This window comes from Homarus americanus, unplaced genomic scaffold (assembly GCF_018991925.1).
Source record: "Homarus americanus isolate GMGI-L3 unplaced genomic scaffold, GMGI_Hamer_2.0 scaffold29787, whole genome shotgun sequence".
Lineage (NCBI taxonomy): Eukaryota > Metazoa > Arthropoda > Malacostraca > Decapoda > Nephropidae > Homarus > Homarus americanus.
This window is the reverse complement of record NW_024712055.1, coordinates 53,243-185,000: the sequence shown is the minus strand read 5'-3', so window position 1 is coordinate 185,000 and position 131,758 is coordinate 53,243. Positions and strand designations below refer to the sequence as shown.

At 40.7% G+C, this 131,758-nt stretch overlaps 1 protein-coding gene and 1 long non-coding RNA gene across 2 annotated transcripts; both read right to left on the bottom strand.

Annotated features, from left to right (window-relative positions):
• Positions 1-17,273: 17,273 nt before the first annotated feature.
• Positions 17,274-41,448, bottom strand: LOC121859225. The gene is made up of 7 exons (XM_042355966.1): positions 41,380-41,448; positions 36,684-36,781; positions 35,741-35,849; positions 27,381-27,533; positions 25,444-25,573; positions 21,111-21,244; positions 17,274-20,540 (listed from the first exon to the last, which is right to left on the bottom strand). Coding segments are annotated over exons 2-7 (567 nt in total). The 5' UTR covers positions 36,686-36,781; positions 41,380-41,448; the 3' UTR covers positions 17,274-20,501.
• Positions 41,449-41,466: 18 nt separating this feature from the next.
• Positions 41,467-76,162, bottom strand: LOC121859222. Its single transcript, XR_006087620.1, has 4 exons — positions 76,098-76,162; positions 75,370-75,517; positions 43,469-44,104; positions 41,467-41,540 (listed from the first exon to the last, which is right to left on the bottom strand). It is a non-coding gene; the product is annotated as an uncharacterized LOC121859222 (long non-coding RNA).
• Positions 76,163-131,758: the final 55,596 nt, after the last annotated feature.

Below are 131,758 nucleotides of genomic sequence, written 5' to 3'. Positions count from 1 at the left end.
GACTCCCTCTCCCTACACGGCTCCCTCTCCCTACACTGGCTCCCTCTCCCTACACTGACTCCCTACACCGGCTCCCTCTCCTACGGTGACTCCACTGCCTACACTGACTCCCTCTCCCTACATCTCTCCCTATACTGACTCCCTCTCCCACTACACTGACTCTCTCCCTACACTGACTCCCTCTCCCTACATTGACTCCCTCTTCCTACACTGACTCCCTCTCCCACTACACTTTGTTGACTCTCTCTATGCCCCCACTCTCTCCCTACACTGACTCTCCCATCTACACTACAGGACCTACCGCTACCTTACAGACTCTACAGGGTGTTATTTACAGGCTACAGCACAGGATTTATAGTGTACTACATGCGTTGCGGTACAGTAATTCATACTCTTGTAGGCTAAAAGGGTTACGTACCTACTGTAATATAATTATGGTGTACTGGTTGTAGACGCTGTATAAACATTATACTATTGGTTAGGTTAGGTTAGGGGTGTGTGTGTGTGAGTAAACATCGAAGCGTCACGTTAAGGTCCTTTACAAACTCCTTGGCCTTAGTTATGGTGTGACAGATCTCTATACCAACGTCCCATCCTTAATATTGTGGAGAAAGACTGTGTTACAAAATAGACCCACCTTAATCCCTCTATTGAACCTTAGCCACGTTAGAATGATCTCTTAGACGGACCTAACCTAACCTAACCTAACCTAACCTAACCCAACCCAACCTAACCCAACCTAACCTAACCTAACCTAACCCAACCTATATAGTTAGACAAATGTGTATTGAAAATCTCTTGGAGTTAAGAAATGTATATAGTTATGAGACGAACTTAGGGTTGATATATATTATGATTGGGTTAAATATAGAAATCTTATTAGCTGAGAAAGATATAGATAATATAGCTTGGAGAAATAGATCAAATTTATATTGGTAGTATAGATAGAAGATAAATATGAATGTGTGTAACTGGAAGTGGTATCGGGAAGCCACTGCAGATATCGGTAAGAGGGTTCCGATGGTGGGAAGAAGAGTATAACAACCGATAACACACACACACACACACACACACACACACACACACACACACACACACACACACACACACACACAAACACAACTAATAATAATAAAATTGCAATTCTTGATTCATATTTTCATCTGACGAATTTGTAAGGGACAACAAACCAGCCAATCCAGAGCTGCAGTGTGAGTTGTATTGCTTCTGGCGACGTGTGTATAAATGTATGTATGTTGTGTATGAGTTTTATTGACGGTGAATGTATGTGGAAATTATTTTATATTGGGGAAGACGAATACATTTTTTGGTGATATAAATGTGTATGATTTTGATTGGTCCTGAATGTATGTATATAACAGTGTGTATGATTTATTTTGGAAGGAGGTGAATATATATATATATATATATGTAGGATTTTTATTGTTAATGAATCTGTGTATATTTTATTTTTTTATTTTTTTTTTTTTTTTTTTTTAGGGGCAGGGAGGACAAGTCTAATACAGTTCTATATATTTCATGGAGTTATTTTTCACTGGTTTTATTTCATGCCGTGAAAATGATAATATGTGTAGAAAAACGTTTCCTTGTCACACGAGTAAAATAAATGGTCTTGAAAACCTTTTGATTTAATACCTGACACACACCTGGTGTTACCTCACGTCCAAACCCGAGAGAGTTTCAATGATTTTCTGAAATTTATGATTTTCCTTCATCTCGCTGTCCCTGAGATTCCCACACTCACAAAAAAAATTAAATAATATAAATAAAAAGATTAAAATGTCTGAAACTTAATGAAGCTTCAGGAAATAAATTTGTGATAAGGGTATAATAAATTTGATGATTAATTATTCATAGCTGCAATAATGCTCTTAGGCGTACGTCAGGCAGGGAATACAATAAACAATAGCCCGCATTGAAGAGGAAAAAAAAAACACACCCTCACGTAGGAAATAATGCATCAGTCAGTCAGTGGGGGAGGCAGTGACTCGACTAAACGCAGGCCCAAACCCCAGAAATCTCATTCAATTTTACGAGCGGACGATATAGACGGAGGTAACAGCCGACTTCCTGTTTAATCTGCATTTTTATATGGTTAAGGGGACGGTAAATGGCCTTCGATAAATCATCAGTGAGTTTTTATTAAGGAAGGAAGGAAGAAAGAAGGAAAGGGGGTAAGGAGCGAAGGAAGGAAGGAAGGAGGGAAGGAAGGAAATAAAGGATAAAGAAACGAACCATGAAATTAGAATATGGAGATGAGTAGAAAATGTGTTTTGTGTCGTGAGAGGAAATACGACAATGGTGTTGGGGTCAGCTGCGAGTGAGTGTGTGTGTGACAGGTGTATAAGTCCTCTCTCTCTCTCTCTCTCTCTCTCTCTCTCTCTCTCTCTCTCTCTCTCTCTCTCTCTCTCTCCACCTGTCTCTATCTGTCTCTTATCTCTTCTCTCTCTTTCTCTCCTCTCTATTTTTGGTCTCTTTTCTTTCTCTCCTCTCTGACTTTTTATTTTTTCTGTCTCTTTTTTTTTATCTCTCTCCATTTATCTGCAGCTGTCTGTCTGCCTGTCTGCCTGTCTGTCTGTCTGTCTGTCTGTTCATATATCTCCTTTCTTAGCCCCACGTGGTACAATTATCGTTTAAAAAAAGAAAAGAAAAAGAAAGTCTACTAAAGCATTTACATAGTTTTCCAAAATCCAATTGTCTCTCTTTGTGTCTCACGTCCACAGGATAATTTATCTCATAATGCAGTTAACTCGTTTCGTCTCTCTCTCTCTCTCTCTCTCTCTCTCTCTCTCTCCTCTCTCTCTCTCTCTCTCTCTCTCTCTCTCTCTCTCTCTCTCTCTCTCTCTCTCTCTCTCTCTCTCATCTAATAATCCTGCTGGTGTATTTTTTCTCTCTCTTTCTATCTTTCTGTCTAGCTGCCTGTCTCTGTCTCCCTCCCCCCTTTGTCTGTCTCTACAGCATGATTCGGAAGGTGAGATGCAGACATGATAATGAGTCTCTCCCCCTCTGTCTTTTCCCCCATAAATTTGGATGATATGTATGTATGTATGCATGTATGTATGTATGTATGTATGTATGTGTATGTCTGTCTGTCTGTGTGTGTGTGTGTGTGACGGTAATCCATACAAAAAGCCCAGGAATCTCCCGTCCCACACCTGTCTCCTGTCTCTTCTGTATCGGTCAGGTGATCATCAGTCCATCTCCTGGCTTCCTTGGTGGTGGGACTTTGCTGGTTGGTAACCCCTTGAGGAGGATTGGAGGGGGAGGACAACGCGAGGATCTAGGAACCTGTCGACAGTTCTGGTAAAAATACGTCCTCAGCATGGGTGGTCAGAGGTAGTGTATGTTTGTTTGTAATAATAATAATAATAGTAATAGTAATAGTAATAATAATAATAATAATAATAATAATAATAATAATATTAATAATAATAATAATAAGAAGAGTATTAAAAAGTACAACAGCTAAAGTATAACACGTACCAAATATTACATACAGTTTGTTAAGTTTGGTGAAATTGGGGAGTAGTTTTTTACCCAAACCTTTTAGCACTAAAGCTCATGTGTGAATCAATGATGATTTAGTTTCGTGGCTGTTGTACCTACCTCTTTACTGTAATTGTGCTGAGGAGGATATGTATGTATGTATGTATGTGTGTATGTATGTATGTATGTACAATGATCTATATGTATATGCATTCTACTGTACTTTTACTTTTTACTCTTTATGCAATTTTTTTTTTCAGTTATCTGATTTGCGAGTGTCTCTCTCTCTCTCTCTCTCTCTCTCTCTCTCTCTCTCTCTCTCTCTCTCTCTCTCTCTCTCTCGTGTATTTTAATCTTGCTGCTGCTGTAAAAGAAAAGACAAAATCATCAGGGAGAAGGAGACGAAAAAGAGAAAATAAAATTTTCAGATAGACAAATAGTCGAGAGAGAGAGAGAGAGAGAGAGAGAGAGAGAGAGGAAGGGAAAATTTTTATCAAGTGTTATATCAGCGTTTGGTACAGTGGGATGGTTCTAAACAGTCAACATTGCCTGACGATGTTCATCTCCACTACTCAATAACACACTGGCGGGAGTTATACCGGAAGAAAATTCGTCCATTTAGCTACACGATCGAAGGTGCCTTTAAATATTCACTTTACTGTAGTGAGAATCTCGCGTGGGTTAACACAAAACAGAATGAAAAGATAAAAAAGAAAGACGAAGCATTTGTGGACCTGATGACTCGCTGCTTCATTACTGATTCAGTTGTGAGTGAAGCCGAGAGACAGTCCCCGGGCCAAAAAGTTTTTCTTGATCTCGCATGGTGAAAATTATTTTATCTCGTGGATTTGTTCTTATTTGTAGGAAATTTGGTAAATACTAAACTAAATCTTTTTTTGTATGTTCCAATTTGTGCTGCTATTACGGTAGTTTATTTTAGTAAGATAAAAAAGAAAATAAAAGTATCGTGTTGTTTACATGATACAATACGTAATGTTAATAATACATCATGTTGTAGCTAGATGTTAAGAGGAAATAGACACATGATAGCATAAAATAGTCTCCTACAATAAATCCTCCTATTGGACTGAATTGGTTGTAGGAGAGAATCATTGGCACAGGTAAGCTGCTGGTCGCTGTTATAGGTCTCAGGAGATGATGGAGAGGACCAGGGCGAATCACAAAGACCACGAGGGTAATACAAGGGATCGTAATAAATCTTGACCACAATGATATATCTAAGCGGAAAATTGCCGAAGAAGTTTTGGAGTTTACGAGAAGACGATAACATATTGGGTCAAGCGATGTATAGAGGAGTGGACAAGGGTAACGCGTTCTCTCTCACTCATTCAGGACGCCACCCACCCACCCACCCACCCACCCACACACACACACACACACACACACACACACACACACACACACACACACACACACAAAATATGGAGACGACACAGTACCAGATACAGTGAATATATTTACCTATGGTTATTTCGATGGCTGTCAAAGATCAATCATGACGAGGTAAGCTGGTATCCCCGCCTCCAGTATGTCGATATGAGGGAAATCATCTACCAACGGGTCATTTTCAGTAACGAGATGATATTTTTCTCTGACTCTGGGAAGTTTTCTCATGTCTGGGTGAGTTAACACACAAGACGAGGGTAGTATTATTTTTTTTACTTACGTCCATTACTGGGATATTTACTGTTGTTGTAATGGATATATACCAAGAGCTTAACATGTGTGTATTAGTTTATGATCAATAACTTGGATTAAAATACGTTATTTATTGGAAGATCCGGCGAGGTAGACGTGGGCCCTCATGACCCGGGGGTGTGTGGCGTCCCTAACAAGGCGGAGACCGGAGGACGTCTCTTGAGTACCAAATTTGTAAATATTTTGGATGTTGATGCCAGAGCAGAAACATCTTACCTTCTGGGGAACAAAAGTGGTGTGTGTACCTCCAGGCTGGTGAGGGACTGAGGACCACCTGGAGGTAACCTCCTTGACTGGTCACTTTGGCCTCCTGACCTGAATTCAAGAGAGACCCTCTGGCCGTCATGACTCAGGACGGAGATTCTTGGAATATTGAAACTGAAAACAACTTAATTTATCATGCAGAGGCTGTGTGGGCGACCTTTAGTCGGCGTCCTGACCTTTAGCAGCGTCTGGTGGACTCCCTGCCAAGAAGGTTGAGTGTGACAATAGAGGCTGGTGGCGTCTACAACAAGCGGTAACGTAAAATAGGTGATGTGTTATAACAAATATATCACTCCTCTGATCACTGTCGTGCTCCCGATATAACATACAACCTGATATAATTGGGTGTTTAAAAAACAATATATATATATATATATATATATATATATATATATATATATATATATATATATATATATATATATATATATATATATATATATATATATATATATATATATATATATATTTTATAAATAACTTTATTGTTATTTGCCTCAGTAGCCTGGTGATGTAATAATGCACATGATAATATTCTGAGTTTGGGTCCGTGAAATACTTGATAAAGGAACACGTCACACGCTCGGCAAATAATGAGAAACTTTCACTCCGGTGTTGTGCTCTTTACAAAAAAGCAACATGACGTCACCACCACCGGGTGACCTTGTAATGAAGAGTTGTCTACTACCACAGGCACCAACCTTCACTACCGACGTTTACGACTGGAAGGTTTCGTGCCAATTAATTTAGACTTTTCCTTTTATTTGGTGCTTAAAGTTGTTATGTATACTTTCATATACTTTTGTTTGTCTGTACATATGTGATCAAAATTCATTGGACACTCGGCAATGTTTGACGTATACTTGTAGGTATATACTGTATTAAGTAACTAGTGTAGCCTATGTTAGTATAGCAACACGAAGACACAAAACTCTAAGTGTTCACATGTCACACTCCTAATCCCTGTGACCTATATGACCCTTAACTACGAGGGCAGATATTACCAGGAATGATCAGGGAATTTTGTGCCTAAAGCCAACTACACACGCTCAAACTTTTTTTCCGACTTGTCTGCAAAAACAAAGTTTGCTCAACCTAAACTGACGTGTGTGTGGCTCGTGCAGGCCGTGTGTTATTATAGGTTATATTGGACACTGGCAACCATGGCAGGCAGCAGCTAGTTCCGGCCAATTATCGCTATCAGCTGTAGCGTCAACAAGGTGTGACAATTAATCATTTACGCAACTTCCAAAGAATTTATGTGAGAATTAATCGTAATTTACCATAATGAACCGTCACTCTGGAAAATTAAAAGTTAGGATTGCTGTGACAGGATGAAAAAATCGGAGCTGCATATGACAAACTCGTCCAGGAACAGACAACCGGTACGAGATTCTTACCGGGAAACATTACAAAAAGAAGACAAATAATATGACTCGTGGAGATAGAAGTGAACTGAAAGGACTAACGACCTCCAAATGGTCCGGATGTGATACAGAATACAAGTAGATAACAGGTCTTCCTCTGAGATAAACAGGTTCTTATGAGACCTGACAGGGAACTGATGTGTTTACGCAGCCATGACCGTACAGTGTGGAGGGAAAGTTGAGCGTGTGTGTAGGAAACTATATATTCTTGTCTTCCCACAGCCATTCCTCAAGTCTTAATGATAACTGAAAGAGATAGATAGATGGATAGATATATGGATAGATGGATAGATAGATAAATCCTCGAGGCTCTGTTATTACGTCTCTTTCACGGGTGAGCATAACAGTACAGCCTCAAGCCGTCACACTATTACGATGTAGCTCCTGTATTATCTCTCTCTCTCTCTCTCTCTGTTCCCTCTCACCCTTGTTCCCACCTTAATGTATTGTTCCACCTCTCACTCTCACGATGTTGGCAGTCAGTCTCTTATCTCCCCCCCAGCATCTCCCCTCTACCGTGCACCCTCTGCTCTCAACACGTCCGTACCATCTCAGCAAACTCTTCTTCATCCTCTCTAGCACTCCACAATTTACACACACACCCTTTCTGCCTTCTCTGCTATTACAAGCGCCTCATATACTTCATTCTTTCTTACCCCTATCCATTCTGGTACACCCACACCCACACCCCACCCACACCCTACCCCCCAAGAGGCTGGCTGCTTTAAGGTAACTCATCTCTGTGGGTTAAATTTTTAGAATATTCTGCTGCGCTAAAAGTAAAAAAAGTTTAGTTAGGAAGGAGTGTTGTGCTATGTCTGAGTTCTTTATATTTTTACCTGGTAAGTTTATTTGCGGACCTTGGCTTAATGAGATGCCTCAACTCTTTACTCAACACCCCGGATCACAAGACGATTAGGTATCCCAGATTTGTTTTTTCACCTGAAGATTAACCACTTAAGTGTTATTTTTAGTTAAGTTAGGTTAAGTTAAGTTAGGTTCGGATAGGATAGGTGTGGCTTACAATAATGTTAAATTAGGTAAGGTTAATATTTGGTAAGATTACTGTTAAGGTAATTAATCAACAGGTGAAATAAACTGGGGTGCCTAATATTCAGGTAATCCCCCCCCCCTCCCCCTAGTCCGAGTTCCCCTGCAACAAATTTCATGGCCCGGGTGGGGGATCATGTCCATGGGGAAGGATCATAGCCCGTGTTGTCTTAATGGCCAAGGGGTGACCCTCGTCTCAACTTCCTGTGATTTAATCTTATTAGGAGATCGATATAGTGCTGAGAGAGAGAGAGAGAGAGAGAGAGAGAGAGAGAGAGAGAGAGAGAGAGAGAGCATTTTACAATACTGTATATAATAAAACGTGAACTAATTATAACAATGTTGCATGATAATGTATTATAACATGACATATAATAATTATAATCATATACAAATAAGAGAAGTGAAGGCAAGACAAATGAATATAATATAAAGATACATTACATCAGTGGTATAATGTAACAGAACGAGCATTGTACCACCTCCACTAGTCATACTGTATATAACGTATAGGACTCAACACACACTCAAGTCAACGTAATATTATACCAAAAGATTCTGTAGCGCGGTGGCAGGGTGGATAGAGCATTCACCTCGCTATGTAAAGGTATACATTGGTTCTATCCCATGCTACTGGCTGTCCACTCACCAGTAAATGGGTCTGAAGGTTTAGTGGGGTGAACGGTGTAGTGTTGTCTGGTCATGGTGTCTCTTTGTGTGTTGAAGGTTGAGTATCAGTGTGTTGTGTTTATCCTGTCCCTAATGGTGTGTGTGTGTGTGTGTGTGTGTGTGTGTGTGTGTGTGTGTGTGTGTGTGTGTGTGTGTGTGTGTGTGTGTGTGTGTCAACAGTAGTGTGTCGTTGACTCGGTGGCAACAGAGGTATAACGACACACGCACGCACGCACACACACACACACACACACACACACACACACACACTCGTCATGAGAAACTTTCCGTATTTTTCATGAATCTTATTTACATTCATGGCCCGGGAAGGTTGTGTCATGGGAAGCAAATGTTGGTTTAGTTGCTGAGTCTTTATTACTCTCTCTCTCATTTTCTTTATCTTGCTCTTCTTTTATATTTAATCCTCTTTTCCTTTTCAGTTTGTGTTCTTTGTAATATGAATTCCTTTGTTTTAATGGTCTCTCTCTCTCTCTCTCTCTCTCTCTCTCTCTCTCTCTCTCTCTCTCTCTCTCTCTCTCTCTCTCTCTCTCTCTCTCTCTCTCTCTCTCTCTCTCTCTCTCTCTCTCTCTGTTTCTGACACATTCAAGACAGTTGCCAAAGTTTCTGTAGGTGGCAAGGCAGAGGAAATGGGTGGCAGTAGATGTGGGTGGCAGCAGAGGAAGTGGGCGGCATGCTAGAGAAAATAGATGGTATAACAGAGGAAGTGGGTGGCATGATAGAAGAAGTGGGCGGCGTGACAGAGGAGGTGGGTGGTAGTAGAGGAAGTGGGTTAGGTTAGGTTAGGCACAAAAATCCAAACAAATTATCAAAATAAATAGTCTGACATAATATACCTTTTAATCATCTACCCCATTAAGCAAAATACATCTAACACAAAGTATCCATTAAGCAACCTAAAAAATACATCAACATACATACAACATATATACCTCTATCATTAGTGTTATACAAGAGCAGGACAAATACTCTATAGTGCCTAATGAAAAACAAAATAATTCAACGAGAGGGAAATACACACACACACACACACACACACACACACACACACACACACACACACACACACACAGTATTTTATCTTTTACAATGAGCTGCAACATTTTGATCATTCATTTTACATTATACTTCTCCACCAGTATATTACAATGAAAGGAAATAATATGACTACAGCTACCATTTTTATGTTTGAGAATACTTATGAATTATTTAGAAATTATTCACTACAGATATACATGAAAAGACATTTTTTTTTATTGAGATTATGCAAAATAAGGAACCAGAATTGATACAAACTTACCTGTAATCAGTATAAGTTTAGTGTTTTAGTGTGAATTATTAAACATATCACTAACAATAACCTGTAACTAACTGGAGGGCAATTACTGTACACGATGTTTATTAAGTATTTTCTAAGTGATTTTCTAGAGGTTAATAACAACTTAGTAATTAATTGAGATACAGGTAAGTTTGTCTTTCAGTTATTGCAATCAGTAAATAAGTCTCGACTCTTCACACAACTGAACCGAAGAATAGGTATTAGGTTAACGCAGTCTCAGTCTGTGTAACAATGCTCTCAAATTGACTTTCCATCTTAGGTTAGGTTAGGTTAGGTTAGATTAGGTTAGGTTAGGTTAGGTTAGATGAGGTTAGGTTAGGTTAGGTTATGTTAGATGAGGTTAGGTTAGGTTAGGTTAGATTATGTTTGGTTAGGTTAGGTTAGGTTAGGTTAGATGAGGCTAGGTTAGGTTAGGTTAGATGAGGTTAGGTTAGATTAGATTAGATTAGGTTATGTTAGATGAGGTTAGGTTAGGTTAGGTTAGATGAGGTTAGGTTAGGTTAGATTAGGTTAGATTAGGCAGACAACAGACGATGACCTCAACCCCTGACTGCGATTCTTACACCACACTGCTTCACAAGGTTGATAGACTGGATCATTACGTGTAGAAGCTCGGTTATCATATTTTCCCACAGGAGAAGAAATTTGGCGACGAAATGCCAATGTTAAGTGGGTGGCATGAAGGAGGAGGTGGGTGGCATGAAGGAGGAGGTGGGTGGCATGAAGTAGGAGGTGGGTGGCATGAAGTAGGAGGTGGGTGGCAGGACCGATGAGGTGGGTGGCATGAAAGAGGAGGTGGGTGGCATCAAAGAAGAGGTGGGTGGCATCAAAGAAGAGGTGGGTGGCATCAAAGAGGACGTAGGTTACGGAATAAAGCAACTATCACTATATATTTCTATCACACAACTCTCACGTGTTTTGAAAATGGGTGTTGCTACTGACACTAGTTCCGGCTCTCTGTTCATTTCCTTAAAAGCGCTGTCAGATATACTTCATAGTCCGCATATTATTGTTTTTTATCCGTTTTGCACCTAACCGAAACCTAAACCTAAACCTAACCTAATCTAACCACACTACGTCATACATACAAAGCATCATACGCATACAAAGGGGGCGTATGTACCCACACTGATGATATACTCAACCTACTGCCACTTTATACACCACTGTTGAACCAGAACCCTGTAACAAGCGTCCATACAACACACACACACGCACACACACACACACATACACACACACACACACACACACACACACACACACACACAGCATTCAACAACCAGATAAAAATGACCTATTGTATACCTATAGTGGTTTCGGTATTAAATTTATAGGCCCTTTGGGGTTTTTGCTGTTGAATTGGTGTTGAAAAATCCAGTAAATATCATAAATAAGAAACCTGAATGCGGGATGATCTTATGGCGAAATTAACCAGTTATTTTTTGATGGTTAAATATCACACTATAAAAAATGGGGTTAGAAGTGAAGGATAAGAAGAGAAATTGCCTACGTATATTATTTTTCCAGGTCACAGATGTTGGGCAAGAGTAAATAAACAAAAACGAGATGAAATATTGCAGCAATCCTTTGTTATATGTGATGTAAAGTGAGATTTTTATTTTTGTAGGATGAACTTGTATGTTAGGTTACGTCTGTGTGAGTTCAGGTGTGGTTTAGGTCAAATGGTGTGGTCACTATGTTGACTTTTAAGTAACACAAGATAAACGTAGAGCTCAAGTAATAGAAATAATCTGTCAAAACACACACACACACACACACACACACACACACACACACACACACACACACACACACACACACACACACACACTATCCCCTTGTATGACTAAGGAGCTTGTTAGGTTTATTAGGTTATATTTCTTGTTCAATTGAGTTAAAAGTTGCAGCAGAATCAAACAATGTAACTAAACTGTATAGAACACATCTGCTCTGTAACTTGCCATGCTGAATAAAAAAAACTATATGTAAAATGTGTTCCAGTTTCTTTTAATAGTGTTTCCCGTTTTTCATTGTCTAAATTTTGTGTTCTCCATTTCGAACTTTTCTTCTTCCTCCCTGAATGTGTTGATAAAATTCATTGACGTTTATATGGAGGTCATTCTTATTTTTTTTTTACAATGATACAAAAATGATAATGGTAAAGATGTGTTCTGGCAATAGTCAACAGAGGGCGCGCCACCACCATTTAAAGCCGCTGGTTACATGAAACTTAAAATTTGATCCTTGAGGCGGAAATGCCACCTTTCCTTATATCACGGTCTAGAAAACCTTATTGACGACAGTACCTGGATGGCGAGACTCGAAGCCATCAACCTAAAGTACCCTAAAGCGCCAGTAGACACGATAAGTATAGTAGAACTCGTCCTTTTGTCTTCCTTACCGGGACGACCAACGCGATTAACGCATCAGTTCCCCAGCTTTGAAATATGTTTATCATAGATCACTGATAAACCAAGCGGCTGTGTGTGTTTATCTTGACTTAAGCATTGTTGATGGGTGGTGTCTGTGATGCACTTAAACTGCATCCTCTCAAACACCCGGAATACATCACAACACAACACCACACAACACAACACAACACAACACCACACCACACAACACCACACTATCTCGCTTTTAATACGTGTTGTCGTGTGTATATCCGTCCTGGACCAAGAGTACATTATTAAAGACTATAGTTGTTGGAGCAGAGTAACACATTGTAACATAAATACTACTGTTAAGCGATGACCTGGGAGAGACATATCTCACTCTTAACTTCTAATAGATGCTGTCTGGCCTAGGAGTAAACTTGGTGTGCGTGTCTGGTTGCCTTAGTTTGTTGAGATATATAAACACAGTCAACAGTGTATGAAACTTAACTTAATTTATAAGTTTAGACAGCGTGTTGGTTGAGGTTTATACACACATACGCATAAAGAACCACGTAAGCTTGGAAAAAAAATAATAATAACTATCCGTATGTTTGTAGATTCCCAGAAATACTTATAACAGTTATGGAAGCTGTATAATATAGGAAAAAAAATCAGGATTTCTAACTTTTATTTTCTTGTGTACAAAAAAAAAAAGTTAGTAAAAATCCTTTAAAAGATCTTGGCCGCTGAAGTGCTTAAAACAACAACACAACAACGAAAGCCTTTAACTGTGGAGGAGAGCTTAACTTTTGTGGTTAATATCTGCTGACAGTTTTTATGTTTTTTTATGATTGTTCACCATAAAAGTTTGTTAACCATAAAAATATTAAACCAAAACTATATTTACGCAACACATTCATTACTGCTATAATAATTCAATGCATATATATATATATGGTTTTTTTTTATTATGCTGTTTGTAAAATTGTTTGTTGCCGCTCATGAATAAATGTGTTCACTAAAATTTTATTAATTGGGTGACTTGTGAGATAGATAGATAGATAGATAGATAGATAGATAGATAGATAGATAGATACTGTAGATAGATGGATGGAAGGAGGGAGAAAGGGTGAGATGAAGGTAGGAAGTGAGAGAGAGAGAGAGAGAGGTATTGACCGTACTGTACGTCTGTCAGGCTGTTGTCAGTGAATCAGTCATAAATGGTGATCTGGCTTAATGACCTTTAAAGAACACTTAAGTTATTAATGTTATAATGTTATTCCTTCAACAAACTTAGGTCTTTAAGGACGTGACGAGACTAGTAATTACATTCCTTCATCAACGATAAAAAATAAACCTCAATTTCACGCTGGTTTTGAGTCACGACACAACACAACACAGCATAGTACAGCACAACACGACACAGCGTAGCATAGTACAGCACGACACGACACAACACAGAATAGTACAGCACGACAGACACAACACAGCATAGTACACGCAACATGACACGACACAACACAGCATAGTACAGCACAACACGACACAACACAGCATAGCATAGCACGACACGACACAGCATAGTACAGCACAACACGACACAGCATAGCATAGCACGACACGACACAGCATAGTACAGCACAACACGACACAGCATAGCATAGCACGACACGACACAACACAGCTTAGTACAGCACGACACGACACAACACGCAGCACTACACGACACAACACAGCATAATACAACGCAACCACGACACAACACAGGCATAGTACAACGCAACACGACACAACACAGCATAGTACAACGCAACACGACACGACACAACACAGCATAGTACAACGCAACACGACACAACACAGAATAGTACAGCACGACACGACACAACACAGCATAGTACAACGCAACACGACACAACACAGCATAGTACAACGCAACACGACACGACGCAACTCAGCATAGTACAGCACAACACGACACAGCATAGCATAGCACGACACGACACAACACAACACAGCATAGTACAACGCAACATGACACGACACAACACAGCATAGTACAGCACAACACGACGCAACACAGCATAGCACGACACGACACGACAAAACACCCTCGACTAAGAATGTTTTCACCTTGTGTCTTAGGGAGTGTCAACTTAGCTTTTATATTACGCAACTTAATTCTTCAAGAGTTAGCATAAGGCTCTACGTATACCGTGTGGGAAGAGAAACGAATGTACGGTGTCTCAAGCCGCAGCAGGAGAGGTTATTGCAAGGTCGGTGAGATTTAGTGGTCAGGTCTTGTTGTGGGCAGAACATACCAGCCAGGAGATCTTGGGTTGGCTTGTGGTTGGGTTAGGTTAGGTTTGATTCCATGATAAGGAGATGAGTGTGTGTGTGTGTGTGTGTGAGTCAGTAAAGTTCCAGTAGGGTCATGTCGAAGGAATCATCACATTTATTGTCCTCTAAAACTTACCGACGTCATAAACTTGAGGAGGAAAATCCCTGTGATAAAATAAGTGATAAAAGGCTACAGTACGACCCAGCTACACCTTGTAACGACCTACTCCATGTTCCTCTGAGTTACTCTTGTAATTATAAGATTATTTCCACCTCCCCTCCCTCTTAATAACGTCATAGTAGCGGTGGTGATGGTTGGTTCTTGTGGTGATGTCACAGTGTTTTTGGTGAGGTCACACTTGCTCTAGGTGACCTCTTGATATTTTTTAGTAGTAACATCACACGATTATTGGTGAAGCCACAGACTTCATCATCTTTTTTTACTCCACACCATTAATACTTTAAACAGCTGTAATATCATATAAGTGTTTAAAATACAACACAGGTAAAAATAGAATTGTAAACTCACGGGGGAGGGGGGGGGGTCAGCTGCCGTCCGCTACAGTAAAACCCTTCGTTAATAAGATATCAAATGTTATCTGATCCCGCCTGACTAACACATTATGTTAGTGCTCTTCAACAGGTCCCCGTGTACTGTATGAATAAGTTATCTGCCACTAATGAAGTTTTTCTGGACTGTGTTGCGTGAGGTTTGACTAAAGTGAATCACGTCTAGACTACACACCTAATCCTGTTAAGACGTGAGAGTATTCCTTGTTACGATACCTAAATGATTAAAGTGACATTATCTCTCCCTCTTGATGGTTTTTATGGGTAGGTAGACTATTCATCTGGTAACATGGCCTCTGTAAATGTACTTCCAGGAAGGAGAGAGTGACGTGCCGTGTTGTCACTATTCTTACAATATGTATCGCTCGCATAAAACTGAGGCACCGGGTGATTATTTAGCCGAGCCAGTGTTGAGTACGACCTTATTTCATCTCTCAAGGAAGAGCTAAAAATGAAGTAGTCAGTCTTAAGGGGTAAAGTTAAATATAGATCACCGGGCCGGACTCAAATGTCTTCCTCTGAAGTTTCATTATTCAATTTTATTCATCGTCATTAACCTACTTTAGATCTGTTGTCACTTTGAAATATAATCAAGAGAAACTCAGCATAAATGAGTATTTTTGTTTACTCCTTCCTATTTTATATAACAAGATAGAGAAATCCTTTACCTGGAGGTGTTAATTTACAGGTGTAGCCCCGTGCAGGTGTTGGGAGGGATACAGGTGCAGTATTTCTTGACTGGCGCTAGAGTGTGATAATCAGTGTCTGGGCGTCTCTGTGTCGGTGATAAACCAAAGCCATAATCCAGGCAGGGACACGGAGGCGGCCCCCCTGGACCTTCATATATAACAGTGTCTCGAGCCTCGGTATTGGCCCAAGCTTCGGCTCCACACAACGTACGAGGCAATATTTGCTATACCCCGATAGCACTGTGATCACTTTTTTATTTTAAACAGAGAGAGGTAGACAGAGTTTATTTTTTTACGAATTTAGTTCATGGAAAGGTGATGTATATATTTTTTTTAGTATACCCATTAGTGTTTCTCTCCTCCTCCTCTTCATCCTCTTCCTCCTCCTCCGCTGCCTCCTCCTCCTCCTCCTCCTCCTCTTACCTGCTGGTATCCAGGCGCCAGGCATGAGAAGATCTCCTTCAACAAATACCTTTACGTTGCATCTCTTGACGTTGCCTCCATCACAAACTCAAATTCCCATTCTGGATTTTCAAAGAAATTTTAAGTTAAATTATTATCTTCCATACTAGTGGAGTGAGAACACATCTGTCTTACTGAAGCGGCGACACAGAACATTTACGAGTAACAATTAATTCAGTCAGTCAGCCCACAACCCTTGGTGGCTGTGAAAATGAATTAAACTCGACCATATCTAGATTCACTCACTCTTGTCCCTGCCAGCGATATCTTATGTGACAAACTTTTACCAATACTGTATAGAACACGTATTGTACCACTGATAATGTTCTTGTTAAGTATATCTCTTAACTCTATTGAAACACGTCAATGTGTAGATATGTTGTTGTTGTTGTTATTATTATTATTATTATTATTATTATTATTATTATTATTATTATTATTATTATTATTATTATTATTATTATCATCATCATCATCATCATCATCATTAAGAGTAGCATCATTTGGACTAATGGTTGTAAGGTAGAGAAGGAAACAGAGGCTCAGAGACAACGTCACTCCTCACATTTCGTCTTGAAGGATTCTCTCTAAGGAAACAATTCCTTCGTGACCAAACGTCAGGAGTAACATTGTTCTCTGAGCCTGTTTCCTTCCCTGCCTTACAACCATTATCATTAAAACTAATATTTTGTATTTTTTTATATATTGTTTGCCTGTTTGTATGTACGTAAACATGTGTGTGTGTGTGTGTGTGTGTGTGTGTGTGTGTGTGTGTGTGTGTGTGTGTGTGAACAGCTGGAGAGGACACAAGACAAAGTTGAGGATAAAGTAAACACCGTTATAAGACACAGCCCGAGTCTTACCTGGGCTGTGTTTACATTTATTTGACAAAGATGATCCACCTATCACAGCGAGGCACTACATGTGCTGGCTCTACCATACATATCTTACAAAAGATAGTCATTATATTTTCCTATACCGTATGGGAGTCCAAATTAACAGTCAGTGCCGTATATACAAAGGAACAATTTTTTTAATAACATGTTCATATTCGTTAAACGTATAAATTCGACTAATTAAACCTATAGTGAGTTGAACAGTGATCTTAAGCTCCTTAAGATAAGAATGATAAAGTTTTTAATCGAGCGGATGTCTGTGTGTGGACTGACTGACCGCGGAACAGGAGTCATCTACTTACAAAAATACAACTTAACACATCTTGTTGATAGTACAGTACACACACACACTGGCGATTGAGCAACAGTTGACAATAAGTTACGTCACACTCACACGAGCAGTATCCCAGTCACATGTACTGATGACCAGGTGATACTTTCATGACCAGGTGGTGACCAGTTGACCCTTGTGATAACTAGGTGGTGATCAGGTGACCCTTGTATTGACCTGGTGACACCTTCATGATCAGCTGATGACCATGTGGCATTTTCATGACCAGGTGATGACCCCCTGTGATGACTAGGTGGTGACCAGATGGCACGTATGGCCAAGAGGGATCTTGGCTCACCAGGTGACACTAAGTACCAGGTAATGATCTAGTGTCGCTTGAGATCAGGTGAAACTGCGACTCGTTGATGGCCTGGAGATCCTAGTGGCCAAGTGATGACCAGGTGACACTAGTGACCAGTTGACACGTGTAAGCCCGGACCTTATATTACCTCGCCACCTGGTCAGTGCTCCAGCTCTCAGCGTTAATTAAATATTCACAGGTAGTCGCCTCCACCTGGGCAGTAAGCCGTACTGTGTGACCACCTGCCAGATGCACCGTCAGGTGACTCACTCCCATGGTGAGTCATTATTAGTGAGTTCAGCACACCTGTGTTTGAGCAGCCTCTTCAGTACACGTATATACTGTGAATATGTTAATATGTTACCTTTAATAGGGATCATTGCCGATTAAGCTTTAGAAAACAACAAACATTTTTGCGAAATACAGACATTTTTTTGTTTTTATTGTTACAACTTAATTGAAATGAATTCGTATATGATAAAAAGTTAATCTGTTTCAATTAATCCGTCGTGTCACATCATACTACAACAAATTATAATTATATAAACTAGGTTAGGTTAGGTTTTGTATGAAGTTATACTATTATATGTATTGTGATTATTTACATGCTCGTTGGGCCAGTTAGGAGTAAAAAGAAATTACATAGATGTTATCGCTAATTGGCAATTTTCTCTATAGGTACATTTACATGAACTTTGTGTTTGTTTAGTTCCTGGTATAGATTCATTGTGGTGTGTGTGTGTGTGTGTGTGTGTGTGTGTGTGTGTGTGTGTGTGTGTGTGTGTGTGTGTGTGTGTGTGTGTGTGTGTGTGTGTGTGTGTGTTTACCCCTTATCGTAATCACTGTGTGTATACCAGTAATACAAGAATGTGTATACCACCATGTGTGTCTCACTGACTCACCCACCCGCTGTAGACACGAGAGGAGTTGTGTCACAAGACGTGGGGCTCATATAGTGCTGGTTAAAACGCCGTGTATCCTGCAGAAGGGACCTCGGGGAACAGCGCCATCGTGCTACTGAAGGAGACAGTTTCATAGATGATTGGAGTTTCAGTCCCATGTGTAAAGAAAGTTTCATTTGCACAGATAAAGTTTCAATAACATAGGTAATATTTTTTTCAGGGGTAAAGCAGCATTTTTTTTTGTAGGTAAAGGAAGTTTCATTTTCGTATGTATAATTTTTTTTTTTCATTCACACAGGTAAATAAATTTTTAGTTTAATAAGCAATAAATCTCAGTTTCATAGATAAAAAAAATAGTTTTATAGATCAACGAAGCATTATATCGCCTGCAAGACCCACATCGATATATTTCTCTAACTATAAACAAGATAATCTGTCACATGAACCAGAATAGTGAATAAACTAGACAGAATAAACTATAGAAATATCTGATAAAAATAGAAGTTGAAGCATTCTCAGGTGGGAAGAAAGAGAGTGTTCAGATAGCGAGCGAGTCTTATACGCAGAGGAAAGATTTACAACAACGTGAATATCTTCTGTGAAATTCAAACCCAGACAGATAAACAGAGACTTAGGGCCAGTTCTCTCAGGAGCAGTTTGAGTGTATCGACGTATGTTTGAGATGAATTTATTTCACGGTAGCTTCTAACATTTTTCTCCATTGATGTCTTTAGTTATATGGCCAATTTATGTATTTTATTTATTATTTTTTTGGGCAACAACAGTTATAGGACGCCCGTCGGGTATCAAGTCTGCTTTATTCTGATATAAGTTTCAGTTTTTTATTATAAGGTTTGAATTTCAAAGATTATAATTTTATTTTTGCTCGAGGTGAATACAGTGTACATACATACATACATACATACATACATACATACATACATACATACATACATACAGTCACTGGCCTTAAACACTATCTATAAATATATCTCAATTATCTAGATATAATCCTTGAGTGTAAAAAATTAATGTCACTATAAAAGATCACAACCAGTCACTGTTCACTGTTGTGTGTGTGTGTGTGTGTGTGGCTGGTGGGAGGGTGTTGGCTGGCTGTCCCCACCCTAGCTTAGTAGAGCTTCATACCCAGCCAGCCAGTCAGTCAGCCAGCCAGCGAGTTAGTCAGCCAGCGAATCAGTCAGCCAACAACAAACTTTCCCACCAGACGTTTGATATATTGCCAAAAGAGTGGCGAGCGAGAGTTAGTATCAGCGGGCCACACACACATGAGGAGGCCAGGACCTCAAAGTCCTATCACACCTGCTGCAGGAGTAAAGTTCGGGCCACACTCATGGCGGAGACCAGGGCCACAAGGTTCTACCACACCAGCTGCAGGAGTAAAGTTCGGGCCACACTCATGGCGGAGACCAGGGTCACAAGGTTCTACCACACCTGCTGCAGGAGTGAAGTCCGGGCCACACACGAGGAGTAGGCTAGTGCCACAAGGTCCTACCACACCTAGTGCAGGATTATAATCCAGGCCCCGCACAAGAGGCCACGATGTCCTCCCACACCTGCGGCAGGAGTAACACACAGGCCACACAGCATCCCACGTCGGCCTCTCCACCTTCTATATCTAAGTGACGGCCAGGCCTTGGTCACGTCCTATTACACCCTGGAATAAACAAAAAATATCTCTGATTGGAAACTAAGATCGGCGAAATTGTCAAGCAAGTAAATTGACTACAGTGCGTCTCCCTCCCCTCCACCTCAAAAGATCCCAGAAGACGGTGGCTGCCCGAGTGAGTGGTCCTTAAGACTGCTGGCAAAGGGAGATTGGTCCAGGATTCTCAAAGTTTCATAGGGTGAATTTCTCTCGTAACTCAGAATACAATGATACACCAAAATCTCTATCTTAAGTTAAAGTAGAAAATTATCTTACAAAAAAATGACATTAAAATAACAGTGAGATTCTTGTTAACTAGATACACTCACTTGGTGTCGGTTTGGAAGAAAATTACACATACAGTATCTCCGTGATTCTGGACCCACATAAAAAACACATAGTAAACCCATCCCTTCGTCCTTCTTACCCTAATTAGATAATTTTCTCGTGAACTTTGACCTCTTAGATAATTAACAGAATAAACATAGGTTGTTTATGTCTGTATCAGTAAAATTAGACACACACCCAGCGATTCCAGCATGCTTCTCGTCTACCATACACACACACACTGAGACTCACCGTGGTGTAGGAGGCAGGGCGGAGGTGGTGGGAGGTGAGCCAGAGGACTGTGGTCACCAGCACCATGAGTGACGACACAGGACAACAACAACATCGTGCACCACCTGAGTGTATGGCAGCTGGAGTCTCACCACCTGCGGAAGAGATGGTTATGGGAGCGTTCAGGAGCATATAGGAACACACGGGAGCATATAGGAGCACACAGGGGCATATGGGAACACACAGGAACATATAGAAACACACAGGAGCATATAGGAACACGCAGAGGCATATAGGAACACACGGGAGCATATGGGATCACACAGGAACTTATAGAAACACACAGGAGCATATAGGAACACGCAGAGGCATATAAGAACACACAGGAGCACATAGGAGCACACGGGAGCATATAGGAACACACGGGAGCCTATACGAACACTATCAGGTACTTCATAAAAAAATCAGGACGTCAACAGGTCTTTCAAAACCTTTACACCTCTGTTAGGGGCATACTTTATCTCCCTCTTGTTGTGTGGTGGTTAATTAAGAGCTCTACCACTAACACCTCCCCTCACACCACTAACACCTCCCCTCACACCACTAACACCCTCCCCTCACACCACTAACACCCTCCCACTCACCTCCCTCACCACCTAACACCCTCTAACACACTCCCTCACACCACCTAACACCCTCCCCTCACACCACTAACACCCTTCCCCTCACACCACTCACCACACCACTCCCCTCACACCACTAACACCCTCCCCTCAGGCCACAGGTTACCACTAACACCCACCCCTCAGGGCTCAGGGACGGAGCTACAAGAGGAAGGCTTCGGGGCAGCTTAGTTCCAGAAGCTATACACAACCTCATCCCCCCTCCTCCCTCCTCCCTCAAGCACCACAGTTTAAGAGCTCTTGGTGCAATACGCCCTAGAGCCTCTTGAAGTGTGTGTGTGTGTGTGTGTGTGTGTGTGTGTGTGTGTGTGTGTGTGTGTGTGTGAGTGTGAGTGTGAGAGAGAGAGAGAGAGAGAGAGAGAGAGAGAGATTAATATTACAACTAAAACGATGATAGTAATGATAATTGTAATAATGATAATAATGATGTTGACCAGAACAGTAATAATAATAATAATCCTTTGCTTCACACACAGGCAACTTTCGTCATACATACAAAAAATTAACCAGAAAAGTATTTATTTATTTTAAACAAAATCAAGACTATTAACAACGTCATGCTTTTACTCGTATTAAAATGACCCATGAACTGATAGTGTCTTTGTATGTGAGGGTGTTTTACGATCGAGAACTTTATAACACAACTGATGAATCATTCCTGTGTTAATCATTTGCTTGAGGTCTTGTCTTTAAAGGGGGGAACTTTTTAATTAGTATGTAAGCAAGAAACGTTTATTTTTAATTCATAATACTTCAATGAACTGTATCTTTCCTGTTTTACATCTTAAGACTTTGATCAGTTTAGTAATTATTCCTTATGAGTTAACAAGTCTTTGAAAGGGAAAAGAAAATTGAAGTGCGTAAAACTTTGACTGTTAAACGTTTCTCACCAAGTTCACTCGGCCTTAACCTGTAAACGTTTCTCATCAAGTTCACTCGGGCTTAACCAGTAAACGTTTCTCATCAAGTTCACTCAGCATTAACCTGTAAACGCTTCTCATCAAGTTCACTCAGTATTAACCTGTAAACGTTTCTCATCAAGTTCACTCAGCATTAACCAGTAAACGTTTCTCACCAAGTTCACTCGGCCTTAACCAGTAAACGTTTCTCATCAAGTTCACTCCGCATTAACCTGTAAACGTTTCTTTGGCAACTAAGAAGTTTTTAACTGGTGAGGGATTTTTCCCTCGAGTTAACAAGTCTTAAACCAACAAACGTTTTTTAAGGTCAAAAGTTTTTATTTCCCAAATTAGGTCCTTAACATAAGTCTCGTGTGTGTTGCGTGTGTGTGTGTGTGTGTGTGTGCTGTGTGTGTGTGTGTGTGTGTGTGTGTGTGTGTGTGTGTGTGTGTGTATATACCTGATCGAACGCTGTGTGTAGATAAAAGGAAACAAATACCCCCAAACCCCGTCATTGATCCACGAGGATTTACACAAATGTTGACATTAAACATTTTCTGTGAGGAGGCGAGGTAAAGGTTGGACCAGGGCGGGTACACACACGGTGGACTACTGTACTGAGAGAGAGAGAGAGAGAGAGAGAGAGAGAGAGAGAGAGAGAGAGAGAGAGAGAGAGAGAGAGAGAGAGAGATGAATATTAGAAAGGCTGACTGACTGACTGACTGACTGACTGACTGACTGACTGACTGACTGACTGACTGACTGAGATCCTTCCTATTATCTGCTACATATTTTCCCAATCACTTAAAAACCCTATACGCGTCGTCCCCAACAAACAATCACATAATAATAACAGTGTTGAGGTGAGATATACGACGATAATGGCTGTGTGCTCCCTTTACGTAGGTCTATATAACACTGATTTATTAGATGGAAGAAAAATGAGAATTGTTGGGCATTTATTGTGGCACAGGTGATGTGTTAATATGACTGAGGTGAAAAGTTAAAGATTTATTGTCTCTTGTTGATGGATGAAAAATGAGAAATATTAAACATTTCTTCTATAGTAAAAATGTTTTCATGGCGTCACAATGTTGAAGCAAACACACGAGAGAATTATCAAGTATATCCTAAAAAAATATATATATAATAACTTAATTACCAGGTTTAAAAATCGAGAATTATTAATATTTTTACCAGGAATTTGTTTAATATCATAAAAAAATGTTAAAATAATCCCGGACGAAAAACCCCAACATATCGTATAAAAAATTTATTAACAAAATATATATTTCCACCTCACTTCCGATAATATATATTTACCGGGGCAAAAAATTAAAATTATTGAATATTTTTCCCCCAGTGAGGTAACAAATAGTTGCCGCCATTCACACGCCTCACTGGGCCCCTTTGAATAGGGTTTCCACTGAGGTAAGTAAAGAGTAAATCATTTGGTAATCTGTAAATAATTGACCCAGATGCTTTAGCCGCTCGCTCATAATGTGTAAAGCCGGTAAATCCGATTTCCATTTGCATTTTAGTTTTCAGGACCAAATACAATGTATATGTTGTTTTATCATGATAGATGTAATGCTAATAATAATAATGTTAATAATAATGCTAATAGTAATAATAGTAATAATAATAATAACTGATAAAACAAAAAATAATAGCATTAACAATAACAACAAGAACAAATAAAAACAATAATCACAAACATTAACAAAAAACAATAAAATAACATCCTCATTACCACACACGCACACACACACACACACACACACACACACACACACACACACCATCCTTTACAAGTCCCCCTGAAACTTTATCTTCAGTCTATAAAAGTTCTAAACTAAGTTCTTCAATGTCTTATTTTCACCATTTTCAGGAGTGGCGAAATATGGCTGCCAGGGCGTGTGTGATTTACGATCAATATAATTCACATAAAATGGCTTAGAGGTGAAGGTGGTGCGATAAATTGTTCAGGTAGGGACGGTGTTCTTGTCAGGTGTTCTGCAGAGCCAGTTAAACCACCTCTTAAAGTTAATGAATGGAATGACACACGGCACGATTAATAAACTTTGATATTTGGGAGAATTTGTTTATACTTTATTTTAGAGGAGGGGGGGTTAGGTCAGGTCAGGTCAGGTCAGGGTAGGTCAGGTCAACATAAGGGTGTTTAATTATCAGGTAAAATAAGCGAGAGGTCATAATCTTCAAGAGTTCCTCCATCATTATTTCATGCAATTTTTATAAACACAATCACTACCTAGAACCTTTGTAAATTTAAGGGCGGCATTCGGGGACATAGCGTGTGTTCGATGAAAGGTGGACAAAGGCCTAGACGCACACACACACACACACACACACACACAACACCCACACACACACACACACACACACACACACACACACACACACACGCACGACGAACCACTTTATATATGGAGAGCAGAATTGGTGGATCCAACTTGAAATTGCATGGAAACACGTGTAGGCACCTGTGTTTACCCTATAACATATGTAACTACTTGTTACTCTCCCAAATGTACGTGTGCACACTTGTTATCTACATTAACACGTGTAGCCCCTTGTTAACACTCTCCAATACTCGTATATACCGATTGAGACGTATAAACACCTGTTATTCGGTAGTTATTCAGACCGTGTAGGCACTTGTCACTCACTCTCTGGCACGTATAAGTACCTGTCGCTCACACCCCCATAGCTCACCCCCTCTTAACATATGCAGAGTCTTGTTATACTCACCCTTTAACACGTGTATAGAGATGTGGGCTGGTCGGGTGTTGGACGGGGAGCAGGTGTAATTACCGGAGTCTGCTGGTCGTACATTGTTCAGGAACAGCACACTCACACCTCCGTTGTTCTCCACCCTCACCTGGGGACACATCGATACATCTCGGTAATAGTCGCAAGAATAGAAGTCGTGGTCGTAGTAGTAGTCACAATCACGTCCATAGCGGCATTTAGTCTTATTTTATCAAGAGACAAATAGTGTGAGACGCTCTGGACTGTCCAAACCCAGAAAAAGTTGGAATTCCCTATTAAAGGTTTCAAACCCTCGCCTCCCCAGCAACAAGTCAATTTCAGTGTCGGAAGAACGCGTCTGTCCGTGTTTTTTTTTTATCCTTGTTAGATACGTCAACACTCACCTCACCTAAACGTTGGCACAAAATAAACGATTAATGATATAATAATAGAGACATAAGAACATAAGAAAATAAGGAGTCTGCAATAGGCCGGTTGGCCTGTGCATGGCAGCTCCTGTCGAGTTACCACTCTCTATCATCCATGAATCTATCCAGCCTCCTTTTGAAACTTTCCAGAGTTCCCGCACTTACTACAAAGTTAATGCTTGTTCCACTCGTCCACCACCCTATTTGTGAACCAGTTTCTTCCTATCTCCTCCTAAACCTAAACTTATCCAACTTGAATCCGTTGCTCCGAGTCCTGTCCTGCTCGGATATTATAAGAACTTTATGTATATCCCCTTTATTGATTCCTTTCACCCACTTAAATACTTATCATATCCCCGCACTCTTCGTCTTTCTAGAATGCAAGTTAAGTTTCTTAACCTATCCTGATATGGAAGGTTTCTGTCCCGAATCATTTTTGTCATTCTTCGCTGCACGACTCTAGTGAATTTATATCCATTCTATAATAAGGGCACAAGAACTGAGCTGCATATCCAGTGCGGCGCCCTGACTAGCGCAAGATATAGCAATAAGACCTCTGCACCTTGTTACTTACACTTCTAGATATAAACCCAACACTCTGTTTGCCTTATTTTGAACATTAACGCACTGTTTTCTCGGCCGTAGGTCCGGCCTACAAGTAATACCCTAGGTCTCTTTCACAAGTCGACTTCTCTAGGTTGATGTTGTTAAGGCTGTATACATTATAAGTATTTGTTCTTCCAATATTAAGTACGCTGCACTTGCTGGTGTTGAATTTCATTTGCCATTTTTCAGACCACCCGCAGTTTATTTAGATCCTCCTGTAAAGCATTTGCATCCTGCCCTGAATTAATTTGCCGCCCTTTTTTGGTGTCATCCGCAAACTTGCTTATGTCACTGCTGATCCCAGTATCTAGATCGTGTAGATTATGAACAAGAGTGGGCCTAGTACTGACCCCTGGGGAACCCCACTGTTACACGGCCCCACTCAGATTTAACACCATCTACGCTGACCCTCTGCGTTCTATCGGTGAGCCATGATTTTATCAATTTAAAACTTTCCCTCGATACCATGAGCCTTAAATTTTTTCAGAAGCCTCTGATGCGGTACTCTGTCAAATGCTTTGCTAAAGTCTAAGTAAATAACATCGTAATTTTTTCATTATCTACTACCTCGAAGACTTTCCTACGTTAGCAGATTTGTTAGACAAGATTTTCCCTTTGTAAACCCATGTTGAGAGTCGTAGATTAATTTGCTTTTCTAGATGTTATCTGCTTTAATTGATTCAAGAAATTTCCCCACTACTGACGTCAAACTGATCGGCCGGTAATTTGACGCTGATGCTCTGTCTCCCTTTTTGAATATGGGTACTACATTTGCCTGTTTCCACAAGTCTGGCACTATCACCACAGTCCTTTGATATCATGGTAATTATTTGACAGTATAGTTTCCCACATGATAATACAGCATGTTATCCCCTTACAACATGATATACCCACTTCACTTACCTCCCTGGTGGCGTGATAGTTGATCATGAGCTCGTCGTGGTACCAGAAGACGTAGCTAGGAGGCTGGGTGTTGTCTCTCAGCACACACACGAGCCTCAAGGAACTCCCCACTGTCATGTACTTCTCAGGGCCTCCCAGGATCTGAAGTCGCCTCTGTCCCAGGGTGAGACAGAGAGAGAGAGAGAGAGACATACACGAGTTATTCTCATTGTTGTATTGTGGTGTTAGTGCCTCTCAGTTATTCTCACCGAGTTTTATTGTTGTGTTGTGACTAACTTATTAAAACAGTGTAGGAAACATTATCATGCGGTGTGTGCTTTGTGGTCTACATACTGGACATATTTTATTATACAACTGAGTCATATTCACAGTGAGGTCGTAGTGGTTTATGGCTTTCTGAGGTCAAGGGTTAATAACAGCCATTTGTAAGGGTCGAGACATATTTTATAAACAAAGTTACAGAGTAGAAAGTCGGTATTATGTTAAATCCTAATGTCATACTCAGAAAGTCACATAATCTAAATGTTAAGCTTGGAAATTATATACTTTTGTGTTTAATATGGTCCTCAACCCCTCCAGGAAGAGACGCCATTTTTAACATTTTACTTTTTTATTTGGGTAACACCAGAAGGTTAATAAACTGTCTCCACTAACGCCTGTCATCCATAGGCTCTAACTCACCCCACTCCGCTGACCTTCCTTCCCCTAGCGGACATTCTCGACCGCATTGGGGGAATGGTATAGGCTAGCCAGGCCGTATACACTCTCCAACCTTGCACCCTCCACCACTGTCAACCTCCAACACTGTCAACCTCCAACACTAGCTTCTCCTCCAACCACCCTCCATTCCTCCAACCACCCTCCATCCCTCCAACACTCGTTTCTCCTCCAACAATCCTCCACCACCGATTTTAACTATCGAAAGCCAATACCACAGAAAGAGAATAAGTAAATATTAGTTAATGAAAGTGGAAATAAGAATAATCTTCAAAATGAATCGCAAAAATAAATAAATAAATAAAATTGTTACAGAATATTGGCCTAGCAAGAACTCTTTACGTGTCGAGCTTAAAGAAAAAAAAGTTAAAAAGACTTAAGTTTAATAAGTTACTAGAAATATATTAAAGGATAGAGTGAATAAGAAGTGGATAAACTTAGGAACACACAATTATTACTATAGTGAATAAGATGAATGATGAAGTGAGTTCAATAAATAATTCTTTATGACATTACAAATACACACACACATGAAAACACTTCATAAACATACACACTAAAGAACACACATAGGCGTATTCATACACATCACAAAAACATATCATACGCACATCACATGCGTAAAAGAATATATTTATACATACACATTACATAAATGCACATTACGAACGCATACTGTAGTACATATCACAAACACATCACAGACACACATTTCATAAACACACACATTACACACACACACACACACACACACAAAAACACCACACACACACACACACACACACAAAGCACATCATAAACACACACATACAAAAAAGAAGTGAAAGCATAAACGCCTCACAGGAGGATGCCAGATCTCGTGATTCTCTGAACACGCAGAGTTAAAGAGGAAGGGTAGTACACAGCCGGCAGCTGCTGAGGCCCTCACGCTGTGTACCGACCAGTGAGAGGGAGAAGTGGGGAGGCAGAGAGGGGGGGTGGAGGCAAAGAGAGAGGGGGGGGAGGCAGAGAGAGGGGGGAGGCAGAGAGAGAGATAGAGCAGGCAGAAATGGAAAGAAAGAAAAAAGAATGGGAGTCAGAGTGAAGCGGAGATTGAGAGAGAAGAAAAACGTAGAGAAAGAGAACAAAAAAGAGGGAGACAGGCAGAGAGGCAGATTGTCTGACAAATAAACATTGCAGGGAGAAATGAGACAAGTGTCGTTGTCGAATTTATTCATCGCTGTGTTCTTTTGGCCAGGATGTTCTAAAATGATGAATATTATATGAGACAGGAAACATATTCTTTGGCAGGAAGTTTTACAGTGTTGCTAGTCCTAGTTATAAATGAGTTGAGGCAGAGAGAGGTTTGAGATGGTATATTGACACATACAGTATTAGCCCTCCCAGATTCCCTCGTAATCCGATCTAGAGTTTGTGATGATGGCAGTATTATGGGAGCACGTTAGTACACTCGCTATGGACATACACAGTGTACTTCAGTATAGACAATAGGGAGAACAATAAGACTCCCTGCTAATGTGCAACGCTGGAAATTTTCTGGTAAGGGTTAATGTTTGTTCATTGATTTGATGGCGTTTCTCTGCACCGATTGGAGGAGGCTGAGTGGCCATAACACCACACCCAGCCCACCAATGAGAGTATTTCATCTGGGAGCACCAATGATTTACCAACTGTTCCTTGGTAAAGTAGGGTCTTGGTTCTGAACATGCTGGTGAACTCTCAGTGGGGGATAAGATGGATGATGGTGATGTAAAAATTTGTGCTGAGTGATGGAATGTCATGTTTGTTGTTAATTAAAATGTATTTAGCTATAAGACCATTGTAGGAGCAGTGAGAATGAAGGATCCGTAGAGGGTTGAAGCTTCTGTGTAAAAGTTAATGGAATTTTATGTCACTTCAAGACGAACATCGATGGTACGAGTGAGGGACCTCGAGGAATCCCAGCATTAAAAGTGATAGAGAAAATAGCATCCAGAAATACTCGCACGCTGCAATAGGATAAAAAAAATTCCAGTGATTAAGGACAAGAAGCAATTTTGCAAGTATGGATCAACGTCATGTGATTGGTTACGTCACATACTATTACATGGTTTTCAATATTGCAGTGTGCTGATTGGTGGACTGAATGAGTGAAGCAGACCGATCATTACGGATACCTAACTGACGATCACTGATTAGATTATTTTCAAGATGTTTGGAAACTTGGTTAATGATCACTATTTCAAAAGTTTTGTTGAAGTGAAGAAAATATGACGATAATTTCAATGATTGGATTTATCATATTACTGAGGGGTTAAATGAAAATTGACATCTATCCATGATGACGGGAAGATATGAGCGGGAAGCTACAGCAGGAGGGAGCTAAATAGAGCACTTTTCTTGAGACCAGTAGAATCTCACCCAGTCTTAAAATCCTGTCAGTTTTAAAGTCATACGTAAAAGCTAAAGTTTCCGGCACCTTCAGATCCAGACGAAGAATCATCTACTCATAACTCCTACAGGGTTGAGTTAAAAGGAAAGTATTTATTACAGTAAATTAACCTTGTGGGAATCTGAGAGAGTTGAGAGGAAGTGTGGACTAATGGTTGTTGAAGCTGGCACTGAATTCATTAAACTCTGACCACAATAGTTTGTTATTGTTCGGGGGTGTATTTAGCAGTGTGGTTGATCTTTTTTTTATGAAGAAAGTTTGATCTGTTGAGTTTAGTTATTGTTCTGAAATATATAAATGTGTTTGTGGTTACTGAGTGTCTGTATGGTGGTGGGATGGATTTGAATAGTTTTTAAGACATTTCTATTAGCATAAGTTATAGCAATGGTGCAGGGCAAGTGACACACACACACACACACACACGAGATTACTGGTGCAATATAAACTCTCTCGCCTTCTTCGTCTCGACCTTTGAACTTATTTCGCAAAGGCGGTTAAGAGATAATCGACTATTACAAAGCGGATGGTTGGTGACCCCTTGGCAGTCTTTACTGGGTGAGGGAAAATGATTAAAGCTGCTGGTTGGTTATCCTTCCAGGAACGTCTCCGCTGATCGATTCATTGACACATTCACTCACCACCTTACAGTTTACTATACCCTTCATTCATCTCTCTCTCTCTCTCTCTCTCTCACGCATGGGATAATAGCGTTTACATTTCTTCCTGGGTAAATTCACCGTCATTGAGACCCATCTATCTGTGAAGATAACCCGGCAAGAGCTTTTGTGTATTCATAAATATATCAATAGAGTGAGAGGCAGATCCTGGCTGATGCATTATGCCAGATAACAGTGGTGTTCAGACGCCTGTAACACGGTGTAGGGAGGAAACACTCTCTGAATCCCTCACGTCTGTTTAAAATATATTCAATTTTGTTTATGCTTTTAGTGGATATTAAGGACAGGTACAGCTATAGGTAATTAGGAACTCATACAGGTAAAAACGCCTGGACAGTTATAAATGCAATACATACATAGATAAAAAAATAGAGAAAAGTAAAGGTAAATATATAATCCGAGACACCTGTAATTACATATAAAGGTACAGGTATAGAGATTTTTCAAGGCTAATAACAGTACAGCATCACTATGGTCAGGATCAATGTATTGTTAAAAACTTCATTAGGTCACACCATCATGTACACCAAGAAAGGAAAGGTACTTTATATTTTTCATTCACCCTTGAAATTCCACACCAGCTGACCACCACATTTCTCAGGCGTTATTGATAAAGTAAATATAACATTGAATTTGACGACTCAATGCAGTATGTAGAGAGAATCGGTATGAAGTTTAGTGAATCAATATTTATTATAAGATTTACTTTGTGTGTGTGTTGAGGATATGACTCGCTGTGTGCAGAGTGTATTTTGCATGAATGGTTGTCGTGTGTGTGTGTGTGCAGGATATGAATGTTGATGTAAATATTTCACCTTGTTGAAATAGCACTTCCCCTGCCTATACTTATTCTGTACAATATTTCCCCCTACACATTATCACTATTATCTGATCATTACCTATTAACACGCTATTAAAAACCTCCAGTAATTGAGTGAGATAAAATATAATCACCCGAGTATCTTTCTTAATTATATACCTCTAGCTTATTTGCATACTCACCTTAACACCATCATTAAGGTGGAATATCTTGAGATTTGGTATAAGATTAATCACCCTCTAGTAAGTGACGTTCTAGGGTCTTACTTCCATTTGTAACAAAGTCGTGACAGAAGGCAAGTTTTACCTCCTCAGAGTGTGACTGGCAATTTGTCTGCTTGCTTGCTTGCTGCTGCTGCCTCGTTTGCAAGCATGTGTGTGTTTAATTTATTGCCTGTCCTTTACCTTGCATTTTATTCTTTGTTTACGTTGCTCATTTGTTTTATTATTTGTTTTGTTTTTCTTTTATTATCGTTGTTTGTGTCTCATTCATTCATTTATCCCTGTGTACGTATATCAATGTTCATATAATAGTTTTTTCTTACACTATTCTTCACCACTATATTCTTACATTCGTCTTTGTGCCGAACATAACAAACAATCTCTTTAACAACAATAGTGAATTCACATGAAGTATTCTGAATCAGTGTTACAATTCACTCTATATGACTCAACAGCTTTACGTAATATATTAAATGAAACGTTGTGAGTCACTATGGATGAATCAAAGAGTCAATCTTGTGTGTGTGTGTGTGTGTGTGTGTGTGTGTGTGTGTGTGTGTGTGTGTGTGTGTGTGGTGTGTGGTGTTATTGAGGTCTTTGTATGCTAGGATAGATAGATGGATAGATAGATAAATAGATAGATAGATAGATAGATAGATAGATAGATAGATAGATAGATAAACCTCCTCCTCCCAGACTAGTACAGCTATATCTATTTCACAACATTTCAGACAGTGTGAAAAGATTGAGGATTAACTAGGCTTTGTCTCTTCCTCCGTCCTGAATGAAGCTCGTATCCATTTTAACCCCTTCCTCTACCCCTACTCCCTCTACCCCTTACCTCTACCCCTCTTACCCTTACCCTCTACCGTTTGTGTTTATTCATCCCGACAATGGTGTTTTCTTTGTCGAGCTATTGAATAAACTCTCTCTCTCTCTCCCTCTCTCTCTCTCTCTCTCTCTCTCTCTCAGGAAATGCACCAGGAAATTTTTGAAAGAATTTTGTCCCTCGTCATAAAACGCGGCTGAGATACAACGAACATACATACTATGTATTGACTGAAGGTGACAGGGGCGTAGATAGATAGATAGATAGATTTTTTAGATTGATAGATAGATGGATAGATAAATAGATAGATATTCGTACAGATGTTTATCTACGCCTGTATCATTGTAGTTTATGTCTACAGTGAATACCATCGGTGCGAGGACTGAGCTTCCGGTACCCACATCGCAAACCAAATCCTTCCTACCAATCCCCTAACCTAACGTTGTCCTAAAAATTTATATTATTTAGTATTTTTCCTCCATCACCATCTGTCTTTACCTCTCTTACTTGCGTGTAAGACTGTAAAATACTTAGGTAAAGGTGAGGTAATTAGTATGAATTATTTAACCTTGTGTCCACAGGTTTGAAAAAAAAAAAGTTTGAAAATAATGACCGTAGATTAGTCAGACAGAAGCGCCCTCTAGCAAAGCCACGTTGAGAGTCATTAATCAATTTGTGCTTTTCCAGGTGATTACGAATTAAATTAGTAATTACGGCAGCCAGTAATTTTCCCGTAATTGATGTTAAACTGATTGGACGCTAGTTTGAAATTAGTGATATGTCCAATATTTTTTTTTTTATTGATAACCAGTATTTCATTAACTGTTCTCCAGGTTTATGCAACAATACCTGATTATAATGACATTTTGAACAGTTTTGCCAGTGGGGTGATGGGGGGGGGGTTAAGTTATTATTTTGTTAACTCTAAGACTCAAATACACAACTTGGTAAGTATTTATTAGTCAAAAACAAAACATCTTTATATACAGTAGTTACTTCGTGAAGCTTATTTAAATATTTTCAAATCAAAACGGATAAAAAAAAGCTGTTGATTTAAAGCGCTGCACATTTCCTCCTCATAAGCAGTAAGCTGACCTAAATCTGAGAGCATTATGGCTCAGTCTTTCCAGGAGATTTTTTTTTTTGATACATTGGAGGAAAAACCCTTTTAGGATTTATCTTAACTTCCTCACACTGCCACGCCACCACGCCGCCCCTCACACCACCACGCCGCCCACACCGCCGCGCCTCACACCACCACGCGCCCTCACACCACCACGCCGCGCTCACACCACCACGCCGCCCCTAACACCACCACGCCGCGCCTCACCACCACGCCGCGCTCCACACCACCGCGCCTCACACAGCTACTGCACCAAACCCCGCAATCCATTTTTCCTCTTCTTATATCTGTCTTGACACTTCTGCTTATTTCAGGAAAACGATTTGAATATATGAGCCTTAACCTGTTTTATTTCTTTCCTTTAACGTTGTTGCTGTTGTTGCTGTTGTTGCTGTTGTTGCTGTTGTTGCTGTTGTTGTTGTTGTTGTTGTTGTTGTTGTCGTTATTGTTGCTGTCGTTGTGTTTATGTTGTCGTTGTGTTGTTATTGTTTTTTCTCCGTAATATTCCATAGACACATTCATCCAAGCCCCATCTCTCTTAAGTGTCTATATAATCTAACTCTTAAGCAACATATACAAAAAAAAATAACACTACTGATAATACTATAATATTCCTCTACTGTGTAACTCGATAACAGGTTAAACTTACCTTACCGTCAAGTTGCTCAAATCTAAGTCAGGTTTTTCCTTGGGTGACTTTAAAACCCTTGGCTGCTCAGAGCTTCCTTCCACCGAGGTCAGATTACTCTCTCTCTGTTTAATCCCCGCCAACGCATCTCCAGTTAAGTGTCTTCTTAACTTAATCTCAGCCAAAATCTAAGACTTTAATGGGGATTTCTCCTTCACTGTTTCTCAATGTGGAGTTAAAATCTTTATTCGCATCACTTGAAGAATCACTACTCTAGGTTAGGTTAGGTTAGGTGTAAATTCATTAGATTAGCATTAGGGTGGTTAATCTTACGGTGAAATGATTAGGTGGAGATTCTTCAGGTGATATATTTATCCTTCATCATCACTATTACTTAACTCGATCATTAATTCGAACTTACAAATTATATTTTGTTTTTCTATTTCACAAAACTAGATTGAGTGAAATATTTCCCCTGGATTCTAAATTTCCACGTAAATTTGTGTTGTCTTGTTTTACTAATGTTAAGGTCAACTGCAATACAAGCATTACTCTGTTTAGATGCTCCAGTAATTTACGAAAATCCTCTCCAGTCTGTCGAGAGAGAGAGAGAGAGGAGAGAGAGAGAGAGAGAGAGAGAGAGAGAGAGAGAGAGAGAGAGATGAGGAAAACAGACAGGGAGAAGAGAGATACAGAAAGAAAGAGAAATACGAAGAGATAGAGAGAAAAGAGAGATGCTTAAGAGATAGAGAGATAAGGAAAAACAGTCAGACAGAGAGAGAGAGAGAGAGAGATGGGAAAAAACAGAGAGATACGGAGAGAGAGAGAGATATATACGAAGATAAATAGAGAGAGGAGGGGGATAAAACAAAGATATACAACGAGAGATAGACATAGACACACTCGGTACTCACCCAGGACATGTAAGGTAGAGAAGAGGCTGACGGGGGGGTGGGAGGAGACTTGGCACTCATATTCTCCATCATCCCGGACCTGTACGTAGCGGATGTGGAGCTGCCAGTCCTGAGGGAGATAACACCACCGTCACACACCACCACTACCACCGTCACGCACCATCGTCACTATTACCATAACACACCACTGTCACAATCGTAACAATACCACCATAGCACCGTCACACTCGTTCACTGCCATCATAACACCACCGTCACAGTTATGCACTACCACCATAACACACACACACACAAACCTAATAATTTACACTCATGACTAAACAGATACACAGAAGTCACGTAAAACTCACTCCAGAAAGAACGACTTCTGTAGTGTAAACATTGGAGTCGTGTTGGCGAGGCGGTTATCGTGTTGACTTGACAGTCCATTTAGCTCTTGGGTTCGAATCCTTTATACGAACCAGTGCCAGTCGTATAACCACATCACAATCGGCTTGTCATAAAAAAAAAATATTCCAACTGGTTCACAAACACACAAACATGCACACTATAGGGGGGGGGGTATACCTGTGATATAATCAGGTTGTGTGTCACGCCAGGCCCATGTGATAGACGTCCTTGGTTGATTCATAATGTCAGGGTGTCTTAGAGGAGCCACTGATAGACCGTAAAGCCGCATAATCAGTCACATAACTTGTACTCAAATAATCTTCTTGTGTTCCTCTTAAAACAGGTGTTATTTTCACTAATTAAAATATATAGGTGTTTTCATTAATTAATACATGTAGGTGTTACTATAATTAATCTCTTCATTCAGGTGTTACTATAATTAATCTCTTCATACAGGTGTTACTATAATTAATCTCTTCATACAGGTGTTACTATAATTAATCTCTTCATACAGGTGTTACTATGATAACATAATGAGACAGGTGTTACTCACATTCTCGTTCTTGATGTAGCGGACCTGAAACCTGTCGTCGCTGCTGTAGGCTTAGAACCCACCGTCAGGAGGTGGTAGTCCTTTCTGATCCACGACACCTGCCGGCCAATTAGGTCAGGTCAGGTCAGGTGAAGTAAGTGGAGTAATATTAGGTTAGGTTAGGTAAATGAAGCAAGCCGTGAGATGCAGTAGGGAGTGTAGCCTAGTGGGGTAACGTTAGGTTGGGTGAAGTTAGGTGAAGCAACGTCATATAAGGTGAAGTAAATGATGCAAGATGAGGGAACATGAGGTAAGAGTGAGGTTACATGGAATAATATGAGAGAGAAATAAGTGAATTAACCCGTGGTAAATAACACAAGGACAAGATAAGGTAACGTGAACTAAGTGAAGCAATATGATGTAAAGTGAAGCAACATGAGGCAAAATGAAGTAAGGGTAAACTAGCCAATGGTTCCTACACAGATCACTACACATGTTGACATATATCACCGGAGCTATATTATACAGCATATACTCGTATAACAAACCCTAAGTATAATTACTCCACTTTAATGACTATATCAAACTTATATAATCACGTGAATCACCTATAATGGTAAAGATTCTATTAACATTTATTTCATTATAAGTTATATATTTTTTTTTACATATAATGCAATTGTATGTATGATAAATTATTATACATTCAACATGTTACTGTATACCTTTGTAAGATTCGTCAAAGGTTTAGTTACGCTCAGACGAACACACCATCAAGCGACTGGACATCCCATCATCAAGTCGACACGCTAAAGATTTCCTTACACTTCGATCAATCATCTCTAATCTAATTGCCTTAGTGGACGTTTCTTTGCCTGGAGCTCATGTCAGATTTCTTTGTCATGTTTAAAAAATCAAAATACCGAAGATTAAAAGTGGGCGTCATGATTTAAGTGTAATTTAAGTGTAATTTAAGTGTGTTCAGTGAGCCCAGACAACGAGAGATTCATCAGGGATACGTTTGAAAAAAGTCCATATTCTCTTCAAGTTCTTCTGTTTTTGGTTTCCTTAACATGATAGAATGGATCTTGGAAAAACCTCGAATCTGGTTTTGTAGTTGTGATGTAAATATGATAAATAGCCACAAGGACATGATAGTTGTGTGGTGTTGAGTGACGGTCATATGTATACAGTGTGAATTGTGTCTATCTCCTCCGATACAACACACACACACACACAACACACACACACACACACACACACACACACACACACACACACACACACACACAGTATACGCCAAGTTATGTTTGAGATAAAACACATTATCACCGAACCATGAAGTGGAAAGTGAAAACGAAATGAGAAATTAAATTCAAGGGATAGATTCTATATAAGATTTGGTGTTTATGTTTTTTTCTAATTTATTTGATGAGTAGATGAGGAAAGGTATTTCTGATAGTAAAGAACATATAATTATAAACAATTCAAGAAAAAGTCTCCTCATGTAGGAAAAACATAAGTCGGTTAGTCAGTCGGAAGGGGGTGATTAGCCAGACTGACTTAACATAGCCCAGTTAGGTACAGGTTTAGTTAGCACAGCACTAGCCAACTGTGTGTGTGTGTGTGTGTGTGTGTGTGTGTGTGTGTGTGTGTGTGTGTGGAGAGTAAAAACTACATTAGCCTGGTATATATTCATTTAATTTCCACACGTAACTGAATTTAACACAAAGGAAAAACCTAGCACCAAATGTTTTAGGAAAGTTAAAGTAAATGACATGAATTAATAGTGTAGAGTAATGGTTTAAACTGATGTTGTGTGTAAGTTTGCTGATAAAAAAGAAAAAAAAGTGTATAAACTGATGGTATGATTAAGTTTAAGAATAATTAATAACGTCAACTGATATTATGATAAATTTGTAAATGTTAAAATGGCTTTAGCTTGATGCCCCAAAGGAGGAGGAGGTGGAGGTTTTAAATGAGGGAATTAACCTGTTTAGTTAATTCAGTTGAAAGTGGAAAACCCCAGGGATAGGAGAGGCGGATAATTGTATATGTAAAGGAACACTGGAAGAGAAGACAAAGAGAGAGGGGTAGAATAGGAATAGAGTGGAATGAGAGAGAAAGATAGAGAGAAATAGAGAGATAAAAGAGAAATAGAAAGAAAAAATAGGTAGAGAGATAAAAAAAAAAGCATATTTCATAATTATCTTTTCATATCAACTTACAGCAACAGACATTTTCATTAATTTTAACATTTTGTGTCTGATGTGACTGACTTTAATTTCCGGAGTTGACATTTGTATTATTGTGAAACCTTCTAAAATAATATGACCAACACAAAGGTATAAACTGAGCTAAGAGCAAAGAAAATCGTATTAAGCTCTGTTTGGTTTCTCTGTAGCCAGGGTTCAGAGTCAAAGAGATTCTGTATGTAAATTTTGTCCTCCAACTGGATGTTCCTGAAAACATATCTAACTCAGGTACAACATCACAATTTGATTCCATGTTTGGGTGTTATCATATAGTGTTATAGCTTAAGTGACTTACTCGTTTCACTTTCATCTTGACTTAGTTGGAAATTGTAACGTTCAAACCTTTGAGGATAAGAGTATAAGACTTTTGCCTTCTATCTCCCCTTCCTCCTTTCTCTTCTGTCTCCTCTTCTTTCTCCCCCTTCTTCCTATTCTTCCTCTTCTCCTTCTTCCCTGACCTCATTTTCTCAATCCCTCTCCCTCTTCTACTTCCTCTTCCTCCTCCTATTCTTCTTCCTACCTTATCTCAGCTCTCTTCCCTCTCTCTCCTCTCCTATTCCTATTCTCCTCTCTATTCTCCATCCACCCACCCAACCTCATTCTCCCTCCTCATCCACTCCTCCCCACCACTCCCTCCCCCCACCCTCTCCCTCACCACTCCCCTCACCACTCCTCCCCACCACCTCCCTCCCCCACCACTCCCCCCACCCCACTCTCCCATCACATCTCCTCTTCCTCCTCCCCACTTTCCTCTCTCCAACCACTCCTGTCCCTCTCCTCCTCTCCTCCCATCCCCTACCATCCCCTCACCCACCACCCCCCATTTCTCCCTCCCCACCACTCTCCCCACCATGAGAGGGACCTGTAGGCTGTATACTGCAGACGGTGGGCTGAGTCTCACAGGTCACCTTAAACGATTATTCTTTGATTACAAGCGCTTTCTTATTATGGGAGGTATGATTGTTCCTCTCTCTCTCGGGGTATTTATAGAAACAAGAAGAGCTAAAGACAAAACTGTGTAAATATGTATGAGGTCTTGATAGTTAATTAAATATATCTGAACTTTATACCTTGACTGCCAAACTTTACCTGAATTAAGTTAGGTTAGGTTAAGTTAGTTGAGGGTATTTTACACATTTCTAGGTTGTATTGTTTGTATATTCAGGAGTAGTTTTATACAGGTCAGTTTATAATGTTGAGAAACAGTAAGAATCTTAAGGAAATTATTGCTATGTTAAAAATTATATCTTATACAACATGTATATAAAGGGTAAGGAGAAGGAGGAAGGGGGGGAGAGAGGAAGGGTGGGGAAGGAGAAGGGAGAGGGGTGGGTGGGAAGGAGGAAGGAGAGAGAGGGTGGGTGGGAAGGAGGAAGGAGAGAGAGGGTGGGAAGGATGAAGGAGAGAGGGTGGGAAGGAGAAGGAGAGAGGGGGGGAAGGAGGAAAGGAGAGGAGGGTGGGTGGGAAGGAGGAAGGAGAGAGAGGGTGGGGGGAAGGAGGAAGGAGAGAGGGGGAAGGATGAAGGAGAGAGAGGGTGGTGGGAAGGAGGAAGGGAGAGAGGGGGGAAGGATGAAGGGAGAGAGAGGTGGTGGAAGGAGGAAGGAGAGAGAGGTGGGAAGGATGAAGGAGAGAGAGGGTGGAAGGATGAAGGGAGAGAGAGGGTGGGAAGGATGAAGGAGAGAGAGGGTGGGTGGGAAGGAGAAGGAGAGAGGTGGAAGGATGAAGGGAGAGAGAGGGTGGGTGGGAAGGAGGAAGGGAGAGAGAGGGTGGGGAAGGAGGAAGGGAGAGAGAGGGTGGGTGGGAAGGAGGAAGGGAGAGAGAGGGTGGGAAGGAGGAAGGGAGAGAGAGGTGGTGGAAGGAGGAAGGGAGAGAGAAGCGTGGTAGGGGTTCACCGTCACCTTCTCTAGAACCTCCCAGTTATTTACGTCTGAGTCCCGCCACCCTCACCTGTCCTTGGCTTATTTATGATGCTACACCTGTGGCTGCTTATCTATCTCCCTCTCACACACAAAAAAAACAAAAACGCCTCCCACATTCACACACACACACACACGCACACACACACATACATACATACATACACACACATTCATACATACATACATACATACAGAGGCAAACACATACATACATACATACATACATACATACAGAGGCAAAACACATACATACATACTAGAGGGAGGGAAAACAAGTAACAACCACGTATAGACCCCAGAGAGTTCACAGGACGTCCTTAGAGAGTTGACCTTTGTGTTCCGTCACCAGAAGTTAAATAATAGCCAATCAACCCCAGAGAATCCCTGATGTCTGCCCCCCTCCCCCCCTTAGAGACATCCACCACACCTCTCTACTCCTCCTTCTTCCCCCTTCCCATCTACCCCTCTTTTTCCCTCTTCACCCTTCTCTCCCACCTCCATCAACTCCCCCTCCCTTCTCTACCTCTTCCTCCCCCGACGTACCGTATTCTCTCCTACGTTCTGGGCGATGCAGTGGAGGACGGCCGTAGTGCCTACTTGGGACCTGAGCTCGGCTGTGGGTGGAACACTGGGGCTGGGTACACAGTCAGGTCCTCAGCCGGGCCCACCAGTGTAGTGGTGGTGGCGCAGTAGACTCGGGAACACTGTAGGGGGAAAGATCGACCACACCGCCAGCAGGGAGGTGTGGTGAGTGATTATATTATGAGTTACTTAAATTAATGTGTAGTATGAAGAAGCTGTTTTTATGTCTTTGTTAATTTTTTTTAATAATAAATAATAATAATAATTAACGGTTTGTTAATAGAGTTGCAACCGGTGCCTGAAAATATACAGACTTACATTTGATTTAGACAATGATATAATGTGCGTTGAATACATTTACAGGGCTGTACAGTACATAAGTCAGGAGTTGTTTATTATTTTAACAATAGATGGAATGGTGCTGTTCTTATATCTATTGGTGCGGGCTCTTATGGGCTGAATTTTGTTGTAGTAGCAGACTGTGCGAGGGGTGGGATCGCCGGTGGCAGGAGGTGGCGATGACGAGGGTGATGCATTAGTTGGCTGCCAAACCTTTCCAGTGCTTGGTGTGTGTGTGTGTGTGTGTGTGTGTGTGTGTGTGTGTGTGTGTGTGTGTGTGTGTACAAGCAACATTCACACCCCCACAGCCTGGTCTGAGTGGTGGTTCTCCCGTCAACTCTCCATCACCACCACCCGTCGCTAGTGGAGCAAAACTCGATCCTTTGATCTTGGGCAATCGTGTGTAATTTTCCCTGCCATCTTGTTAGCTCGGGCGACCACAAAGACCACCCCCGCCACCCGCACTCTTCCCTCGCCACCCGCACTCCTTCCTCACACTCGCTCCTCCTCACACCCACACTCCTTCCTGCCACCCGCACTCTTCCTCCCACCCGCACTCTTCCTCGCCACCTGCACTCCTCCTCACACCCCCCTTGCCACACCCGCTCTCCTCCTCGCCACCTGCACTCCTTCCTCGCCACCTGCCTCCTCCTCGCCACCTGCACTCCTTCCCCACCCCCTCACACCTGCACTCCTTCCTGCCACTCGCTCCTCCTCGCCACCTGCACTCCTTCCTCGCCACCCGCACTCCTCCTCGCCATCGCACTCCTTCTTCCTCGCCACCCGCACTCCTTCCTCGCCACCTGCACTCCTCCTCGCCACCCGCACTCCTCCTCGCCACCCGCGCTCCTCACCCGACACATATTTGCTAATATTAAATTAATATCTCACATGTCCACAGGAGCGATGGTGCGTACAGGTGGTTTATATCGTCCATCAGGACAAAATATTTAATTGTGTTTTTCTAGACGAATGACTCAACGAAACATAGAGGAATTACGGTGACACAAGGGCATGATAATAATGACGACACTAAGGCATGATAATGACGACACTAAGGCATGATAAGAATAAATAAGACTAAAACAATGATAATGACAATCAGGGGCTAATGTACACCCCCTCATCCTTTCCCATTACGTCACACTGAATATAAACGTACACACACACACACACACACACACACACACACAATGAAAGCACATCGCTCTCACCCTTAGTTACTGGTTGGAGGGGGGAGGGAGGGGGCTTCCGAAATAGTAGGGTAGCATCGTAGTTCACGTAACCACCGCCAACCTCCTGATAATGTTCATTTTACGACCTGATAATTCCAATATCTGGCTCAGCTCTGCATAATAACACGGCAGTAACTCTAACTGGTCAAGGTGCCTATGTAATATACACAGTCAAGTCGGGTTTGCTTTTGAATTCCCAGCTCTATCGGGGGAGGTAATTGATTTTGTCCATTATTATTATTTATTGTTGTTATTATTGTTGTTGTTGGTGGTGGTGGTATTATTATTGTTATTATTGTTATTATATGACAGTAGTGAAATGGTAGTATAGTAAATAGTAAGGTATTATAGTATTAGTAGTATGTTAGTAGTAGTAGTAGTGGTGGTGGTGGTGGTAGTATTAGTAGTAGTAGTAATAGTAGTTGTAGTAGTAGTAGTGGTAGTAGTAATTGTTGTTGTTGTTGTTGAGGACTGACCTGGTAGGGCAGTGCCTGAGCCTCTCGCCAGGCTAACAGGAGGCGGAGTAACACTAGGTGGAGGAGTCTGGTCATCTGGCCTCAGCTGGTCACCGGGAGGTCACCAGGATGTTCCCAGGAGGTCACCAGGATGTTTCCAGAGGTCACCAGAATGTTCCCAGGAGGTCACCAGGATGTTCCCAGGAGGTCACCAGGATGTTCCCAGGAGGTCACCTGGATGTTCCCAGAAGTCACCAGGATGTTCCCAGGAGGTCACCAGGATGTTCGTAGGAGGTCACCAGGATGTTCCCAGAGGTCACCAGGATGTTCCCAGGAGGTCACCAGGATATTCCCAGAAGGTCACCAGGATGTTCCCAGAGTTCACCAAGATGTTCCCAGGATGTTCCCAGGAGGTCACCAGGAAGTTTCCAGGAGGTCACCAGGAAGTTTCCAGGAGGTGACCAGGATGTTCCCAGGAGGTCACCAGGATGTTCCCAGGAGGTCACCAGGATGTTCCCAGGAGGTCACCAGGATGTTCCCAGGAGGTCACTAGGCTGTTCCCAAAGGTCATCAAGATATTCCCAGGTCACCAAGGAAGTACCGTCATGGTCACCAAGCCTGCCGCTGGTCCTTCACCATCTTGACAGTGACATCATCCTGTCAGGTGAGAGAGTGATGTGTTAATAGTTTGTTACGTTAGCATAATTAAACAGGTACAGGTAATTAATGTATCACACCACACACACACACACACACACACACACACACACACACACACACACACACACACACACACACACACACACGTATAATATATATATCGTCAGGTTGTGGTCAAAGTATATATCGTCAGGTTGTGGTAAAAGTATATATCGTCAGGTTGTGGTTGAAGATATATCGTCAGGTGGTTGAGTATATATCGTCAGGTTTGCGTACATATATCGTCAGGTTGTGGTCAAGTATATATCGTCAGGTTGTGGTAAAGTATATATCGTCAGGTTGTGGCAGAAGTATATATCGTCAGGTTGTGGTCAAGGTATATATCGTCAGTTTTTAAAGATATATCGTCAGGTTGTGGTCAAGGTATATATCGTCAGGTTGTTGTAAGTATATCGTCAGGTTGTGGTCGGTATATATCGTCAGGTTTTGTAAGTATATATCGTCAGGTTGTGGTCAAGGTATATATCGTCAGGTTGTTGTAAAAGTATATCGTCAGGTTGTGGTAAACTGGAGATTTTAAAGGTCCGGAGGGAGTCTTGGCTGGCCCCCGTGGCTTCGCTGGCTAATTCCCTAAGTGGGCTAATCTTGCCGGAGTCTCACGTAAACTTTTCATGGTGTGGCTCTTACACCACCACAAGTATACTCATTATTTTTGATGTAACGTTCAATCATGTTCAAGCAGCCAGTTCACCTTGGCCTCCTGGTCTGTAATACCTGTGATGGGTGGCTTCGGCCTTGTATGTTGCTGTAGTGTAAAAGGTATCCCTCCTTTTTTTCTCTCTCTCTTCCTGTTTACCTGTAAGTAGGTGTAGTAGATCACTTGCCTTCGTCCATAGTGAAATTTTGACTTGGTTTCCATTTTACTGTTGGTCTTTATCTCACCTTTCATCAAGACCAAAGGCCACAGATCCTGGAGTAGACACTGGATAATATAGACTATATACCTGTACTTGTCTTTATAATACAGGTACACGACTTTAGTCTTGGTGTCGCGCCTCTCAAGACCTGCCAGAGTTTAATTCAGATTTGGTGTTGATTTATTATATTTTAAACTTTTTGTGCTAGAAATGTCATGCAGATAAAAAAAGAAGTCATTTTTCAGAAGGTAATAAGGTGAGGAATAAATGGTCATTGAAGGAAAGGAGAAGTAGAGAAAGATAGGGTGAGAGGACAAGAACCGATAACTGTGAAGACGTGACCCCTCCCCCTCCCTCCCTCCCCACCACCCCAAACCCCCCACATACAGGCTGCCCCTCCCCCACCCTCCACAACAATGGGTCAACAAGGCACTGCTGATGGAGTGTCACGTGATATAAAGATTTCTCTTGGTCTGACTATAGTGTTTAATGGCGTCTGTACCTTATTTTTGTTTTCAAGTTTTCATGCCGATAGATTGAGTGTGTGTAAATCTGGTTCAATAACATCAAATAAGAATGTTTTAACCGGAGAATGTTGTAAGTAAAATATAAACGCCATTTTTACCATCATCTTTGTGCCCTGAAGTAAGCAATTAAGGCTGCCTTCCCGCCCGCACGATTAGGATAAAAATGAACATGTGAGTCTTCGAGAATCGGGTCCTGGCTTTAAGTAGATCCTCCAAGGTTGAAGAGGGAGTAAGACGTCACTACCTCGTCTTGGTCCCCAGGAGAGATCAACCAATCTCATTTGTGTGTACGTGTGAGTGTTTTCCAAACCAATCATCTTTCTCCACTTCTCTCCTCAATCCTTCCCCTCTCCCCAGGCCCACCTCCTCTCCTCCTCCATCCCAGTCTCTTCTACTTCCTCCTCCTCCTCCTCCTCTCTGTACTCCTCTTTTCTTTTCAGATTTCTCTTATTCCTTCTCCTATCCTCTCCCATCCCCCTCCCCACCCTCTTGTCAACATCCTTCCTCTCTTCCTATTTCCACCCAGTTCTTCTCCCCAGCGCCTCTCTCCCCTCCTCTCTATCCCTCCTACATCTCTCACCCTTCCCTCTACTCCTACATCTCTCACCCTTCCCTCTGTTCCTCCTCCTGTTCCTCTAACTCACACCCTAGTCCCCTCTTGTTCACCTTTCCCGTTTTTTATACTTTTTTTTTAGATTTCTCATTTACCTCCAATTCTGTTTCTCTTAGTTACTCCTCTACCCTCCTTCTCCTTGATCTTCCCATCCCCTCTTCTTCCTACTACTCCACTACTTCTTTCTTACGCCCTCGCCCGCCTCCCCTCCTCCTCCTACCTCCTTCTTTACTACTCACTCTACCCCCCCCTCTGTGCCACTAATCTTATGTGAGAGTACACACTGAAGGCTCTCTAAGCTTCCCCGGAAAATCCCTTTACGAGATGAATTCGCCTGCTTGTAACACAAACATGCGCCCTAATATATTCTTACTCATTTTTAGAGCACACACACACACACACACACACACACACACACACACACACACACACACACACACACACACACGAGCGGAGGAAAAAAACAGAGTCGACCACATGAAAACTTTTGCATTTAACATTTTTTATACACGTGTTAAAATATAAAAAACCCACACATTTACTTCCGCACGCAAACACAGATATACACACGGTACAGAGATGCATAAATATACAATGTATATTCATGAGCGCATTCATACACAGTCACACATACTGTACAAATACTGTATATATACGTTTATCCACACTAACACGCATACATGCTCAGTAAACATATATGTACACAAACTCATGTACACATATACATACTCAGAAGTATACCTAAATGCATTGACACAGATACATGCACACGATCACAAGTGTATGTTAATGTAGGTATACAGTTATACATGTATACATCACAATCCTGAACATATACAGTAACTGTGTGAGTATACATTTATACACGGATAACATACATACATCTGAGATACACTTTCATACTGACGCCATAAACACACTTACAACACAAGCACCACACTTACATCACACAAACACCACACTTACATCACACAAACACACGTTAACACCATTAATACAGCTCTGGGTTTACACGAGGGAGAGATAGTCTACTTAGAACACAAATTTGACTTAATAAGCTTATGTGACCCCGAGCGACTGAGATCACACGAGTTACTGAAGCGAAGATGAAATTATTCTAGCTTGTTCGTCTATCATATTTACTCGATTTTTTCTATGTTTCTTTATTCTTTTTCTCTTTATTTTATTCTTCATTTTCTTGTTCTTGGTTCTTGTTGTTCTTGTTTCTTGTTCTTGTTCTTCTTGTCTCTTCCTTTTGCCGTTCTTGTTGCTTCTGCTTATTACTGATGACAAATCCTCCCACCCACCCACCACACCCACCCACTCACCACACCCACCCACCACACCCACCCACCACACCCCTATATTCCACAACGTTAATGATGATGCTAGAACGAATAAATGAACAAAGAAGAACAGAAAACACAATGGGTGATGATGAACAGAAAACACAGTAGGTGATGATGATGGTGGTGGAAATGGTAGGGTTGACAGAAGGGGTTGAATAGTCTAATTATCTGATCTCTGTCTCTCCTTGTCTCTCTGTGTCCCTGTCTTTCTGTCTCCCTGTCTCCTTCTCTCCCTGTCTCCTTCTCTCTCTGTCTCTCTCTGTCTCTTTCATGGTATTGGATCAAGGGTGTAGACTGTAGAGAGATCGTAAAGAGAATACAATATGTAGAAACTGGTGTAGAATTAAGTGTTAGAAAGTGACAAAGGGAAAGTGTTAGGAATAAGTGGGGAAATATCTAGCTAATGTCGTATTGTGTTCAGCTTCCTTCTACGTACACACACACACACACACTCGGGGTAAATGAATGTTGCTAAATAAAAGACTTCATTTCATTTCACTCTGTAAATTGAGTCGTATCATCGAATTACACACACACACACACACACACACATAAACACACACACACACACAAACACGCACACACACACACATAAACACACACACACACACACACATTATACAGAGTGAACCTTATCATCAACCATTCTTAACAAGGCTTCATTTCAATTTACTGCGTCTAAATGATACATTTAGAACAATGACCTAACCAAACCACCACAAGGATACAACCAGCAGAGTGAGGGGGGGATGGGGCGAGGAAGGGAGGGATGGGACGGGCTCTTTGTATATAATGAAGGCGACCTCAGTCTTCATTGTCTTTAAAAGGGGAAGAAAAAAAATTGCGTGTTATAACCGCTACCCACTAACGCGATCTTGGGGGGGGGAATAATAGTGTCTTATGCACCGCTGTGTCCCTGGTTCAGCCTCGTGAGAGAGTCGAGGAACTTTTCTTTGAGTTTTGGCACGGACGCTGGTCGGGAGGCAGGAAGGGCGGTGGAATGGGGGAAGGATGGGGTGTAAGGGGAGATGGGAGGAATGGGAGGAGGGGTGGGGGTGTAAGGAGGGTGGGGGGTGTAAGGAGGGGTGGGGGTGTAAGGAGAGGGTGGGGGTGTAAGGAGGAGGTGGGGGTGTGGGGGAGGGTGGGAGGGTAAGGAGGAGAATTGGGAGGGTAAGGAGGTGGGGGGTGTAATGGGGAAGGGGTAAGGATTTGCAATAGACGATTCGATTAAAATTAGCGATTCTAGGGTACTTACATTATTATCCCTCATGGTATTTCGCTTAAGCATCGTATATAAACAAGCCTTATATTCCTAATTTTTTTTTTTGTGAGGCGTATGTATATTTTTGGGGCGTATATGTACATTTTTGGGGCGTATATGTATTTTTTGGAGACGTATATGTACATTTTTGGGGCGTATATACATTTTTAGGAGCGTATATATATATGTTTTAGGGCGTATATATACATTTTGGGGCGTATATGTACATTTTTGTGGCGTATATGTACATTTTTTGGGGGCGTATATGTATATTTTTGGGGCGTATATGTACATTTTTGGGGCGTATATATACATTTTTGGGGCGTATATATACATTTTTGGGGCGTATATATCCATTTTTGGGGCGTATATGTACATTTTTGGGGCGTTTATGTAAAAAAAATTGGGTTGTATATGTAAAGACTATACAATATTATTATGCATCTCAAGTCTGCCTCTGATCACCGTGACAAATAAGAACACGTCCATTGTTATCGACGAGATCACCCCCCCCGCTGATAAGGCGATAACTCCTGATGGTGAAGGGAATTTCTTGAAACTTGGCTGGAATATCGGTTCAACTCAAAGGCTCGGATGATGGAGAGAGATAGGTATGATCTGGTCAGTGTACCGGGGGAGGAGAGGTGTTTGGAGGGAGGGGGAGAGGGTGTTTGGGGAGAAAGGTGTTTGGAGGAGAGCTGTTTGGGGTAATATCGATGTTTAAGGTTAGGTTAGGTTAGGTTGAGTTGATTAGGTTAAAATAAGTAAGGTTACAGTAGGTTAAGTTTAGTATAAGTTAGGTTAAGTTAAGATGGGTTAGATTAGGTTAAGATGGACTGGCTTAAGTTAGGTTAGGTTAAAATAAGTAAGGTTACAGTAGGTTAAGTTTAGTATAAGTTAGGTTAAGTTAAGATGGGTTAGATTAGGATAAGATGGGCTGACTTAAGTTAGGTTAGGTTAAAATAAGTAAGGTTACAGTAGGTTAAGTTTAGTTTAAGTTAGGTTGGGTTAGGTTAAGATAGGTTACAGCAGGTTGTTTTAGCTTACTACTGGTCCCGATATTTGCTGCATTAGACCAGAGACTTAAGAGTAAGAGGGACATAGAATTTACTACCAAGTACACAATAACTTGAGACTTGAGATATCACCTCTGTCTTCCCTACTCCTCCCAGTCGTAAGTCTCTCTCTCTCTCTCTCTCTCTCTCTCTCTCTCTCTCTCTCTCTCTCTCTCTCTCTCTCTCTCTCTCTCTCTCTCTCTCTCTCTCTCTCTTTCTCTCTCTCTCTCTCCTCTCTCTCTCTCTCTATCTCTCACACAGATTCCATATATCTGTTTACACCTGTATACAACTGTTTACCTGTCTACACCCTGACCACTTAATCACCTGTATACAACTGTTTACCTGTCTACACCTGACCACTTAATCACCTGTTCACACACCTGTTTATCTGTCTACACCTGACCACTTAATCACCTGTTCACACACCTGTTTATCTGTCTACACCTGACCACTTAATCACCTGTTCACACACCTGATCACCTGTCTACACCTACCTACACCCCATGAGTCCTGATGCTCTTTCGTCTTTCGTCCATTACACCTTCACCTCTTATCTTCCCTCTTCCATCACCCTCGTTATTTACCTTGGACATAAACGTGTCGGACAAAACGAGAAATTCCACTTGAAAGCTTCCTTATCGCCCTAGTTTTGTCCAGATGATGGGTGGTTGGAGAGGGAGGGAGGGAGAGAAGGAGGAAGGGGTGGAGAGTCGAAAAGAGAGCGTATAGGAGAGAAAGAAAGAATGGAGAGAGGAAGGGCAGGAGGTAGAGAGGGAGAGAAGGGGGGAGAAGTGAGCGCATAGGAGAGAATGAACGGATGGAGAATGGGAAGAAGGAAGGAGGGAGAGAAAGAAGAAAGATAAGAGGTAGAGTGGGGAGAAGGGAGCGTATAGAAAAAGACGGAATGAAAAAAAGAAAAGAGGAGGAGGAGAGTAAACACGTTCCTCTTATTTTTGTGGTCTGCAGCACACAGGTTAGCTACTCAACCTGGGCAGGCTGAGGAGAGTCGTGTGTTGCCTTGAGGATGTGACTATGACCTATGACCTCTTGAACTGTGACCTCTTGAACTGTGACCTCTTGAACTGTGACTCTGGACTATGACCTCACCCAGACTGTGGCCCTCTTGAACTGCAGCCTCTTGAACTTTGTAGCATCTTGGACTGCTTGACTGCCAGACATGACCCCTTGGACTGTGACCTCTTGGACTGTGACCTCTTGGACTGTGACCTCTTGGACTGACCCCTTGGACTGTGACCTCTTTGGACTGCCTCTTGGACTGCTGACCTCTTGAACTGTGACCCCTTGGACTGCTGACTCTTTGGACCCTTGACCTCTTGGACTGCTTGGGCCTCTTGGACTGCGACCTCTTGGTTCCTTGACCTCTTGAACTGTGACCTCTTGGACATGACCTCCCAGACTGTGACCTCTTGAACTGTTACCTGTTGGACTGGCTGACTTGCAGACATGACCTCTTGAACTGTGACCTCTTGGACTGTGACTAGCGAACTGTGACCTCTTGAACTGTGACCCCTTGGACTTAAAAACAACAATAGCAGCTCTTGGTATTGGGGCGTGTATGTGTGTGTGTCCGTCCGTCCGTCATCCGTCCGTCCGTCCAGTATGCGTCCTATAACTTTTACAGTTCTCCAGTTAAGTTGCCGACACACACAAACACACACATACACGAGAGAGAGAGAGACTCAGTAAGCTACAGAAGGCTCGGGACGGCTTACTCATGCGATGCCTCAAAGAGCTATTGTCTAGGCTGTGTTAACCTTCTGTGTGTGACCTTTCCTAGTGTCAGAATAATCAATCTCTAATCACTTCGACCCGCAGTTTGTATCACTATGTTATTAGCGTTTGATATACATGAGCTTATATACATTCATACATAGACATACATTCATATATTCATACATTAACAAACGAGCCAATCATATAAGCTTCTCTTTCAAACAATCGTCAACTAGAATTTCACATGAGTGTCGTCACTAAAACGCTTCAGGGTTAATGCTGAAGGCAGACTCGGGAGGTAAGTCGCACTTACTAACATATATAAGTCAGTTGTGTGAGTGATGGTAATGTGTGTGTGTGTGTGTGTGTGCTTCTGGGAACACTGCCAGAGAGAGAGTGTGCGTGGGAACCAATGGGACTTTTGGTTTTACACACACACACACACACACACACACACACACACACAGTCAGAACAAGTATCAGTCCACCTCTGGCAGAAATCATATCCATCACTGTACCTACTCCACACCTACTGACTTGACCATTAGACCACTACACTTGACGTTGTCCCTCCAGTGTGAGTGTCATAGTCTCTCTCGAGGAGGAGGAGGCAGGGGTGGGGGATAACCTTTGAACCTCACCTTCAGAAACCTCACATTTGACTTTGCTTCGTCCCTCCTGAGCACCTTACTCTCCCACTTCCTTATTTGGGATCATATGCATTTCCTTCCTCTTTTCATCCTTGCCTCTCCCTCTCTATCCCTCGGTCTATCCGTGTTCTTTTCTTTCTATCCACTATCCCAGCGTTTCCATCCCTCGCCTCTCCCTCTCCTTCGTTCTCTCTATCCCTCTCCCTCCCCTCTCCCCTGCCTCACCAACCCACACCTCTCCATTCCTCGCTGCTCTATCCGTCACCACTCCCTGCCCCCCCTCCCCGCCTCCGCCTCTTCACCACCACCAAAGACAGGACAGGACAGGACCACATATTCAGCGCAGCTTCATATGTTGGAAGACAAATGACTTTTCCTCCGTGTCTCCCCCCCCCGAGCGGCCATGTATGTCTCTCGACCACATGTGACCAGTACAGGTCTTATTACACTATCACATTCTCTCATTATTGTGGGGTTTGAGGTAGATTTTGCTATTCATCCATAAATGTGTTTGAAAGTATTGGAACATCGGTTTTTAGTGGATAGCCTTTTTATTTACAAGTGTTAATGAGGATTCGAGATAAATAAAATCGTAAGTTTTTTTTTATCTTGTCTGGGTTATTAAGATGAATATTTAGAGCTCTTGGCGTGTCTTCCTTCCCCTGAAACTTTTTTTTTTTTGATGGTCGGAGCTTCATTAACTTTCAGGATCTGCTTTTGATCATCGTCTTATGAAAGGGAAGCAAAATTGTGATCTAATCCCTTGCATATCTCACGTCGGCAGCATCACCTAAGTTTTTTTTCGGTGTGTGTGTGTGTTTTTAATGCTTCTCTGCTCGATAACCTTCCTCCTCAACAAGGTGCTTTCATTTGGTTTCTTTCTCCTATACAAAGCTGGAAAGAGCAAGGGACAGGAGGAACCATCGCTTAAAGTCACTTGTGTTTTGTTAAGGCAAATCTATACTCTTCGTAGCCATCTGTGTGTAGTGTAATCTTTATTTTTTATATGTTTTAAAATTTATATAAGTTTTTTCGTGTATGCCATAATTCTTTCTCACATTTTACACTATTTTCCTGAAACTTGTCAAATAATTGCAATGATACTAACCGACTGGACAAAGTTAGATTATTTTTTTACCGGTATATTAGAGATTGTCAGTAGTACAGTAAGGGAGGTTTATCGGTATACACAGTTTACCTTGCTACCTGTCTCAGAGGTAGGTATAACACAGCTTATTCTCTGGCTTCTAAATATTTCCTCCTCGTCTCAAACGCATTTCCTCACTTCAGAATTTTCTATATCTACCTGAGCTAAAGCTTCTCCTTCATGTTTAAATGATTATCCAGTTAGGTTGGACTGACCAGGTGTTGTATTATTCTTCACACCTGAGCTGCACCAATTACTTTATTTGCGGTCACTTCAGGTATGAGAGGTGAGGTCTCTGTTTTACCTAACCTAACCTAACCTAACCTAACCTAACCTAACCTAACCTAACCTAACCTAACCTAACCTAAAAGACCTTGTAAGACTCTCTTAAATTTCCTCCCCCCCCCCCTCCCCCCAACTCTTGTCGTTCGCTATCGCCACTGTAGTTCCTCTTTACGGGAGGGGGAAGGCGGGAGGGGAGGGGGGGGGGGAGTTCTGCACCTCTTAAATCTCTTTCCCAACTTTGTAATTCTCTTTCTGTTTCTTCGTCGGGCTGAATAATTTTTTCTTTTTCTTTTTAGTTTACCTCATTTTTTTCACTAGTTTAAAATTCTCTTTCGTCTCAGTGTTTATTTTATTTATTTTGATCGTGCTTTTTCTCATTTCAATATTTTATTTTTTCATTTTTTAGGATTTATTTGTTGTTTGTTTAATGTTTATGTACAGGATGTGTATTTTTTTTCTCTCTCTCTCTCTCTCTCTCTCTCTCTCTCTCTCTCTCTCTCTCTCTCTCTCTCTCTCTCTCACACACACTGGTCTTTAATTCTCCATATACAACAGCGGCTTTACTGTCAGTTTGAGCTGCTCTTATTAAACTAAACGCTTTATCACGGCGAGTAAAACCTTATAGTAGTTGCAATCTGTCACATCAAGGTGATAAACTGCCTTTCGCTGTTATCACTCAAAGCTGAAAACTATTGAGAGGAAATTATCAGTCTCCATCTATTTCAGAAACTCGTAAAGGTGTGCTGGAGTCATCAATCGTCCCGCCGCTCACACAAGCGATTTGAATGGTGGCGAAATTGATTTTGTAAATAGAGTGTTGGGAGATGAGTGGGTGCATGGTGGTGGGTTGGTGGTGAAGGTGGGTGCATGGTGGTGAAGGTGGTGGTGGGTTGGTGTTGGTGGTGGTGGGAGGGTTATTGTTGTTGGTGGGGATAGTGGTAGTGGTGGTGGGATGGTTATTGTTGTTGGTGGGGATAGTGGTAGTGGTGGTGGGATGGTTATTGTTGTTGGTGGGGATAGTGGTAGTGGTGGTGGGAGGGTTATTGTTGTTGGTGGGGATAGTGGTAGTGGTAGTGGGAGGGTTATTGTTGTTGGTGGGGATAGTGGTAGTGGGAGGGTTATTGTTGTTGGTGGGGATAGTGGTGGTAGTGGTGGCTATGTCAGGCTACCTCCTGTTTCATTTGACAAGGTAGAGGAGCCTCAGTGTATATGTGTCAGTCAGTCAGTCAGTCAGTCAGTCAGTCATAGTACCTGTAGTGTATTGTTGACTTAAATTTGTATTTATACTACTACTACTACTACTACTAATAATAATAATAATAATACTAATACTACTACTAATACTACTACAGATTCTCCTACTTCTACTACTACATATACTTCTACCTTATTCTCAGTGAATACAATAATAACAAGTTAATTTTATATATAAATACTATATACCTCAAGTCCTCAAAGCATTACGTTCGGGAGGTATTTGCTTTGTGACAACTTATTATATTTGATGGTTGTGTTGGGTGAAGGATTATTATTATTATTGTTATTATTATTATTATTGTTGATGTTGTTATTATTGTTGTTGTTATTGTTATTATTATTGTTGTTGCTATTGTTATTATTGTTGATGTTGTTATTATTGTTGTTGTTATTGTTATTATTATTGTTGTTGCTATTGTTATTATTGTTGATGTTATTATTGTTGTTGTTATTATTGTTGTTGTTATTATTGTTATTTTTATTATTTTTATTCTTAGTAGTAGTAGCAGATATAAGGGAAGGTTGAGGGCCACGTTACAAAAGAATAGTAGTAGTGGTAGTAGTGGTAGTAGTAGTGGTAGTAGTAGTGGTAATAGTTGTAGTAGTCGTAGTAAACAGACTCGGTTATTAAATAAAATAATATAGTATAAGACAAACGGTTCACAATATATACAGTAATATCCACTCGGTGACACACAAACAAGGAGCTAATATCCTGCCTTTATTTATTTATAGCAATAAATCTCTTCCCAACTGGCAGTTCCCACACGTATAAAATTCACACGCGAGTAAATAAACAACTTAATTAGCTACACCTGGTAATATGGTCGACCTCTCCTTAATGACGTACAAAACGCATGTAAACATCATCAATTAACATCAATTAACTTCAATCTTCAAAAGCTTAATTGCTCATTGGTTGTTTAACTCTCATAATAATTCCTCAATGAGATTAAATTTTACAAACCAGGGCACCGATTCAGGATATTTTTTTGATTATTTTCCGATATTAAAAACCTAACCTAACCTAACCTAACCTAACCTAACCTAACCTAACCTAACCTAACCTTAGAGTTATGTTTGTTGACGATGGTTGGAAAGATCAGAAGAGGTCAGTGATGAAAATAATCCCTTTGGATACCGAGGCGATGTTCCTAACTAGATAATTAACTCGTGTGTAAAGTGAGAGGTGGGGGGGTAGGAGGTGGGGGGTGGTGGAAGAGGGTAGAGGTGGGAAGGAGGTTTGGGGTCGAGAAGAGGGTTGGGGGTGGGAAGGAGGAGGTTGGGGGTGGGAAGGAGGCTGGGAAGGAGGTTGGGGAGTGGAATAGGAAAGCGAACTGATGGACGGCTCTTGTTATAGTGAGTCATTCCTTTTAGGCAACACGTCTCTGTATACACTGGGATGAATGCTATACCTTGAACACTTCTGACACTCACAGCTCAACTCATTTAAAGTCCTTGCTGGGGATCTTTTTCTCACCCTCCCCACCCTTAGGCGCGTGCTGGCTCCTAAAGAGTTCACTAAATTCACTTATATTGAATATACTCCTACAGGATTTAAGAGCATCATTAGAAAAAAATATCATTAGTCGATGTATAGATATGATATAAATTAAATGTTGCACAGGGAATTGAACAGGATTTTCCCGATTTAATTATCTTTGTTTTACGGTTGGGTGTTTGACAGCGGTGAGAGAGAGAGAGAGAGAGAGAGAGAGAGAGAGAGAGAGAGATTAATTCATGCGTGAGAAAGTCTATTATAATGTAATCAAATGCCTTAATGATCACGAGTATTTTTTCAAGTGAATCTGTCTATCTTTTGGGGGTAAGACAACTAGTGCAGAATAAATTACATACAGACGAAGGGAGAGGAAACTAGAGAGAGAGAGAGAGTGAGACAAACGTTCATATGTGTATATGTTTGGTGAGCCATGTCTGACGTAAGCTGAATTAATACCCAATCATTACTCATAATCACAATAGATCAAGTTTATAATTAAGTTTTCTCCTTCTCTGTATGAGTGATGGAGTATAATGACCTCAAACACACGTTAAAAAATAGGAAGAATACTCGTTTAATGGTTGTTACAGGTCAGTGTTTACAGCCCCTCCCTCCTTACTTGAGAAATAGTCGATGGTCTGCAAGGGGATTATTTTTCTCTTTGAGCAGACGATAGAGACTGAGGTGCCAGATGTATGATCCTTGATACAACTAGATGGAGCAGTATCATAATTCCATCCCAATAATCGTAAACAATAAACACATAGCGACAGTTGATAGGTTTAATTTAGTAGTAACAGCAGCAACAACAACAAAAGCAACCTCAATAACACCAGGTGCAAAACCAATAACAGCAGAAGGAACAGCAATAACAGCAGCTGCAGGAGTTGTAATGGTATTGTTAGAATTACTATATTGATATGGTTCACTGCGGACTCTCCCAGCTGGCCATGACTCACCTACGTCTGCCTCACGTAACCATACACTAATTTAGTTTGGCATACCTGTCTCACCTGAAGGGCAGCCGTGAGGAACTGGCCATTATATGCTACTGGATATGGCCTAATTGCGCTCTCTCTCTCTCTCTCTCTCTCTCTCTCTCTAATGCGGCGATTTAACGTGTAAAATGATTAAAAAATCAATTTTTTCTTCAATACTGGTAGCACCAATATACATAGGTTTGTATCCATTGAAAACAACACTGTGTAAACCTTAAAACTCACTCGTACGTGTAAAAATGTTCTAACTGATGTGAATAAATGTTTTGTGTTTCTTTTTTAGTTCGTGAAACAGGTACCCATAGGAACAAAATAAAAAAAGTCCCCCCACAAAATCCAGTCAACAATTTGGAAAGGTTTGATACAAATGTTGTTTTAGTTGTCAAATATTCCACCAATCGCGTGTCGACTCTATATCTTTTTATTCTCACGGTGTTCTGTAAATCAGCAAAGTATTGGAAACAACATAAGGAAAAAAAAAGTATTGCTGAAGATTCACACGAAATCGATGATTGGCGAAGCACTTACGGTTCTCTGTATCGGAGAAAAAAATATTTAGTCTCGATCTATTTCTGCCTTGGATGAGGAATATTATTATTTTTTTCCCCCAAGCGTCGGTGAACCCAATAAACGACAAATTCTGGGTCATCTTGGGTCATCTTGGGTCATCTGTAGATATTTATGGACTCTTTCTCTTATCTCTTCTTTCTCTTATCTTTCTTTCTCTTTTATCTCTCTCTCTCTCTAGTTTTTCTTTCTCTCTTATCTTTCTCTTCTATCTTTCTGTCAATCTGTTTTATCTCACTTTTCTTTGTTTTTCTCTTTTCTCGCTTTCTCTAGCTACCTTTCATTCCCTTATGTCTCTTTATTTCTCACTCTCCTCCTCTTGTCCACTTTCTCTCTCTTTCTCTCTCTGGTATCAACGCCTGGCTCTCCCACTGTACTCTTAAATGATCAGGATTAAAAGGCCATTGGTCAAAGGTGCTCATAAAGTCACCTTCAATTGGTCACTATTAAATGATCACTATTAAATACTCACTCTAAAGTGGCGTATGTGCGTTAAATGGTTACTACTCTCAAACGATCATTGACAAATGGTTACATGATCAAATTTTATGACTGTGGTAACTTTTTTTTTTCTGTCCAATAAAAGTTTCTGTGTTACGGCTTTCAAATCACACGTGTATATAGTTGGACCTTTATGGAAACTAAATTGATTCCATTATTAATCATATCCGGTTGAGTTTAGTGCGAATCTATGTCGATTTGATATATGTATGTTGAGTCATATATATATATATATATATATATATATATATATATATATATATATATATATATATATATATATATATGTATATATATATATGTATATATATATATGTATATATATATATATATGTATATATATATTGTATGTATAAGGGCATAAGTTATATAAGATGCTCACCTGGATTACATCATCACCATATGGTAATTTATACACCTGTCCTCATCAACTTTATTGTATCCTAACCTAACCTAACCTAACCTAACCTAGCCCAACCTAACCTAACCTAACCTCAGTGGAGAGTTTCATGCCTAAAGTAAATCCTGAGTAAATAACGATCCTCCTCCATTATCCTTGACCTCCCGCCCTCGTCAGCTTTTGTGTTGATATTGAATGTGTCAATTAAAACTGGGGGAAAAAATGAATATCGGACAATTAGCCTGAATTCCAGTTTGGTTGGTCGGAGCAGCAAGAACGAAAACTCATTACATATACAATTATCTGTAGTCCTCCTTCCCCAAGCTGGATCCATCGGTGCCGGAACAAGTAGCTACGTTAGTTCAGAGAAGCTCACGTTATGTAGATTATCATAAAGCAAGAGCCACATTCTTTAAAGGTTCGTACGGTAAATGTTCCTCGTAAATAGTGATGTAGTGATGGAACTGATTGTATGGCTTGAAGTTGGTATAGGAAAATAATATATATTGTTCAAGTATTGTAGACAAAAATGAATACACGCTGAAGAGTTTACCTCGATAAATACGTCAATATTGTACCAGGAAGGAGTATTTTATTTATTTATTTATAGGAAAGAATCTCTCTTAACTTTTTCCTCTCAACTTGTACGAAGTTATATTGTCTAGTTAAGGTAAAGTCTCATAGTAGTAAATACGGTTTTGTTATTTTTTTTCGTATTAATAGTTTTTTTTTGCAAATCTAAGATAAAAACTAAGGTATTTTCTCGGTATATTTAGTGACGAGGAAATATTCATCGTGCGAACCTTTGAGAATTTTAAGTTAGGACTCGTAAGTAAGGTTGCTGGAAGGTCCTGAGGAATATTCTTGCTGCAGAAAAGTGAAAAGATGTTTTCTCCAGATGTCTCGGCCAACAAAACTTTACTACACTTGTAAAGTTTGGGCAGGTCTCTCTCTCTCTCTCTCTCTCTCTCTCTCTCTCTCTCTCTCTCTCTCTCTCTCTCTCTCTCTCTCTCTCTCTCTCTCTCTCTCTCTCTCTCATACAGAGCTGAGAAGGCGATTAGGCAGTGTGAGGCCGCAGACTATGCTCCCCCAGGTTATACATTAATATGTATAGCAGGACGACTCTTGGCGGTGAGACACACAGCATAATGGAACCTCTGGGGTACAACTCTCTAACATACCAACTGAGCTCATGTTTGTTATTATGTCCAATGTCATTTTGAATATTATAAATTCCTCATCGTGGTGTTCCCTCTGGGCTTATTCTATTCATTCTCTCATTTACCATCTGTTTCTGTGTTCCAGTATCCTTTAATCCTTGCATGGTTTTACCGGCACACTGTATCCTACGTGAGCATCCTATACTAGGCTGTGTTTTGCTCCTGTTGGCTCAAGAATCTGTGTGTGTGTGTGTGTGTGTGTGTGTGTGTGTGTGTGTGTGTGTGTGTGTGTGTGTGTGTGTGTGTGTGTGTGTGTGTGTGTGTGTGTGTGTGTGTGTGTGTGTGTGTGTGTGTGTGTGTGTGTGTGTGTGCCGTTGGGTTTTCTTCACTGGCCCAGCTTCAAGATCGTAAATGGGGGCTTTCTGTGTCTCTCGACGACCTGTTCTCAGATGTTTTCAAGTTTTTTTTTTTTCCATCTTTAGTTGAGGATAATGTTTCACCTCTATATACCGCAGCTGTTTTTTGTTACCAGGTTGTAAAGTTTGTTGTGTCTTGTGTAGATGTTGCTTCGCCTCCTCCTTGAACAGCGGTACATTACAGTAACTTCCTTCAGCTGAATTTCCTAGTCCCACTTTCCTTCACTCTCTCTCTTTTGTTCTTATGACTCAACACTGATCTAAGACATCTGAACTCGTCACACTTCACCTCGTTGGCACGTACTGTAGTGGCCCTTCGGCTTTTCTGGCCACTCTCATCTGCTTACTGTTGTGGCCTCACTTTGCAGTTACTACGAAATAAAATAAATATTTACTTTATTCCCGCTAACTACATCTTCACTCTAACTTGTATATCATCATTCTAAACACAGTTCTAATTTCATCTAGCTTCTCCTAATGAATTGAAATTCTTCCCTACAATTAAGTCCGAGGGTTGACCAGCACTGGTAGATGACGTGTACAACTATGTAGCGGTCTACACCAGTACAACCAAGTAATTGTTCTAACTGCTCCATGGCCTTGTTCCTTAACTTCAACCATCATATCGTGACTCATAAGTGCCATTAGCTCCTCAATTACCTTAAACTCTGTCATCACGAATACTACCATACGGTCATTTAAAATCAAGGGATTAGTTTATACAGATTCTCAACGAGGGGATTAGACTAATAGTATATCACCTTCACTATTATTTAATCAACATAATAATCCTATTCCCTTTACACAGTTCCCTACTCGAGTTCACCTGCTCCATACATTAATAGTTTAACAGGTAAATTATCCCATCCAGGTGGCTCCTATTATCACTAATTACTTGGATTATCTTTATTTGTTCTATTAGTTTTGGGTCTCTCTCTCTCTCTCTCTCTCTCTCTCTCTCTCTCTCTCTCTCTCTCTCTCTCTCTCTCTCTCTCTCTCTCTCTCTCTCTCTCTCTCTCTCTCTCTCTCTCTCTCTCTCTCTCTCTCGTTATTTGGTTCCATTATTGTTAATGACTATATTCAGTATTCCCTTTGTAGTGTTCTCAATCTGTGTTCTTTAATTATCTTCTCCACTCTTCTTCCCTCAGTTTGCTTCACTTCCTCTTATCAATACCTTCCTCTTATTTTTTAGCTTTACCTTCTCATTATTATTCTCTCTGCCTTATTCTCCTCTTTATTTCATATGATCTCTCTCTCTCTCTCTCTCTCTCTCTCTCTCTCTCTCTCTCTCTCTCTCTCTCTCTCAAAAGTCGTTCGTCTGTCCCTGTTTCTTAGTCATTTTCTTTAGTTATTAGTTCATGTTCCATTATTTCTTACAGTTTATCGTTATCATCATCGTCAGGTTCATTGTCATCTTCGTCAGCCGCGTCACCCTTATCTTCATCACCCTCACCTTCATCACCCTCATCATCATCATCATCATCACCCTCATCATCATCATCATCATCATCATCAGTAAATTATAGTCCGTGAAAATGATTCCGTAATTGTATCTGAGAGTCTCTTGATTTTTATCTTTCTCCTTTAATTTATCAACGTCCAATCCCATTGTCTTCCTAACTTTTTTTTTTCTTATTTTTAATTCGGCTTTTTAACTTCTCCTGATACTGAGGGGCTTTGTGTATCACTGTCACACCTCCGCTTATAACTACGCATATCTTTTAAGGCGTAATTGTGGTTAGGTTTGGTTTGGTTTGGTTACGTTAATTCTGGTTAAGCTAGATTAGGTTACAGTAGATTAAGTTAGTTTAGGTAGGTTAAGTTGTTGTTACATCACGTGTTATATCGATATTAAAGGGACATTAATCATAGTTCATTACCACTCCTGTAAACCAATGAGAACTCTCTCTGCCTGCCACTAGTCCAGGAGGTTCTTTTGTCATTGGTCGCTTTAACATTCATGTATACCCGAGTGATATTTTCGTGTCGTGTTGTGAGGGTTTATGAAATACGCCTCCCTTCTCCCTCTTCCTGATTCCTTCCTCCTCTTCCTGACTTTTCTCATTCTTCCTCACGTCCTGTCTCCCTTTCTTCCCGATTTCCCTCTTCCTTCTTCCTCGGTTCCCTCCTACAGTAATAATATATGGCATTATTAGACGACTTCCTGTTCATTCTAACTTAAACAGATCTTTCAGTGGTGATGATAAAAGACTCTTATGTAACGTGAATTAAACTGTTATGTATACAAGACTCCAGAACCTAGACTCACTGTTAGTAAAGACTCATCATTATACAGGTTAATTCATTCTCTCCTACTGTTAACTTTACCTCCTGTGGTTATCTTGTTTTTGTTGTATTATAGTCATGTGTCTTTTAATTTCTCATTTCCCTAATTTATTTTTATTTTACACTGCCACTCGTGTAAACACAGGCCAAAAAAGTATCTTCACGCTGGGTTTCCGATGAATTTTAAAATGAACACTGTGACTCCTGTTGTCTCGGTAAGGTTGTCAAAATCCTTCGTCTGTTGTGTCACATTGTCTCACACAACACTGGAAATAATCTTTATTTTACTGTTTGTTTATATCTCACTTCAATTATTCTTCTCTCGCCTCATCGTTCACCGGAAGGTTCTGTCTGCCTCGAAGCTGAGTTTGTGGTTTCATAACATGAGATATAAAGTGATTTACTTGTCAGTTTTATGCCCCCGAGGGCGGATACACCGTCTGCCACTTCTTCACCACCGACGTCTTCAGTATGACCAGAGGCGCGCCACCACCTGGTAACATCTCGGGAGTTAAGAGATAAGAGGCAGTGTTTTGTGGCCTCACTTATTGATGGTGATGGTTGTAGTAGTAGTAGTAGTAGCAAAACATAGAAGTAGTAGTAGGAGGAGGAGGAGGAGCGAAAATAGTAGTAGTAGAAGTAGCAAAATAGTAGTAGTAGTATTAGTAGTAGTTGGAACATTATTATTATCGTTTTTATTATTATTGTTATTGTATCTATTGATCTTTATTATTCTCTACTCCCGAACACACGACCATTGTATACAGTCATCTGGCTCGTGTTGTTTCTGCTCTTCACCTCTCTATTGTGGATTGGGTTAATTGCTTGTTTATTGAATTCACTTCGGTGTTGTTATTCATTTACCGGCATGTTTGTGTTGTTGTAGTGAATGTACATGTTTTAGTAGCCGCCAGAATACAGTATATAATGGTATGTATATTTAGTGTGAGACTACCGGAGGATTAGTATAGTCCATGGTGAAGAGAAACTAATTGTTACTTGTGTCGGTTTATTTTTCTGGAGGGAGGAAGTATTACTGAAGGCTAAGTGGTGCTGTGTATATTGTGGTGGAGTTTATACACTATATATACACACCTCGGCCATTAGTTTATATACACCGGCTACTATACAATACACACACATATATATTCCATGATTGTAGGCGTTTGTAAGTTATTAAAAATTTATATATAACTTATTATCTAAATTTTACATTATGAATAACTCGCTCAGAATATTTAATTGCAAACGTCTGTCATTTATTTGTTTAGATAATATATTTTATTATTATTATTATTATTAGTAGTAGTAGTAGTAGTATCATTATTGTTATTATTATTATCTTTTCCATAATAACTTAGCAAAACTACACATCTGTCCTGACATATACGACACATCAGAAACATATATGTATAATAACACGTGTATCTGTATCAGGGACACATGTGTATAACGACACACCTGTTATTGCTGTAATTCAACCAACGAGATCCCATTTACCTCCGTTATATCTGTTTTAATGCCTCATTTGCCGCCGTTATTTCCGTTGTCTCTGTCTGTGTTATTACTGTTGATTTCGCCGTTTGTGTTTGTTCCTACTGTTGATTTCGCCTCTGTTCCTACTGTTGATTTCGCCGTTTGTGTCTTTCTACTGTTGATTTCGCCGTTTGTGTTTGTTCCTACTGTTGATTTCGCCGTTTGTGTCTGTTCCTACTGTTGATTTCGCCGTTTGTGTCTGTTCCTACTGTTGATTTCGTTGTCTGTTTCTATTTTACCTCCGTTATTTCTGTTTGTGTGTCCCTCATTTCCGTTAATTACCGTTACCTGTTACCTTTACATCCGTTATTTCCGTTTTCAAATTCCTCCCCGTTAACAGTCCTATACAACCACTGTTATTACTATTCCTTTGTCACCACCGTACCTGTAATTTAAACTGTTACCTCACCTTGTCACGTTAACTCCCCTCACAGGTGTTACATCGCGTTACTTGGCCACTCAAGCGTTACTCTCACCTCGTCTACTCCCATGTGGCATAACATACCAGCGACTATAACCAACATACCTCTAGCAACTGTAGTGACTAAACCAACATACTCGACCTGTAGTGACCAAACCAACATACTCGACCTGTAGTTACTAAACCAACATACTCGACCTGTAGTGACTAAACCAACATACTCGACCTGTAGTGACTAAACCAACATACTCGACCTGTAGTAGTTACTAAACCAACATACTCGACCTGTAGTGACTAAACCAACATACTCGACCTGTAGTGACTAAACCAACAACTAGACCTGTAGTGACTAGTCGTGTAGTTACTAAACCAACATACTCGACCTGTAGTGACTAAACCAACATACTCGACCTGTAGTGACTAAACCAACATACTGACCAGTGACTATACTCGACAACCATACTGACCTGTAAACCAACATACTCGACCTGTAGTGACTAAACCAACATACTCGACCTGTAGTGACTAAACCAACATATTCGACCTTCACCAACACATTCTTATTATACCACACTTGACATAGCAACATACACCTCAGCTCTGTAAGTATGAGTATCATTCGTTCTTCCATTATTAGTGTGTGTGTGTGTGTGTGTGTGTGTGTGTGTGCGTGTGTGTGTGTGTGTGTGTGTGTGTGTGTGTGTGTGTGTGTGTGTGTGTGTGTGTGTGTGTGTGTGTGTGTGTGTGTGTGTGTGTGTGTGTGTGTGTGTGTGTGTGTGTGTGTGTGTGTGTGTTCTTAGTTGGTTTAGAAAAATGGCTTCCGTCCTTGTCGATACGGCCGTGAGCTTACTGAGAAACCCTGAACATATGATCTGATTGATGATAAAATCGTTCAGAAGCTCACACACACATAATGAAGCCTGGGTATAGTTGTAATGCCAGTCTTTCATGCACTCTGATATTTACTGTGAGAGGACGAAAATAATGTCTCGTATCAGAATATACTGGAGAAGTGATCTTGTTTTCTGAGGACACGATCTGGAAACGAATTATTCTCTCTCTCTCTCTCTCTCTCTCTCTCTCTCTCTCTCTCTCTCTCGACATCACTGTACCGTGGTGAGCCTCGAGTGATAGTCTGGTGTGATAAACTATTTACAAGTACAGGAATAAACTGATACCCTCCTGTGTCTAGCCGAGGTGGCAATAGATTTTCTGTCTTAGTGAGTGGCGGTGAACGTTGCCACATGTTTAGAGCTGATGGAAGAACTAAATTTGATTAAGTATGGTCGAATTGAGTTTATTTTAGCGTGGAAAAAAACGTTCATGTTAAGTGAATTTGGTAGGTTAAAACAGCCTGTCAGAGGAGAGTGAAATTTTTTTCTCAAACCAGTGTTTAAGGGAATGAATAAATGACTGAACTAGTAATTCATTTGGGATCGATTGGATGATAATGATGATGATGATGATGTCAGATTAAATGATGTCAGTGAAGTCATTTTCCTTGTGATATGGGTAAAGACATTCTCTCGACTCCATCTTTGTTTTTATTTCACATAGAAGTTCCAATGGTTATTTTCATTCCCCTCTCTCTCCCTCTCCATCCCTCCCTCTCTCTCCCTCTCCATCCCTCTCTCTCCCTCTCCATCCCTCCTCTCCATCCCTCCCTCTCCCTCTCCATCCCTCCTCTCTCTCCCTCTCCATCCCTCCCTCTCTCCCTCTCCATCCCTCTCTCCATCCTCCCTCTCTCCCTCTCCATCCTCCTTTCCCCTCCCCTGGTATCATCGTGTGGCTCAGGAACTATACACGTACACCTCCTATTAAACGTAAATATTAAAGTCAATGAAATAAATATTAAAGAGGTTTGAACTATTACCCTAAAGCTTTTAAAATATCCTCTCTCTCTCTCCTCTCAGACTATAAACCTCTTAGAGTATTATGTCTAAATTTATTACATAATGTCATTTTGTCCTTTATGATCGTCAGCGAGTAGAGTGTTATTGTAAGTCCTGTGAGGCTTATGATGCTAAAGTTAACAACACATTTCACCGTCTTTGGATATATTTAGCAGTTCTCAAGGCCCTGATTTATATCTTTACGCTATCGTTTCATCCTCAATATGATGATAACGTCTTCCTGGAAGATTCACTATAACATGAATTCTATCCATCCCCCCCCCTCTCCCTCCCTCAAAAAAAAATAGAATAATACACGTGTCCTCTTCATGTAGTAAATACCAATGTTTATGGAGGTCAGGGGACAATCAAGGCTGGTGTGGAGTTAGTTAGTATGTGTTTTGTCAGCTCAGTTCACACCGCCATTACTGACTCGGTTAATTGGTGATGTTTTTCTCTCCAGTGATCAATGCTCTTTTAACTCCTGCTTAACACAGTCGGTGATTAAGTTCTCTATTGACCCTTGTGTGTGGACATAATTGTATGTGTTTTTATGTGGATTTGCAGAGTTTGTGTGTCATTCAGCGCTGTCACCATCTTTTGCGATATTCGTGTTATGTTCTTTTACAATACCTGCATCACCATTTCTTTTTACAATACTCGCAACACCCACCGCCATAACTCCGCCTACCTGTCTTTTTTTTTATTATTTACCTCGCCATCACCTGCAAAAATTACCATAACCACTTCCCATGACAATGACATTTCCCTCCCGCAAATGTCAAACTCTCCTGATCCATCACAAACACCTTTTGAAATTCATAAACTACCTGGCATTTTTTTATTTTCCCCTCCAGGTGTAAACGTCATTGTGTTCAGTTCGTAAATACAACATGAACAATGTTTGTTTTTATTGGAGAGTTGAGGTCAGGTATAAGGAAAGGTAAGTGTGTAGATTTACTCTCTCTCTCTCTCTCTCTCTCTCTCTCTCTCTCTCTCTCTCTCTCTCTCTCTCTCTCTCTCTCTCTCTCTCTCTCATTAATTACATCTTCTCTCCACTTTTATCAACATAGAGACTTTCAATTTTTCTCACTCACAACCTTTCATCTGTATGTATGTTATGTACGAGTGATTTTTTTTAGTGCATTTTTCTCACAAGTACGGAGGTTGAGTGAACCTTGTATACGTGAACCAATGCAGGTAAGCTTACGTAATGCTTCGTAATAGTCACTGCTTCATAATACAGTCACTACTTCACGATAAAGGACACTGCTTCACAATACAGTTAGTGCTTCACTATACAGTCACTGCTTCACTATACAGTCACTGCTTCACTATACAGTCAGTGTCTTACAGCACAGTCAGCCAGTGCCTCGCCACACAGTCAGTGCCGGACTGGTCCAATAAAAAACTCCAGTTACATCCTCGACCGAGAAGGTGTGTGTGTGTTTGTAACTTAACTTAGTCGCTGTGTTCCCTCGTTTATTATCCCTCGCCTTACCAGTTCTCGTTACTATCAGCTCGGTTCATCTATTGTTTGTTTATTATCAGTAGCGGTCATCTCTTAACTGCCTTGGATGAGATAGTTATTTTTTTTCTGTGTTTATAAATATAGCTTCACTCATTCCCTGACAGTTGATGATTCTCTCACAGTTTGGTAGTTATAAGCCTGCTTCTAACACCTACACCTGTACTTAAACTCTTGTTCATGTCAAAAATCCCCTCTGTACACCAAGGCACTTGAATGGCACTGCCGTCATAAAGGATATTACTGCACTTTGTAACTTAAGCCTGCAGTTGTGGTAGACTATACTGGAATAAACTTTTGCAATCTGCCAGTAAATTCCCTTCATGACCTTCCTACTGCAGGGAAATTTAAGACTCCTGTTACCTGTGCGTGTTACCTGAACCTGAACTGTAACTCTTGGTGAACTTAGTGACCCGGAAGGTTAATTGTTACCTGGCAGGTGGGAAGGAAGGTGGGGATCAGAGTCACGGAGCTTTATCACTGTATTGATCACCTTTGTGTGGAAGGGAATCAAGTGTGTGTGTGTGTGTGTGTGTGACCCCCAACACACACAGTTCTCTACCTGGGGGCTGTGATAAATTAAGACTACATACGTGTTCAGTAGGTGTGTCTGTCTAGGACCTCTAGGTGATCGTCTAGTTAAGGTTCTATCTCATGGTTAGTTTGTCTCTTAACTAGTACTAAGATTATCTTCCTAGTTAAGGTAGATTCTCATTGTAGTGTTGTCATTATTTAGTAACTGGTGTAAAGCATTATAATATCTCTTCATAATCGACGTAAACAAACATATTTAGTTTAGGAAAATCTCTGACAATGTTGAAGCAATTTTGGATATTTGATTTTCACGCTTGAAGCTTAAGTCAGTCAGTCAGTCTTAAGGAAAAATTCAATATGTGAACTTTTTGAGACTGTGGACCGTGATGCTAAACTGTCAACACCAGCCGTCACACATCCTCACAGGCGGGCGGGCGGGCTGGCGGGTGGGTCTCTTGGCACACTTTCTCTCGCCTACCCTGGGAGCAAGAGGAGATATCTAGTTACTGTAGTGTAGAGTCTCAGGAGAACTTCGGCAGGGTATTTTAGCCCAACACTTTCTTTCTCTCTCTCTCTCTTTTATGTCAAACGGAATATTCAGATCCGTTCTTACGATCTTCAGTTTGGTGGGGAAAGTTTTAATATCCGAGCCTTTATGAATTTTTAAACCTGGATGCTCAAAAAAGTTCGTAAGATAGAATTTATCTTCGTAAGTGAAGATACAGAAATATATATTTACCTGTCCGACTTAAAGTTAAATCACAAATGTCCAATATGACATGATAATTAATCTGAAATTTCTCTTAATTAGATTAATTCACATATAGTTCTAGTGAAGAGGAAATATTGCACTGAGACTAAGCTAGGTTAGATTAGGTTAGGTTACGTTAGGTTACACTTTCGATTATAACTGACCTGGTTGTGTAGAGGGCTGGGCTCCCTCCATATAAACAACGTACAGTAGATAACATGATCTCTCTAAAATTACCAGATATTAATAACGACGCTCATAAGCCCCTCAAGTTGTCAGGTTCCGAAGAAATATTTGCCAGCGCCTCAAAGGGATGTAAAGGAAGAACTTGGTGTAGCCCATTAATTAATTTCTTCATTAAGTCTCTATAATAAGACTGTACCAGAATCTTAGAGACTAATTAATGTAATAATGTACCGGTTTATTTTTATTGTCCTTAACCAATTGGAAGTGTAAATAGTAGTTATATTAGAAATTCTATTTATAAGTTCCTTCAAAACGACTCAAGTTCGTTAATGACTTTCTTGGGGGGGGGGGGTGTTTGTGTCAGGCCAATTAACCGTCTGTATCTCTCTCTAAGTAGTTTTGAAGTGGTGTTTATAAACGTAATGATTTAATATTTACTTTGACTTTCACTCGGGGAATTAATGAGTACAGGAACACGATACTAGAGGGGGAAATACCAAGATGACATAAGACGTGGTTGACGGGCAGGAAAGGATGCGGTCGCCGAATGGATAACTGCGGTCGTTTCCAGTCATAATGTTCGCTGGTTCAATCCCTAGGCACTCTTGGTCCATCCAGCTGTAAATGGACACCTAACTTTGACGTTGACGTTATAATGGCATTACAGCACTTCAACAACTAAGGGTCTGTAAGCTCGTAACAAAGTTAGTTATTACACTAGTCCATTAACAATTAAAAATTATGGGAAAACGCTTTTTATGACCTAACTTTTACACATGAAGCGAAGTCTGTCAAGTGCAGAGTGGCCTAAACTACCTCCTTGTGTACCGAAGACTAGGTATACAGTACAGAGTTTTAGCCACGATACCGCCAGTGGACCACGAAACGTACCCTTGTTGTGTACGTATTAAGACTAACGGGGTACGAAGGTTTATATCTAAGAAGCGTCAGGAAGAGGAGTACAATTATTTAACATCTGTCTTTTAGTGTTAGAGACCTTACTAGGGCTATGTGTCTGGTGTTTAGTCAACTTATTATAGGGTGATTATAAATTATACTAAACAGATCCGGTGAAAGATAGGAAAGCTAATCTTGGGCACTGGGAGCTTACTTTAGTATACAGTAAGACTAAAAAAAATATCCTCTCAAGTGACGTAGACTAATGGACGAGACGATCAGAGAAAGGAGAGACGGAAAGTGTGGTAGGGAGGTTAAATTAAAGTAATATATATATAAAATCAACTTGAGGGATGGGAGGAACAAGTTACTTATGAACATCATCAACTCTGTAACGGTGGGAAGTTTCTCCTGAAGGCTGGAGGTGAGGTTTAGTGGGTGTAAATAGAAGCCGTCTAGCTTCTTTCATCAAGTTATCACGTCCGACCCATTAGAGCCAAGTTGGGTAGCCCCGGTGAGGTGTGTGTGTGTGTGTGTGTGTGTGTGTTTCTCTCTCATCACAACACCTCCAACGCTCCCCTGACAGCCTCGGCCAACATACAGGTGGCCGGAGGAGTAAAATTGAATAAGTTTCAAGAGTATACGAAATATGTTACGATATAAAAACAAACATGTCGAATAAAATCACCCCCTCCTTCCACACACTACACTACACTGCACTACACTACACTGCACTGCACTACACTGCACTGCACTACACTACACTACACTGCACTGCACTACACTACACTACACTACACTACACTACACTGCACTATACTACACTACACTACACTGCACTGCACTACACTACACTACACTACACTACACTACACTACACTACACTACAAATCATCGGCCACATTAAAAACTTCACCCTGATTAATTTCTCGTGGCAGACTTCAACCCAGAATAAAACCCCAGCAGCTCACGGGGGAGTTAGCTGCCCTCTCTCACTATAAAACACCTTTGTCAACAATGTCTCTGGGAAATGCCATCGATTCCTATTGAACTACGACAGCACATGAGGTGCACTTACACACATTAACATGACTTGTGTGAGTAGTTCTTATATATCCCCGATCAACAACCTCACACGTGACTAGACTGCTTTATGTGAGCTATATATGATTCTTGTGTTGTAAAGTAAATGTAACAATTTCTACCTGGTAAGACTTTTTATAAATGTCTACGTGAATATATCTTCAATCAGGTACAATATATGTCTGAGGGTTGGCGACCACAGCCCTCTACTTCAAACGTTTAGGGCTTAACTTTACTAATTATCGGTGATTTTGTAGCTCAGGGGACCACAGATTATTATTTCATTAATTCGTTCTAGTCTCAACCTTCCCCTGGCCCTCATATACCATTAATATCTCCACTATCACCCCCTCGACCCTCATTACATGGTTAAGGAACTCCCAAAAAATCATTTATACTCTCCTTCCAAATTGTGGGCTAAAGTTCGTTCATACTTCACTCTGATAACACACTTGGTCATCATACAATGAATTTTTAAAAAGGAGGTAAGCTTGAAGAACCTCGAGGGTTTAAGAAGAATGACAGCCAGCAGACCTTTCCTCCGTAATTCTAAAAGATCGTAATGGAAAACATGAAATACATATGAACGAACCCACCAACAGCCTCCAGGCCTTGTGAGGTGGTCCCTTCAACAACATGAATTTCACTCGTATAAAGTACAAACTATTTTAAGGTAATGGGGAAAAAATATAATCAATTGCCGTGGTTGTTGAGTAGTTATTTATCATAATATAACCTTTTTTTACTTCGTGGTATAGGATGTAGGGAGTAAGTCCGTTTAGGTTTGCTCAAGTCCTACACTCCACAGTAAATATATAACTTCCACGTTCTAGAGATCAGATTCCACGATTCTATCAGAAGGACTTGAGAACCATTTGCTACAGTAGGGACAAACAAACACACACACACATAGCTTCAAGTACTACGTCAGTGTATTTGTAATTGTGTTTCTTTACAATACATCGTCGTCAACACAAATGATAAAAAGCATCGGTGACAGATCAATGAAGCTCACCAACACACATACACAAACTCGGGGTTGAGCCGTGCAGACATTTTCATGATACGAGACTCGGAGGGTCCATATCAGGGAAGGCAGGGAGTGGAAGTTTAGGGGAAAACTCTCTTATATATGAAGGTCATACGGCCATGTTTATGTGACGGATCAAACGAGAGGCGCGGGAGTGATTGGCTCCCGTCCACACCTTGAAAAATTTCCCTACGTCCGCGCCCTAATTTTCCCTGCCACAAAAAACCTCATCACTAGGTCATCACTACGTCATCACTACGTCATCACTACGTCATCAATGTTACAGTGGTCAGTGTGGGCGGAGTTTGATCTGTTTACGTACGAGTGTAAAGAAGCGAGTGACTGGAAATTGACCTCCACACACACACACACACACAGAGGTCATATAATAAACAACCCGTTAATACATAATATATACATCCCACTATTGTGAACTGTGTCAGCCAACAAACATGGCGCTGGGTAATTATTGTTTGAGTTTTGTTCATATAATGTTTGGTCTCGTGTCGGCCGTGTAAACTGAATTAAATCCTGGTTAACATCTGTTTTCTATACACAATCAGTTTATTTTGCCAAAGTTAATATTTTCTTTTCTTTATATTTTGGGTAACTAAAATCATTGATCTTTTTTCTTACTATTATTATTTTGATACTAATACTATTATTACTTTTACTACTACCTGTACTAATATTTTTACTACTACTGCAACTACTTTTACTACTACTACTTTAAATAATACTATGTCTAATACTTTTACTGCGACTTTTATTACTACTACTATTTCCACTACTTATTCCAGTAGTACTTTACTACTACTACAACTTTTACTACTACTACTACTACTACTACTACTACTGCTACTACTACTACTTATTCCACTACTATTACGGCAGTTACCATAGTAAATCATCATCTCTTGAAAACAAATTGTAAATGAGACATAAACAAGACCTATACAACAACTTGCCCGCCCACCCCGCCCACCACACCCACCCACCCGACTCATGAACAATCATAATCTCTCGAATAAGATAGCACCTCTCCCTTCCTATCTTCCTGACTGTCATCATTAGAAAGTCATTAGTCTAAAATTATTGCCTGAAAAATATCAGACTTGAGTTTACTTTGTCAAAAAATAATAATAAACAAAATAATTATGAAGGAGAGACAAGATAAAACTGTCACTACTGATAAAGAACTCACGCGTAGTTTTTTATTTAGTATTTATTTATTTATTTAAGGAGAAATATACCTTGGGGGAAACAGGTGTGAAGGAACGTCAAAATAAATTACAAATCTCGTCTGTTTATTTCGTTAATTTGTGTTGATGTTGTCAGAGTGATGTTTATTGATAGACTATTAGGCTATTAAGTTAGTTCTCGTTACCTCTATCTCAGTTGGTTAGACTCTTAGTTAAATTTATTGATGATAGAACAATTGCTAGTTGGATTATAGCCTCCTAGTCTTGGGATAAAGTAACTCACTAACTGCTAAAGATAGATAGATGGATAGATAGACCGATAGATAGATAGATAGATAGATTGATAGATAGATAAAGAAATAACCAGATCACACACACACACACACACACACACACACACACACACACACACACATTCTCTCTCACACACACACACACACACTCACACAGGACTCTACAGAAAGAATAACACAATTATAACGAATAAGTATATAACTGAGAATGATACAGTAAGTTGTTGGTATGGAAATAGACTAATTATCAAAAAGTATTACCGATATGCAAATTAGGTTACATAATGTGAAAGTGGGGCTATTTTCACGGAATTGCGAACATCGAGCGATTTGATTATTTGGACGCAGTTTCTGGCTGATATTGAGTTAAGATATTTACACATTCCGTAATTAAAACCACAGGTAAAATAATAATAAAAAACATTTACCTTTGGACGGTGTGTCTGGTGGGTGTTAGGTGTGTGATAGGTGGTGTTAGGTGGGTGTCAGGTGGGTGTTAGGTGGTGTTAGGTATGTCAGGTGGGTTTTAGGTGGGTGTCAGATGTGTGTTAGGTTTGAGACAGGTGTGGGTGTCAGGTATGTTTATATATGTGTCAGTTCTCCGACACACAGGTAATATTCTTAATTTCTAAATCTAGTTTCCTCGAAGGTGAAATATTACTTGACATGTTGATAAATAAATTCACTATATTATATTAATGAGTGAAATATATGTCCTCAATTTACAGGTGAATGATCATATAATTAGATGATACAAAGATAAATTGGTATATAGACGAGGAATATAAAAGTCCTTGACGCATAGTTGAATAATTCTATAAATGAAAATATTGAAGCTATTGGACATGCAGATGACTAATTATAAAACTAATGAATATATCAATGACTAATGAATCAATCAACATTATTATATAGCAGTAATATAGACGGGATTTGACGTATATGAGTGATATAGTCTGTGCCGTGTATGATGATCTATACTGTGAACCTTTGAGCCGAGTGATACTGTGTAGTTATAGGAGAGAGAGAATGTGTGTGTGTGTGTGTGTGTGTGTGTGTGTGTGTGTGTGTGTGTGTGTGTAAACCAGTAAGTTATACACCAAGTAATGTGAACGAAACTATTTTTTGTATATGATTCGCCCCAAAAAATAGATCATAATAATATTCGCATAAATCAGAAGATAAAATGATTAATGAATAGATTAAATAGATTACTGAAGAGAGATAGAGATTATATAAATAGATACACATTTACATAAACTACAAGAGAGTTCGTACTTACTAGTTTACTGTAGGTAATCAGCCAGTGTTGAACCAGGTAGATTGTTAACCACTCAGGTGTTCACTGATGACTCTCTTAGTTCACCTGTGATGTTCAACAGTTCACAGTAAGGTTTATATTGATTATCTTTAACTGAAATTTTGGACACCTGTCGGAGATACACCTTGTGTGTTGTAGAATAACAATAATATTAATGTATATGAGATATCAATGTGTTCATATACGTGTGTGTGTGTGTGTGTGTGTGTGTGCGTGTGTGTAAGTATAGAATTGTGTATGTATTATAGTACATAATAAGTGATGAGTCATGTATAGATATGTTTTCCACATCAATATATATTTTCTAAACTTAAATGATTCCAATTTATTGTTCTACTTCTTTTGTTATTGTTCACTGTTCACCACCGATAACTGATCGTATGTTCACTGCATCACGTTCTATACTTCTTATTTTGACATTTTCGACTTCATCAATACAGTATACTGTGTATATATATATATATATATATATATATATATATATATATATATATATATATATATATATATATATATATATATAAAACCGTGATAACATCTCCAGAATAAACAAATCTGAAGATTAAATTTCCACCGACGCTTCTCGACAGTCCGAACGTGTGTAAGTCAGGAGACCTAGAGGGAAACACGCACACACGTACACACACACACACACACGTGCACCCACACACACACACACACACACGTACCCCACCGGCGCTACACCGTCACTACCACCACACTGCTGGCGACCTCCTCACCCGCTGTCTCTGACACACCAACGCATGCGCGCCACCAACACCCTTCCTCACCACCACCACCCCCACCACAACCCCCAACCACCCCCACCACAACCACCCCCCACCACCACCATCATCCACGCCACTGAGATGTTTTCTATACAACAAGACGTTTCGACTAGCACCATCACACACACACACACACACACAAAAACACCCCCTCGTGTCTGAAGCTGTCGCGTGACGGAGGTTGTGGACACTGTAGTTGTGTGTTTATAAGGGATGAGACGCTCGCTGGGTTTCTACAGTGATATTGCTGTTGCTGGCCGCTCACACTAGTAAATCTTGCCGCATTCCTCGCCACCATCTCCTTACGGCATTTTTACGCCTCTTGCTTACTTCCTTCCTCTATTTCTTCCCTTCCTTCTCCTCCTCCTCTCTGCTTTCTTCCTTCCTCAATTTCTTCCCTTCCTCCTCCTCTTCCCTGCTTTCTTCCTTCCTCTAATCATTCCCTTCATCCTCCTTCTCCCTGCTTTCTTTCTTCCTTTCTCTATTTCTTCCCTTCCTTCTCCTCCTCCTCCTCTCTGCTTTCTTCTTTCCTCTACTTCTTCCCTTCCTCCTCCTCTTCCCTGCTTTCTTCCTTCCTCTAATCATTCCCTTCATCCTCCTTCTCCCTGCTTTCTTTCTTCCTTCCTCTATTTCTTCCCTTCCTTCCCCTCCTTCTCCTCCTCCTCCTCCTTCCTGCTTTATTTTTTCCTCTACTTCCCTTTCTCCTTCCTATTTTCTCTCTCTCTCCTATACCTTTTCTTTATTCAACTTATTCTATATCATCTCCTATTTAATTAAGCTGAAAGACACACACACAGACACATAATCTTGAATATACACATAAACACTACCATCAGCATTAACACGTACAGTATGTATTAAAAATCATGGACACATAACACATACAGGCATACATACATAAATAAATTACATAAACACACACACACACACACACACACACACACACACACACACACACACACACACACACACACATACACCGTAGAGAGCACTTTAAAAAAAAACGAGAAAAAACATTAAGTAAGGATTTATAACACACTTTTCATAAGGCAGCAGTATTCAGGGAGTCCAAGTCCATTTAAAAGGGAGTTTGGGGCTTTAGAAGGGGATCTGATACTCTCTTAAAGGGAATTTAGGACTGGGTAAGAGGTTTATAGGTACCTTAGTTAATTTAGAAAGGGTTTAAGAGTAGTTAAGGGGTTTTGTTCTTATTTTAAAGGGTGTTTTAAGAATAAATAAAGGGTTCTGTTGTTATCTTAGGGGGTTTAAGGGGCTCAGGTGTGATATGATTATCTTCATGAGATTATAGAACTGGTTAAGGGTTCTGTTATTAATTTAAAGTGATTTTAAGTGTAGTTAAGGAGTTTTATTGTTTATGTGGTTCTTTAAAGCTTGGAATAAATGGTTCGATAGTCACCTTAAGTGGTTCAGAGTTGGAGACAAGAGTTCATTGGTTACCTTAAGTAGTTCAATAATTATCGTAGTTATCTTAAAGGGGTTTTAGGTTGAATAATAGGTTCTGAAATTACCGTTGTGGATTTTAGGTTGATGAAAGGGGGTTCAATCGTTACCTAAAGGGAATTTTAGGACGTAATTTGTGGTTTCATAATGGTTCAAATCCTACCCTGAAACACCACTTAAGGTTCAAATCCTACCATGAAACACCACTTAAGGTTCAAACCCTACCCTGAAACACCACTTAAGGTTCAAATCCTACCCCGAAACACCACTTAAGGTTCAAATCCTACCCTGAAACACCACTTAAGGTTCAAATCCTACCATGAACACCCACTAAAGTTCAATTCCTTCCCTAAAATACCCACTGAGGGGTTCAATTTGACCCCGGATCACCCACTAAGGCCACTGGAGTTGTTTGCCTTACATTACCAACGTTTGCTGGTATCGTGTTGGCATGTGGCGAGGAAAGGGCCACCATCATCATCTGTTCCTGATAATGTTTCTCATCACATTCCTCTGCGTGAGAGAGAGATATGAAACAACCCTCGTTTTACTTCTATTAACCCTCATCCTTCCCCTCTCACCCCTCCCCCCCCCTCCACCCCTCTTCTAGGACAGCCAATTTCGTTTAAGAAAATTCCCCCGGATATATTCACGTAAGGAATAGCCACTTGTGAAATTCTCCAGACTAAACGAGGAGGCATTAATGTCTGGGTAGTTTTACTGTGTTGTGCTCCACCTGCGTTTTCTGGTGCTTGTTCAGGAGGTCTTATGGTCCAAGACTCCTTTGGGTAATTAAGTAAGACAGCAACATGCTAGTCATTACTTAAAGTACATTCGTTAAGAACCTAGAAGAGCTTTTGTCTGAAGATGTGTCAACGAATATTCTTTCCGTCAAAATTGTATACATACATATATACATGCATATACGCACAAACACATACGTATATATATGTTGAATATGCATTTACATTAATATTACCTATCTGTATATCAAATTAGGTAGATAAGGCAGGTAGGTAGGTAGGTAGGTAGGTCGGCAGGTAGGTAGGTGGGTGGGTAGGTAGGTGGGTAGGTGGGTGGGTAGGTAGGTAGGTAGGTAGGTAGGTAGGTAAGTGTTCCTCCTCTCTCTCCCTCGGCACTACACGATCATTCCTCCATCCTGCTTTTGATTAATTAAATCCCCGCCGTCGCTAACAGTAGTGTGTGGTAGAAGTTACTAATAAACAGACACTTTGGGGATTCAAGCGCCATTAGTAGGAGGATGTGATTGTCCTGTCTGGGGATGCTGCCTACTACTGGGGTGTGAGAGGGTCTTCTCTGCCTGCTGGGGGGGTGTGAGAGGGGCTTTCTCTGCCTGCTGGGGGGGTGTGAGAGGGAGGCTTTCTCTGCCAGGGGTGTGAGAGGGGTCTTCTCTGCCTGCTTTCTGGGGGTTATGAGAGGGTCTTCCTCTGCCTGCTGGGGATGTGAGAGGGTCTTCTCTGCCTACTGGGGGAGGTGTGAGAGGGGTTTCCTACCTGTTGGGGGGGTGTGAGAGGGGTCTTCTCTGCCTGCTGGGGGGTGTGAGAGGCTTTCTCTGCCTGTTGCAGGGGGTGTGAGAGGGCCTTCTCCGCCTGCTGGGGGTGTGAGAGGGGCTTTCTCTGCCTGCTGGGGGTGTGAGAGGGGTCTTCTCTGCCTGCTGGGGTGTGGTGGAGCCCTTTTTCTGCCTGCTGGGGGTGTGAGAGGGTCTTCTCTGCCTGCTGGGGGTGTGAGAGGGGCTTCTGCCTGGGGTGTGAGAGGTGCCTCTGCCTGCTGGGGGGTGTGAGAGGGGCTTTCTCTGCCTGCTGGGGGTGTGAGAGGGGTCTTCTCTGCCTGCTGGGGGTGTGAGTGGAGCCCTTTTCTGCCTGCTGGGGGTGTGAGAGGGGTCTTCTCTGCCTGCTGGGGGTGTGAGTGGAGCCCTTTTCTGCCTGCTGGGGGTGTGAGAGGGGTCTTCTCTGCCTGCTGGGGGTGTGAGTGGAGCCCTTTTCTGCCTGCTGGGGGTGTGAGAGGGGTCTTCTCTGCCTGCTGGGGGTGTGAGTGGAGCCCTTTTCTGCCTGCTGGGGGTGTGAGAGGGGTCTTCTCTGCCTGCTGGGGGTATGAAGGCTGGTTATCTTTCACACACACACACACACACACACACACACACACACATTTAACCCCCCCTCCCAAAAGGGACATTAACTCCAGGTCATTTATAAACCTTCAAGTCAAACAGTTAAAGAGAAACGAATTTATTTTTCTTCTCTTCATCAAGCATTACCTCAATTAACCAGAGGCTGAGTACTACCAGCTCCTTCTGCATTAAGTTAAGCTGGTCTGTGTAAGCAGCTCTCGTGCGGTGCTTGTGTGTGTGTGTGTCTGCCTTAAAGGATTACATTACGGTTTCAAAGGTAGGATAATAATGCTTGAGCCTTATTGAGTCATAAGGCTTATTAATACTTTGTCTATTTGATCAAGAGATATATATATACTTTGTCTTTGTAACCCAAAAAAATCACTAATGACTTATCAACTATAAATTATTAAGGCCACCATCCACTTAACATGACACTAGCAAATTCTAGTACTATTGATATGCTATTGATGCCTCTCTTACATACACATGAGGTTTAAACACGCTATATTATCACCTTTTAAACAATGAAACAAACTTTTTTTTTATTTTTTTCATATCCAACTCGCGTTTAATAATATCACGTACAGTAAACACGAACGGACATAATGACTTAACTTTGTATGAACAGTAAATTAATTAAAAAAAAAATGTTGTGAATCACTTTAGATAATGGGAGTTACTGTGTGTGTGTGTGTGTGTGTGTGTGTGTGTGTGTGTGTGTGTGTGTGTGTGTGTGTGTGTGTGTGTGTTGAGGCTATACATTTTTGCATTATTTTACCTTATTATTTCTTTCTTTTATTGAGGGTTTTGTCCTCCTTCATTCATCGCTTAGAATAGTGGAAGAGGTGCAAAGAAGATAGATAGATAGATAGATACTGTGGATAGATAGATAGATAGATAGATAGATAGTGTCAGGTACAGTTGCTAGGTCAGGTTCATGGTAGAAGAACCCAATGCCTTGACCTTTTGGCTCTTGTTGTTACCTGAACTTCACACCTGAAGCTCCCTCCCTCCCCCCCTTCCTCCCTTCCTCCTCCTCCCTCCTCCTCCCTCCCTCCTCCCACCCCCCTCCCTCCCTCCCTCCCCTCCTCCCTCCTCCCTCCCTCCCTCCTCCCTCCCTCCCTCCCCTCCCTCCCTCCCTCTACCGTGTGATGGTATTTCTGAATGAACATTTCTGAAAAAAAAGAGTTGAATTTCAAGTCTACTGGATTCCGTACGATATATTTTCAAACAGTATAACTAAAAAAAATGATATGGAGTACAAATTTTAATCTTGACCCTTTTCACTAGGTATAGAGAGGGGGTCAGAAGGCTTTAACAATAACAAGGAAACCTCACTTCTCTATGAACGGAAATATTACCAAGTGAAACGTGTGTGTGTGTGTGTGTGTGTGTGTGTGTGTGGACTTCCGAATGTGACAGGGATGTATCTTTTCTTTCTTTCTTTCTTTCTTCTTTCTTTCTTTTCTCTTTCTCTCTTTCTTTCTTTCTTTCTTTTCTTTCTTCACACACATATACACCGATTCCCCACCACACACACACACACACACACACACACACACACACACACACACACACACACACTCACACACACACACACACACACACACACGTAAGAGTAAAAACAGCTCACTGAAACACTCTCAAATGACTTAATATCTTCCCTTATTTAATTCAGGATGTTTTGACAACCGCTTCCTCCTCCATCACTTTTGTTCCTCGTAAGCGGATTTAACCCCCCTCCCCCTCCCCTCCCCTAACTCCCCAGAAAAATAATAATAAAAAGTAATAATCTCCAGCCACAGAGCAGATTTTCTTACAGCCACAGAGCAGATTTTCTTACAGCTCCAGTTCAACAAGGCGTAAAACAAAATCTGACCAGATTATAGGAGAGAATTCCCCGCTGCGGCTTCATTCTGGATTATATATCACGCGGTTTTTTATTATTATTTCTCCCTAATTTCTTTAGTTGTGGAATACTGGTGGAGTCCTTGTGAGTACTTCTGTCTGTCTGTCTGTCTCTGTCTGTCTGTCTCTGTCTGTCTGTCTCTGTCTGTCTGTCTCTGTCTGTCTGTCTCTGTCTGTCTGTAGGTCTTCCTCCTCTCTTTTATGTCTGTCTTCTATATTCAAACAGCTATTTCTATTATAATCTCTCTCTCTCTCTCTCTCTCTCTCTCTCTCTCTCTCTCTCTCTCTCTCTCTCTCTCTCTCTCTCTCTCTCTCTCTCTCTCTCTCTCTCTCTCTCTCTCTCTCTCATACCACTCCCCATCTTGCAAAATGCCTCCCCTCCTGTCATCCTGTCTCTCATATCAAAATATTTAATCTAACTAATAAAAATCTAACATCTAATCTATACTACAACCCAACCCAACCCAACCCAACCTATCTAATCTAACTCTAACCTAATCTAACCTAACCTGATTTAGCTTATCTAAACTACACATAATCTAGTCTAACCGTTACCTAACCTAACCTAACCATAAACTAACCTAACCTTAACCCAACTTCTCGTATAACACACACAAAAATCGCTTCTGTCTTTCCTTTGATGTACAAACGATATCTCCTTTGTTTTTATTTTCATCCGGCTGTATGTAGTAAACCAGTCACAATATTCCTCGTATGATAAGACTCGGTGAGAAATATTGCAAATGCACACCAACTTTGTTGCAACAGTAAGAACACCAACATTTGCAATACAATATGGTGAAGGATTTACACACACACACACACACACACACACACACACACACACACACACACACACACACACACACACTATAGTATCTCACAACAGACACGGATCCTTGTTGCAGCCTTGGACGACGACAATGCTTGCAACAACATCTGGAGAGAAGGAATTCCACGCACTCGCTGTTTTATCTGCCTGGCTCTGACGGTCTGAGAAATATGGATAGTGACGAGGAAGCAGAATTTTAGGTAACTCAGTGAGGGTCAGACTGGTGAGTGGTGAGCGAGAAAGAACAAGAGAGAGAATCGAATGAGAGATAGAAAAAAAGATTGAAAGAAAGAAAGAAAGATAACTAAGAAAGAAAGATATATAAGACAAATTTAAAGAAAGAGATAAAACTAAAAGAAAGAAAAGAAAAGAAAAGAAGACCAAGAAATAAAATAGACGAAAGGAGAGTTAGAGAAAGAAAAAACAAATACACGAAAAGAAGAGAGGAGAGATGAACGAGAAAAATTAAATTGAATGCACGGATGTGAAAGAGGCAGGGGAAGAGGAATAGACAGAAAGAGAAGGAAAGAAAATAAGATATATAAAACAGTGAGAGAGAGAGAGTAGTGAGATAGAGTGAGACCGAGAGAGAGAGAGAGTGAGATAGAAATTGAGATAGAGAGAGATTATGTCCAGAGTATGCTGTAGCCTCCATCTTGACCACTAGCACCGAGAGAAGAGGAAATATTTCATCCTAGAAACACAACTTTTGAAAAATGGAATCTTACCCCGGCGTCTCAGAGGTGACTAAGGCTGAACCAAAGATGGAGTATTTCTCTTTTGTTTTTCTATTTTTTATTTTTCTATTTTTTATGTTATTGTTATTTATTATGGTGTATGGTGTTGAGTGGTTTATGGTGTTGAGTGGTTTATGGTGTTGAGTATGGTGTTTTATGGTGATTCAGGATGGTGTGAAGTGACAAGGGGGGTGAAGGTGAACACACACACACACACACACACACACACACACACACACACACACACACACACACATCACTAACAAGACTAGAATGTGAAGGAAAAAAATGATAGTACTCTACTCTGTACTGCTCCTGTTCCCAGCCACCTTGAGCTAAGAGGTGGTTAGGTTGGAATTACGTTAGGTTAGGTTTGGTTAGGTTAGGTTAGGTTAGGTTATTATATTTGTTATTTATTATTATTTGATTTGTTAAAGTGTATGTAGGTGTTTGTGTGATTGATGCGTCTTGTCCAGCTTCTGTAATCAATGGTATGAAAGGTGATTTATTATTTTTTTTAACCCAGAATAAATTAATAATGGAAATTTATGTTGTGTAGGTAATTTAAAGGATCATTTGATCTTCCTTTAAAAAAAATTAAATTGGAGGATAATCAACGCCTCCTTCCCTCCCAACCCCAACCCCCTCTTCCAACCCCCTCTTCCAACCCTCCCCTCTTCCAACCCCCTCTTCCACCCCCCTTCCACCCCCTCTTCCAACCCTCCCTCCTTCAACCCCCCTCCTTCCACCCCTCTTCCAACCCCCTCCTCTTCCAACCCCTCTTCCCACCCCCTTTCCAACCCCCTTCTTCCAACCCTCCTCTTCCCAACCCCCTCCTCTTCCCACCTTTCAACCCTCCTCTTCCAACCCCCTTCACCCCCTTCCAACCCCCTCTTCCAACCCTCCCTCTTCAACCCCCCTCCTCTTCCAACCCACCTCTTCAACCCCCTCCTCCTTCCAACCCCCCCTTTTCCAACCCCCCTCTTCCAACCCCCCCTCTTCCAACCCCCTCCTCTTCCAACCCCCTCTTCCAACCCCCTCCTCTTCCAACCCCCCCTCCTCTTCCAACCCTCCTCTTCCAACCCACCTCTTCCACCCCTTCCACCCAAAAATGAGTTAATCCCAAATCCCACCACTACAAAATGAAAAATTATTTGAAGGATGACTCTCCCCTCAACTCGTCCTAAAATATAAATGTTTATGGAGACATATTGAAAGTCATATGTACTGACCTCTGGTGCCATCACAACGCAGATTTAAATCCAGTTTGACATTCGCAGGGTTTTTACACACACACACACACACACACACACACACACACACACACACACACACACCTGTACCGTGCACTCGAGATAGAAGTACCATAGCTATGCACTCAATAATCCTCTCTCACTCAACCACCCACGAACATTAGAACAAATCCCAGAAATTATCACGACTTTTCCCAATTATTTTTCCCAACGTTGACCTGACTGGGGAACACTGAGAACACCATCCCATCTTTAAGCAAAGTCTCGGAGCAATTTCGACTCCATTTTACCCCCAACACGTCTCTGTGTCTGTATGTGGTTATCGTGGTTTCTTCGGCAGGCCAATTTGGGAAACCTTATCATGTCTCTGAGGAGGGAGGGATACACACACACACACACACACCACACGCACACACACACACACACAACCACACACACGCACACGCACACACACACACACACACGCACACACACACACACACACGCACACACACACAAACGCACACACAACGCACACACACAAACGCACACACACAAACGCACACACGCACACACACAAACGCACACACACACACAAACGCACACACACAAACGCACACACACACAAACGCACACAAACGCACACACACACAAACGCACACACACACAAACGCACACACACACACACACAAACACACACACACACACAAACACACACACACAAACACACAGACGCACACGAGCCTTTGACAATTCTCACTGCCAGACACAAGAATCATATTTTTGCCAGTCAGACTTCGTGTGAGTTGTAATGAAGGCGACAGGGTGTGATAATAACACTATGGCGAATATTCTTTCCCTCTGTGTGTGTGTGTGTGTCCTCCAAAACACACACACACACACACACACACACACACACACACACACACACACACACACAATCATTATTTCAAATTAATGATGTAATTTTTTCACCACCTACCTATCATCAACAATTATTAGTTTTTGGTAGTGATGAAATTTTATCATTTATTGAAACGTTTTATTTTAATTTTTTTGGCATTACTCGCGTTATTAGGTGAGAGAAGGACATGTTATGTGTTATATTGTGTTATGTTGTGTTGTGTTGTGTTGTGTTATTAATGTTATGTTGTGTTGTGTTCTGATGTTCTGTTGTATGTTGTATGTTATATATTGTTATGTTGTATTTGTGTTCTGTTGTGTTCTGTTATGTTATGTTATGTTATGTTGTATGTTGTGTTATGTTGTGTTATATTTGTATTTGTGTTTATATTTGTATTTGTGTTGTGTTATATTGTGTTATATTTGTGTTGTGTTGTGTTATGTTATGTTATACTGTGTTATGTTATATTTGTTTTATGTTATATTTATTTATGTTTGTGTTGTATTTATATTTATACTTTGTGTTATGTTTGTGTTGTGTTATGTTGTGTTCTCGAGGGTGGTATTCGTAGGTAGTTTGTTATTGTTGTTGTTATGGTGATTGTTACGATTGCTTTATGATTGTTATTATTTGTAGTTGTCGTAGTTGTTGTTGTTGTGATTAGTTTTTGTTGTGATTAATTTTGTTGTTGTTTTCGTCAATGTTGTCGTCTTTGTTATTTTCGTCATCGTCGTCATTATTCTCGTCTTGGTCGTCCTTGTTATAGCTCTTATCATCATCATCATCATCATCATCATCATCATCATCATCATCATCACCATCACCACCACCACCACCACCACCACCACCACCACCACCACCACCACCACCACCACCACCACCAGCGTATGTCAACCATTAGCGTTCATTAATTTTTTTTTATCAGTTAAAAATTTTACAAAACTCTTTACACAAATCATTTCATATTTTGCGACGTAATATTAATGTGTTGTGAAGGCCATGTATATATCCTCTAACCGAACCTAACCTAACCAAAGGACGATGTAATATATATTTTTTTTTCTCTGGGCTTCAACGTCGCCTTGAGGATGAGAAATATCGGTTAATGGCCTTTGTGTGTGTGTGTGTGGGGGGTGTGTGTGTGAGAGAGAGAGAGAGAGAAGAGAGAGAGAGAGAGAGAGAGGTACAGGTACAGTATTTCAATGTAGTATAACACAACACCTACAATTAGTAACGGTGTCAGGTGTAGCTCAGGGGAAGGAACACCTGCCCCTGACAACGCCCCTGGTTAGTCGTGAACAAGAGTGTCCAGTGGTCGACGTGAGGAGCTCTCTGTGAGTGCTGCTAGCCGCGCGTGCCTTGGTGAATGAGCCAACGGGAGCATTCTTTTACTGTATAAGAAGGAGGGGAGGAAGAGGGGAAGGAGTAGGAGGAACGAGAAAGAGGGGAAAGGGGTAGAGAAGAAGGAAGAGGAGGAGGGGAAGGAGGTAGACGGGAAGAAATAGGAGGGGGAGGAGGAGAAGATGGAAAAGAAGAAGAGAAGAAAAGTAAGGGAGAACAATGTGCATGAGATGGAGAAGAGGAAAAAGAAGGAGGAGGAGGAGGAGGAACAGGAACAGAAGAAGAAGAAGGAAGAAGAAGAAAGAACAGAAGAAGGAAGAGAAGAAAAAGAAAGAAGAGGAAGAGACACTCGCTTAACACAATAAAAACAAAAATACTGAACTAAAAATACGTCTAGTGCTTCCCTGAGACACACACACACACACACACACACACACACACACACACACCCACCCACACACCCACCCACCCACCTACCTCGAATATACAATGAAAAATAATTTGTATATTCATGTTTAGTAAGAATTTCAATTTGGGGGGCAGATGCAAGTACAATTTTTAGGTTAAGGGCGTTGCTGTCCGTCTCAAGCGGCGCTCCTCATGTAAATTCTACATTTAATTTGGGTTTTAGTCAAGACAGGAGAGAGAGAGAGAGAGCCTGAGGAGTAATTCATATTCCTTCTCGTTCTTCCTAGCTGGTGTTTCTACAAGGGGTTATAACTGTGGCGTGGAGGCCATGAGACGTACACACACACACACACACACACACACACACACACACACACACACACACACACATATATACATACACATATACACACACACTTCCAAGAGAGGGAGAGAGGGAGGGAAAGGATAAAGGATAACAGAAGGTAGGTGGAGACATGCAGATGGAGGGAAGAGAGAAAATGAGAGGAAATTGATGGAAGGGAGAAGAGACGGAGAAATTGGAAGAGAGAGAGAGAGAGAGAGTGAGAGAGAGAGGAAAAACTGGAAGAAGGGAAGAGAAATAAAATGGAAAGAGAGGGAGAGAAAGGAAAAGAATATTATAAGAGAGATATTGAAAAGTGTAAAAATAAATAAAGTGAGATAATGAGAAAGGATAAAATGCGAGATAATGTAAAACGAGAGAATAAAATGGAATAATTGAGAGAAATAAAGAAAAATGTGGAAAGTGAAAGAAAATAAAAGACAAGGAAAGGAGAGAAAGAGAGAGAGAGAGAGAGAGGGTGGGGAAGGAGAGAATGGAGAAAATTATATATATATATATATATATATGATCAAATAAGATAAAAAAAGTAGAGAAATTAACGAAAAATAAAGAGATTAAAAGGAGAGGAAGATTTTTTTTTAAATTGACGTGTGAACTTTTATTTATTTATTTTTCTTCTTTTAATTAGGTGAAGTGTCCCTAAGTTGAGAGTAATTACTACACGAGGTAAGAGTGATATTTTGTTCCCAGACAGGGGGGGGAATGAACATAACCTCTCTCTCTCTCTCTCTCTCTCATGTCACGGTATGTGCGAAAAAGTCTAAGGGTCTGACACACCTTATTTCATTTACTATTGGCCGTGAGATATTTTCCTCTCTCTCTCTCTCTCTCTTTTGTGGGCTATCTTTCTTTTTATTTCTCTCCCACTCACTCTTTTTTTTGTTTATCTGTCATTCTCTATATCTCTTCTCTTTATCTCTGACTTGTTCTCTCTTTCAGATTTCTCTCTCTCTCTCTCTTGCAACCTCTCTTTCTCTCTGCACCTTCTCTCATCTATTTTTTTCTCGCTCTTTTTTCACTCTTTCTCTTCACTTTCACTCATATTCTCTTCACCCTCCCTTTCACTCTTTCTCTTCACTTTTACTCATATTCTCTTCACTCTCCCTTTCACTCTTTCTCTTCACTTTCACTCATATTCTCTTCACTCTCCCTTTCACTCTTTCTCTTCACTTTCACTCATATTCTCTTCACTCTCCCTTTCACCGTCTTTCTCTTCACTTTCACTCTCACTTTCTCTCAACGACTATCCATCCGTAGGACAGGAAGTCTTATGAGATAACATTAGGGCGGGTCACTTGGTGAAGACAGATTGAGGGAAGTGACTGTCTTCTTCTGTCTTCCTCGCCTGACTGTCTCCCTCGCCTGACTGTCTCCCTCGCTGACTGTCTCCCTCGCCTGACTGTCTCCCTAGCCTGACTGTCTTCCTCGCCTGACTGTCTTCCAAGAAACAGTCACTCGGACCTTCACATATTGTCTTCCTTGTCATACGTTCGTCAAATTCTCTGACTGACTGAGAACGCCTCCGGGTAAGGGGTTTGATATGCGTTCTGTACGTTCATTTTGCATTTAATTAAAGGTAAGAAAACGGCTTTAGTTACAGCACAGTCTTTAAACAGTTTCAACGCCATTTTGACTGTTTTTTTTTTATGCCGTAGTTTGAGCCAGTTAGATCCACTCTCACACCTCTTGTAGTGGGAAAAACATAAACTGCGATCCTTTGAAAATGTCAACCACGAAACTTTTGAGCATGTGAACCACGAGTTGTCATGGTTTAATTTTGGTTTAGAATGTTGTCGACGCAAGTTAAACCCGTGTGAGATATATTGTAGTTTTTATTAATTTTAATTTCCTGAGTTTGAACAGTTCACTTTCCTGGATTTGAAATGATTTCGATGTTTTATTATGTGAGGTTTAGAGATGGAGCGAAGATAACATAGTGTTTAATGACACTAAGTCATTTCTCTCTCATAAGTTGTTAATTTTTCCGGATTTGAACTAATTTACATAATAGTACTTGAATGAAGTTGAGGCTTACAGACATAGATCTAACCTAACCTGACCTGACCTGACCTAACCTGACCTGACCTGACCTAACCTGACCTGACCTGACCTGACCTGACCTGATCTAACCTAACCTAACCGAACCTAACCTGACCTGACCTAACCTAACCTAACCTAACCTAACCTGAAGTCCTTTAAAAAAACATCATAATTGTTTAACACCTATTATATATATTGGTCTTATTAAATTCTATTTCACATACCAGATATATTAATTTTCTATAGTTAACCCTCCCAATACCGGACTCATTTATGCAAGCGTTGTCTGTTATTGGGGGGATTCTGTTATTGAGAATATCCGCTATTGAGAAGTCCGTTAGTGAGAGGATTTACTGTATCCATTACACACACACACACACACACACACGCACACACGCACACACGCACACACACACACACACACACACACACACATCTACAGTACAATTTTGTTACGTTTGATGTCACTCAAAAAATATATCGGAATTTTTTAACGCATCAACAAATCAGAAAAATATCTATTCTTTTTTTATTTCAATCTTGTTATTCCTGTGACGTCTTGGGGGGAGGGGGAACTATCAAGAAATGATGTGTTTGATGATACTGTCATTTCCAAACTTCCAGGGGAAAGTATAACACTGTGTGAAGTCTTAGCAGAGGGAATTTATGTAGTTTTCCATCCTTCAATATTCTTTTATCTTTGACGTTCTTGGAAAAACCCTAAAGGAATTATTATTTTTGTATTTATTTTATATTATTATTATTATTAGTGTGTGTGTATGTGTGTGTGTGTGTGTGTGTGTGGGTGTGTGTGTGTGTGTGTGTGGGTGTGTGTGGGTGGGTGGGTGGGTGGGTGGGTGGGAGTGACACCTTGAACAAGAGAGACGAAGACGACAGAGGGAAAGGGTAGACTCACCTGATCATCCGAGAAGTTATTCCTGATTAAAATCGGTGGAGGGGGAATATATATATATTTTTAGTTGAAAATATATGAGAAAAATGTATATTAATATTTCTGTACGTTAATTATACTTTTTTTTTCATTTGGGGAAGTTAAGTTACATATTATATACATATCATTATCATATATGTATCTTTTTTATGCATTATGTATATACTATATGTATGGAAAATTAAATAAAAAATTTACACATCAATAAATTTTACATATACTTTTTTGTCTGAATTACGTCCATGAAAATATATAATACATAACGTACAGTCATTAGCATATATAGTTTTTCTTCTACTTTATAATAAAAAAACAAAAAATCTAATTTACATATTTTTCTCTCCATGTAACTGCTGTTTTAGTTGTGTGTAATTAACTTTTGATCTTTTTAAATAAATCTAAATTTCCACCTGGAGTTTTTAAGACAACAAATTGTTTATTCTTGAAGGAAAAAATTGAGTTAACATTTTAAGAGTTTGATCAGGGGTTGAGAGATGCCGGGTTATCAGTATTGTTGCCACGTAATAATTACCCTTACTCTTGTTGACATCTTGAAGTCCACAATCCACACTTTTAATTAATCAGTTAATCGTGGTGTAATGGTCATATCTGAGGGTTGGTGACCTTGGCCCACTAAATACAAACTAAAATAGGGTTACATTTTTGTTTTTTTTACTATGAATTAACCTAACCTAACCTAACCTAACCAACACGATATCTCTCATGGTGTCGTCAATTATATTTTTCACAATAACTTTCATCTGGTGTGTGGGATAGATACGATACACTCAGCTGGTAGGTGTGGGTGTATTGTAAGCTGTTATGTGGATATTTACACTCAGACAGCTGGTGCGTGTGAGAGAGAGAGCAGGCTCGCTGGGGTGAGGAAGGAGTGACAAAACCGGAATAATAATCGACAATCAGAGGCAACCGGGCGGACTGACCCTTTTGTGTGTGTGTGTGTGAGTGATGGTGGTGGTGAAATTTATATGTATATGTGTGAGTGTATGTATGTATGTATGTATGTATGTATGCATGTATGTATGTATGTATGTATGTATGTATGTATGTATGTATGTATGTATGTATGTATGGTATGTCTTTTGTTCTAGTTGGCTGTTTCATCAACGAATCGGAGACGTAAGAACAAATAGATGCAATAAACAATAAATTAAAGAGATGGAGTAAAGAATAAACATTAGAATAAGTAAACACTGGAAGACTCGGTAATAAAAAAAAAGAGAGAAAGAATAAAAAAATAAACTAAAGAGTAAAACAGGAATTAGGATAAAGACCAAAACTAAAGGTGAACTAGGCGAGTGGAGAGAACCGATAAAGAGGGAGAGGGAAGAGAGGAGAAAATGAGAAGAATAACGAATGGGTTGGAAAGAGAATCGGAACTATTTAGATAAAGGACAACAAGGAGGAAGAATGATGATAAAGATGGATTTAGGAGGAGATTCGATAAAGGAAGAACAATTGATAATGAAGAATTGGTTACTGAGGAGAGAGAGAGAGAGAGAGAGAGAGATGATTTAAAATAGGAAAAGGATTGAAATAAAGATTAAGAATAGAGATAAACCAGAATAATCAATAAAACACAGGTATAAAGACTAACTGATGATGATGATAATAAGAAGAACAAGTAAGAGATCAGAGTAAAGGAAGGAATTACACCAACAATAAATAAAGAGAAAGGGAATAACAAAATAAAAATTGAAGAGAGAGAGAGAAAAAAAAATAAGAATGGAAGACAATGAAGATGAGAATGAAACATATTGGGGTGAATATAAGTAAAAATAGGAATAAATCCAGAACAGTGATAATTAGATTAATACGACGAACTGGGGCGTATAAAATAAAAAGAGTTACAATGAATGGACAAACGATTGAAAAGTCGATGGAGGAAGCACAAGGGGGGGGGGGGGGGGGAGTGGAATGAGTTCGTTGAGGAAGGTATTGAAAAGAAAAACGACGGGAAACTTTCATTAACGCAACGAGAAAAAGACAAAAGGGAGAATGAAAAGAAAAGAAATGGGAATTGGACTAAATGGCGAGAGGAATTGACAGTGAGAGAGAGGAAAGAGGGAGGGAGGGAGAGAAAGAAGAAGAAGAAGAAGAAGAAGTGGAGGGTGTAGAATTGACAGTTGGAGAGAGGAAGGGGTGGGGAAGAAGAGGAGGAGGGAAAGATGAGGAGGAGGGGATATTGACAAAAAGAGAGAGATAGAACAGGATGGTGAAGAGGTGGAGGAGGTAAGAGGAAGAAGAAGAGCAAGAGGTGGTGGAGGAGGAAAAGAATGTGGAAGAAGAAGAGGAGGAGGAGGAGGAGGTTGGGGAAGAGAAGGAGGAGGAAGAAGAGAAGGAGGGGGAACAGGAGATTATGGAAGAGGAAGAGAAGGAGGGGGAAGCAGAGGATTTGGAAGCAAGGAAGGCTGTATATAACTAGTGTGGGTGGGGAGACGAGAGCCTGAATACTCCCAGTTATTGAACGGAAGGAAAGTCCGACCACTACCACCAAACAACAATAACAACAGCAAACAATAGCAACAGGACAAGGACAAAAGCAGCAGAATCAACAACAAAAACAGCACCACCACCACCACCACCACCACCATCACCATCACCACCACCACCACCATCACCATCACCACCACCACCAGCAGCATCACTACCACCACCACCACCATCACCACCACCACCACCACAGCATCACTACCACCACCACCACCACCACCACCAGCGATTGAATAAATATTAAAAACTCCAGATATAAACCAAAAAAAATCTCACCCAAACCAACAATTTCTCCCTAAAAAAAAAATTGACAATCTCGACACACAAGTAACAAGTATGAGTGTCTGGCGTAGCGTTAGTTCTGCTCGGTGTATTATGTTATTATACAGCTTGTTGATGATATTTGTCAACACGGGAACATTATCTTATTCAGTTTAAATAGAAAGACTTTATGGTGATTCAGTTGTGTAGGCTTGTTTATCATAGTAAGGTGGTGTGTGTGTGTGTGTGTGTGTGTGTGTGTGTGTGTGTGTGTGTGTGTGTGTGTTTTCATATCAACCTGGATATATAAACCTGAATAAGTAAATAAACAAATTAAATAAAGAATAACGAAACAAGAAAAACTCCTTTCTCCATCCCTCTACCTTGATTTGGTTATATGAAACATTAACACCGAGTCTTATTCACCTGAGATCAAGAGGCAGGTGTCTGTTGCAGCAGAGAAGCAGATGAGTATTGAAAATCACATATTACCTGCTGTGTTACCTGCTGCTACCTGCTGTGTTACCTGCTGCTACTTCCTGCTCTGTTACCTGCTGCTGCTACCTACTGTGTTACCTGCTGCTGTTACCTGCTGTGTTACCTGCTGCTGCTTCCTGCTGCTTCCGGATAGTGAGCGTCCATGCTGCATAATCTAAACTTTGGGTCTCTCATATTTTCGTCTGATAATCGCGAATTCTCATCCTGTTACAGTAAATTCAATTACCTTGTGCCTCTCGCTCCCGGCATGAAGGAATATTTTAGTATTCAATAATCTTATCAACATTAAGCCGGATCATAGCCTATATGACCTTCTACCTTGACCCTTTCTGTGCCCCGCTTCCCCCGCCCCGCCACACACCCCCACACACACTGGCCAGTAGTTCCTCTGTGTCTTGGTAAGCTTTATTTATGGAAGGAATTGTTGTCAGGCCGTTTGTATCACCTACCAATCTCCCCTTCCACACACACACACACACACACACACACACACACACACACACACACACACACTGTTTTTATCTTCATTCACTAGCTTCTTTTACCAATATACTGTAGGGTAACTGAACTCAAGATAAAATACAGACTATGCTGTTAAATATATATGTTACTGATATAATAAGTACAGGTAAATATGTAGTTATGTTTGTATCACTCGCAGCAACGCCGCTCCCACAGTTTGTGCTAAATTATAGTCTAATGTTATACAAGACTTAAAGTTTGCTGGAACAAGGTAGTGTGTGGGAACGAGATCTTAATTACGACAGAAGCACAAACTCCATCCAACTCGGCGCATCAGCCCAGATCTCCTCCAAGTTTGAGAGCGTTCGTGAGACGAGGATCTCCCCTGAGCGGCTCTTTTTTTTTTTGTACTTGAGATACGTTGATGCGTTTTTTAGGGTCATTAAAGAACGTAAATTTTTCGTCCTCGTTACATGATATGTTGATGCGTTTTTTATAGTCGTTAATGAGCATAAATCTTAGGACTTCGTATTGATACACGCTGATGTGCTTTTTTATAGTTCTCTCTGAACGTAAGAGGTGTGGTGGCCGGGTGGATACAGCACTAACCTCCTGGCTTAATGGTCACTGGTTTGAATCCCTCTACCGGCCACTTGAGTGGGGGATCTCCCGGCTGACCCAGAATGGTTATCTAACTTTACAGTGGGGGAAATGAAAGGCGAACAGAACACAATGCCGGCTACACTGTCCCCCTGTGTACCAAAGATTTAATTCCCAGTGTGTTGTGTCCACACTGTCTCCAAAAGGCAGGTAATGAACGTAGATCTGTTGAAGCATTTTTACATAATCGTTAAACAGCGTAAATCTGTCGCGTTCATCTTGTGGTGATGATGGAGGTGAACATATGTGTCGGAGTAGTAGCATCATCCTGGCTAATAGCCGTCTTCTAACTCTCTGCATTATGGTCCTTAAACTCCTCAGTCCTGAAGTTTTTTGATTTACGGGATAAACTTTTGGTTCTTACATCAAATTGAAAAACGACATTAGAAAGCTTTATTTTTATTAGAGTATTTTGTCTGATTTACCTCACTGGTTGGGATCTTGTATGTTAAGTGCTTCTTGTCTCCACAGTGACGTGACTGAACCTGGGAATACGTTCATATACGTCCGTTCATGCGCCCCTCCGTTCGTCTATTCCTCCGTGCGTCCATTCATTTGTGCTTGCCTTAATCCGTCCACTTTTTTCCTTATTTCATAAAATATTCTGTTGTGTATCAAAAGATAATCCCTAAAGCCCTTGACTATATATAGTATATCACACTAATACATCAGGTGAGTTCAATAGACTGTATTTTCCATCATTTCTCTTAAAGAGTTATGATCTATTGGCCTTTGTTGTAGCACGGTTGGGAATAATCAGTATTTGATGTCAGTATCTACAGTGTTATGACCCCTTGACCTTTGTTGTGGCACGGTGAGGATAATCAGTATATTATGTCAGTATCTACAGTGTTATGACCCCTTGACCTTTATTGTAGCACGGTGAGGATAATCAGTATATTATGTCAGTATCTACAGTGTTATGACCCCTTGACCTTTGTTGTGGCACGGTGAGGATAATCAGTATATTATGTCAGTATCTACAGTGTTATGACCCCTTGACCTTTATTGTAGCACGGTGAGGATAATCAGTATATTATGTCAGTATCTACAGTGTTATGACCCCTTGACCTTTATTGTAGCACGGTGAGGATAATCAGTATATTATGTCAGTATATACAGTGTTAGACGCCGTAATGCCATACTAGTAAGGTGAGATGGAAGGTTTATCTGATTTTTTCTTTCCAGGTAAGTGAAAGTTAACAGCTCCTCGGGGGACCATAACACGTCAAACTTCAGGTATGTCCTGTATGTATATTATGTATGCTGTATGTATATTATGTATGTGCTCCATTTATATACACTATTTATTCAGCCTAGCTAGCAGCGTGTGGCAATGTATTTACCATGTCCCACACGCTTAATTAATGTGCCTGGCGACATATGGAAGCTGCTAATGTATCACTTATCACATGTCGCCCGAAAGGCTAGTTGACCCCCAGACAGGGTAAGGAGCGCCACCCCCTTGTGTACCTCTGTTTATCCAGTAAATAGAACCTACGAAAACTCTACAGGTGTTTGTGTTCGCTCCTGTAGATAGAACTTGATACCCAGAACACATGCATGTCCAAGCCAGTTTTATATATTATCAGTTATTGTTGTTTTTGTACTCGTTCGGGAGTCGTTTATTTATTTATTTATTTTATTATTTTTTGCTTATCTGCGGAAGGAAAGAGAATGACTAACCCGCTTATTGCCTCGTTATCACTGATTATTACATTGTGTAAAATAATATGTGAAATAGTTTGATGGTTGGAGAACATTTCGAAATAATTGTTGAGTCTTAAAATGTTGAAACTTTATGTAAATTGAGTGAAATGAGTTTGTGTCTCGTTAAAACTTTGTTATTGCAATACTTAAATAATATTCTCAGTAAATACAAAGTAAATTTTTTAAACGTTAATTACAATATGACTTAAGGATTGTAGATCACTATGATATAACTCACTATACTTGTAAATAATTCATACTATAAATTGTGAGTTACTGGAGGAAAGTTTTGTGTAAATTTTGATGTGCAGTAGTTGAGTAGACTGAGTTAAGTCAAGTAACATATCTAAGAAGAGTTTATTCAGAGTAATAAACATTGAAATAAGTTGAAGAAAAATAGTGATGAATTGTAGTAAAATATTTGTCATAAGAAAACTGGAATAGTGTAAATTATAATTGTCAGTGAACTTGAATTATTACCAGGATTCGAACACCAGCCTCAAAGTGAGTGAGATAGAGCTATATTTGGTACGGTAACTTGATGATTTTGGTGATCTTTCCCAGAACGAGGAGGACGTCTCTTAGTTATCTGGTTCTTCCTTCAAGACATCTCCAGTTATGTGAAGGAAACAATATCCCTACTTTGAATGTCGTGTTTTGTTTTTCAAGCAATATGTACCGTGGTAAAATATGGTCCACCCTGGCAGTCACGAATTATTCAACAACTTTATCTTGTTCATCATAGGATCTTCAGTTATCGGGGCCACAACCACAGACGAAAACTTACATTGATTTTTTTTTGCATTTTTTTGCTGGAATTTTGAAGCACATGGTCGGATCCACCTGAATCTGTCGACTTTATTTTCCGTCTATGAGCAAAAAACATATCAACTTACTGGTGGGAAAATTATAGTTATCGCCTCTGGGTTGTTGACGGAAATGGGTTAGTTTGGACTGTGCCATATACTTAGTGAACCACCTAATGTACCTGCCTTTAACCTTGAATTTTATCTATTTACAGTTAATTCGTATAATTTTATTTTACTCTCAGACTTTTCAATATCAAGGTGACGCCAAGGAAAAAAATATGAGACTAAAAATTTAATATAAGAGGCATAGACAAGAGGAAAATGAATGGAGAGAGAGAGAGAGAGAGAGAGAGAGAGAGAGAGAGAGAAGAGACAGAGACTAGATCAGCCACAGGTGTTGTAAGGTCTGAGGTCATTACCACAGAACACAGCGAGTTATTGTCTTAATCTGACGCCCTCGTTACTGTGTTGATGGTGAGGCCTCCGTGTGTGTGTGTGTGTGTGTGTGTGTGTGTGTGTGTGTGTGTGTGTGTGTCGAACACATTTGAAAAAAAAGTTGGAAACCTTTGATTAAATAAATAATTTCTTTAAACACGGGGACAGTCATCAACTCACCTGATCCCATTTACTCTGGTCTTATAGTTCACTCCTGATGGTGTTTCCAGGCCAGCGGAAACTACTGTAATAATTTCCCCGGAGGATGTAACTAGTTATATTAGATAAGGAAGAACGAATATATACCTCCCCTCTGTATATAAAGTACACACACACACACACACACACACACACACAGGTGAATAAGTGGACACAGCCATCATCAGTTTCACAGGTAATTGACTGTGGTTGAAGCTACAAAAGAACCAATAATGACAAATATCAAAACCAAATAACTATATAGAGCGCGTCATCAGTCCTCTCTGGCTGTTTTGGCTGAATAAGTTGCCTTTGTCCGCCACTGTAATATAATGCCCAGTTGCATCATTGTGGGAGACAAGTACCTGGTAATTGTGTAGTTTGAAAGAGCGATGATAATGTTGTTCAGTGATGTGTGTGTGTGTGTGTGTGTGTGTGTGTGTGTGTGTGTGTGTGTGTGTGTGTGTGTGTGTGTGTGTGTGTGTGTGTGTGTGTGTGTCATTACGAGGTCGTGGGTATTTTGCGTGTTTACACCATCCATGCTGCTCCAATACTCAAGAGTAAAAATGCACACTGAACAACACTTCATCTTCTTAAGTGTTAAAGAAAGACAGTGTTGCCAGAAAAGTGAGATGGTCTTTTTTGGGGGAGGAACTTTACGATAGATTAAAAACTCGAAAGATGGAGGTACATTTACTCTTAACACTGAGGCAAGTAAGAGGAAGAGGAGAAGACGCTCTTACTCTAAAAAGTATATAAGAGGAAGAGTAGATAATAAACTATTTAATAAAGCTCGTTTTCTCCTACTTGTTGTTAATGGTCGGAGCTTCAATATAGTTGTCTGTATGTCCATGAAAATGGTTAAAGTCCTCTCTCTCTCTCTCTCTCTCTCTCTCTCTCTCTCTCTCTCTCTCTCTCTCTCTCTCTCTCCCTCTCTCTCTCTCTCTCTCTCTCTACAGTGTTGCCAACAGGAGGTCACTGTCAACCTTAGGTGTGCTTGTCATACATATCAGCGTTGAGTCCTCCACCAGGAAGACGGGTCTTGTCTCACACCTTACCGGCTTCTTACACCTGAATCTACAATCTGCCCTGTCAGTTTGGGAGGAGCTAGGAGGATGTGGGAGTGGTGTGAGGCATGTGGGAGTGGTGAGGAAGATGTGAGAGTGGTGAGGAAGATGTGGGAGTGGTGAGGAAGATGTGGGAGTGGTGAGGAAGATGTGGGAGTGGTGAGGAAGATGTGGGAGTGGTGAGGAAGATGTGGGAGTGGTGAGGAAGATGTGGGAGTGGTCTCTGTGTCCATAGTTTATTCAGCTTCCAGGTAATGTATAACACTGAGTCAGGTTAGGTCAGGTCAGGGTAGGTTAGGTTAGGTCAGGTCAGGTTATGTCAGGTCAGGTCAGGTCAGGTCAGGTCAGGTTAGTGGGGTGTGGTGCCAGGAGCCTCAGCTGCCGCCTCCAGTAATGCACCGCGGACCTCTTGTCTTAACGCTAGGTCTCCTCCCAGCGTGAACCAGAATATTTCTTAAGACATCGTTTGAGTTCTGTTATGACTTTATTTTATATATGTTATTACCTTTCCACACACACACACACACACACACACACACACACACTATTCAATATATAAAGTTCTTCAAGAGGTAAAAGTTGACGTTATCTGACCATAAATTATCCATTCAGGTAGCCGACTCGTCCTGAGGGCTGTAACTAAGCTAATCTGACCCACTGACCGCTGCCACCTGCTCTTGACCCAGGTGTGTGCGTGTATAGCTTACCTTTATAGGAATAACTTGGCTATTTCATGTAATATGTGTACCTAATTCATTATTATATATACGGTAGTGTATAATTTAGTTAGCTGGACATTAGTGCTGGTAACCACTGCGTAAAATATGATGTTTCTCTAAACAGGTAATGAGGAAATTAAAACAGATGGTAATATTTAGATAATTAGGAAACAATATAAATTATGATGATGGATGAGAGGGGAGACATTAAAATAAGCATCATTCAGCCATAAACAACAATTAGTGATAATGGAACTTTGTAAAAAAAAAATAGACATATATCAGGTTGCTATAATGGCTTCTAAAATGCTATAAATGATCAGTAATAGTGCGTAGGTCAAAGGTGTGGACACGTAACAGACACCAGGAGGAAGTTTAGAGGCTTTTAATAACTGGTACTACAGGAGGAGGTTACAGATACGTTAGACTGATAGAAAAACAGACGAATAATTATTAATTCAGACTAAGAGAAGTGAGATAATTTGACCTATAATTAGGGATGAGGGGAGGATAGAAATGTTATTAACGTCTGTAACAAAATGAACACGGGTCAGGGGGGGGGGGGAAGAGGGATTGGGATGAATGAATTATATTAAAAACTAAGAAACAGAGGAAAATCTTACTTCTAGTCAAACACTCGTCTGTATTTTATAATAATAATAATAATAATAACAGTATGTAGAAGAAAGAATTATATATTAGACAAGAAAAATAATCTAAACTGCTTTCCAACTTCTTTAATTTATTCTAAGAGTAAAAAAACATACGTGAGTTTAATTAAATGCCATAATGGAATGTGCGGATCAGAGTACATATGCCCTTCAATTACTAAAGGTTTTCCTCTACTTTGGGGAAACTAGGACAAACACGGCACCTTAATGAGTTGGAGGTCTACCTGCTCTAACGCATCTTTAATTAACAGATTTTTCCATTCAACACCTGCCAGTAAAGGTATACCTACACCCCTGCCACTACACCTACACCCATTTCACTATACCTACACCCCTGTTAATATACCTACACTGTCACTATACCCATCCCCTACCACTATACCTACACTCTTCTCTACACTTACACCCCTGCCACTACACCTACACCCTACATAGTGACCAACACACAGTATCACAGGCAGGAGCTTTATTGCCACTATATATAATCTTGTGACATTCCGCCAGGTCAAGGTCACGATAAGACCAGAACTGAGGTTATGGTTTGTTAGGTGATAGCGTCATTAGCAGGTGTATCAGGGCAGGTGTGGTAATAGTTTTGTATTAGTTTGATGTGATAATAATAATAATAATAATAATAATAATACCAATAATAATAATAATAATAATAATAATAATAATAATAATAATAATGATGATGATGATGATGATGATGATGATGATGATGATGATTCAAGGTGTGTTGTATGCGAATTAGGCAATATTAAATCCAATAAGACAACCTTCTTTTAATTTCTTATAATAACCATATAGACTGTTGTACGTCACAAGATCATGCGATGCAGAATTTAGTTTTAATTAAGACTAAGAGAGAAACAAAACGGTAATATTTCCACCTTAATATATTTGAAGCCATAAAAGAACCAATTCAATTATTTGGGACATTAACTCGTGTTTTCTCTTTTATGCATCAATTTTTATCCCACTCTTTTTAAACGACACAATTCTACCTGTCATTTTTTTTCCCTTTTAATTTTTTCCTGAATTTTTTTTAAGGCGAAAAATAAAAGTTTTACCCACAAGTTAATCAAAATATCAATGCAGCGTTTTTTCCCTTAATGATGTACACATAAAAAAAAAATCGACATTCATATTTTTTTTCCCCAAACTGCAAATGATTCACGGATGACTCAGGCTGGTTCATACATCTCAAAAATAAAATGAGAAAAAAAAATTATCGGATATGTCAGTAAAGTAAAAGGCAATGACAAATTTGTTTTTATGTTATTGAATTCATTAATATTACTGAATACGACAAAGGCTTGTGTGGGGTGGGAGGGGGAGGGGGTGTGTTTGTGAATTCTAGGAGTAAAATATTTGTTTTTTTACACTTCTTGTTATTTTTGTTTGTGTTTGTTTGTTTGTGTGTTGTTGTTGTTTATGTTGGTGGTTTTGATGATGTTATTGCGGTTGTTCTTGTTTATATTGTTATTGTCGTTGTGGTTATTTTGTGTTTGTTATTATTGTTGTTTGTTGTTGTTGTTGTTGTTGTTGTGTTTACTGTGGGTATGAATAAACTGATTGATTCCCTCAAGTCCTTTCACAGCAAATACAAATGAGAGACATCATGATAGTGGTGTTTCTAGTGTGGGGAGGAGGGGGGTATCAGACTTCAACCACATCAAGACCAAATGACCATATTGCTGTGGATACTTTAACAAGCACCCACAGCAACACCAGTTTACTGTGGGTTACTGGGTACTGGGGATATTGCCACTACCACCACCTATAGGCAATTCATCTGCTGTGGTCTTTAAAAGCATTATTTACTGAGACATAATTACCTATAGTATCGTTAATTAAGTGACTCGGGGCCTTTAATCACCTTTATCTAAGTTTTAGTTGTATACACTAACCAGTTAAGATCTGTCTAGTTAATGAAAGGTTATATGTGTTTTATTTCTAGCTAAAATGTCTCCAATAATGAAAATGTGACTTGGCAATGCATAATTTTTTTTATTTCCTTCTCCCCAGAATTTAAAGAGAAAATCGTGTATAACTATAATTGAGCTTATTATTCAGAATATCGTTTAATGTACCGGTGAAGATAACAATCGAATTATTAAAAACTAGAAATAGCGAACAAAAAATTGATAAAGACGAATATAAATAAATAAAAGACTTAAAATATACCTGTTAAAAAAGAGGAGAGAGAGAGAAAAGAAATATGAAATAGATTTACTTCCCTGGGTCAGGCACTAATGGAAGAATTTTCGAGTCGAGGATATTTTTTAAAAGACTTTCCATGTCACAGTAACTCTCGGTGTAAATCTTTCCCAACGTCATGTAATATTGGTACGCTATGTGTAGAACGTGTTGACACTTATCCTTCAATAAAAGTGTCTATATGCTGTACGTGGGATGTTGGAAATGACGTATTTCCTCTCGATCCTGAAATATTTTCCACCACCTACAGTACATACTCAATGCTGATCGCCAACACACTCACTGCTCACCAACACACTCACTGCTCACCAACGATCACCACTTAGCCACTCAACGCTCACCAACGCTCAGCCCCACAAACATGCCATGACCAAGAGCCAGACAGACAGAGCAGACAGAGAGACAGACGGACAGACATACAAAGGGAAGAACTGACCGCCATACCTATCCAAAATGTCAGGAGGGAGATAAAAAAGAGACTTAGTTTTAACATATTGGTTATAATATGTTGCTGATTCCGAGCGATCCCATCTCTCTACACAGGACGCCAACTGTTTCCCCTGTTGCACCTGCATATGTTGTCATATGATTAAGTGACATAAGGGAAACTGTTTTGAGCAAGGACACAGCTGTGTTGAATAAATGTATAGGAAGGTGTGTGTGTGTGTGTGTGTGTGTGTGTGTGTGTGTGTGCACCTGACCTATGTAATGGTAGGTCAGCACACACTCCTCGTTTGTGACGGTCCCAGGTTCGATCCCCGGGTAGGGTGAAATTATGGATAAATTTCCTTTTGCCATTTGCTTCTGTCTAACCAGCAGTAGTTGGAGTCCTGGATAGTAATCGATTTATGGCTGGTTTTCCCGAGGTGCAGATTAGCCAGTGCAGTTAGCGAGTTGTCCGGTCTTTTTAATTATTCTTTGTCGGTGGGTCATACAAGCCATTAACTTTACATGTTGTTTGTGTGTTGACGACAACTTAATCTACACCTAAAACAAACTCAACCTTGGATGGCCTTAGAACACGAAGAAGGTCAACCAGTATCATCTACATTTGTCGTGCATGTGTGTGTGTTTGTGTGTGTGTGTGCGTGCGTGTGTAAGTCTATTATCACGATCACATATATAAACCTCAGGGCTCCAGACAGAGCTCCACCGACTGTTCCATCGCCCCTCGTCACTAGTAAATCAGGTGACGCTCAGGGGACCACCGCGTCTCTGGTAATGTCCGTCTGTGAACACCAGTATTTTGGGCTATTAGTGACAGTTATGCCAGCCATTTGTTGACTCACCTGCCTGGCCCACCTATACCTCTGGATTAGTGTCAGGCGGCGAGGCAGCCCACAGCCCAGGTAAAAAAGAGTTATTGATCACTTAGCAGAATTTATTGCAAAATTGTCTGCAAAATATAACATCAAATGATATTGAATATATTTATATTATATAGTTTTCTGTGAGGAATTTATGACTCCTCTGTTGCACTACGTCGCCGAATTGTCTAAAACTTTAATTATTGTTTAGAGTTAAATTGTAAAATTGACTGGGGACAAAAATACCATTGAACAGTACTGAATATATTTTACAAATTGTTGGGAAGAAATTATTGCCTACTGTCCAAGTAGGTTGTAAAATTGTCTAAAAGTATGATTTTTGTCCACAGTTAAATTATATTGCAAAAAAAACGCTTGCAAAAACTATTACACGCTGTCGAAATATATTACAATATGAGCCGGAAAAACTGTTACCCACTATTATATTTCGGTAACTAACAAAAATATTCGTGCTCTAGGTAGTAATTTACTAACAGTTGAAGGAAATTATTGTAATTAAGAGTAAACGATCATTAAGTCTCGTCCGTCAGGTGGAGGTGTGCTAGACAACTATACAGAGGCGACTATATATAAAATAATTAAATATCTCAATGCAGCTTTCAGGAATAACAGTTTGTAAGTAAAATAGTCTTCAAGAACTCTCCTCTCACACCAGCTGACTGCGTGTATTACAAGGGGTATAAAAAGTGTGGGACCGTGTACACAGCTGGCCACAAACTTACAACTGGATTAAAACAACAAGAAGCCAAGGGTAATATAATTCAGTAGTGGAGGAGGCAGAGTTGGGAGCACCAGCATTGTCTGCACCAAGTCGCTATCTGGTGGTAATATTAGAGCGTAAACCTTCCTTGAACACACAGTTAAGAATAAATCAGATATAATCACTAATGTTTATATAAGTTAAGCTCATTAGGAAAACAAAAACGTTATGAAAATATTTGGTGCTTTTTACACGTTTTAAATAATACACAATTGACATGACATATTTTACTGTTATAATTCTACGCTTTAACAACTGTAATATCAATGGCTTTATTATATAAGACTTATTTATATCAAGACAGTACAATATTACACGTTTCTTCATCTGTGTACACTCACTCGCCAAAAAAAAAAAAAAAATCTTTACAGAGGGGGTCGATGAATTTCAAAACGAGCACTACGACTCCTGTTCTCTCGGTAGGGTTGTCAGAATCCTTCATCCTCTGTGTCATATTGTCTCGTACAAAAGTGTAAAGATACTTATTTGGAGTGAGTAATAGAGTGAGTAATAGACCCTCCCGGCTGACGACAGTATCAACAAATACTAGACCTCCTGTTTTCTTCATGTCACCTTTAACAAGCACTAAACATCTTTATCCAATTCTTCTCTTTATCTTCACACTTATACTTCTTATATTTTTATTACTTATACTTTGTTTATTATTCATCCTACCTCATCCTACATCACCCTACATCATCCTACTTCACCCAACCTCATCCTACCTCATCCTACATCATCCTACTTCACCCAACCTCATCCTACCTCATCCTACATCATCCTACTTCACCCAACCTCATCCTACTTCACCCAACCTCATCCTACCTCATCCTACATCATCCTACTTCACCCAACCTCATCCTACTTCACCCAACCTCATCCTACCTCATCCTACATCATCTTACCCCACCCTACATCACCCTACATCACCCCTACCTCATCCTACATCACCCTACCTCACCCTACCTCATCCTACCTCACCCTACATCACCCTACCTCATCCTACCTCATCCTACATCACCCTACCTCACCCTACCTCATCCTACCTCACCCTACCTCATCCCTACATCACCTACATCATCCCACATCACCCTACCTCACCACCCATCCCACCTCATCCTACATCACCCTACCTCATCCTACATCACCCTACCTCATCCTACATCACCCTACCTCATCCTACCTCATCCTACATCACCCTACCTCACCCTACCTCATCCTACCTCATCCTACCTCACCCTACATCATCCTACATCACCCTACCTCATCCTACCTCACCCTACATCATCCTACCTCACCCTACATCACCCTACATCATCCTACATCACCCTACATCATCTACCTCACCCTACATCACCCTACCTCATCCTACCTCATCCTACATCACCCTACCTCACCCCTACCTCATCCTACATCACCCTACCTCATCCTACATCATCCCATCTCACCCTACCTCACCCTACATCACCCCTACATCATCCCTACCACCCTACCTCATCCTACCTCACCCTACATCCTACATCACCCACCATCACCCTACCTCACCCTACATCATCCTACCTCACCCTACATCATCCTACCTCACCCTACATCACCCTACATCATCCTACATCATCTTACCCTCACCCTACATCACCCTACCTCACCCTACATCATCCTACATCACCCTACATCATCTACCTCACCCCTACATCACCCTACCTCATCCTACCTCACCCTACATCACCCTACCTCACCCTACCCCATCCTACATCACCTCCCCATCCTACTCACCCCTACCTCATCCTATCTCACCCACCTCACCCTACATCATCCTACATCATCCTACATCACCCTACATCATCTTAACCTCACCCTACCTCATCCTACCTCACCCTACCTCATCCTCACATCATCCTATCTCACCCTACCTCATCCCTACCTCATCCTACATCATCTTACCTCACCCTACATCACCCCTACCTCATCCTACACACCCTACCTCATCCTACCTCACCCTACCTCATCCTACCTCACCCTACCTCACCCTACCTCATCCTACATCACCCCTACCCCATCCCACCCCATCCCACCCTCATCCTACATCACCCTACATCACCCCACCTCATCCTACCTCACCCTACCTCATCCTACATCACCCTACATCACCCTACCCTCATCCTACATCACCCTACTCACCCCTACCTCATCCTACCTCATCCTACATCACCCTACCTCACCCTACCTCATCCTACCCTCATCACCCTACCTCATCCTACCTCACCCTACCTCATCCTACATCACCCTACCTCACCCTACCTCATCCTACATCACCTTACATCATCTTACCTCACCCTACATCATCCTACATCACCCTACATCATCTACCTCACCCTACATCATCCTGCATCACTCTATCATCCTACATCACCCTACATCATCTTACCTCATCCTACATCATCATCCCACCTCATCCTGCATCATCCTACATCATCTTACCTCACCCTACATCATCCTACCTCACCCTACATCATCCTACCTCATCCTGCATCATCCTACATCATCTTACCTCACCCTACATCATCCTACTTCCCACCCTACATCATCCTGCATCACCCTACATCATTCTACCTCATCCTACATCACCCTACATCATCCTACCTCACCCTACATCACCTACCTCACCCTACATCATCCCACCTCACCCTACATCACCCTACATCATCCTACCTCACCCTACATCATCCTACATCACCCTACATCATCCTACATCACCCCTACATCATCCTACCTCACCCTACATCATCCTACCTCACCCTACATCATCCTACTCCACCCTACATCATCCTACCTCACCCACATCATCATCCTACCTCACCCTACATCATCCTACCTCACCCTACATCACCCTACATCATCTTACCTCACCCTACATCACCCTACCTCACCCTACATCATCCCTACCTCACCCTACATCATCCTACCTCACCCTACATCACCCTACATCATCCCACATCATCTTACCTCACCCTACATCATCTCTACATCACCCTACATCATCCTACATCACCCTACATCATCTTACCTCACCCTACATCACCCTACCTCATCCTACCCTCATCCTACATCACCCTACCTCACCCTACCTCATCCTACATCACCCTACCTCATCCTACCTCACCCCTACCTCATCCCATCTCACCCTACCTCACCCTACATCATCCTACATCATCCTACATCACCCTACATCATCTTACCTCACCCTACCTCATCCCACCTCACCCTACCTCATCCTACATCACCACTCACCCTACCTCATCCTACCTCCATCCTACATCATCTTACCTCACCCTACATCACCCTACCTCATCCTACACACCCTACCTCATCCTACCTCACCCTACATCCTACCTCACCCTCACCCTACATCACCCTACCCTCATCCTACCTCACCCTACCTCATCCTACATCACCCTACATCACTTACCCCATCCTACCTCACCCTACCTCATCCTACATCACCCTACATCACCCCATTCATCCTACATCACCCTACCTCACCCTACCTCATCCTACCTCACCCTACCTCACCCCTACCTCACCCCTACCTCATCCTACCTCACCCTCCTCATCCTACCTCAACTCATCCTACATCACCCTACATCATCCTACCTCATCCTACATCACCTTACATCATCTACCTCACCCTACATCATCCTACATCACCCTACATCATCTTACCTCACCCTACATCATCCTGCATCACTCCTACCTCATCCTACATCACCCTACATCATCTTACCTCATCCTACATCATCCTACCTCATCCTGCATCATCCTACATCATCTTACCTCACCCTACATCATCCTACCTCACCCTACATCATCCTACCTCATCCTGCATCATCCTACATCATCTTACCTCACCCTACACATCATCCTACCTCACCCTACATCATCCCATCACCACATCATTCTACCTCATCCTACATCCCCACCATCCACCACCCTACATCATCCTACCTCACCCTACATCATCCTACCTCACCCTACATCACCCTACATCATCCTACCTCACCCCTACATCATCCTACATCACCCTACATCATCCTACATCTACCCTACATCATCCTACCTCACCTACCTCCACTCACCCTACATCATCCTACCTCACCCCATCATCCTACCTCAACCTACATCCTCCCTACCTCACCCTACATCACCCTACATCCATCCTACCTCACCCTACTTTCCTCACTTCCATCCTGTTTTCCCCCCTCTTACCTCCAGGGTCTAACTAACACTCTCTCTCTCTATTTGTCTCTCATACATGTTCCTTTCTCTTTCTCTTGTTCTCAATACGTTTTCCAATCCTCCAATTATATTCTTTGCCCCTATCTACTCTGATTAAATTCATCGTCTATTGTCCCAACCCGCTGACACAGGCGATCCGATTCTCTGTCTTTGTTCAAGCTGATATTCATTTGGGTTTTTTATTTTGCTATAGTGTTATATTGGATCATCTGAAAATTAGGCACTTCAGCTTATTTCATCTAATGATTACTCACTCAGTTGCTATACCTGGCGACCTTTGGTGTATAATGGTAAGCATGCTCGCCTCGCAAGCGACCGGACCCGGGTTCGATCCCCGGGTAGGGTGAAACTATGGGCAAGTTTCTTTACGCCATTTGCCTCTTGTCTACCCAGCAGTAATTGGGAACCTGGATGTTATTCGATTTGCGGATCGTATTCCGGGGTAATGGTTAGCCAGTCACCCAGATGGTGAGTTGTCCGGTCTTCTCGGACTATTTCTTGACACTATGTCATGCAACTCAGGGTGTGGCTGTTGTGTTGACAACAGCTTCTATACCTTAAACAAATTCACGCCTTGGTGGCCCTTGGGCCGGCCATCCTTGTTTCACTAGGGGCAACCATTTTACCTGGGGAGTTAGGTTAGGTTAGTTTAGGTTTAACGTGGTTAGTCATCCGGTGAAATTAGTTGGCATGCTTAGTCTTCAGGTGATCAAATGTGGTATTTTCTATCTGTATATAGGTGTGTGTGTGTGTGTGTGTGTGTGTGTGCGCGCGCGCGCTTCTCAAGCCCATATGACGAGTGACGACCACCGTGACCTGACATTGGTAACCAGGTCACGGACTCGACAGACTTGCTCTTGCCAAACTATTTCCAATATCTCGAAATTCCAATGACAGAGGAGGGACAGAGTGGGGAGAGAAGGGAGAGGAGAGAAATGGTGGAGTGGGGAAGGTAGAAGAGAGAGTTGGAGGGGAGAGATGGGGAGGAGAGGGAAGGATAAGGATTAGGGTGAGATAAATGGGAAGGAGGGCAAGGAAAGGGGAAGAAAGGTAAATAAGGAAAATGTGAATGAGAAGGGAGAAATGAAGGTGAGTTTACAAGTGTTTCATCATCACCTTTGTCTCCTTAAACACCTTCAGTGGATCACATAAACACTCAACATACTGTCAACTCTGCTTTCAGTACACAGGGAACTAGTGTGGGGTAGAAGAGTAATCACTCGCTTTCACTTACCCACTGAAAACTTTGGTACCTATTTACAGCTGGGTGGACTAGGAGTGCCACGGGATCGAACCCTTTACCCGTAAGACAGGAGGTGAGGGCTGTATCCAATCGGCTACCTCACCTTCTAAGCCTAACCCCAGTTAAGCCAAACTTACGTAAGCGATACAAAATCTAAACTCAACAAAAGTCACAATTTATGGGATGGCGTCTTATTGTATCGTCTTGTTTCTGAGCTTTATAACAGCAACGTCCGCCATATACTTATTTTATCTCATTATAGTTGTGTTTAGTTCTCGGTAAGAAAAGTTCTCCGGTGGAAATTCCAGGTTATATTCTATCTCGCTTCTCGGTTTACTCAACTGCAGGTAACTTCCGACCTCTTTCACTCACTTTCACACGAAAAAGATCGTCGAATTCCTTTCTTTCGCTCGATTGTCTGATTGGAAAACTTTACTTCTACAAAACAAACATGGGAGCAGCCGCCAGGGGTCTGAGTGGTGGTGGCGGGGGACGAGATGGTCGGTCGATGCCAGTACACGACTACATTGAAGTTGTTGTCTTGGGGTGTCCACCAGTCCACGGAGAACAACCGATTAAAACTTTTCCCGGGTAGTGAAGTCTTGGTTTTACCAGTCAATCTGTGGAGTCACTCGTTTCCCTTTTAAAGATTACACATTTTTCACGTAACGGGTGTGATCTAAACTAATCTCATCTTACTTTATTTAACCTAACTTTATGCAAACTAACCCTCCCTCAACACACCTCACCTCACTTCACCTCACCTCACCGCACCGCACCTCACTTCACGTAAGAACAGAATATATATTCCCCCCACACCTCACAGGCTTCAGGTAAAAAAAGTAGCTTCACCTTGGACGTTCATTATGCTCATTCAATCTCTCTCGATGACTCCCACCTGCCCTCACTGACAGCTCCAAGCCTCACTCCTGCCTCACCTCTAGCTAACAACATCTTCAGTACGTTTAGGGAAAAATCCTTCAGTCTTAGAACTACCTTCCTGACGCAGATGAAACGTGTTAATATAGCAATCTCTCCCTTCCTTCCTTCCTTCCTTCCTTCCTTCCTTCCTTCCTTCCTTCCTTCCTTTCCTTCTTCCTTCCTTCCTTCCTTCCTTCCTTCCTTCCTTCCTTCCTTCCTTCCTTCCTTGTGTACCTGAGATACCTCCTGGCTGCTTGATAATGGTAGTGTTGTTATGTAAACCTATTCTCTCCTCTCCTCTCCTTATATATATAAATTTATATTTCTGTCCACCCACCTTCCCCCTCCCTCGTCACCACCGCCATGATGTAAGTGACAGCGCCATTACTGAGGCGTTCACTTCACTGGCCACACCTTACCTGGGTGACAACGCAGTATTGAGATCTGCCTAAAAACACCATCTGCCTGCCACCCATCACTTGTAATCCTACCACTCACCTACCACACCATTTTAATCCGCCCACCCACCACCTGCCACCCAACCACCCACCACCTGCCACGAATTCAGAAAGGTCATATATTAAGCTTCAGTTCTCCCTAGTGATGGACTGTTTCACTTACGCTGGGACATAAAATTTAGATTTTTCATAAATTTTACCTTTAAATTTTCCCGTCATTATCAGTGACGTCAAGAGGCATTTTAGCTGTCTCAGAGATGGAGTCTTAAAAAGTTTATACGTTCTTGTTGTTTCCTATTCTTCTTCACCTTAACTGGGGAGAGAGAAGGAATCTAGTCACTGAAGCCTGGTGTAATTTCGTCTCAGCCTTTAAGGGGGAGGCGGTGCAATAAGCCAAACAAATGTGCTTTTATTTTTTTTGGGGGATCAGATAGACTGGTGTGGGTGAGAAGGAAAACAACTCTGAATCTTTGAGAATATCTTTTTATGTCTTACCTTAAGTGAATAATTAAATCCGTACTCAACACCTGAGATTAATGTCTTCTTAAATGTGAAAACTTTTGAGAATATATATATATATATAAGACTATAGTAATTTTCCTCAGAGCTTTGTTACTAAGAGCTGTGTGATCTTCCAGTAATGCTGAACTTTGACCTTCCAATAACCTTGAACTTTGACCTTTCAGTATGGTCTTAACCGCTGACCTTCGTTCTAAAAACACATTACTTTGTTTTTCCAGACACTTTACCCACCATAAAGGCTTCAAACAGACTGGAAAAATTAACACACACACACACACACACATACACACACATACACGCGAATCCAATAATCCTATCGACCTACATTTCAGGGTTAATTATAAATGGTGATAGAGAGAGATGTACACTAAGAGCAGGACATGGTCCCTCCATAAAACAGGTGTGTGGGATATTAAACTGTCAGTGAGATATCGTGGACGTGTTGCCAATATTAAATGTTGGAACGTAACTTGAAATAGTGATTGATTCCACATGAATTGATATTGTCCGTCCTCCTACAGCCATTGTGTGGGGCAGGGGGTTATTGCACCTGCTAACGCTGATGTACTCGTGTTTGTGTATGTATACTATGGTTGTATGAATCAGTGTATGGATGTTAGTTTGGATATATGTGTGGTTGGATGACTAGCTGGATAGATGGATGTGTTGTATGTCTATAGTATGTATGTATGTATGTATGTATGTATGTATGAAGCCTTGATATTTCCCTGTGGATTAATTCTTCTTCATCTGCCTTTGTTATGTCAACTCGTGTTTCTTCCTCAACTCTATTTTCAATTCTATTTTATCTCTGTAATGTTCTTTATCTTCGTCTTATTATTCCTCCTCCTCCTCCTCCTTCTTCCTTTATTATTCCTTCTCTCCTCCTCCTCCATTCCTTACTCCCCTCCTTCTCCTCCTATTCTTCTTCTCTATCCTCCTCCTCCTCCTCCTCCATTTCACCATCTCCCCCTCCTTCTCCTCCTATTCTTCTTCTCTATCCCTCCTCCTCCTCCTCCTCCATTTCATCATCTCCCCCTCCTTCTCCTCCCATTCTTCTTCTCTATCCCATCTTCCTCCTCCTCCTCCCACTACATCACCTGCCAGCACCAGAGAGGAGGTCACCTGTACCCCCATGGAGACGATGATGACGGATATGAAAAAAAATGGAAAACAAAAACTTGGTCTCCGGAAGTTTTAATTTTGCTAATGGTTCAGTTCATGACCAGTAAAATTTGTCTCCGTAAAAAATTACCTCCACCCCCCTCCTCCATGATTAATGTGGTATTAAGATAGTGGAGACAGCTGGTGGGTGATTAAAGCCAGAGAGAGAGAGAGAGAGAGGTGAAGTACAGGTAAATATATACTATAATCTTAAACCTTATGTCAGCTGTTCTTGTTATAGACGTCAACAACAATAATAATAATAATAAATATAAAATAATAATAATAATAATAATAATAATAATAATAATAATAATAATAAAAATAACAAACTACTACTATTACTACTACTACTACTTTTTTTTAACGTGGCCTCAGCCTCCCCAATAGCCACACCTTCGCCCATTTTATTTTAATATAAATATCCTAATACATAAGTAGCTATCCTATCTGTGTTGAATTAGTTGAGCCGCAGATCTATGGGGCATTCAGTGACTGTTGCCTCATGGTCAATATCTGCAGCAGTTGTCGGAGTAGGGGCAAGCTCTGTTCTGAGGCAGAGCAAAGCCGACCGAAGGAGAGAAGGACAGTCGACATCTCATCCAGGCTGTAACATAACTTCTGGGCTGCTGCTTCTGTTCGGAGATCACCTCCGCGAGTCTGGCGTAGAAGCATCTTGCACTTGGTCCCACTCCACCAGAGGTTGTGAACACTCGAGGAGTGAAGCTGCCTTGATCAACGTTTTGAATTCTCTCCCCATATGCCCTTCTCTTGTCGTTCTCGTTCCTCCTATGTGCAGCATCGAGAGCTGAGTTACGGTGACATGGGGCCATGGGATAAAAAATCCCATTCACTTATTCCTTTACTTGATGTGTCTACTCCTTCCCTTACCTACCCTTACCCTTTCTATTTCCTCGACCCTTTCCCCTCAGCCCCCTCCCTCTCTCTCTCCTCCTGTAACCCCCTCAAAGGGTTAAATCGTCGTTTCAAAGTGTTAAACCATCATCCTCAAAGTGTTAAACCATCATCCTCAAGGGGTTAAACCATCATCCTCAAAGTGTTAAACCATCATCCTCAAGGGGTTAAACCATCATCCTCAAGGGGTTAAACCATCATCCTCAAAGGGTTAAACCATCATCCTCAAGGGGTTAAACCATCATCCTCAAAGTGTTAAACCATCATCCTCAAGGGGTTAAACCATCATCCTCAAAGTGTTAAACCATCATCCTCAATGTGTTAAACCAACATCAATCTAGAGAAGTCGACTTGTGAAAGAGACCTAGGGGTACTTGTAAGCCCGGACCTACGGCCTAGAAAACAGTGCGTTAATGTTCGAAATAGGGCAAACAGAGTATTGGGTTTTATATCTAGAAGTGTAAGTAATAAGAGTGCCGAGGTCTTATAGCAACGATATCTTGCGCTAGTCAGGCCGCACCTCGATTATGCGGTTCAGTTCTGGTGCTCTTATTATAGAATGGATATCAATTCACTAGAGTCGGTGCAGCGAAGAATGACGAAAATGATTCCGGGACTTGAAACCTTCCATATCAGGATAGGTTAACGAAACTAAACTTGCATTCCTAGAAAGACGAAGAGTGCGGGAGATATGATAGAAGTATTTAAGTGGGTGAAAGGAATCAATAAAGGGATATAGATAAAGTTCTTATAATATCCGAGCAGGATAGGACTCGAAACAACGGATTTAAGTTGGATAAGTTTAGGTTTAGGAGAATGGGAGGAACTGGTTCACAAATAGGGTGGTGGACGAGTGGAACAAGCTTAGCAACTTTGTAGTAAGTGCGGGAACTCTGGAAAGTTTCAAAGGGCTAGATAGATTCATGGATGATAGAGAGTGGTAGTAACTCTCGACAGGAGCTGCCACGCACAGGCCAACCGGCCTATTGCAGACTCCTTAGTTTCTTATGTTCTTATGTTAAACCATCATCATCAAAGTGTTAAACCATTATCCTTAAAGTGTTAAACCATCATCCTCAAAGTGTTAAACCATTATCCTTAAAGTGTTAAACCATCATCCTCAAGGGTTTAAAACATCATTAAAATGTTAAGCCATCAAACCCTCATCAGTAAAGCCTAAGGGATCATTACATTTTTACCCTACGTGTATTAGAGGCAACAACAGCTGTGACCTGATGCTATAAACCTGTATTACCTGCGTACACAGGTGGTTTTTTTTAATCATACGTAGTTAATAAGTTAAGAAGGTAAATAGGTAATTTTTCTCTAAAGTTATTGGATATTTTTTTGGTTATTTAGTGAGGTTGTTTGAGTTATATGTGGTTTAGTTATTATCATATTAACAAACTGTGACACACAACTGGTGAGAGTTCTTCTTTGTGACATGTCTTGGTTAAGGAGTGGAGTAATTAATCTATATATTTTCCTCGGTAAATTACCCTCAGCCTGGTTACCGTCTAATTATAGTCCAGTTGCAGTCCAATTAACCAGTAAGGATGGTTAACGAGGTGTAGTGAGTGACGCATTAACCCACCTACCTCTCTCTAGGTGTGTGTGTGTGTGTGTGTGTGTGTGTGTAGGTGTAGGTATAGCGTGTTATTGAGGCTAAAAAAACAGAAATATCAAGTCTCATATCTTCACTGAATTTCTGATACGACACCTTAAGAATGTTCGTATTGGATTGTTGGTGGTGTAGTAAACATTCTATATATAACATTCTGTGCTGAAGAAGTTCCTGCTGCCGAGTTTTCTTCATATAACCCTGATATAGGAAAGTCTATACTGTTATATATCAGGTTATATTAACTTTATCGTAGCCTTATATAGTCAGGTACATATGGTAGATATTTCACAAAGATCGTGTTACTTTTTTTTGTGTTTACGTGTGTGTGTTACTCTCTCTCTCTCTCTCTCTCTCTCTCTCTCTCTCTCTCTCTCTCTCTCTCTCTCTCTCTCTCTCTCTCTCTCTCTCTTGTGTGTTTGTAAACCTATTTCCTTTTACCTAATCAATCTTACTCTAACTTATCCTACCCTATCCTAACCTAACCTAATCTAACCTCCTCTAACCAACACCCTACCATTAACTCTCCTACCTTAATCACACCTTCCCTAAGAGTGTTAAAATTAAGTGTATTTGGTTGTTGTTGTTGTTGTTTGTTAGGAGGTAGTTCTAAGAATCTCTAGTCCGATTTTAGGCTCGTAACGTCCACTCCACCCAACCAATCAGAGTCGAGCTACCCGATCTCCATTACCTGCCTGCGCTGTCACACATTGTTGGAACTGTTGACTCGTATATTCTGATTCGCTATTCATTTTCTCTTAAAAAAAAATCCTGGAACTTTTTATAAGCGTTTTCCTTTCGTCTAGGAATTTGAGATATAAGAACACTATATTATTGGAACCTAATGTGATTATTTTTCTTATTTTATATCCATGTTTATAAGTATTGAAAACAAAATAAGATTTTTTTTTTTGGTGATTTAGTTTTACTTCTACTATGAAAATATTACAAGAACTGATTTTATCTTACGGGAATCTGGTCAAAGGAAGATATATATATATATTTTTTTTAACATCTGGATTTCTAGTGATTATCTTACGTGTTTATAGTCAGATTAGGTGAGGTGTGTTGGGGGACGCTTTTACCAACATTTATACAACGTGTGGAGGTTTCAAAAAGCTACTTCCTGTATTCTCACATAGTTAAAACAACAGTACATTATATGCTGACTGATCACAAATTACTTATCCTTATTTTCATTCTTTATATTGGATGAATTACTGTACCCGTATTGACGTTCCTGATTAAAGGTCAATTGAGGAATATTTATGTGAATGTTAATGTAAGAATGTTAATGCAAGTGTGAATGTTTCTGTGTGAATGTTAATATAATGATAATTTCTCACCTATAACTTGGATGTTTTAATCTGTTTTGTGATATTAACAACACCTGGCTTTGTTTTGATAGTGTTACAGATACAGTACATCACTTGAAGTAATTTAATTTGTCTTAACCATGATATAATGATGACTGTAATTCGTTCTGAAATAGGAATAGGAATATTTTTTAAACCTTAACTAACGAATTTGTCTTTGTAGGAGTTGAAATCAAAATTACAGGAATCGATCAAAGAAAATTAATCCGATTTCAGGTGTTTTTTTTACGGTAGAATCAATTAAAATTTTCCCAGATACTCAAACCTGGGTGTTTTCCCCCTCTGATTTTCCGGGAAAGATTGTCAACTATGAGAACTGATAAGAGACGCTGGAGTTCAATGTCACTTTAAGAAATTTGTATTACAGATGTCGATAACACACACACACACACACACACACACACACACACACACACACACACACACACACACACACACACACACACACACACAGCTTTCTATTACTCGTGGCTGGAGGGAATATATCTCTTGTACCTACGTCATATTCTCCAAAAGCTGAGTTATTATAGCAATATTATTATACTCAGCCAATTTAAGGGAGAATATATGAAACACACGCCTGGTTATACATGTACACAGATACCTCAGTATACTACAATACATATACATACAGGGTTTTAGTATTTCCTCAACATGTTATTAATCTGTATAGTCCCTCTCTTTTTATTTATTTCTTTTTATTCTTTCTTTTTCATTTTTTCACCTGCCAATTAATGTTTCCTTCCCACCAGGTAATTCTCAAGTACAAATTCCACGAACTTTGGTCAATAAGACACTTTTAGGGAACTCAAGTAAGGCGGAATAAGTGTTAATGTCGTCTCGCTCCAGTGATTAAATTCCAGGTACATTCAGGAGTGTCATTCGGATCCTTCTATTAATGGTACAAACTGTTCAAGTACAGGTAAAATACAATTAGATATCGAAATCGGGGTGAACAGGTGTAACACTGGTACAAGTATACAGGTAACATACATAGATACAGGTATTGGAACATATGTAATTACAAGTATACTTATCTGTAGCTTACAAACACACCTGTAACTAATAGATACAGAAATGAAAATAAGGAAAGATTCAGATACAGGTACAGGTTACTAGTACAAGCAATAGATTAGGATGATACAGGAGCGAGTCATAAATACAGATGTTGGTACAGTTAGCAGTATTAGTACAGTACATCAGCTTTACATGGTGTAGCTACCAGAAAACTGTAACTTTAATCTTTGTTTAGTAAATTACGGTTATCAAGTGAAAAAAAAAGGAAGAATGTTGACTTATTTGTTTACCTGGAAAAGGATATGTTGACTTAATTAAAGGTCTCGGGTAGCCGGAGCTATAATCTCTCTCTCTCTCTCTCGTACACACACTATCCTCGGCCACACCACCTGGCCCGCCAGCATGGCCACCTTCCTCCTTCACTCGGCCACACCAACTGGTCTGTCACCATGGCCAGCTTTCCCTCTCACTCGGCCCTACCGTCACAACACTTGGCCTTACACGGTGGTCAACTCCCCTCCCCCCCATCGATATGGCCAGTTGACTCTACAGACTGGCCTTCTTCCCCTCCCCTCACTGTGGCCAATCGCCCTGACGAGGTCAACTGTGCGGTGATAACATGTTAACGATCTTGTCCTCTGGGTGAGAAACGATGGTTGTGTGTGTTTGTGTGTATGAGAGAGAGAGAGAGAAGAAAGAGAGAGAGAGAGAGAGAGAGAGTTCTCGTGGGATTTCAATTTCAAAACACGGAACTAGAGACCCAAAAGAATATTGTTTTACTAATTTTTTCTGAGCTGTAAATCCTCTTCCTTTTTTTTTTCCTTTTCCACCGACGAAATTGTCTGTACTGTCCATGTCTTTGTTTTGTTACGTCCAAAATACTCCTAAACTCTTTTTGTTTTATGAAAAATACAAATATAACCTTTTTTAAATACCACTTAACCTCTCTTCCTCCAGTAACATCTATATAATGGAAACATATCCCTCACATGCCACAGTATTATCAGTGAGGTCAGTTAGAGTCACGAATGGCTTAGTATATCATATCAGTAAACTCCTATCGTCTGGGAATGGTTGAGAAAGTATAGTCACAGCGTAGGTACTCAGACATGTTTTGTCAGGTTTCGAGACACAACGAAGCAGTGTGGTCGAACCTGTATTTCACCGACTTAAGGTCCCCAACATTTAAAGTTTAGGCACCTATTTACAGCTCGGTGGACTGGGGGATTGTCATGGGATTGAACCAGTTACTCTTAGGACGGGAAACGAGTACAATATCCACTCGGCCACCGCACACTATTTCTGCATTAGGTATTGTTACAGAAAATAGCAGGACCAGTAGTTGTTTGTGTGCTCTCTCTCTCTCTTTCCCTCACACACACACACACACACACACACACACACACACACACACACACACACACACACACACACACACACACACACACACACACACACACACACACACACATACCCCATACCCTCACCAAAGATTAACGTGGAACACAATAAACAAAAAATAACTACAGTCTCGCAAACACAACAACACAAGGCCCATTTATTTTCATTTATATTTTAGAGCATCAGAAAAAAAAAAAGCAAATATGAAACGTAAATTGTTATATTTCATTTAAAAACAGTGTGTGTGTGTGTGTGTGTGTGTGTGTGTGTGTGTGTGTGTGTGTGTGTGTGTGTGTGTGTGTGTGTGTGTGTGTGTGTGTGTGTGTGTGTGTGTGGAGGAAGGTAACAGTCCATTAGCTTCATACAAAACAGTTTTTTAATAATACAGCCACTGAACATTGCTCACTGGAACAATTCGGTTAATAAAATATCTAAATGACGTATTGATATTGAAATTGATATTTTTCGTCCATTAAAAACCCAATGATGAAGGAGAGGGAAGATTTTATATCAATGTGATAGTGACAAGTATACATATTACATAATCACATACGTATATGATTTAAATATACATTGAAATCTCTTCCTGTTATGACGCAAAGGGGTGGTGTTATGACGCAAGAGGTGGTGTGTTATGACGCAAGAGGGTGGTGTTATGACGCAAGGTGGTGTTATGACGCAAGGTGTGTTATATGACGCAAGGGTGGTGTTATGACGCAAGAGGTGGTGTTATGACGCAAGGGGTGGTGTTATGACTCAAGGGGTGTAATGCAGGGGTGGTGTTATGACGCAAGGGGTGGTGTTATGACGCAAGGGGTGGTGTTACCTCACTCCCTCCACAATGTTCGTCTTCTGAAGAGTATAGTGTATTGTTATGTTGAGGGCTTATACCGCACTACTGGGCAAGTTGTGTAATTACCTCCCAGATTAAAGTGATAATTCCTATGTACAGTCTTGCTACTCCGTGCTTGAAACAGCTGAAATAGGTGGGGAAGGGGGGTGATTGTGAGGCTGAGAAGATACTGTGAGAGATAAGGCACACACACACACACACACACACACACACACACACACACAGACCTCTTATGTATCACCAGTGCCCAAGTCAACCAGCCACAATCCTAAATCAGCTACGACCTAATTCTGTCACCCCAATACCCAGCCTAATTTGTGAAAGTTTGTGTTTGACTGGGCTTATGCTGATATTGCAGGGTCGTAGACCTCAGCAATTTGGCAACGAAACTTCCTCCACCCTCACTGTCTTGTCAGCTTTCTCGATTACATATACCGCCATCTCGAGGAAACGAAAAACGTCTGTAGCTGTCGCCTTCATTGATTTCACTAAAGCGTTCGACCTAGTCGACCACAATATAATCATAAACAAAGCTATTGACCTCGGGCGGAAGTCTCATACCATGGCTTACAGACTTCTCAGTGACCGACGCCAGCTGTACGCTTCCGAGGGCTGTCTCCACCTTTCAGTCACTCACCTGTGGCGTCCCCAAGGCACCAAGATGGGACCTCTCTGCTTCCTTATGCTCATCAATGATGCCCTAAGAGAAGCCCCTGCTCGCTGGAAATATGTCGACGACTCCACCATTGGGATCAGCGTCAACAATTCCGCTCCCAACTATACCGCCTTCAGGATTTATTGAACAGTCTCCAAAACTGGGCCACCAACAACCATGTCACCATCAACCATACCAAGACAATGGTTATGCACATCAACCTCTCTCCGACATTGTCCCACCTCCTTCCATTACCCTAGGTCCGAACACACCCAGGTTGTAGATTCCACGAAGCTCCTCGGCGTCACCATAGACAACAAACTAAATTGGAAACCACACGTCAGTGAAGTTGTCAAATCCCAGTTTCCGTCTCCACCTCCGCCGACTCAAGTCCTCGGAGTTCCTGCACCGAGCTCCTCAGTGTTTACACAACATTCATACTTCCCAGCTCACCTATGCCTCCCCCACCTGGTCTTCCTCCCTAAATGCCACACAACGTAAACACCTGAAAAAGTGCAAAAGAGGGCATGCAAGATTATTCTCTTCCTACTCCACATATCAAGAAGCGCTCACACTGACCCTTCCTTGACTCACTGACCATCACCACGACCTCATCTGCAAATGGAAGCTTCTACACCATCCCGACACCGGCCCCTACTACCACCTGAGATCCCTGTCCGAGGAATTGCTGTTCGACACCACAACCGCATCCAGCCCATAGTGCGCGAACTGATCGCTATAAGAACAGCCCAGTCCCAACCATTGTAAAAATTATCAATAACATGTAATAAATCAGTGTATTCACTCCCAGTAAACACTGCTCCTCACATCACTATGTTGAAATGAACTGTATTTTGAGCTGATCCCCATCTAAGTTACTAATGTCTTATTTGTGTCACTTATGTCACTTGTATATTATTTGTAACTCGTAACCCATTCCCCAAATATGTAACTGTATATTTTCAGCCTTCTGCTGCCAAGCTCTTTCAATAAACCGTTAATTATTATTATTATTATTATTATTATTACACACACACATTTTTTATTTCTGGAAGACGAACGAAATAAAGGTAAGGTGGACTTTGATGAAGGTAAGAAACTCAAGTAGTCAGGTGTTCACAGGTAAGATAAATTGGTTGTGATTTTGTAACAAAGACGGAAGAAAAGGAATGAGAGCGCGTAGATAGGATGGTCAATATTATATCTGCTAAGGGGAACAAACTCATTATCTGCATCAGTGAGGGAGACAGTGATATCGGTAGGTGTGAGAGGTGAGGAGCTTCTAGGTTCTTGTAGAGGTTACTAGAAGGAAGGGAGGCATCCTGTCAAGATGAGACAGTTAGTGGTGAATCGTTGTCCAGGACATTTGGTATTAAATTATCAGGTGGACAAATAATACAACGAGACAGTACTTCCATTCATCGACCACTGTGACAGATATGGCATGAAGCTACATCCTGTATAAACAAGTGGATCGGGATACCAGTTGTGTCTAGTTCACCCGAGTAGTTAGTAGGATATAACCACGACCTTAAACAGCTATAGATAAAACGGGTATATGACATGTATAAACACCGTATATATGATTATCCTCTGTCACCACGCCTCTGATCGTTTATTTTTCACACTTCACAACAGCAGGAGTTACATATTGATCATATTTTAGACATTTTCCAGCCATTCAGACAAGGGGGTATGAGGTGTGTGTGTTAAGTAGGCAGTGGTCAATACTCCCCAGGATCATTTCATTAAGGCGTTGTACCTCTGGATGTGTTGGTGGTGTCCCTGGCGCCATTCTTAATCTATGTAGAGTCTTATAAAACGTTATGGTGTTATTACTGCGCTTCAATAAGGTCTTTAAACACGCCACAATGTTAGTAATTACACAAGTCCATTAATAAATAGAAATTATGAAAGATAGAGCAGTTGTTTTCAGTGGTCTAAGAGCATAAAACCCAATATATCCCTATAACTCTATCCTCTTGTGATCTCTTAAACAAATCAACGGAGATGGTAGAGAAAATTAACAGTAAAGGAAGAGAGTCCGTTTAATATCAATAACGGTAGGGCTAGATGCAGCACTAGAGAATTTGATCGACAACATTCATATACAGTATACCTGCGTAGGATCTGACTCTATATATATGAAAAGTAAACTGACTCCTGTAGGGTTAATTTATCTCCTAATTTTATTGGTTTGTTAGTATTTCTTCACCTGGGTAAAGACACAAATAAGGAAGTTGCTGGCTGAAGGCGGACAAACAAACATGGTGTATTGCAGATTTCATAAGCGCAATATTGTGTCGACGAGAAGGACGCCAGACATTGTTGATTGCCCGTGCTGTGACGGTGTATGGCTCAATACTCGGTGATAATAATATGCGCCGACAGAACGAGCCAGCCAGACGTCTCCTCAGGGTTATATAATACTCAGGTAAATTACATATCGGCCATATCGGCAACCACTGCAATATATTAACAGCATCAATGTTGCTACGCTGTGAATATTGATTGACTTCTACCTTAATATTATTTTTATTATCATATATATCTTTTTAGAATCAAGGGTCTATTTGAAGACTAAAATACACATTAATAAATCATCAAGATCATTGGAAGTGTTTTTCAATATTTTTCGTGGCTACAGCTGTAAGAATGGAATGTTTCTGTATCCAGTTCAAAATTTGGCAGGAATTCTCAAATAATAACCAACTAGCTATTCGTTCAAAATTCCAGAAGAAGAATTACAACTTTATTTTTCTACTGTGCTCTGATATACAGTATATAATGGAATGTACGTGTGCGTGTGTGTGTGTGTGTGTGTGTGTGTGTGTGTGTGTGTGTGTGTGTGTGTGTGTGTGTGTGTCTTCACCATGGCAACCTGTGCATTTGTGAGAAAGATTTAGGAGTAATGATAAGTAGGAATCTTAAAGCAAGACAACAATGTGTATTTGCTCGAAACAAGGCTAATAAAGTACTTGGGTTCATACAAAGGAGTTTTAGATACAAGACTAGCGAGGTCATCCTAAAACTTGTGCTTGTGAGACCTCAATTGGATTACGCAGTTCAATTCTGGTCACCGTATTACAGAATGGATATAGAATCCTTGTAAAGAATTCAGAGGAGAATGACAAGACTAATCCCGGGCATTAAGTTAAAGCATCTTAATTTGCACTCCTTCGAGAGACGTAGAGTGAGGGGCGACATGATCGAGGTGTATAATTGATAGTCAGGGCTAAACAAAGGAGACATTACAAAGCGAACTCGTAACAATGGTTTTAAATAAGACAAATTTAGATTTAGGCGCGAAATAGGTAAACATTGGTTTGGAAATAGAGTAGTGGAAGACTGGAACAAGTTACCAAATATCATCATTAACTCGAACACGCTGGATAGCTTCAAACATAGGTTGGATGGATATATGAGCAATAGGGGTTGGGTGTAAATGGGACTGCCCAGTATGAGCCAGTAGGTCCGCTGCAGTTTCCTCCATTCTTATGTTCTTAGCTACTCATCATTCATGGTGTCTGTATTTTGAGTGAACAGGACTTTCCCAAACGCTCCTCAGTGTCAGGAAACGTCTTCGTCATGCAGGGATTCAACACCTCTCTCTCTCTCCCCGCCAAGCACATCATTCCTGACGTGTGATGGATTAACAAAGTGGGCGGGGGAAAAAATCGAACCCGAGTCTCGTTGATTGTTAGTCGAGTATTTATAACCACTTCACCACGGTGTTAATTGTTGTCAAAAACCTTCAGGTAATCTATTGTACAACTTATTAATATTCTACTTCAGTGAAAAGTTTACTTATAATTACACAGTTCTTGCCACACTTTACTGCTACATTACTTAACGGTTCAGGTGATGAATTTACTTTACTGGTCGACCGTTAAGTGACCATAAGTGATCTTAAGGCATTGCTGGCATATATCGCCCACTTACAGTATGTGATCCACTGAAATGATCCACCATACTTAACTCTTTCCACTTATAAACCAGCTGAACTGTTCCTCCACTTATAAACCAAATGAACTGTTCCTCCACACTTAACTCCCTCCACTTATAAACCAGCTGAACTGTTCCTCCACTTATAAACCAAATGAACTGTTCCTCCACACTTAACTCCCTCCTACTCCACTTATAAGCCGCTAAGCCAATTACTTCAGAAATTGTCAGGAATTAAGTAGCAATTAGAGTATAAATGGAGGATAGAATGTGATAAGCGATGTGTTTCTGTTTTGTATTGAATATATTATTAGTTATGTTAAGAAGACATTACCATTGTTGCCAGAGGATAATGGTGTAGTTGTTGTGGTTATTGTTATTGTTGCGGTTGTTGTTGTTGTTATTGTTATTGTTGCGGTTGTTGTGGTTTTTGTTGAGGTTGTGGTTGTTGTTGTTGTTGTTGTTGTTGACGTTATCTGACAACAACTGTGTCTTCTTGTTACTGTTGTTGTTATTGTTTTGGTTGTTAATGATGTATGATACTTGTAGCAGCCATGAGGTGATTCTCTCTCTCTCTCTCTCTCTCTCTCTCTCTCTCTCTCTCTCTCTCTCCAATAGTTTATAATCATTTCAATTATTAGTATTAACATTACGTACCCAACTCGGTTCAAATTGTCTTGGTATTCCAGCCGCAAAAGATAAAATTCCAGGAAAAAATAACCACTTCACTATTTTATTTCATTAAGCTCCAAAGGCATTATTCACTCCGCGACAGCATTAGCGACATTAATGCTAAATGATTCGCTAAAACTTGCACGACTTAACCAATGGTATAACTGAGGTGATAAATCAAGGGTGTTAAAGTGAGGTATTGGCGACAGGCAGGTGAGATTGACCCTTACCACGCTACCTCCAGGTTCTTGATACATTCTGTTCTTTAATTTTGTTCCTAAACTCGTATTATGGGAACATGATTTAGTTTTAGAAAAGATTCAGTGTTATTTTTTTTTGGGGGGGGGGGGGAGTTATGTTGGTATTCTAACCTAAACTTGAATTACAACGAAGAAAATTCAATATACCGAAGTTTTAAGAATCTAAGTATTTCTGGTTATATTCACGTAAATAAAGTGATTATAACATACCCGGTAACTTAATTAACTCATCTAAAGACAAAACATCAGATATAGCAACCACAAAATGACTTATTTTAATATTCTATCGTTACTAAGATGATTTATTCTCATTATTTCTCATTTGAGGGAAGAAAAATAAACTTAAGAATCTTTTGAGAATCTCGAGTCCTGGTCCTGGAGATAAGGCACACGAGAAAAAGACGAAATGTTGAGGAACTTACATGAAAAACAACGACACGTGGGGAATACTGATGGGAGTCACCAGTGAATGAAGGAGGAAAGTTTTGGGACATTGAGAGAGAAAGAGAGAGACAGATATAAAAAGAGAATGAGAGAAGGAGTCAAATACACAAAGGGGAAAGAGAGACAAAGACAGATAAACAGAGATAGAGAAAGACATAGAGAGGGAGAGAGACCCACAAACCTGGATAACAGCAACAATATCCTATGAGGTACAATGTAGATCCTCGCCTCCTTGACCTTAAGAGTTCATTACCAGTAACGTGTATCAACAGTCAGGTAAGAGAGTGTACCCCAACAGTTGTGTCTTGTCAACGGTTACGAGACACTAGTAACGCGGGGTGAACTGTGTCGTGTTGGCTGCTGTTTTCCCTTTGTTTAATTCATCACCTTTGAGACAACAGCACAGGTATAGGTGCCAGTATAGGTACAGGTATAAGTACAGGTTAATACAGGTACAGGTAATGAGTTTAAACAACAATAACAACATAAACACAACTCATGAACAATATTATGTGACGTCATCTTGTAAACACACCAAGTCACATGTTTACAGTCCTTCACACACCTGACAACTACACACACCAGCTGACAGACTCTCACAATATCTTGATCCTCTGGTGACTTTAAAAGCTCCATAATAAAACACTAAGATATAAGGCAGTACAGTATAGTGAGGAGCTACTGTACACGGTGCTGAGGTTGGCTTACCCGGGTGGTGCAGTGGATCAAGGCGTCGACAACTCACACCCAACACCCTCGTATCGATACCCGCCTGGAACCTTTTGTTGTCATCTAAAAATCACGAGTGTGTTTCATCACAAAGTTTGGTCGATGATGTGAGGCAGATGAGTGAGCCGCCGCCCCGAGGGACACGACAACACGCCACTGTGGTCCTGAGAGGATGAAGGTGAATCACGGTGGAGGATTGTGTTAAATATTGATGATCAACACGAACTAACCTGCTGCTGTTACCCCCAGACCCTGCTGTGTGTGTGTGTGTGTGTGTGTGTGTGTGTGTGTGTGTGTGTGTGTGTGTGTGTGTGTGTGTGTGTGTGTCAGTAAGAGCTGGTAGTGCTCAAGGGACAGCTGGTACCGAGAATTATCATTATTTACGAGGACACACACACACACACACACACACACACACACACACACACAACACTAGGATTATCGGAGAGATGGGAAACCAAAAAAATAAAATAAATAAAATCACTTTAAAATGAACGTAAAACGATTTTTGTCAATTAGTTAATGTACCTCGTGGGAGCCATTGATACACACACCAGCTGAAGTGTTTCAAGAAATTCATCTATTTTAGCGTCCACTGTCCTCTCCTGGGTGGGTAATATTATTGTAGTATAGTGTTTATTGAAGGTCTTTTATTTTATGTTGTTTTTTTGTAATGAAGATAAATATGATTGTTTGTTTATAGAGAAGAGAGATGAGTTTGAGAGACAGACGGACAGACAGACAGAGAGAAATGTAGGGAAGGAGAGAGAGAGAGACAGACAGACAGATATAGAGTAGATGTACGAAAGAGGAGAGAGAGAGAGATGTAGGGAAGGGAAGGGGAGAGAGAGAGAGATATACAAAGAACTTGAAGCAGAGAGAAAGAGAAAGGGAAGAGAGAGACAACAATGGAGAAACAAAAGTGAGATAGTGTGGTTATAGATGAAGTGTAAAAGTGTGTGTGTGTGATGGTGGAAGATTGTGATGATGATGGAGAAAGAAATTGTGTGAGAATGATGTAAATTTTTAAGTCCTTGACAATTGAAACTTTCTCTTGACGCTTGAAACTTTCCTTGACACTTGAAACTTTGCTTTACGCTTGAAACTTTACTTGACGCTTGAAACTTTACTTGACGCTTGAAACTTTGCTTTACGCTTAAATCTTTCCTTGGCACTTGAAACTTTCCTTTACACCGGACCGTCACAACTCCACCAAGATTAACCACAGCTCCACCAACTCCACCAAAATCAACCACAAACCAAATCAAGAAAACTAACCAAAGCAACACAGAACAAAATAACCAAGACACTTGACCGCCTCGAAATCTCAGACCTTAAGCCTAATAACAGTCTGGTATAGGCTTGTGGTTACCTGGTCAGGAGTGAGTGGACTGTGGAGGATTACTTCCTAGGGTCCAGTAACAGTGGGAACGAGACAGGTAATCCTAGCCATTTATTCTCTTGTACTCAGGTGAACTGGTCACAATAGCCTCCCGTGGGTAATATTGTGTACACCATGATTTTTTTTTTCTAAGGTGAAATATAATCGAGTGTAATGTAGACGTTTTCCTTAATTGATTTTTTATATTATGGTAATTTGGTGAAGGTGGAAGAGCCAGAAAAGGTTGACAACACTGAACTAAAGTTTTGTTGACAATTGAACGTCCGTATTGTGTAGATATTCTTAGGTGTCTTGTGTTTCCTTTGTTGTGGGAATTATAATGATGCCTTTTAGTATCCGGTAACACAGAAGTCCAAATGGAAATTAACATCAATATTGAGTGACACCTTCTGACTGTATCGAGTATTATAAGAGTCAATCACTCTTTATATGCGGTAGTTTGTTTCTTATTGGCCCGTTTGATGCAGTTTTAATGAGGGTGCGGTGGCCGAATGGTTACTGAGGTCATCTCCTGTCCTCTGGGTACCTGGTTCGTACACTCACCCAACTCAACTGGTGAAGTGGATCGTGTATTGTACCGGCCATGTTGCCCCCTGATGCTTTATCAACTCTGCCCCATTTTCAATTTTTAATGGGTGAATAAGTCATGACTGTGTGTGTGATATGTCAGGACTGTTGGTTATTCTAGGGAGCTGTCAGGTCTTCCACAACAACACCTATACTGTTGCAGACAAAAACAGTCGCTGCGGCTGTTATAGTCTCCACCACAGTGAGGCCACAGTGGCTGGATCACGTATATTAGTCAATATTCCACTAGTGTTTCTCAAAGTAGAAGGTCGACAAGTGTGAACCATTGTCTTGTGGTTCACTGGGCCGGAACCACATCCTGCAGGGAGTCTCGCGGGTACATGCAGGAGGTGTAGTTATTGTCACCACCAGTTGGCCACAGTTGCTCTTGTTGGCTGTGTGAATAGATATAAATTTATTCTTAATTGAAGAGACAAAATGAGTGATAAATAAACGAACATAAAACTGATTTGTAGATGACCATTATACTAATTGCAATTAATAAAACTAATCATGATTTATCGTCAAATGAAATGTTGATTCTTGAAGTTTTATAATACAAGTTAAAACAGTGTCATTAATCTGGGTATAAACGTGACGAAAATTTTGACATTCTTTAGCATCAGAGGCAGAATTATTACTGAATGATGAGGAACATTATAACACTGTCTTGCACTCGTCACCTAAGACAGGTCACCAGTGTGTTAGTTATGGGATGCTTATTAGGAGTCTTAATTTCACTCCATTTTTCTGTCTTCCCTTTTCTCTGTCACCCAACATGTTATCTGAGATCTTCAACTTTAGTCATTACTGATCGGTGTGTGTGTGTGTGTGTGTGTGTGTGTGTGTGTGTGTGTGTGTGTGTGTGTGTGTGTGTGTGTGTGTGTGTGTGTGTGTGTGTGTGTGTGTGTTCAGTAATATCACATATACATAGAACAGTAAGAGACTTAGTGTAGGAATAACTAAATTCGTATTAAATAAAGCATATTTGCATATCTGTCGGGCTGTAGTAATTGAATGTTAAACACGAATCAATGATACAGTAAACTTGGTAATTGTTAATATACTCATTCCTTCCCACCTGAATGCCCTCCTGTGTTGTTAACCGCTAATTAAGGATTTATTGTTGATGTTACCAGGTAAGGAGAGTGTGTACTAGGAGAAGAGCTTGTTGTGAGGCGCAGGTGATGATCTACACACACACACACACACACACACACACACACACACACACACACACACACCTTCACGCAGTCTCACAGGTGTTAAAGAAGGTGTTAATAAGCTCATGCATCTATTTAATTTACCTGTCACAAAAACGTAACAAAATAAAAATAATCACAAAACCAGAGAAACAGGACATTTTAGTTGATGTTTTTTTTTTGGGGGTGACTAAATAATAAACACAAGTATTTTCAGCAGAGTTAAAAACAAATGGTCTGTGGTAAAGGTCAAGGCTTATACCTACGTGAACACAATGGTATTAAAGGTGGATGGATATGTGTACTGTACCTGCGCACTGCCACCATTCTTGATTGACACCACCCACACATCCTCTGTATAGTGTTGGAAGAGAGATGATAGATTGACTGTGGGTTATATATCCTGCCAACACCCTATCCCGTCCGCTGTATGGTGGCTCATAACTTTCAAACACTTTTCACACAAACTTTTTATTTTCTTGTAATAGGTGGAAGACAAATGTTGGTATACTCTCTCTCTCTCTCTCTCTCTCTCTCTCTCTCTCTCTCTCTCTCTCTCTCTCTCAGCAACAACCTAATCGTGAGAAAATTAACGAGAAAATCAACAAACTGCGATGGTCAGTTAATCTGGTTTCGATTCCACACATTTTTATTCTTCACTTAATAACTTAATATTCGTCAACACACCCCCCCTCCCCTCTCTCGCTGACTGACAGACACTTAGAGATCATAATTATATATGCCTCTACGACATGTGTGGCTGTCATAATAAAAAAAAGAGTTAAATTAAGTGACGACAGAAATGACCTCCACTCCAGTACGCCAGGCTATGCTGATTGCTCGAGCTGGCAAAAGTAAGACCTCCCCTCCTCTCCCTCCTCCCTCCCCATGACACCACCAGCACCACCACCACCACACACCCTCAAGAACTGCTCACCCGCCGTGAACAACTCCGCCCAAACTTTCAGCCTTAAAGCGGAAATTTCGGCGTAGTAACCTCACAGCAGCAGCGGGTCGCGAAGGAAAACTTACCCAGAGTTCAATATGGGATTATACGAGTAAACTTTAATTGGTAAGTAAAGTCTGAGCTGAGTGGTAGGTAGGGACTTGTACTGCCTACCTTACCCACCCTGCCTCACCACCACCACCAGCCACTGCTACCACGTCAAGTCACGCTGCCTGTATGCCTGGTCTACTGTTGTCCCAAGTCCGCCCTCCCTTCTCTCTCTCTCTCTCTCTCTCTCTCTCTCTCTCTCTCTCTCTCTCGTACGCATTAA

What these genes read in the sequence shown, in the direction of transcription:
- LOC121859225 (XM_042355966.1), bottom strand. An exon ending in CTCTATACACGTGTTAAAGG is followed by an intron (nt 21,245 to 25,443) that starts GTGAGTATAACA and finishes TCTCTTCCGCAG; the next exon opens with GTGGTGAGACTCCAGCTGCC. An exon ending in GCCCTGCCTCCTACACCACG is followed by an intron (nt 20,541 to 21,110) that starts GTGAGTCTCAGT and finishes TGTTTATTCCAG; the next exon opens with GGTGTAATAGGACGTGACCA.